General features: G+C 36.6%; 3 long non-coding RNA genes across 5 annotated transcripts; 1 reads left to right on the top strand and 2 right to left on the bottom strand.

The window, feature by feature from the left end:
* Positions 1 to 46,330: 46,330 nt before the first annotated feature.
* LOC118254338 (uncharacterized) lies at positions 46,331 to 72,489 on the bottom strand. Of its 2 annotated transcripts, none has more exons than XR_004780657.2 (4): positions 72,431 to 72,489; positions 61,497 to 61,682; positions 48,435 to 48,542; positions 46,331 to 46,757 (listed from the first exon to the last, which is right to left on the bottom strand). It is a non-coding gene; the product is annotated as an uncharacterized LOC118254338 (long non-coding RNA). The 2 variants fall into 2 exon arrangements; XR_007708125.1 differs by lacking the exon at positions 72,431 to 72,489 and adding an exon at positions 61,895 to 62,035.
* Positions 72,490 to 79,487: 6,998 nt separating this feature from the next.
* On the bottom strand, positions 79,488 to 87,914 carry LOC126913268 (uncharacterized). The gene is made up of 3 exons (XR_007708124.1): positions 87,782 to 87,914; positions 81,446 to 81,545; positions 79,488 to 79,980 (listed from the first exon to the last, which is right to left on the bottom strand). It is a non-coding gene; the product is annotated as an uncharacterized LOC126913268 (long non-coding RNA).
* Positions 87,915 to 89,088: 1,174 nt separating this feature from the next.
* Positions 89,089 to 135,428, top strand: LOC118254357 (uncharacterized). 2 transcript variants are annotated; one of them, XR_007708126.1, is made up of 4 exons: positions 89,089 to 89,489; positions 122,143 to 122,282; positions 124,033 to 124,150; positions 135,384 to 135,428. It is a non-coding gene; the product is annotated as an uncharacterized LOC118254357 (long non-coding RNA). The 2 variants fall into 2 exon arrangements; XR_004780660.2 differs by lacking the exon at positions 89,089 to 89,489 and adding an exon at positions 114,606 to 114,684.
* Positions 135,429 to 144,179: the final 8,751 nt, after the last annotated feature.

The raw sequence follows: 144,179 nt of genomic DNA, 5'->3' as shown, positions 1-144,179 counted from the left end.
CTGAGCATAAATGCCTTCTTTCTGCAAAAAAACTAATATTTCCAGTTGGTTTTAAAGAAAATAGTGAGAATTCAGGTCTATGGTCTTATCCCAGAATAGGAATTTAATTTCAAATCAAACAAAAATTTAAGTAAATTTTCTAGTCTTTTTCATTACAAACAGATTTTTTCTTTTTTCATTACAAACAAATTTTGTTGTTTTCTTTTTTCTTACATTGCAGAAAACTGTAATTTGATATTCAGGTATTATCTACAAAGTGGATTGGTACAGACTATTTATTGGTTTAGAATTTTTTCCCCCCCATAGAAGTTGTGGATGCCCCACCCCTGGAGGTGTTCAAGACCAGGCTGGATAAGGCCCTGGGCAACCTGATCTAGTGGGTGGCATCCCTTCCCATGGCAAGGGGGTTGGAGCTAGATGATCTTTACAGTCCCTTCCAGCCCAAGCCATTCTATGCTTCTATGATTTATATGCTGGATAGAGACCTAATTTCAACAAAGTCTTTTTCATGTTCACTACTATGGCTTCTATGATATTCAAAGCTTTTTTTTTTCTTTTTTCTTTTTCCTTTTTCCTTTTTTTTATTTTTTCTTTTTTTTTTTTTTTTAAACCACTACAAGGTGATTAAATGGGCCATTCAATTTAAGCCATTGTGAGGCACCTCACTGGGCATCATACTGCAATGTTGACTTTACCAACATATGAAAGCGATGAGTCAATCTATTCCACAGAGAAACCCAAAAAGGCAACTATTTCTCCAATATAATGGTGAATCCTGTCCAAGATATTGAATCTCTGATAATTCACCAGAAAATCTTCCACCTGTTTAATGCTGCATTTAATTGAACATAATTTCCTGTGTTATAAGGGTTTCGTGCAGTTGTTATTTCTATGTGCATGTTATTCGTGTTTGTTCTAACCAGCCTGGATGTTACCATACCATAAATATCTGATGCCTGCCAGAGACTATCAGAAAGCAGCATGATCAAGTAACAGTAATGGATGAAACAACAGATGTGAATAAGCCCAATATCCCTCACTTTTTGATCCAGTTTTAAATATTCTCAGCTGTGTGAATTTGAGGGAAATATGCAGCCTGGACCAGAATTTGCTTTTGCTGCCAAAGTCCCTATTTAGTGCTTGTGGTGGTAGTGATGATGATAGCAGGTCCAGAAGCAGTGTTTTGAATATGTATGCTTTCTCCCCATCACAGAATCAAAGAAAGGTCTGTGTGCTGTGAGTGAAAGATATGCAGTTGATTTAGCTCCTTGCAAGACTCTTTGTTTCTCTGAAGACATTCCTTGCTTTGATCAATAAGTTATCATAAATGAAAAACAGCAATAGCATAAAAGGGTATTTTGGTAGGGAAGGAATAATGTATCCTAAAAACCCTGAGAGCCTATAATCTCTACAATGTGGTATGGCTCCAGATCAAGGGCAACATTTTATTCTATTTCCTGGTGTATAGATAGTGTGGTTAGATGGTTTTTGAGATGTTTTGTCTTCTAAGAACTGCCTGCACAGGAATGGTTTGGGATTTTTTTTTTTTTCACCCCAACTAAATGTAACTTCTGTCAGTATAATTATAACAGATCCAGTGTTCAAATTCAATAATTTAGTAGTGGTTTACTAAAATGTCACATTCAAAGAAGAAAATATATTTTTATTTCTAATTTATCTAATGACATTTTGAACAATCTGTCCAAGAACAGTTAAAATAAATGACAACAGTCCAGATTATTGAAATGTTTGGAACTCTACAAGACAAGAAGTAGGCATGGCCTCTCTCCTCACTAGTGCTCCAGGTAAAACACAGATAGACAAAAAAATTTTCACACACATCATGGAATTTTGCAGAAATGTATTTGGCCAGTCTTGTCCATACAACCTTTCTGTTAGTGGAAAAAATCACAATTTTATCTCATGGATACTGAAAAGGCATCACACCCAACATGAGTGGAATGCAACTTGAAGAATGTAAAAATGTGTAATTGTTTTAGTTTGTAGGGCTGTATTGATTTAACTGATGGGAGAGACTGGATTTTTTTTTAACAGGTATGAGTTATAAAGTTTTTCAGAGAAGGCTGTCCCATGCTTGTCCAATGCCTACCTTACGGAAAAGGTAAATCACTTCAACTTTATTGCCTCCCAGACATAATTAGGATACTCACTGAGATAAGAGCTTGCTTCCTTTCTACAACTTGCGAGGATCTCTTGAATCTCCTTGGAGTCAGGGAAACAAATCTGAACCTCTAACCTTTAGGAAAGAAGGGGTTTACGGGACTGAAGGGGAGAGTTCAAATCAGAATTATATTTTACTCAATGGATTGCAATTCACACTGTTTATTGATGTTTCAGAAGTCACTTAAAGACTTCTCCCAAATTTTATAAAAAAAAAGAAAACACTAATTAACATACATAAAGCTATAGTTTAGGTTAGCTTGCAGCAGGCTAAGACTTCTATAAACAACAAAAGGAAAAAAAAAAGTTGGAGAAGAATTATTTGTTTTACGTAGTCTTACTGTATGGCACTGACACCAAGTAGTACAAGCACTGTGAGATGTGATCCACACCCCAGATTAAAAACACAGTTTCATTTTCAGAGAGTTCCCCCCAAAATATCTACACTTTCTACAGTTATCAAACCACACTGTCTGTACACAAGAAACTGACAAAAGTAATTGGCCAGCCACACCGGGGAGGACACTGTGCTTCATCCTTCAAAACATATCACACAGAAATATAACATCTGGAAAGTATCATGCAATATGTTGATTTTATTTATGAATTGTTTTGTCATGGATGATACAATTATCTTCTAGGGGAAATCAATCTTTCCATTTATTTCTTACATTTATTACCAACCTTGAACAGTAGGTGAGAGAAATTTGTTAATCAAGGGATATTACACAATCACTGGCTTTAGGCACTCCAGGTGTAGTAAGCCAATTGCACTTCTGCTCTAAGTTACCTTCACCAGAAGCAAATGAACAAGCAGAAACAAATGTAAAACTTGTTGTGTAAGTAAGACAAGGTCATGCATCTTTCCAAGTGAAATATGGACTATTTTGGGATTAAATTTTATTACAGCTGCTATTTGGTAGGCTTTGTCTTAGTCCACCACCAGTTTTAGTTATAGCTCCATTTAGATTAATGATCATTCCTTCTTAATTTCATAATACCTGAAGATTGGAAGCAACTTGTTTAAATATAATTAATTTCCTTCAACATATTCCTTCAGTAGTTACCCTTTGCAAACCAACGTAATCATACACTTGAAGAGACAAGCACATTGATTAAAGATGTAAATTGTTATTGAATTGTCACTTGGTATATAAGAAAGATACCTAAAATGATTCTTAGCTGTACGACTTTCTTATACAGAAATTTCAATTGTTGAATAATAAAGAAATTAAAATAGCAGGCTATTAAAATGAGACAAAAAATACAACAAATATGAATTTTTTGTTCTTGAAAATACAGTGGCTACTGATTGTTCCATTATACTCCAACTAGAGATGCTCATATTGCAGAGATTAACAAAAAGACCTTAATTCATGTGGTTTATTTAAATCCATCAAGTATAACAGCACACATGTAGGCTATGGTTCCCATATCCATTTGTTTTATTTTTTTAATCTGTTAACTTCTTGAAAATAAATGGGAAGTTGGAATTACTTGCAGCAACTCTGTCATAACTCCCCTTTAAGCAAGTGATTTAAAAAAATTAAAAAAAAAAAGTGCATTTTTTGATTCCTTTCTAGATTAGAGGTTTTTTTAAATGTCTGATTAAACTAAGTGGGGCTTTCTATTTGAAATAATTTCAGATTACTAATACTATCAAGAATGAAAAATCAACAAGTTTATTTCTGGGAAATTATTTGACCTGAACAATTCATGCTGAAAAATTAAATTCTAAAATTCCAGCACTTCTCTTTTCAGAAGAAGAAATTACTTGGAACTTTTTCAAAAGAAAGTTTGAAAAACAGGGGGGAGGGGGAAGAGAGAACTGGTAGCTGTAAAAGAAATGTCTTGCAAAGTGAAGGTCTAGAAACAAGCAGCTGAGCAAATAAGGACTGCTTGACAAAACAATTTAGAAAAACAACTATTTCAGCAAAACAGTAGAAGAAAAGCTGACTGCATAAATTGAGGCTAATGAAGAGAAGCAAAAAGCACAGACTGCTGCTAAACTTAAGGACTTACCAGTGAAATACCAGACAGGTGAAGTCTGAAAAAACAGAGCTTTCAAAGATAGTAGCGGGAGGTGAAAGGGCTCCAGAACCTTATTTGCTGTTCTCTCCAAAATGTCAAAAATTATCTGATTTCTTCCGATCATCATAATTTCATTTTTCCTTCAAAAATATTTTTGCTTATCAGTTAGAACTTACTGTCCTGGTACATGAAACATAAACCCTTGATAAAGTAACTATCATGCAGTGTTTTATTTTATCTATTCATAACAAACATACAAAAGAAGAAAGATTTGCATAAGAAACTAACACACAGTATAAAATATATTGTATGATTTCATACAGTATGAAACTTACCGAATTTTGATTTCAATCAGAATAAAAAATAGTATTATTTCCTGCAAATATTTTGGATTTGCCTTTTTTTTTTCTTTCCTCAAGTATATTTTTAGCAAAAAGAAAAGAATATTATCAAAATCTCAAGTTCCTATATGTAAGGTTAAAAAATATTTCCATTAATCTTTTTTTGCTCAGTCAATTATTAATTGATTAGCTATGAATTTCTTTATACCAATAGTGAAATATTCAATGAATGAAGAAGATCTTACGATCATTATGAAGAACATTATGAACTTCTTTGCTTTTTACTGCTCCTTAGCCACTAAACTAGTCATCTATCATCTGGTATAAGGTAAAAAAATCAGATAAAGAATTGGGTATTAAAAGCAGTTCATAATGAAGAAATATCCCTCTCATTTTACTTGCTTTTTTTTTTTTTTTAATAAAAAAAATTGCTCTGATTGAATTCAGGCTTATTAAATTAGAAGATATATATACTTATATGTTTTTGCTGTTTTGTTGCTGTTTTTAATTTGGAATACAAAAAAAAAAATAATCCTGAATTTAAATATTTTTTCTTGAATTCTTGAGTTCATTCTGGAAGAAATGAAATAGTTATTCTTGTTTTCGTGAATCAATAAGCAGAGATAAATCTGACTCTGGCAATGTCTTAATATGACATGCTGAATGGATCCAGTTGATGAATGCAGTGATTTCATTACACTTAAATTTCAGTGAAGTCATCACTTATTACCAACATCATATTCCCTTTCAAGCAACATTCACAGTAATCTTATGATTTTTCTTTGGATAACTATTCCCTGAGTTTTTCAACAAAGTAGTTGCAGTGGGAGATCTACCATCAATGGAGAAATTCAAAGGGATTCACCCAGCTGAATACAAGCTATTATTCCACGCTTGATAATGACCTTGCCTAATTACAACTGTGAAAGCACAATGCAATTTCATGGAGCAAGCTGGTGAAAAAGCAAAGTATCATCTGTCTACCATGCCACCTGGTATCCTAAATCCTTCTAAGGCAGTTCTTTAATCTGGGGAATAGTACAGAGTAAGTATTTGCTGCTTTGGCTCCTAACCTCCTCCTATCCAGAAACAGCCAAGTATGTCATTTCTTGTAGTGCTGGATTTCCCTGTGGTACTTGGTACAGTAAAACACCTAACACTGCTGTCCTGTCTTCAAGAGATGACAAGGACAAATTAACATACCTTCCAGTCAAGCTGAACTCAGGTAGCTATTGCCAAGGAAATGTCCCGTCATCTTTAGAACAGGTACATGAGGAGAAGTATGGACTCAATTGCACCTCCCACTTAGTCCAAAGCCCTGTAAAGTTGATGGGGAAAATGGCGAATGCCGGCAGGCAGCACAGAGCTTTGAACATCTATTATGTAAAGCGTAAATAGCACCACCTTGTGTTAGCAGCCTTACCATTGCCTTCTGTAAATCATTTCTATATACTCTTTTCTGTAGTAATTAAAACAACACTCTTTGCTGTGCCCCTGGGTTAATATAATCTGTTTTATTCACAACTTAAGTCATTTGCCTCCCTGAAGCACACTGTTATATTATGTCTATCCAGCAGTGTTGAGGGAACAGGTAGAATATGTTTCAAGGTGTACGTAAATCCAGTTCAGGTTATTTCAAATGGAATAATAAGGTAAGTGCAATGTGCTTGACTCCCATAGGGAAAACTCATAGGAGAATAAAGAAGGATTCAAGAAAATCAAATCTTTGCCTCAGACATGTTCATTTGTGTGTATATATATATATATATATATATACATATATATATGGAGGGAGAGAGAGAGAGAGAGAGAGAGAGAGAGAAATACAAAGACAGTGGAGTAGATAATATACTAGGCTAAACTAGGCAGCCTGGAAATGTCATATAGGACTGTCATATCCACCATGGGAATACCAATCCCTCTTTTGAAGATGGTTACCAATTTCATATCCTTCTCTCCAAGCTGACTGAACTCACAAGCTCCAGTAATTTGCCTTAACTCTTCCAAAAATCAGAGGAAATTTTACGATGAAGAACTATAAAAGGACCTAAGAAATCAAATGTGGTAGAAGCCACAAATCACCATGCCATCTAGAGATGGATAAGAATAGGGCAAGCATCTATAATGGTAATACTCATTCAGCATCTAACAATTTTCCTGTTAGAAGTTTTTCTTTACTTGGTGTTGCTCATGTATTTAGAAATATGGAGATAATAGATCTTCCAGATATTCCAAGTAGTGCATAGGTCTTCCCATGGTTGGGTCTTTCTAGCACACTATATTTAGAGTCAACATACAATATGACCAAGAGTCAACAATGGCAGTGTGTCTTTCATTATTTTGGTTGGTGTAAATGTTGTGCTTTCCAGGTTTTCTCTGGGAACTGCTTTTAAGATTGGTGTCATATTTGCTAACTTTCAATCTTCAAGCACAAATGTGAAAGATAACATAGGTTGCATATATGGTTCTTTATTTGCAAAGTTTCTTAAACTTTTTTCAATTCATCCCATGCTACCAAATACAAACAACACTGTTAATTGCACCCAGGGTCATTTCACAGACATTTTTACATGAATTAGAATATATTTTCCAAGTATATGTCCATTTGAGGATCATCTAAAGACACAGGAAAATAAAGGTGAGCACTAAACAAATTAGTTTTAACAGAGGTTTTGAAAAGTTCATGTTGTGGTGGAAGGTCTTAATGTCTGCATTTTGTTCAATAGTTGTAAATTATTACAAATGACTGGGCAGAGAAATCATCTTGTATGTTAATTATAATAAGTGCCACAGAAGAATGAGACAGCTAAATAAGTGGGACCCCCCATAGAGGCAGGTTTGAACAAGAGTTAATTAGTTAATTTGAGATATATAAAAGAAGATTTTTCTGGGAACTTCTAAACAATGGAGTTTAGAGCTGAATGTTTCTCAATTGACACTGAAGAGAACAGGGAAGCCAAGAGCCAAATATGAACGTATGAACAGGACTTTTTGTGGTCACTAGTCTTAGAGACTGGTGCAAAAACAGTCCTCTGAACTGGCAAGATTCATGTTGCAGGTTATCTTTTTTTTTTTTTTTTTTCCTGTGTTCCAAGAAACTGGTCTGAGCAGTTAAAATATATGACTGGTGCTCTATATCCTGCAAATGGTGTGCTAGGGAATGGTGTGCTAAACTATACTGTGAGTATTGGACAAGAGCTTAGGGACAACACTGCAATGGACTCAAAGCCTTTGTCTGAGGAACACCAGGAACTGCAGACTTCTGCTTAAGGAGAAGTAAAAAGGTTTTGTCTATCTTTAGCACAAAAGACATTCTGAGGGGAAAAAAAAAATAAGAATCAGTAGCAATAATTTACTCAGAACTATACTTATTATTACTCAAAATCTCCCCCTGATATCAACTGAGTTATTTGGGGGTAAAATGCTGCCCCATTATAGGTTATTATGGCATATTCTAAGAATAGAATCCCACGAACACAAGTATTTGAAGACATCTCTGGATTATTCAATATCATTTTTGTAGTGCTAAACTGTTGTATTTTTCTACTTCCAGTCTATAAAAGATCTCTGCAACCCCTTCTCCGTTGTGAGCAGGATAATGCTAGTTATAAAATAATTTACTTTATGATGAACAACTAGATTGCCCATTGTTTCTTTATGAAGAATAAGACATTTAAGGAAGTAATTAAACAGATGTTTACTGAAATGAGTTTTCCCACTTTGGATTTTTTTTTTTTTGAGTAAATAATAAATTTTAACTCAGGAGAGGATTCACTAATAGTAGAGTAGTAGAGAGATGAAGATAAATATACAGATCAATATGGCCCTCAAAGCTTTATTAGCAAATGTTTTATTTTACTTCCATAGTCTGCATTTATGTAGTAAAAGATTTCTGTACTAAAGTGACACTGTCACTTCACTGTCTTGGAAAAATGATGGAAAATGACCAGAACTAACAACAAGAAAACATTTATTTCCTAGAAGTATAGAGAATTACCTGTCATATCTGTATCAACATTTCCTATATCATTTCAAACAGTGCATTTTGTTATTGATTAATTGGAAGAACAATAGAAGGCATAAAAAGTATTCTGAGAAAGATTACGAAAACACTGGATTTTGATTGTTCTATAAAAAATGTAGTGATTCATCATTTAGCATCATTAGTGGCTGATAACTGCAGTTGTGTCTATAATACCCATTTGAAGTTTTATTGTGTTTCAGTCAACATAAGCATAGGTTAACTGTAATAGTTTTCTGTATTAAAACTTAGGTACTGCCTGTGGAAAAATGGATAGTAATTTGACAATTGTTCATATTTTTAAACATTCTGCATTACATTAATTCATTATGCAGAATTAAATTAGAGTACGTGGAGAATATGGATTTTTGGCTTTTTTTTATACTTTGTGGCAGTGATGAATGGCATATAATTTATAATACTGAAGTTTAATAATTAAAATGACTTTTATTATGCTGTTTACTATTTTTTTCTTTCTGAAGTCTCTTTTAATTTTGCCACATGATTAGCAGCAAATTTTGCACAGCAGCACCTTCTAATAGAACCCAGCATGGACAATTTTCCATGCAGATTCAATCTCTGTCTATATTCTGCTAATCCCTTGATTGTTCCTGTGGAAAATAATCGGATCCCTGTTGTGTTCCTGATGCACTGAGTATTCATAAAGATAATAACAAGATTCGGTACATTCAGAGACCCAGGATGTGCATCTGCTCTTCGGCCTAACTGAAAAGGGTTACACGTGCAGCCTGGTTGATCTTTTACTAAAGCTTTGTTGTGATTAATACAGTTTCATTTGTGGACTGCAACTACGTGCAGTTTCAATAAAGTGTTAATCTAGCCAGCTTTCCTTCCAGGAGACTTTTCAGTTGGGAATACACTGATGCCTTTTCGCAGACTGCCCTCTTGACAGTCACTGAGACCCAGCTGACCTCTCATTAGGTTTAGCTCATAAAGCACCAGGGTTACGTCAAGTTCTCTATGAATTCTTGGCATCGGTACACAGCATCAGTATGGAAACTCTACTCAGGTTTAGGTGGTTTAGTACAGTTGTTTGTTTTCTATAGCTGCAAGGCAAGAACTCAACTAGTCAATTCCCATCTGCTTTGATTGCCAGGACAAACTAGATTACAGGAATTTATCTGTTCATCTGGGAATAACTACAGGCAGAAGTCCACAGAAATGTTTATGCTCCTCGGTCTTTCTCCACAATGGCATACCTGAACTGCCCTGCTTCTGTGACTCGCATGAATAGCCTAAAACCTAAATGTATATTTTCAGACTCTTCTGAACTCAGTTTTACATAGCAGTAATTTCAGATTCTATTGACCTAAAAATATGGAGATCCCTTGGATCAGATTTCCATTTATTTTACCTTTTACCGTACAATCTAAAGGGGAAAATGGGAGGAGAAAGGCTTTAAAGAACTTGTAAATTATATTTGAACTTTAAAAAAATAAAAATAAAAAAAAATATATTGCTGGCTCGATAGAAAGAGACCTTACTGTAAACAAGATTCTGTTTCAATATATTTTTCATTTTATATAGAAAAAATAGCTGGATATGTTTTCAAAAGCTTTTAGGAAGAGATTCTTTCTGTTCTTACTGATGGTAGGACTCCCATTGACATCAATAAAAAACAAATAAGGCCAGTGCAGAAAAGTTTTAAAAACACCTTCTAAATATTACAATATGCTATTTTGCATTTAATTACACAAATTAGTCCCTTAAAATTTTTAAATCTGGACTGCTAGCTTCCCTTAGGGGGAAAAAAAAAAAAAAAAAAGACTATTACATGCTTTCTGTAGTCAGAGAACAGCAGAAACATGGATCAAGAGAAGAATAAAAAAAAAAAAAAAAAAGATTTGTAAGGAAGGGAAGATTTTCATTGATGTCAGTAAGCTTTTCTGCCGAAGGATGGGACAGACAACTATAGCCAGATTTGAAACCTCTTAAAATCATTACAAAGGTTTCAGTAGTTGCAGCAGGTGTTAATGAGGCCAACCGTGAATATAAATTCTATATAGTTGACTCTGGCCTCCTGGAATGATGATTTCTATTCAATATTTTAGGAAGTATGTAGGCTCACTAATTTGGCTCCTGATCTTAAACACAAGCTGTAACTTATGCATGTTTTCTGCCACTTGCCCACTCAGCGTGTATAATTTAGAGTAGATTTAATGTTTCTTTTGCAATACAGAACTATTGGTTCTCTTATTCTGTAGCCAGTCCCCTGTTGTCAAGAATTCAAAGGAGTTCAAAGAATGATTGAAAAATTCAAACACTACATTTTAAATACTGTTTTCCCTTGTGCCTCTTCATCTCTCCATCCCTGGGTCCTCTGCTAACTGGGATCCCATTGACCAGCAACTCCCCTGGCATAAGTACAGCCATCTGGCTTAGTCTGGTTGTGGATAACATTACATTCCAGACACATCCCTCAGTACACAAAACTATCTCATTGTCTTCTTCATCAATTGGAAAGCGTTTTGACATTAGCCTTCTTTCTTCTCTGTCCACAGTATAAAGAGAACAATATCTCCAAGGAAAAGCTCTATCTGCGATGAGACACTTCACTCTGAATTTGTTTCATTTCAGTCATCTGAAACAATGAATTAATTTTAAATATAAAACCAAGCTATTCTATTTTTTATCTTCAAAAATTGGCAGTTTCCTCTCTCTAAGTGTTGCAAATGGTACAGACATAAATATATATATATATACAACAGATTTACATTAATCTGTTAAAAATGTTTAACAATTATCTGTTTATTAAATTAAAATTACACTGCACGGTGTTGAAAAACAAATTTCTTTTACAATATAATAAAACACAGAAATCAAATATTTGTAGGGAGAATTTTATAAGCACAAGTTGAAATTGAAATGTGTGCCACTCCCCATAAAGAGAAATGTCTTACTGAAATGTGCTTTGCAAACTATTAAAATTTTAGATAACTTTGCAAATACAGTGGTTATTTTCTCTTCTGGAAAACTAGGTATTGTCCTGACATATGGTAAAAATAAATGGAAAATTCCAACTGAAAACACAGTAAAAGCAAATTGCAAATAATATTTTTTTTCCAAATAAAGGTAAAATAATTATTTATATCTGTACTCTAGGAATTGTTTGTGTATCAAGATGATAAATTACAATGATTAAAATAATTGTTAATGAAATTAAAAAAAAAATCATTTTACTGACTCAGTACGCAACGTGTGACAGTAATTTAAAATATACATTTAGAAATATAGTTTTTTCCTGTATGTAAGTATCTTATGTGGGAAAGGATATTTAAAATCTGAAATATGAAATGTCTTGTTATATAACATAATGAAACCTTTTTTGATTTAGAAAGACCTTTGTCAGCTTCATTTAAATATAGTGTGAAAAAGCAGGATATGAAATGTGTGCTTGGAGAAACATTGTTAATGTCAGCGTTTTGTTTTTCTTACAAATAACAGCTCAGTAATAGCAGCAATAACATTTAGGAGGGTTTGTCGGATGTTTTTTGTTTCTGTTTTAGTTTTTTCTTCAGCTTTCTGAAATGCTGAATTTTCATGAAAAGTCTGACTTTAGCAAGTAAAAGGAAGGTGACCGTATGCTATCTCTTGCATAAATTAGAATATCAGTCATTTCTACTTTGCTTAGTTTTGAATTCACTAAGAGTGTACTTTACATTATGTGTTTTTTTGTTTGTTTGTTGGTTGGTGGTTTTTTTTTCAAGATTTGCTTCTTAATGCAACTCTTTTCCCCAGTGTTCAGGTTTATTGTATATAAAAAAAATAATATCTACAGAACAAAGTCCTAGTATAATTTAAAAACAAAATACTAAATTTAAAATGTTTACAATTGGTTCCAGTAAAACATGTAAAATATGTTATTTTAATACTTCTAAATATCCATTAAAAAGAACAAAGCTCACACTAAGCAGAGTTCTGCTGCAAGGAATTTTATAATATTCTATGTCAGTATGATAAACCCAACCAGTGCTCCTATAATGAGTCTACACTGAGGTGAGGTGAAAAGTTTGGTACATACAGAATATAGTGAAGATGATAAGGGAGAAATTCTTTCTGCAAATATTGATATGCACCTAATACTGGAGTAAATTGAAGCTCTGTGTGAAAATCTGAGACCAGAATATAGCCTCACATTTCCCAGAGACAAAGTTCTGTATTATGCTGAATGCCTTACACAGTGTACCAAGATATGTCCAACAACTTTACATATTTTCTCAGAAAAGGGATCCAGCTTACCACTGAAAGCCAAGTCCTTATCTTGTCCTCATCTTAAATCATCCTTTTACTTGTTCAAAAGTGCAGAGTGAGTAAAGATTTTATTTTTTTTTTAGGTAACAGCTGTGGACCCTCGTGGTTCAACAAATGGCACAATGCTGGTTGTTCGTGTAGTTACCTGTGTTTGCACTTACAGCTCAGAAAAGAGAAAAGCAAGAACATATTGTGATTCTGGCTAAGGAACAGTTCCTCAAAGAGTGGCAAGTTGGACTGTGCTCACATAAACATTAATTTTCTAGCTATTTGTAGTCATTCAGGAAAGAATGTCCTGGTTGTAACTGGTGTTACAATGCATGTTACTCCTGATATTTTACTCTAGGTTCATATTTTTATGTGTTACTTCATTAAAAATAAAAATAAAACAATCTAAACTTAAAAAAAACACAACGCCACTCTATATTTGAGAGTGAAATTAGTTGTATTTTCAGAGATTAATGATCAAAGAATACATACTCATTTTCAAGTTAACATCAGTAAATCTAAAAAAAAAAAAAAAAAAGTAAACTTTTTCTTTTAGGCTATGTTAGCAGATATGAAGCTGCTAACATAAATGCTAACATATTATAACTCTGTACCTTTTCTGATATTAGTTTTTGGACACATTTGACATACTTTTATTAAACAGAAACTCATAATCTAAGCGATTTTCCTTTTGAAGAGCAATGATGAGTAAAATGCATGTGGCAGGAAGCAACAGCAATTTTTCACATGCTTGGAGAAGAATTTCTCACGCTAGGCTGCCATGATGTTCTTCTTTGTCATTCATATCCTAAAAGTCAATTTACTTCCAACATAAAATATTTTTTGTGCGTCTTCTATGAAAATATGTACAGGTATTTATCAGTTTTATAAAACTGTCACTAAAATTTTTCAATAGTAGTGACATTTTCTTTGGCAAAGAATTTCAGTAGTTGTAGCTATACATATTCAGAATTAGCTTTTGTAGTCTTCTTTTCTTCCTAAGAATTAGGATCGCCAAGTAATGGAATAATGTTTACCAAGTCCTGGAACAAAATTCCCTGTATATTTCAAGAAATAATATGGAAAAAGCACCTTAAACAGCAAATCTGGACTAAAAACTATTTAGAAAGCTTACTCAAGACTCTAAGTTTATTGATATCTTAAAATATTTCTCTGCATTAAGAGGTTATGAACACTTTAATAATTTGTCAAATAGGGTACATAGCAATTATACACTACTTTGACAAGATTCTGAAATTTTAAAGCAGTAATTCAATCATATAATGGCATGCATTATTGTATAAGGTATACCAATATTAATAAATAGTAAAGCCTTTGGATGATCTGAGATGTAGCTTAAGACACCTTTCTCATATTAGTTAACATAGGGCCACAGGCACAAAATGATTTCTTGGTGTGAGAGATGAGTAATTTGCTGTCAAAATATACAATATTTTGTCATTAGATAGTCCCAAAACACCCATAAGGAAAAGGAATGCTGTTTCCTCATTCTGAAAAGAAGCACAAGGAAAAGAAAAAAGACACAAACAGGAATGTAAATTATGATATCTTAAGAGAGTGAAATGGGAATTATACAACAGCCGTTTTCAATCAGTGCAAAACCAAAAATCAATTTCTGTTCACTCTATTCCTTTGGGTTTAATTTTAAAAATCTTGGTTGAGAACCACACTTTAAACAGTATATTGAGATATATTTTTTCAGATATGCAGTATTGCAGAATTTCCAAAATGCACAGTATAATGTAGGGAAATAAAAGCACAGCAAGATATAAGAATTGAATGAGGGAATAATGACACACTATATGAACATTTTAGCTCTGCAGTGGCCTGAAGATCAACTACACAGTACAGTAGGTATTACTGATACAGCAGCTTGCAACAGGCAGCCATTCATTAGATGTGTGGCATATTCAATATTCACTCTGAAGAGAGTTGTTCTTCAGTTTCTATATGTGGTTATTTGCTACCTTTGAAACGGATGAATGTGCAAGTGAGATCGCATATAGCATTAAACCCAGAAACCTCTCCTTAGTTTGTAGCATGAGGAAAATATTTCCTACTGAGAAAAGTAGATTGTCCAGTTCAGAAACAAGAACCACTATTTAAGAGGAAAAAAAAAAAAAAAAAGAGCATACCGTAGGTTGTTTCCTGATGATGTAGTGGGAAGATGTCTCCATTGTATTGGGAAAAAGGCATTTTTACTATTGCCTAACTTATCTGGGAGGTTATGTGATAAATTAATTATAATGCCAGATATTTAAGAAAAGAATGTTAAATTGTACCAAGAAATTATTTGTGTTCATTGGTCTCACAAATCAAGTACAGGATTGCTCAAAGTGTGTAGATGCCACATTACCCCCACAGTGAGTACCCAGCTCCTGCTGGACAATTCAGGCTGTGTATATTAGGGGTAGGGGTCTAGACTCCTTTTACTGTAAACACAGCCGGGCAATCAAGAATGTATACAGGACAAGTGATGGGCTACCTAAAAAGAAACTACGAGATACTCAATGTACAAGAATAAATATTACTTTCTTCTTCTATCTGGAGCTTTGGTGAATAGTCTAGACTGCATATAAAGACAGCACTGCTCATTTAGCATTCAGATTACTGAGGTAGGTTTCTTTTTTTTTTTTTTTCCTTTTCCTGAATGTAGAATCTAACCAAGCAGTGATAGTCCTTTAGAGACAGATAGTTAAAGATGTGCTGCCTGCAAAGTGAGAAACCTAAATTCCCCAACTGCTTTTTCCTGAATTTGCAGTTTCTGCACTCTCCTATAAAGTAGTAAACAGTAGTAGCAAACTAGTAGCAAAGCTAGAGTTGCTTTTGTAGTGCAAACAATACAGATAAAATAAGATCACACACATTGGTAAGACTTAAAAATCAGGGAAAATGGGTAGTGACCATGTTTACACTGAAAGTATTACTACCTTCTTTTCTACTGAAACTAAGCCATTGTAAACTCAACAAAACAAGAGTCATGAGGGCAGTCAGAAAACAAAAACATCTAAGCAGGTGTTCAGAGAGAAGACCCTTGAGGTCTGTTACTTTTTTTTTCCTTTTTTTTCTTCTTTTTCCTAGGGACAGTCAAATAGACAAGAATTAATTTGCACAAATAATCTCAAAAGGCTCTATGTTTGCTTGTGTAAGTATCTGATAGTTTAGGGGCATAATAAGGGCTGAAAAAGTCCATCATATATCTGTATAGGTCACCATATTCTTAGGTAATAAGTCTTTGGGCAGTTACATACTGGTTTATAGGCCCTTTGAAGATAGTATTGTATCCATTATCAAATAATTGTCAGACAGTAGTAGATATTTTCATTGGTATCGTTTATCATTCAGCTATAGGCTGAACATCAACAGCTCCCCAAATGTCTTGTCTGCCTGCCAGTTCTCCCCTAGTAACTTTTGAGCCTATTAATTCATGGAAAATAGGCAATGAAAGTAAAGTAACATCCTACAGGAAGCCAATAAAGCATGTTTCTTGAGAATTGCATCCTTTCTTTCATCCTCCAGGCATCAAGATACTACAAGTTCTCCTTGTCATGCAGCAGGCAGGAAGATACAGCCAAACACTAATCAGCACATGCGTTTGCCAGCCAAAGATTGCATTTTCAAACAAACCATCCCATGACTGACTGCTCAGCCATCAGGATTGCTAAATTATGTTAAAGACAACAGCAGCAACACCAGCAACAATAAAAAGAGCTAGGAATATTGCAATGAGGATGCTTGCATCAGTTGATTACATGATGATAGAGAGGATCCAAGTGTATTGCTGCTTTACTACAGACAGAAAAGACAAAGAAAATATATGTTAGTTCGCCTACTAACAGAAGTACTTAAATATGGTTACAGCTGTGATGGATGCTAGATATGCCCACCTCTGCCTAGAAAATTATCACAAAATATTAATCAGTAGCAGCTTCCCACTGTGGCCTGTAGGTCTCAGACCTGATTCTTCAAGTGAAGGGTTACTCCACTTACCATCCCTCTGAGAGGAATCCCCCAAAATCCTGTTTCAGATATGGCGCCAAAGGAAGAGCATGTCAGGATAAGTCCACATCACACTCTCAAGAGCATGCATGGAGCTTTGGTTTACTGGGCAATCCTGTAGAGGTTGCAAAATTATGCCAGATACCTCTTCAGCTCTAAGGTGGTGCAGAATCAGAAGAAGGTCTTAAAGTTGCCTCTTGCTGCTATCTTCTGACTTGGCTGCAAATTCTGTGTGCTGTGCATACTACAAAACTTCAGCCTTTGTAATAAGATTTATCAAATCTGTTCATTTGTAAGTTGGAGCCAGTAAGTAAGTTGGACATGACCTAAATTATTCAGATATAATAGTGACACTTTAGGTTATTTAAAATGTTGTGTTGCCAACTTGTTTGTTTTAGAATTAGCACAAAAACAGAATCACAGAATCATCTAGGTTGGAAGAGACCTCCAAGATCATCTAGTCCAACCTCTGACCTAACATTAACAAGTCCTCCACTAAACCATATCACTAACCTCAACATCTAAACGTCTTTTAAAGACCTCCAGGGATGGTGGCTGAACCACTTCCCTGGGCAGCCCATTCCAATGCCTAACAACCCTTTCAGAATGCCTAACAACCCATCCTACAGCAGCATACAGATAGGGTAAGAGTACATTGTCAGGAAATGGTGTGTCCAAGGGATCTCACCTTTGAACAAAAGGAAGATAGATTGCGCTATTTAGAACCCCTCCTCTCCCATTCCCTCACAACAGAGGATATACCATAGGATATACCATAGGATATACCATATACCAGAGAAATACCATAAAGGACATGACAGACAGTTCCCAGCAAATAGACAGGCGGGTACCAGGCTGACTTAAGGCCTAAAATATTCATGTGTTGTTCAGGCGGTCCCAGAGAATTTACGACACAGTTTTTGACATTGAGGAAGTTACAGTAAGGTTAGTGACTTATTTTTAATCTTCATTGTATACATCCCTGTGTCTGTGTTGTATTCATATAGTAATTTGATCCAGATCACACTCTTTGGTAAGGTTTAAAGGAAAAACAGAACAAAACAAAAAATAAAACAGGAACAAGAAGCTTTTTCTCACACTGAATATGTAGCCTTGCTATGTGATGCAAGTTTATGTGAGGATGATGGGATGAGGAGAAGCAAAACAGGAAGATCAAAATGATTACAATATGACTGAGAGTCTGAACTGAAGGCTTTTTTTTTAATAAAATAAAAAGATCAAGGAAAATAGAAGCTTATACAAACCATATGAACACACAAATAAGCAAGACAGATAACATGGAAAAGCTGAATTTGAGTCTAGATAGACAAAGCTTACTGTAATTATTCTCTGGTTAAATAATAAAGAAATAATTTAAGGTTTGTTGTAAGCTTTAAGACTGTACCCTAAGGGACATGAAATAGCCATAAGCTTCCGACCTGAGAGAGGTAGTTGGAAATGTTAATGTGAATGTTCAGGCTCTGCTTCCAAATCCAAAATCCTTTCATTAGCAGAATATTTGTGAGATGTTTCATGTATCTTTTTTTAATGAAAATATTTCTGCATTTGATTTCAAGTCTATTTAAAGTACATTTCTGGTCTTAAATAAAAGGAGTAATACTGTTTTGTGTTACTGCATATTCGTTTCCAACTCTTGTCTATTATAGATGACAGCAAAATTTGTCCCAATGTCTTCAGAGAGCCTAGTATTTTTTGTGCAAAATAGGTAAAGAAATTGTTTTTCTCAAACAAACAGGATTTATTATTACTATTATTATCATTATTATAATCATCATAATTCCAGGGTTATTTTTATATTCCTCTAAGATTTTCGTGTATTAAAGTAGTAATATATGGATTGGGGGAAAAAAAAATCTTCTGTATAAAACCTATTCATTTTTTATAGAAATATTTTTATTTTATATGTCAAATTACAGATATATATTCAAGTAAATTCTGATTACACCAGGAAAGATGTAAATGCAAAACATACTACACTTAAGTCAGTAGAAATAAACTAAGGTAATATCAGTTATTGGGCAGTCTGGGGCTCAAGCTATTAACACTGCTTAAACTTTTTGCCCTCCACATGCATCATGATAGCATGAAGCCTGTTGTTTTTCCTCCTCCTTCCTCCTCTCCCTTTTCTCACTGTGCAGAGAACAACAAAATGCATATGTTCCTTTCAGATGTCACTCCATATTAAGGACCAGGTCACGCCATCAGTTTTTAAACACAACTACCCATTGAGATCAATGCAGAGCACTACTTAAAACTATACAGTAGGGTGTGACCCTGTAATACCAAGAAATATCTCTTTACTTGAGTAAAACTCCGATTTCAGTCACAACAGTAGTCTACCAGTATTAAACACTGCATTTGTAGCACTGCAGTGTTGATATGTTGTATCCTGCTGTGTTTCTAAATATGATCATGGCTTGTACTGTTTCAGCTACCCATGTTTCATTCTAGTTCATATTACTCATAAGAAAAAAAAAAAAAAAAAGAAAGAAAAAAAAAGTTTTTAAAAAGGATAAAGAACCACTGGGTGTGTAGGACCAGACAGATGCATGCCTTATGCACGCATGTATCCATATGCTGTGCAAAGTCCTTCTGGACTAGCTCTAAACCTATCAAAGCTACAAGGCCTTATCCTGCAGAGATTCATGTGCATCGTTAGCCACGCACTAAACAGTCTACCTAGTGTCATCTACCTAGTGTCAGTATGGGTACTCAGAATTCACAGCATGAAGCAAATGGGTATTGTCTTTGCAGAACTGGGGTCACACCAGTTGCTTTCAAAGTCTTACTCTCTTTTCAGCTGTCATGCATCCTGCAGAAGCACTGAAGGTTTATTAACTGTAATATTTTCTCACGTATTCTAGCACGTGATTTCAGGTGAGGTGAATATTAGAGAGCAATCACACAGACACAGATTCAGACACACACACACACACACACACACACACACACAGGTAAGATGCTGTAGCTGCAACTCTAGTTAGATCATTACATACAAGCCAGGCAAATCAATCATAATAACAACTGTATTCATCCTCTGCATTTTACAGACTCATTTTGGTTTCAGCAAATCAATCAAAGGCATTGATGTACCTAATATCTATTACACTCTTCTCTCTTGACCCCTTGTATTTCCACACATGTCGTACACAGGTAAAAAATGTTTTGATTCATTTTCCTGGTACAGGCACAACATCGCATTTCTGTGAAATAACTGAGGAAAAAAAGAAAAAAAAGAAAAGAAAAAAAAAAGAAAAAAAAAAGATTCAGATATTGCTATGTTAACAGAGGGAAAAGGCAGGGAAAAGTACTCCAGGCATACATTGAAATTATCTGACTCCCATTGTTTAGAAGCATCTTTACAAGTGTGGCATTTTCAAAAGGGATTTAGAACCAGTTTTTACATGGTGCTTAAAGATTGCATTAAGCAAGCAGTGTGATTTTCAAAAAGGGAGAAATAAATGACATTTAATTTTCAAGTTGTTTTTAAAGTAAAGAGTGAGTTATTATATGCTAAAATCACCTCTAACGTGATTTAGGCTGTTAAATCACATAATGGAAATTGAAAAATTTACCTGCCACCAACAGCATAAGGTTCTATGTGAAAAAGGAAATGTAACAGCATCTCAGGAGTTCCAAAACTTTTTGACTTCAGAACACTTGGTTAGGCAATTATAATTTTCAGGAAATTACCGAGACTTTTTGAATACTCTTTTTTTGCAGAATTCAGCCTTGAGACCTTCTGCTTCCACCAAAGAATGAGTGAATTGCCCTAGATTTAGGAAAATCCTTAGAGTTAGCTGGTGCAAAACCTATCCTGTGAAACATGCCATTTGGAAATTGGGGTCTGTGTTATTATTTTGAGAGTAGAAAATTATTAAATGTCTCCATTTTCATGCAGATGGAAGTCTGACAATTAGTAAAATTGGGGCATGCAATCCATAAAAACTAAATTCCTCCTGTAGCTAAAGTCTGTTTTACTATCACTTTTTAAAAATTGAAGCCTAGCTTTTTGGTGGACAATAATCACTTCTGGATCAGATCTAGAATTTTTCTATTCCAAGGAACACATTCACTCCACTAAAATCCCCTTCTCCTGTGATGACACTGCAGAAAAGGAGCATGGTCCTTATGTAAAAAAGTGTAGTGGACTATCACAGGAAAAATATGATATCTGCTCCTATGACCTCAAGCATCTTTCATTAAGCCAAGTCAAAACTGCTTTTTTGAACTGTCACTTGTTGATAATGGTGATCCTTCATAGTAAAAATATTTGGAGTACAAAAATTAGTTTAACATGTAATTATATAGAAGAGAATATGTCATACATGATGGCATTTCTAAAGCCAGCTGTCTGAGGTGAAAAATATTTATTTTGGTGTCACAGACAGAGCTTGGACATGCCCTAATTTCCCTGGAATTATAATAAAATAGATGAAAATATAATAATAATAAATTATATGAAATAATAAAATATAAATAAATAAATAAATAAAATGTTTTTAATGAAGTGCCACATGTGTTGCTATCTTTAGTGTGATTTAAGGCATATAGACAGGAATAGTTGTAGAATTGATTCAGCCTCTGCTGAATATTTTGGATGTTCCATTTATAGCCTTGAAAATGGCGAACGTACCAGTAGAAGGATATAAATAACACCATAGTAGAAGCTTGTGGAATTCTTCATGCCAACAGATTTTTCCATACAGCACCATATCAGCTTTACTTTCTAGTTGGTAACAGAACTCTGGTTTGGGAAACATAAGAGAGATTATCTCTTCTCTATTGCCCATGACACCACTAAATACTTCCTTTAGTTAGAGTTAATACGCTGAATGTTATTTAAATTACACGTCAAGGACAGTGCTTCATAATATCACCTAGTACACAACACAATTGCATAGCTGGGCTTTTTAAAGTTGCAAAAGCTGCATGACCCAGACAACCATAATTTACTGTGACATAGAATTAGATGAGGTGCAGTCTGACACCATGCAAATACCAACTTGTAATATAGTGCTGTGGCTTCTGAGGCCACACAAACATGCAACAAGGGAACTGTCTGAAGAATGAAGCGTAAAGCAGATCATTTGCATAGAAAAGACACTTCAAAGGAAGACCAAAACATTGTTTCATTGTATTGTTATTTGTGATATTGAACATCATCCATCTATTCGCAAATGTATTCATCTGTGGTGTTACCAGTGAAAGTGTGTGATCTCAGCTGAATTTTCTGTTTTGACCATAATTCCATATTAAAATATACTTTTACTCCATTATCAGCAGAATTGATGTAAAGTGGTAGCTACTCTCAAAAGTTTGTAAGAATGAACATACAAATGCTGAGAGGAAAAAAAAAAAAAACTGTGGGGGCTTTCTTTGACTCTTTATAGAACTGTTACTACTGAAAAGCCAAATTATCTGGAGCATCAGTAGTAACAAGCAGTCCAAAGGTAACTGAACTGGTATAGAGCAATGTACATACCAAGTATGTAAATTAGTAGAGAAGATCTTATTTATTCTATCAAAATTTTTTTAACACTTGGGGTTATGTTGAATGAACACTGACAGCTGAATTTTGTATAAAATAGTAATCTTGCAAAATTATGTCAACAAGGCAGATATTCAGACTGTTCTGTTTCATAGAATCACAGAATGTTTTGGACTGGAAGGGACTTTAAACATCATCTAGTTCCAGCTTCCCTTCCCTCCCCCAGTTCCCACCTTCCACTAAACCAGGTTGCACAAAGCCCCATCCAACCTAGCCTTAAACACTTCCAGGGACGGGGCATCCACAGCTTCTCTGGGCAACCTGTGCCAGTGCCTCAACAAGCTTATAGGAAAGAATTTCTTCCTAATATCTACTTTTAGTTTAAAGCTGTTACCCCTCGTACTATCACTACATTCCCTTAATTTTTGTGTAGGCCCCTTTAAGTGGTGGAAGACCACTATTAGGTCTCCTCATAAAAATTGTGTCCGTTTCGTTTAACTGGGATGATATTATTTCAGTTAGAGGGAATGTTAATAATAAAACATAAATTATGTTTTAACATTGCTGCTGATGGCCAGCAGCAGTTGAAAACATTTAATGTTAGTAGAATTGTAGGTTTCAGTAGAATAATGTAATTTTGATTACTCTCTCTTGTTCTTGCTTACAATAGTGATAGAATCATAGAATCATTAAGGCTGGAAAAGACCTCTCAGATGGTCCAACCATCACCCTACTACCAATGTCACCCACTAAACCATGTCCCTAAGGACCAAATCCAACCTTTCCTTAAACACCCCCAGGGACGGTGACTCCACCACTTCCCTGGGCAAACCGTTCCAATGCCTGACTACTCTTTCTGAGAAGAAATGATGGCATAACACAGAAAAACAAAAACTTTCCTATGCTGAGAATTTGAGAATTGCAGGTATTTTGAAGGCTGGAATTTCTTTCTTTCATAAAAAGCAGTCTTGAATTCTTTCTTTGTTAAAGTGCTGAGAAAAGGACTCCACTTTTCTAGGAAGAAAAAACATAGCACTGGTGTTCTCAGTTCTCTCTGAACTTGTGAAGAAGAATCTTACAAAGATGTTACCAGAGCTCTTTTTTCTTATATTTGCTTTTTCCTGGGCCAGTTTCTAGCCAATACAATAATTTCATCTGCTATTTTTTCTGTTTTTCTGGCTGCAATATGTTTGTAGAATATCTGAAATGGGCACAGCAGCCAGAGACCCTTGCTAAAAAAATGATATCTCTATGTTTAAATTTGCTGCTGCTGTACTTAAAATTAGCCAGGTGCTGGCACAGAAAAATAAATAAATAAATAAATAAATAAATAAATAAATCTGTTTACAGAAAGATTCATACATGTGTGAATCAGACTTGATGGGACCAAGTCTTACAAAATGTCTTTAGCTATCAACATGATCATATAATCCATCTTTAGAGCAAATGAGAAACTACTGTTAGCAAGATAAACAACATTTTTAGTCAGACTGCATCATAGTTTGAAGTTAAGAGTGTCACGAACAACATTACCAGCCATGGGTGAAAGGATAGTAACTCAGTAGAAATACCTATAACGTATCAAAATTTTGCATTGATATCTACTTTGGAGGAGTCAGAAATTTCATAGACTTCAGAAAAGCACTTGCATACACACAAAAAAAAACTTTGAAATTACTCAGTCTGCTCATATGAGTAACTGCTCAAAGGTGCATAAAGGATCATGTCATTGCCCTTTGGGACCAGCTTTCATGAAAGGCCTACCAAGTATTTCGTTAACATCACCATGTTCAGTGTGTGAAAAGCTTTGAATATGAGCTTTCTTCAATTGCCTAGGGGTTTTCAGATTTACACATGCTGCATACTTAGACATTCCCCTCTCCTTTTCACTTCTTCTTATCTCCTGCTCCTTTTTCCTGCCACATGCCACTAATGCAATCAGAGGCCATTAGGGCAATTCACTCCCAGGTGCAGATATTGAAAAGTATAGTAAATGATCAAAGCTCAGGGTCAGCGTGAGCACCTGGTTGTCTTTGATCACCATCATTAGTTATGACAAGCAGAAATCCTTTTGTCTTCTCAGAAAAGTGTCCATGCTGGTGGTATATTTATTTTGGTCTTATACTGAATATAAAAGTAGACTTGTGATTAAAACATACAGCATATTTCTGGAAAGCAAAACTGCCTCAAAATGAGTAGTAGATGGAGTGCATGTACCTTAAAAATGAAAACTATAGTATGCTTTTAGCCAGCAACATCTTTGCCAAGAAAAAAAAAAAAGCCTAGAACAAATAACTGTGGGTGTCTTATAGAAAGATAAAATGAGAGGAGAGGAGAGGAGAGGAGAGGAGAGGAGAGGAGAGGAGAGGAGAGGAGAGGAGAGGAGAGGAGAGGAGAGGAGAGGAGAGGAGAGGAGAGGAGAGGAGAGGAGAGAAAAGAGAGAAGAGAAGAGAAGAGAAGAGAAGAGAAGAGAAGAGAAGAGAAGAGAAGAGAAGAGAAGAGAAGAGAAGAGAAGAGAAGAGAAGAGAAGAGAAGAGAAGAGAAGAGAAGAGAAGAGAAGAGAAGAGAAGAGAAGAGAAGAAGAGGAGAGGAGAGGAGAGGAGAGGAGAGGAGAGGAGAGGAGAGGAGAGGAGAGGAGAGGAGAGGAGAGGAGAGGAGAGAAGAGGAGAGGAGAGGAGAGGAGAGGAGAGGAGAGGAGAGGAGAGGAGAGGAGAGGAGAGGAGAGGAGAGGAGAGGAGAGGAGAGGAGAGGAGAGGAGAGGAGAGGAGAGGAGAGGAGAGGAGAGGAGAGGAGAGGAGAGGAGAGGAGGGAAGGGAAGGGAACAGGAGAATTGGCTGAGTCAGAAAAAGTCAGAAAGGTACCTTCTTTATCACCCAGGAATCATTTATATACAGACTTCTTTGTGAAATAACCCTTTTTTTTTCTTTTTTCTTTTTTTTTACTGAATAGACTGCTATGTTAAATACATCCTAGTTTTATATCTTTTGGATTTGAAAGAGATAATTGAATGATGTTATCTATTTTCTATATAGATATACATGTATTGCAGTATGTATCATGATAGAAAATATCCAGTAGTAAATAGATTTGAATTTAGGACCATAGAGATAAATGACCTTTACAGATAAGAGGGCAGCAGGATGGCTACAGTTTCTAATTTCTGAATAAATATTAGCTTTCTCTTGGGTAATAAGAATCATTGAAGTCCCCTTCTGTCTAGCATATACATCCTTGGAAATGCATTCTTCTGTCATGTAGCTTAACTCATCATTTTTCTTGGGTGGTTATTGATAATTTTCATGGTTTCATAGTGCTACCAAAGACAATGTAAACAGTATACAAACACATGGTAAGACCACCCAGGAGAACAAAGCCTAAATGGAAGATATTTTAAATATCAACGAGGAAACAAATTTGACGTACATGAAACGTCCAGTTCAGCTACCCTCCTGCATGATTGCACTTAACATTTAGTCCCGACTTTTACCTGGTTGAGCTGCATCATAGTCATTGTTGAAGTTGGTCATGTATTTGGGAGCAACGTGGGTAGTCTGACTTGGTTAAAAGAATATTCCCAATACCCATTTAGATTTTTAAGAATCATACTGAGTACATACTAGTGTTCTTTGTTCTTGAAAATGGCCTTTAGTTTGTCAAACTGCTCTGAAAAAGAAATGGAGATAAAATGCACAGATTTTACAAACTGATCTTCTGCTACTTTAAGCTACACTATTTTTCTTTCTTTTTTTTTTTTCCATTCTGTCTTCATTGAGAACTCATCTAGTTGCAACAACATGAACCTAATACAACAAACATGGATGTTTAGGGCAGTATGTTATTGACAAATTCTCTAGACTGATGATTTATTATGTACATCAATGGACAACACTTGTTCTGGCTATGAAGCCTGTTTTCACCACTCTGCTCATCTGGGAGAGGCGTGCTGTGAACAAATGGATGCATAGTTTGTTTTATCCATTTGAGTTTTCTACAGAGCCATGTATTTCATTCTGATTTAGGTACAATTTAACCCCTTCGGTCTGTTCTTTGATGTACAGGTATATGCAGATGACCTACAGGTTTACCTACATGTATATGCAGATGAACACTAGTGACTCCATAAAGGCTGAATATGTAAATACTCTTCACATAATTTACCCGAACTTGCCCTGATGCAAGTAAAGCCAGATCCTTTTGACTTTGACTTTGTGCACACTTGCAGGACTGAAGATAGAATCTTTCGTTTCAGCTAGAACCTACTTACTTTGGAACTGTAATGTGAGTATTGTGTCCAGTTTTGGGCTCCCCAGTACAAGAGGGACATAGAACTACTGGAGCAAGTTCAGAGGAGGGCTACAAAGACGATTAGAGGTCTGGAGCACCTGTAGTATGAGGGCAGGCTGAGAGAGCTGGACCTGATTAGCCTGGAAAAGAGAAGACTGAGGGGAGACCTCATTAATGTATATATACATATCTGAGGGGAGGGTGTCAAGAACATGGAGCCGGTCTCTTTCCAGTTGTGCCCAGCTACAGGACAAGAGGCAATGGGCACAAACTGAAGCACAGAAGGTTCTGGCTGAATATGAGGGGGCACTTTGTTACTGTGAGGGTGGCAGAGCACTGGAAAAAGTTACCCAGAGAGTGGAGTCTCCTTCTCTGGAGATATTCAAACGTTGCCTGGATGCCATCCTGCACAATGTGCTCTAGGTGATCCTGCTCGGCAGTGGGGTTGGACTGGATGATTTTCAGAGCCTGAGGGGAAGGCTGTGGATGTGATCTACCTTGACTTCAGTAAGGCTTTTGACACCGTTTCCCACAACATTCTCCTCAAGAAAACTGGCTGCTCGCGGCTTGGACTGGTGTACGCTTCGTTGGGTTAAAAACTGGCTGGATAGCCGGGCCCAAAGAGTTGTGGTGAATGGAGCCAAATCCAGTTGGAGGCCAGTTACTAGTGGAGTCCCCGAGGGCTCAGTGCTGGGGCCAGTCCTCTTTAATATCTTTATCGATGACCTGGACGAGGGGATCAAGTTTGCAGATGACACCAAGTTAGGTGCTTGTGTCGATCTGCTCGAGGGTAGGAAGGCTCTGCAGGAGGATCTGGGTAGGCTGGAGCGATGGGCTGAGGTCAACTGTATGAAGTTCAACAAGGCCAAGTGCCGGGTCCTGCATCTGGGGCACAACAACCCCAAGCAGCGCTACAGGCTGGGAGATGTGTGGTTAGAAAGCTGCCTGGCCGAGAAGGACCTGGGAATACTGGTTGATAGGCAGCTGAATATGAGCCAGCAGTGTGCTCTGGTGGCCGAGAAGGCCAACAGCATCCTGGCTTGTATAAGAAGCAGTGTGGCCAGCAGGTCTAGGGAGGTGATTGTCCCCCTGTACTCGGCTCTGGTGAGGCTGCACCTTGAGTACTGTGTTCAGTTTTGGGCCCCTCGCTACAAGAAGGACATGGAGGTGCTCGAGAGAGTCCAGAGAAGGGCAATGAAGCTGGTGAGGGTCTGGAGAACAAGTCTTACAAGGAGCGGCTGAGGGAGCTGGGGTTGTTTAGCCTGGAGAAGAGGAGGCTCAGGGGAGACCTCATCGCCCTCTAGGTACCTTAAAGGAGGCTGCAGAGAGGTGGGGGTTGGTCTATTCTCCCATGTGCCTGGTGACAGGACGAGGGGGAATGGGCTAAAGTTGCGCCAGGGGAGGTTTAGGTTGGATATTAGGAAAAGCTTCTTTACTGAAAGGGTTGTTAGGCATTGGAATGGGCTGCCCAGGGAAGTGGTTGAGTCACCATCCCTGGAGGTCTTTAAGAGACGTTTAGATGTTGAGCTTAGTGATATGATTTAGTGGAGGTCTTGTTAGTGTTAGGACAGAGGTTGGACTAGATGATCTTGGAGGTCTCTTCCAACCTAGACGATTCTGTGATTCTGTGATTCTGTGAGGTCCTGTCCAATCTCGGCCATTCTGTGATTCTGTGAGGGAAGTGCACTTCATTGCAATGTCCATGTGCAAGCCAATCCACATACATTGCAATGTCCCCAGCTTCACACAGGATTTCTCCTGGGACATATCTTGGGACTCCTCCTTCAGTCAACACAGTGAAAAGGAGAGAATGATTCTGTATCTTAAAACAAAAAGTAAAGGGTATTTTAAAATGTTTACATATGGGTGAGTACAGGAAATAGTGAAGTCACAGTATATCTTATATCTGCAAATCAGAAACCTGATTAAAATCTTAAGGTTCAGAATTTCTTTATTCTAATTACAATCCTAGTAGTTTCAAAAACATGGATTTTTAAAAAGTTACCTTTGTATGTGTCTTTAATTACAAAGGTGACAAAGGTTTTCAGATCTTGGAGGGACATTCTTCATCATAGATGTGTTTTCTTCTCTGTTTATAATATTGATAACCTATGAGGCAGAATGAAAACAAGCGAGTCAGCAGACTACAAAACATTCAGTTCATAGGGCTTTAGCGCTACAAGTTTCTAAATTTTGAAAACTTCCTGGTATCTCCATTCTTATTTCTGCAATAGTAATATATCATGTGATTTTATTTTTTTTTTCTTCTGTCGGTTCAAAGCTCTCACCTTGTGATTGAAAGAACTGTCCAGTCAGCTGAACAAAGGAGGTGTGCATTTATCTACAAGTTCAGTCATGAACATCCAATCTGTGATTTACCTCAAGGAATCTCTTGTGATGGGACTTAACTTTGGAAAGTGTGATATCCAAAACTAACATCAGTTCTGTATGTTTAAGCTAGTCTTTACGTTGGGATTCACCATGTTCTGAAGCTGTTGAAATGAATTAAATTTCAGTGGAGCCTTTCCCCCTCTAGAGACAGTATCCAGAACCCATAGTTTTGTCTAGGTAATTGACTTTTAGATTTTTCGTAATAAATGAAATGTGTCTAGCCCTAAAAAAACACCTCTGGAACTTCACAGAAATAAGGATAAATATCTCATTACAGAACCAGGACGCAGAGATTATCATGACAATATTTTTCTGCTATTTTTGTGACAACTCTGATATAAAAGTTATGAAGTGGCAGAAACAGAGGTCATTCTGTCAGAATCTTAAAATGTGCAAGCTGAAGGTCCTATTTGTCGGTCTTTTTAGTTGTCCTTTTAGGACCAGCTCACTTTACAGTGTATTTCTCTTTTTATGAGAAGGTGTCAGCTGCTAAAAGTGGTCGTAGACAGATACCAGTGCTTGCGCTTTAGGGGATATTGGAGACATACATACATATATACATACATATTTATTTATATAGAGTGGTGTTTATAATTGAAATGAATGTACGGCTGGAAGATATGAGCTGAAAAATAGTATAAAAATGTATTTTTTCATGTATGTTGCAATATATATTTTTTCTATAATTCATTTATAAACTTGTGATGCAGTTAATGGTTTGAATGAAAACCTTGATTGCTAGAAAGGCAGGATACAAGAAACAAGTGGTAACGGAATGCTGAATGAGTTATGGACATTGTTCTCCTGTAACTAAATTTATGTTCAATATCTTGCTCAAACTTATTATGTCAACATAGATTGTAAAAAAAAATGTAAAAAATAAATTAAATATTTAAAAAAATCTTTCTTTCCCCTTTTTAAATGGAATGTATCTACACAGAACCAACAGCCTTTCTCATATATTAGAAGTTTGAATTTGAATGAAACACACTTTTAAAAACTTGTTGATAAATAATATATTGATTATCTTTTTGCAGAAAATAAGTTTCCTCTTTTTCATAATAAGTAAATTTTGATCTTAGTAAATTTAAATAATTCTGAGCAGTTACATTTTTTAACAGTTTTTCAAGTTTTATTTTTTTAACATTTTGACTGCATTTAATATTTTATCTTTCCAAATTTTACCTGAAAATTTGGGATGACTGAAAATTTGACCCTGTGAAAAGTTGATCAGTGTTTTCTGGTTGGTTCTATATTAATAAGATGTTCTGCTTCCTAAGGAAATATTTATAAAGACATGGTGATTTGCATGCATTGATACATCCTATTTTTTTGAGAGGCATGCCTAATGTGTATAATTTTTGTATTTAAAGGCATAAAATTTTGAAAAGGACTAATTATATCCTGCATTATCTCTTGATGACAGAGTATCAACAATCTATTTTAAGTGACAAGCAATTTGTAGAAGAAGCTTTGCCACTTTCAAATGTCAGTTAAAAATAAAGTCAACCTCTTTTAGATTATGGATTTCAGGGGAGCATGAAGGATGGGTGCTAAAAAAAAAAATAAAAATATGCATTTGAAAATATGAAAAAAAAAATCGAAGATGTTCTGATACAGTGAATTCTATTAAAACCTCAGTAAATGATACTTCAAAATGGCACTGCAGCACCTTCTTTTTGAGACAGTGGACAGTAGCAGACCCTGCAGATCCATGGAGTATTGGATATGCATTTTTTAATGATGGTCACAATTCTCATTATCCACTCAGCACTTATAATACTAGTAGAAACCTAGACATCTCAGCACATTCTTGTTTCTCTACTCAACATTTTATAAGCTAGAATTTTTCTGTTCCACTAAACAGTAATTTATCTAACTTTAGGTCAACTATTTCCACTTAACAATCAAATTAGTAGGAAAACCTGCTCTACAACAAAAACATGCTTTGTATAACGTAATGTTCATTTATCTTAGACTAAAAAAATAAAAAATAAAAAAAAATTGGAAGTGATGTAGTTTTATTCATAATAAAAGCATAAGAACGTCATGCTTATGTCTTGGTTATCTTGCAGCACTTATAATGACTGTAGATGATATTTGGACAACTGAATTGGTCCCTTAATATTTTTAGAAAATGTAGTGAACTCTTAAAATCCAGCAATAAACTATAATACAGAAAACAAAATTAATGACTTAGTTCTGAATCTTATTGTTTGGGTATTTATCTTTATTTATAAATGTACATAATGAAAGTATTAGGCATATGATATATAATATTTCAAACCCAAACCTTCTCCCTGCTTTAAATATGTACTTAAAAGAAACACTGCCTAATGAACAGGCAAGTACAAACAGGAGTGTAAAGAAAACCTTTAACAAGTCTCCAGCCAGCCAGAAGTCATGATCCTAATCCTAGATGATCATCTAGGATTAGTGTGAACCTGAGGACCTTACACACTGGATTTTCTCCATTCTGTGTCATTACTGAACCAGAGCTTTCTGATTGCTTTGCTATATTTCATTGTGATAAAAAGTCTTCATAAATTATTAACAGATTAATTTGAGTGCTTTTCAAGATTTGAATATCATGTTTTCCATTTTGCATACCTGTTGCATAGGCAATATCATACAGCAAGTCTATATTAGACTTGTCTCTAATCTATTCACAGACCTACACTCTCTTAGACTTGTCTCTAATCAATTCACAGACACACACTGTAAAGACCTAATTCAGACGCCTACCATTACTTACAGTCATTGATGTCTTCACTATTTTTTCCTAGCACATTCCCCAGTTCCAATTCAAATTCTGGATATTTCAGCATCCTTCCAACCCATTTCCCCTCTCCCTCTCCAGCCCCCAGCCCCCGTCATTCTGAATTAATTATTGAATTTACAGATTCCACCAGTAATTTGCTTTAATTCATCATGTGAGCTTGAAGTAGCTCCTAGTATTCAGTTCTGTCTCTTCTTCCTCCCTTCTTTCTGACCCATATCAGGCTACTGACAATTTGTCAGTGATCTTACACTCCTACCTCACAGTCATTATATTTTTTTCTAAACATTTATTATATAGGAATATTTCCTTAATTAAATCAACTCTTTCTTCTCTATGTACCCTCATTAGAGGTGTTGGTGTGTTTTTGCTGTTGTTTGGTTGTTTTTTTGTTTGTTTGTTTGTTTTTATTCTTCATGCAAGATATCAACCACTCTAGTAGTTACCTTAAAGGTAACTTCAGTAACCATCAGGTAGCAAACCATGTTGTCCTAGGATCTTATTGTAACAACAATTTTCATTCCCGTTTGATTTTCCCTTCTGTTATTTATATAACTCACTTCCCTCAAAAAGTACAGCAATCTTATGTGAAGATTGCTTTAACTTGGCGCATTTAGCAACTGGTATGGTACAAACCCACTCTAGCCTGAGATTTCTCTTTGGTATAAGAAAGAAGCATAGCAAATTAAAAAATAATAAAGAATCCTCAGTGAACTACTTTGAAATATCCATTAAGAATAAGATATGTCAATAAACAAAGTGATTGATAATGTAATTAAAAACTGAAGAACAAGAGTGCCTCTTTCAGTGAAAGCAATATTTTTGTCCCACAATCAAGAAAATATAAAATATCACCTGTTCCAAAACTTCAAATATGATGTTAAATAATACAGCATCCAGTGATTAAAAAAAAAAAAAAAAAAAAAAAGAAAATTTAATGTAATGTGTGTTCTTAATTTTAACTGTAATAAAGCTGAATGACAGTTCAGGTAGGATAATGGGTTGAAGAAATATAGATTATACATACAGTGTTTGGCTTTGTAAGCTTTTATTGCTGAAGCAAGATTCAAACTAAAATTATAAGGAAAAACCCTAATAAAAGTGAACGTGATTTTACTAATATCTGTTTCTTATATATTCAATACAGATTTCTTTTTTCTGTGTTATTTGTTCTCAGTCAAGATTGCTGCCTAACATACCAGTAAGGATGAACTACTCTCTAAAGGTGACTGTTTTTTTCACTGACAAGATATAGAGTGGGGTCTATATGATGAACTTAAACTAGACATCTACATTTTAGATAATTAATGGTAGAGAAAAAATCTGTCTCATAAATAATGAGACCATCAGAATCTTGTTTGGATTTGTTTTTAATGTGTTATGAAAAATGTATATCATTTATTTTTCTCACAATAAATGGTGTGTAGCTATGTGGTATATTTTTACTGATATCACAGTAGTTATTTACTTTGCTTCTAAACACATGATAGGAGATACTGTCATCAATATTTTCAGATAAGGAATAACAAGAGGTTTAGAGGGGGAAATATCAAAATATTGGGTTTTCCGTTAAAAAAGCTTGGATGTTTTTCTTTTCTTTTTCCTCTTTTTTTTTTTTTTTTTTCCTTTTAATTATCCTTCTTGCTTATGAGGACAAAGTGTTGTAAATGCAGGGACAAAATAAGTTTGTTTGTTTTTTTAGAGTGGTCACATATTTTAGCAAAACAAAAAATACTTACTAAGAAGAAAAGGTGAAAAGGTTAGTCATAATACATTATTTTTACTGGATTGTATTATTAGAAATGCTCTCATCATATTGTATTGGGTTTACGTGGCAAGGGCTTGGTAGCAGGGGGCTGCAGGTTTAGCCTCTGTGAGCAGAGCCCAGGAGCTGCCCCATGTCAGAGCAGAGCCCGCTCCAGCCATATCCAAAGGGAACTGCTGCATGACAGCAGCTGGGAGAACAAGGAGTGAGAATCAGTTCTGTTTTGCCCATGACAGCAATTAGTGAGGGATCTACCTTTCCTTATCTCAACCCTTGAGCCCTTTTCCTTGTATTTTCTACCCCTTTCCCTTTGAGGAGGGGGAGTTGTTGTGGTGGAGTTCAGCTGCCCAGCAGGGTAAAACCACCGCACCTCCCTACCCCAGCCTCCCCCCCAAACTATCAAAATATGTAACATGGAATGCTTTACTTCTCTTTTTCCAAGAAACCATAATGTCATGCAATTAGAATGTAGTTGACCTAAGGTGAGGGTCTTGCATACAGGTCTGAATTATGTCATCAAGACTCTGCAGGCAGAGAACACTTAACAAAACTATGGCTGGAAGATATTCTAAGCTTTAATAAGGGGGACGAGGTTTTCAGGAACTCTACCATGTAATTACCTAAAGCAGGAGGTGATATTGTGCATGTTAAATATGGAAATTATGATCTCAGAAGGGGTAGAAAGGTGTTTTCATTGAAGAAAAGAAGAAGTAGGCAGATCTAAAAATACCAGATACATTTCATGTTGTCACAGCTGTCTTTTAAAATATACATACAGCACAGGTATAACACATTATGCATAGAACCAGATCAGAATACTTTGTATTTAACTCTGCTTTGTATTTATATAACTCTGCTTAATTACATTTTATTTTGGAGTGATGATTGCAACTAAAAGAATGTTGACCTCAAACTTGGCAAGTCACGGCTAATACTGTTTTAAGATTTTTGACTATATTTGAAGTGAATTGGGTAAGAGTTATGGAGGTGTTCACAAGAGTTCAAAAAGTTTAAAAAAATTTTTGGCACTTTGTAGGGAACAAGATAAAGAAATAGTTAATTTACTCTGTGTCTTTAGTTGAGAACTGGGGCAACGAGGAAAAGTTTAGATGGTTCTTCTTTAATTTTAAAGTATATTAGGATTTAAAATGGAATGTCTGATTGCCTTGAAAAATGTTACATAGGACATTCAAGAACTGATAAGTTATAGGTTAAATTGTTGGTATTGTTTTATAACTACCGTCGCATCAAACAATTTCTTCTGTTTATAAAGGGGTTTTTTTGTTTGTTTGGTTTGTTTTGTTTTTATGGTCTTGGATGTGCGAACAGAGATGTGAAAGCACAGTTAGAAACAACAGCTTCTATGGCTGGTATTTGTAAACAAACACCTTGTAAATTGGAGAAGAAAAAAAAAAAAAAAGTAAGTATGAGAAATCTTGTCCTGGATTGTCTAAGATTTTACTATAATTGGGACAGAAATGAAAAACATTTTGTATTTTGCATTTATCTCAAATGAAAATATGTTCACGTGCTCCTAATGAACCCTTCTGTATTCATTCATGCCTTCTTTATCTACACTTTAGTTCTGTTGGGAAGGCTTGCCAAGGAAAAGGAGACTTTAACAAGCTAAGCAGATGAACAATTTAGACATTAAAACTACTAAAATGCAAAAGAATGTTTCCTTGCATTACACAAATCTGTTGACTCTGTAAACAACTGAAAGCCTTGAGAGAATGTGTTTTCCATGGTGATTGTACTTGCTTTGAAAAATCACAGCACAAAAGATTGCCAGTTACCTATCTTAAAATTTCAGGGAGTGAAGTTTTAAGAATGAGGGAGATGGGAAGTATTTCCTTAAATTCTTTATTGACTGCTGTGGGGTAATTATACAACACAGCTCCTTTACCCATGATCTGATATACTGCAAACACTAGAATTTTATGACAAATTGTCATTTATACTTCTTCATTTATATATATATATATATTTAATGTAAAATTAAAGACTCTGCTGAAGACCAACTTGTACTCTCAGTTAATAAAAGTTAACTGAAAATGCCATTTAGCATTTTTTTTTCCATTTCCATTTTTAAGTATTTTTTTCTCTTTTTTCCTAAGTTACATGACTAGTGGTGGGCAAATTTAACTGTTCATGCTAATGTTCCTTTTTACCTTGGGTTCCTCCCTTTAGTCCTATTTTGTGTTTTCATTTCTAAGGAAACAAAAACTTACTATAAACCCTGCTTCAAAACATTCTTACCAGGATAAAGAGCCAGATATAATGTAAATGAGAAAGTGGTAACAGACAAAAGTGTAATTTCTTATTTCTAACAAATTAAAAAGTATGGTTGTCTGAACTGTAGAAATCTATGCAATTAATGAACATGACTCATAATGTCAGAAATTTATAAGTTGCAGCAAAGTCCATTTCCATTGTGACATAAATAGAATACACCTACTTTGCTTAAACCAAATCTACCAAAGTAAGTGCTATCTAATAAAGGCTAATTTTATTTCTTGAAGGAAAGGAAGAAGGCAGATTTATTTTCTTCTAGGACATGAAAACCTATTTTTTCATAGTGTTACTCCATAAGGTTTCAGAGTCTTTCTTTTGGAGTATATTTTTTCATTTTGAACCTGTATATTATGAAAAGAGAAAACAAATTCAAATTAGAAATGGAAACTGAAAACAAGTTTAGGAAAGGTATAAAGGCAGATATTACAAGGCAGATGAAGCAGAAACTCTAAGAATGATGCCACTGCCAAAACAGAGAATCCTGCTCTTAAATTTAGAAATGTTATTTGAGACAAAGGGAAAAAGTGTGGCTGGAGAAAAAAAAAAAAAGAAAAAAAAAGCTTATTTTGTTACTGCATTTACATTTTGTCCTCATAAGCAAGAAGGATAATAAAAAGAAAAAAGTACAAGTAAGGTCTTCAAGTGATCTGCAACTTCATAGAAGCATTTAGAGAGACAGTAAGTTAAATCTAGGCTTCTTCTTAAGCCTTTCCATCAACAAACTACAACAGAATTTAACATGGTAGCTATAGATCCCCTTTATGTAAAAATATCTTGAATAACTAGAGGTTTTGTGGTCACAGGCAGTTTATTAAACAGTTTACAGTTCTAGAAGGAAATGTAACCTATATCAATAAATAAAAGAAGTCAGTGCCCATTATTTTCCCCTGAAGGCAAGAGCCAGTGTGTCCTCACAGTTCAGCACACTCCCAAACCAAGCTGAGAAGTTTTAGTTCGAAGTTTCTCATCTGAATACCCTACATATTATGACAAAAAGTATGGGGAAACTTTAGGTTTCAAAATATTTTAAATTACCTATGATAACTAAGCCATTGACTTCTGTCATCATGAAAGTAACTCATGGAGGAATATGGCCCACTTAGTAATTACTCTTCATATTTTGGATCAAAAAAATAAATTAACAGACAGATTTTTTTTATCATTATTGTTATCTGTATCTTCTCTACAAACAACAGAAGTTCATTAGAGTGCATGATTACTATCTTCCTTTCCAATGAGTTTGTGCATATGACCTTACACACACATAACTGTGTCCTATCTATGTATTTACATATACAATCATTACGTAGAAGGTGAATTTAGAGTATGTGACTAATCTGCAGAACAGAAAATGAGACTTTTTTTTTTCTTTTGCAAATTCATCCTCTCAAAATGCTTGTTTGTTTCATTAGGGTAAAGCTCCATGGGAAGAAAGCTAAAAAAGAACCTTACAAATGCTTTTTGTAACTTAATCTCTCTGATTTAGATGTTCATAGAGTGGGATTTTCAGATTTGCTCTTGGTTAAGCTCACTACATTCTCACTGAAATCAATTCTGTTGCCATCTTTAATTTCAAGGGAAACTGCGACCTGCTAAGGAGCTTGGATGTGCGCAAGTCGATGGGGCCGGATGGGATGCACCCGAGGGTACTGAAAGAACTGGCGGAGGAGCTGGCCGAGCCGCTTTCCATCATTTATCGGCAGTCCTGGCTATCGGGGGAGGTCCCAGTTGACTGGCGGCTAGCCAATGTGACGCCCATCTATAAGAAGGGCCGGAGGGCAGACCCGGGTAACTATAGGCCTGTCAGTTTGACCTCAGTGCCAGGAAAGCTCATGGAGCAGATTATCTTGAGGGTCATCACGCGGCACTTGCAGGGCGAGCAGGCGATCAGGCCCAGTCAGCATGGGTTTATGAAAGGCAGGTCCTGCTTGACGAACCTGATCTCCTTCTATGACAAAGTGACGCGCTTGGTGGATGAGGGAAGGGCTGTGGATGTGGTTTACCTTGACCTCAGTAAGGCTTTTGACACCGTTCCCCACAACATTCTCCTCAAGAAACTGGCTGCTCGTGGCTTGGACTGGCGTACGCTTCGCTGGGTTAGAAACTGGCTGGATAGCCGGGCCCAGAGAGTTGTGGTGAATGGAGTCAAATCTGGTTGGAGGCTGGTCACAAGTGGTGTCCCCCAGGGCTCGGTACTGGGGCCGGTCCTCTTTAATATCTTTATCGATGATCTGGATGAGGGCGTCCAGTGCACCCTCAGTAAGTTTGCAGATGACACCAAGCTAAGTGCGTGTGTCGATCTGCTCGAGGACAGGAAGGCTCTGCAGGAGGATCTGGATAGGCTGGAGCGATGGGCTGAGGTCAACTATATGAAGTTCAACAAGGCCAAGTGCCGGGTCCTGCACCTGGGGCGCAACAACCCCAAGCAGAGCTACAGGCTGGGAGATGAGTGGTTGGAAAGCTGCCTGGCAGAGAAGGACCTGGGAGTATTGGTTGATAGTCGGCTGAATATGAGCCAGCAGTGTGCTCAGGTGGCCAAGAAGGCCAACAGCATCCTGGCCTGTATAAGAAGCAGTGTGGCCAGCAGGTCTAGGGAGGTGATTGTCCCCCTGTACTCGGCTCTGGTGAGGCCACACCTCGAGCACTGTGTTCAGTTTTGGGCCCCTCGCTACAGGAAGGACATGGAGGTGCTCGAGCGAGTCCAGAGAAGGGCGACCAAGCTGGTGAGGGGTCTGGAGAACAAGTCTTACGAGGAGCGGCTGAGGGAGCTGGGCTTGTTCAGCCTGGAGAAGAGGAGGCTCAGGGGCGACCTTATCGCTCTCTACAGTTACCTTAAAGGAAGCTGTAGTGAGGTGGGGGTTGGTCTGTTCTCCCACGTGCCTGGTGACAGGACGAGGGGGAATGGGCGAAAGTTGCGACAGGGGAGTTTTAGGTTGGATGTTAGGAAGTACTTCTTTACCGAAAGGGTTATTAAGCATTGGAACGGGCTGCCCAGGGAGGTGGTGGAGTCGCCATCCCTGGAGGTCTTTAAAAGACGTTTAGATGTAGAGCTTAGTGATATGGTTTAGTGGAGTACTTAGTGTTAGGTCGGAGGTTGGACTCGATGATCCTGAGGTCTCTTCCAACCTAGAAATCTGTGTCTGTGTGTCTGAGAGAGACTAATCTCGAGGACTTTCAAAACTCCAAATCCTAAAGTCAGTATTCTATTTTTATTAAAGTTCCTGCTCACCCATCTGGATAAATTTCCTGGCAAACTCCTGCCTTTGGAGGCAAGAAGATTTTATTATTTGGCTTTTACTGAAGACCCTAAATTTAACATCTAAAGAGAGGTTGAAGGCAGTTTAATCACCATTTAAATTATCTCAGGGTAGAAAGAAGTTACTTTCTTTTAAAACATGTATTTAACATTTTTGAAAAACTCTCTTTGGAAAAACTCTATGACTACTGAATCAATGGATCATGAAACAGATATCTTAAACAAATACAATTTTACTTTGAAAAAAAAAAATCAGCAGGAGAATAAACTACATCCTCCTTTACACATTACAAGAAGCTGCTTTAATGGTGAGATCCAAACCTGGAACTTCTTGACAAAATAAAACTCATCCTATGGCTAGACAGATCACTTTTTGTTTGTTTGTTTGTTTGTTTGTTGTTTTTAACTTTCAGCTCTTGTGGGAGTTTCACTTAGTCTCTGGTTTGGAACCTCACATTGTCAGCCTCTCCCATATGCCTAAATTCAGTGTGATTTCATAATCTCCTTGGCAATACCCTCCTGACATTTTTACTCATGTTCTCCCTTAGGACATTGTTGTGTTAAAGGGTACTTATCAGAGTCATATGTTCACCTGTTTCAGAGCCCTTTCAGGGACTTTCACTGAGATAGTTTCATAAAGTTGAAAGTATTTAATAAGGCAACAGATATAACAGATTCAAAATTGTCATTTATAAATACAGTTACAACAATAACACTAATATATGATAATAGTGCTAGTAAAATGCTATCCTGGGTATTCCTCACCAAAAGGTGAAGGCACAGAGCTTACCAAGGAGGTGTCCCTGTCTTTGTGGAGAAGGAACACAGCCCGTCGACTGCCTCTTCCAGGTCTCCAATCTCTTCTTTCTGCCCCACCCTTTTCTAACTTTTCTGTCACTTCATCTAATTCTAACACTAACTCTTTTTCCTAACATTAACACTTTTTCTACACTCTTCTTTTCCTTTTATATCTGTTATCTGTTATCCTACTCTTACCTGTTCCTGCCCTGGGGTGACATTTAGCATGATTTGGGTGAAGAGTTGACTACTATAGTCTTACATGTTTAGCATGTACTGACATGCATTAATGAGCATTAAGCTCATTGTCATATCCAGGGGTGTTAACTTTAATATTCATTCTACAAGCAAAAGATTTCACTCTGGGCACCATGGCCTTCAAGATTCTGTTCTGCTGACAAAACAAGACTGTCCTGCCACTGCCAGACTCCCTCTTTTGGCAATCTCTCATACCAAAGACTGTGGACATCCATCCACAAAGTTTGTGTAAGAGATAAGCAGAAGCAAACTACTCAACTGCCCCCTTGCCCAAGGCCAGTGCTAATCAGTGACATTAATAAGTCTGACTGTTCTCCACAGACATGCAGTGGCCCCATACAACAGTCAGAGCACGCATTGCATAAGGGAGCAAACCTTTCTTCCAAACTTGTGTAGTAATTTCCTCTAACATTTCAGGCACTCCTTTGATCTTGTGACATACAATTACTTGCCATTCCTATGCAGTGGTATCTTACCTGCTGGAGCTCATCCAATCTGCTGTGACTTTCCCAGGTGTAAGTGTAAATCTTTCATACTGTTCACTTTCACTCCTGCAGCAACATTTTCCTACCTTTTTTCCTTTCATACCTTTGAATGCTAATTAGTTTGTCACTATTCTGATTTCAGATGTTAAAACAAAAACAATTTATTAAATTCTTTTTTTTTTTTTTTTCTTTTCCCCAAATTGCAGTTTGTCAGTAATCCAAGCCAACAGCAAGAATGATTTCTTGGCAAATCTTGTCCATTCTGACCCACAACATTTAGTGAAGCTGATTTAGAAGATTTTGAGCATCTTAATCCAGAGGGAGGATCTTTTTATGTAAGATTCAATAAATACAGAGAAGATAGATTTTGCAAAATAAGACAGCAAGATTCTGCTTTGTACTGGCACTTTGGTGAATACTTTAAGCTTACCACCTTACCATTATGTTACAACCAATGCAGGGACTTAGATAGCACCAAGGGAAAAGTGAGTACATCTAAGCTCTCTGTGAATCTATGGGGGAATTTCTGTTGCTGAGATGAAAATCCTCCACTGCAGAGGTAGTTTAGGGCAATGTAGGGCTCAAACCTACCAATCCGTCTGCCTCAAATTATATTGGGTAAAACACAAAGTAATCAGTATATCTTTGGAACAGGAAGATCCTAGATGCATTGCGGAAATTTTAGTATTTTTAAGTCTTATAAAGGTCTTGATTTTTAAGCTTATATCAGTATTTATTTTTTGAGATAATTAGCAACAACAACAAAAGTCCAAAAGATAACAAAATGGGTTGAAGAAAATAAAACAAATATCATGTGACTTTTCTCCACGACAAAAAAAATCGGGAGAAAAGTATAAGCATTTGCACAAAAAATCATCCTATTCTACATCAGCCCATAAAATTTATTCCACATTTAGTAGATTTTAGGTATGTTATATCAACAGAAAACAACTTTTTACATTGTGGAGTATCCAGTTACAATGTCTCAAGCCTTGACTGCAGGTGAATTGCTGGAGCTGAAGTGGGGTCTGAAGTTTAACATGTCAAAATCTCAGGAATTCTAAAAACATCTTTTCTGACGTTATGTGATTGTGGATGTTTTGCTAAATTTCTCTCTGTCTAAATACTACCTCCTCTACATAAGCCATAATAAATGCATGGACCTCTAGGTAGATGTATTCAATACCATAAGAATGTTCCTCATTTGAATTTGACTGTTTTTTATCAAGCAGCATTATGAATGCTAAGCAGCTTACTCCTAGCTGGACCCAGGTGAGGAAAAAAGGTGGGTAGAAAGAAGAAAAATATTAGGTTCCAAAAGGGTTTTCCTTCACAGTCTTTTCTTTAACTCAAAGGGAAAAAAAAAAAAAAAAAAGTTGCAACTGTTGTTAATATGAAGAAAGTTGGGATTTTTCCTTTCTGAAATGTCTGTTTCAGATACTATGTGTGTGTGTTAACTCCTCTAATAACCTCTGTAGAAAAGATGATACTAAATGTATATAGAACCTAATTTTCTGCGAAGTGCTATTTCAGCATCTCTCTTTGCCAGACAGATGTTTGACCATCTTTTTTTCTCATAAATTTAGTCAATTAATGTATTTATGTTATTTTTGGTTTTAGGGTTTTAGACACACTTGATGCTGTGTGCATAAGTTTTGTTAGATTAAAAAAAAAAAAAAGAGAGAGCGAGAGAGTGGGGAAGAGGACACAAGGGATTACTGCCGTTGTATAAACCTATACCTAAGCCAAGTTTGCTGGTTATGCTTCCAGCCTGAAGCAAGACTTGTGTGTTCAGCAGCCCTTTGTTCTGCAAGTCAGTTGTTTTTAAAGAAAAAGGATAGTTGCCTGTCCCTACAAATCTGTTCTCTACTATAAACAGTGTGCAGATGGGAAAGAAAGTAAAAGTCATGTTAGTGGTTACTATTACAACAGAATAAATCCTAAATAAAACTTCCCTGAACCTGTGAACATTTAAATCATTTAAACATGTGGGGAGTTTCATTGATATCGATGATATTATTCCTTTGCTGAATTTAAGCACATGCTTAAAGGATTTGTTTGGCTGGGGCATGTGAGCAGAAGCTGACCCTGGATTTTTTTCCAAGTCAAGTGTGCACAGACATATGCAAGAAGTGTGTAATGTACACCAGTGCACCTAATATGGGTTTACAATGGCTCTCAGAAATGCAGATAAGTCATGTAAATCAGTAGTGCCAACTTTCTGCCTTTTGGATTTATCTTTCAATCACCTCCTTTAATGCTTTGTGAATCTCAAGGTTTTAAGGGAAATGACTTCTCACTAGATTGCAGTTTCCACAGTCAGGAGTTTAATACATGTCAATCTTTTCAAAAAACTTACCAGGACTAAGATAGATTTAATTTACACACTTTAATGTATCCTCTTAATCTCTAATGTTTCTGAAAGACACAATCATGTTTCTTTGGTGTCATTTAATAAAATTAAAAAAATCAATCAGTAAATTTCTATTTCAATTTGATATTAGCTTTTTGAAACTAAGTATGCTTGTGTCTGTTCTATCGTGTCCAGGGAAAATAATGAGTGCATATTTCTTTCAGAATACATAACCTAAGATGATAAACTGTCTATCTACAAAGTGCAGAAATATTTTATTAACAACCTTTCTGGGCACAGTCTGGAAATCAAATGCTTCCCATATGAATGAGAATATGGCTGTTGTGAATCACTAAAACATAAACATACTGATGATATTTCGTTCATATGCACATTATATGGTCACTTTTAAAGACATAGCTCTGAGTCCTGTGGTTGCCATGCAAGAAACAGTGACAAAGGGAGTTGAGAAAGCTAACCTTATATTAAGTTGAGAGGAAAGAAAGAAGCATTTTCCACATCTTTTTTAATAGAACAGACACTGGAATACACACATATATATGTATACGTATATATATATATATTTATTAGTAAGTTCTCTTTTTCACGACAGATCTTTTTCAGTGTTTTGCTTTACAGCTAAACTCCCTGAGACCTGACGTGGGATTTAGTAAGCTTTAGATAACATAATCTCCATCTAATGGGAATTTCTGAAGCCAGTCACTAAGTGTATGAATTATTATAAGAGAAGAAAATCAAATTTAATAACAAAGAACTAACTTTAGAAGTTCAAGCAGCGGACAATATTCATTTTCCATTGACAGAATTGTTTAATAAGAAACTATCAGCAGTACAGGAAACACTAGGTACTCCAGCAATAAGTGAATCATGATGTTTTATTTCCTTTTAATTCTATGATCCCAGCTGCAACAAGGTGTGATTGGAGAATGGTTTAATTGTTCATAGACATCTGTCTTTGGATTCAATTGAAAAATAATATCCTGGGCATAAAATGGGCTACAGAATTTTTGACATTTTTATATCTTTCACAATCAAGGCATTGTCAGAAAGTCGGGTAGTGGAGCCCTGAAAAACTTATGGATATATTTAAAGTAGGAGAGAATAAAACTCTGGTAATATATCAATATACACAGCTGGAAAGCAGATGTTCAATTGAGTGTACTCAGTACTTAGAGAAAGCTATTAAAGCTGTTACTTACTCAAATGAGAAATTTCTATAATTTATTGTTCTCTCATTTTTGATTTCCCCTTTTCCTTTCATTTTGAACAGACTATAGGATTTTTTATCTTTTTTCATATTGTTGAAGTCAATTACCCTAAAATCTGACTTGATGCAGTATACTACATGATTGCTGAAGAATGCCCAAGGCTACTGTCAATCAAATTAGCCAGTGACTTATGAGTTGTTTACTGTACTGTGAAATGAAGTGATAAATGTGTGTCAACCAGTAAAATGTGACATTTAGTATTGGATATACCCACTTGAAATAGGTTTTGCATCAGCTTTATTCATTTCTCACCAGACTGGCACATATGTTTAACTGAGCTCTGATTATCAAATGAGACATATTATATTAAGCTTTATAAGGTACTGGCAATCACTCAGCTCAATCCTTGAAAGGCTTGTGTGGTCCACCTCTTGCTTATTCAGTACCTGAAGTGCACACAGGAGCAGAGCCGGTATGCCACTGAGCATTCACAGTTTTCATTTGCCTGATAAACAGTGGCAGAAAGAACTTATTTTTCTGTCCTTTGATTCTAAACAGTAATTTTGAGGGAGCGCCTCTGGTTCAAATAATGAAACAGTGAATTAGAACAAATTAAGGACTGTTGTTTTTACACTTTAAAAAAAAATAAAATAAAATTTGAAATTGAAATCTGAGCAGGATATGATCACTTACTTGATGTATCATATTAAAAAGAAGCTTGCATTGCATGACTTCATAGACAATGACTTGCTAAAGCATTCATTTGAGCTCACACTGCAGTGAAACACTAACCTTCTGGATCTGTGAAAGCCTAATTAGTAGTTTGTGAAAGAAAATCAGAGTACTGGAAATCCAAACCAAACAAGAGCATTTTTATTTCCTCCAGAGGGAGATGACATGCCATTCTCACCAAATGTTTTATTAAAAATTCAGTTTAAATGCTTGCAGAATTCCTCTTCCTATGACACAGAAGAGAACTCACGTCTTTCCCTGTTTGTAATAGCCAAGCACTTCTGTAAAAACTATGTTGGAAATGCAGAAAAGGAAAAGGTACTGATAACTTCGCCTATCATCTTCTCAATGTTTACATTTTTGACATAATTCCAGAGGAAAATTCTCTGAAACACAATGACAATTTGACAATGCCTGGCTTTAAAATTTTATTGTCCATGATGAATCACCAACCTTTGCTTCTGCCATATTATTTTCTACTTAGACATAGTTATGATAAGATGGGGGTTATTTCATAAAAATTTACAATTTAAAAAACAAATACCTACCAAAAATCCTTAAAATTTTAAACTAAGACTGTCTCAAATAAGGTGTATTGATCTATAGACATTTATAGGTACAATTGACGGGCAGTTAGTTATCACATTTTTGCTAAGTATTTAAACAGATGAATGGAAAACAATTGCATTCTTGGGCTCAGATCAACTCCTAGATATATGTTGTCTCGTTGGGTTTTTGGTCATTGAAAACAACATAATTATTAAGAGGGGCTCTTTCTATTACATTGAAAGTACTGAAATCCTATACTGCAGCACTACATATTTTCCTTCACAAAGAAACTTAGCAGTATTTTCAAATCCCTACAATCTGTCTTTCAATAAAAACATATTTGCCTAAGTTTTTGAAGACTGACTTAATTTGACATAAATAAATTTTAATTTTCTTTAAAAGATATAATAATATTATTAAAGGACTGCAGTGTGATATGGTAAGATTTTTTTTTTCCTTATATAAAGGAAAACACATGCAAATAAGAGGTAGATGACATATCTGGGGAGTTGATACAGGTCTCATTTCTGTTGTATCCGTATTTAATGCTAATTCTATCTCTAGTCTGATATCATTGTTTAAAAATCTACAAAGACATTTTTAAAAGGACATTAATGGTGACTGCCACAACTCTGGCAGTGGTCAACTTCTTTTTTTTTTTCCTTAGTTCTCTTGCAGTATGGATCAACTTTATATAAGACTCCCTATTTTAAATGCATGTGCTCTATTTGATTTCACAAATATCCTGCTTTTATCAAAGTAAAACCATATAATCTTAGAGATGGTCAGGATTGAAATAATTCTTATTTTCCTCATTGCTTTGTACATGTCCTAATTTAATCTTTCAGTTCTACCTTTTTGCGTTTAATATGTTTGATCCTCATGAGATAATGACTGATTAAAGAAATCTATTAAGGACCCTGTTGAGTCCTCAGGAACTGACTCCTTAGCTCTTAAACTGTAGGTGCCCTCATCATTGTGCAAGTGAGAGCAGGCAAGTCTTTTGTTACTCCTTACATGATGGTTAACCTGACAGGAAAGTGTAAGAGCTGAAAAAGCAACTATGTTGTCTTTTCCAAGGTTTTTCTTTCTTCTCACCTCAGGGGAAATCTTGAACAGGCAACAGCAGCCAGCCTCCAGTTTCTTTTCAGACCTGTCCAACAATTCAAGCAAGCCAAACACAGCTGGAGGAATCTGTTCCAATACATTTAGCTTTCCTGAGTGGAAACAATAATAATAAATAGTGATCATCAAGGAATATAATGCACAAAAATGATTTATTCACAGAAAATTTTTAGAATCTTTTACAACTATTGTACTAACAAAGTATTTCTTAACTCCCTCTGTCCTTTTTGAAAACAGACTGAGTACCTAACTTTACATGGTAGGGACAGCATTTTCGATCTTTTCCAGGTGGATCTAAGCATGCATGCTTTCTCACTCCTCTAATAAGTGACCATTCCTTTTTCTGATTCCAAAGCTTAGTTTTTATGGGCTCCTTACCTTGGAAAACTAAAATCCTGTACTGAGCTGCCTCTGCTGGGCCAAAGCATTATAGCTACAATATACTCCTGTACTTTTCAGTCTTGCACCTTGTAAAAGATGTGAAAAATGTGTTTACATCACTGTCTTTACATCATTTCACAAGCACTGTTTTGACTTTTCTCATTTCCTGTTCAGACTTATAAGTCTGAAAATATCTTCCAGTTTATCCATCTATCTTTATATTCTGGCCTATTCTTGCTTTTAGGTACAGTGTGGGTCTTTCTGCTGAAACAATATGCAGTGAGCATGTCATGTATCTGATCAAAGAAGGTACACATTGACCAAGATGTAAAAGAAGTGGCACTTAGGGGTAAGTGAGGTTCTGGTGCCATTAAATGCCATTTTGTTTTAGTTTTTTCACTTCCTTCTCCTAGGAGGAAAGCTTATGAGCTTATGGACTTTTTATTTTTTTATTTTTTTTTTAAATAGAAAACTGTTATTTTTTGTGTGTGAATTAAAAAAAGACTAAGAAATTACAGATGAAATATTCAGACAAAGCAAGTATGTATGTGCATGCACACTGGAGACAGACACAAGACTGCACTGAGAAGATTTAATCCCATGGCAAAATTTTAACCCTGTTGATCACATCCAGACCAAGCAGAGAATCAGTCCTGGCCAGGGAGTGCAGTGACTCCTTCCTGGCCCCCACAAATAGAATTTATTTAAAACAAAACAAAACAAAACAAAACAAAAAAAAAACAACCAAAAAAAAAAAAAAAACAAGACAGAAGAAAGGAAGGTCTGGTAGCATTCCTGGTGTGCCCTTACTGGGACAAAAGTTCAGCATGCAGCCAGCACATGCAGCTCCGCTTGGCACGGAGAAGTATTCCTTGGTCAACCAATTTAGACAAAGCCATGGAAATCAAAAGTCCTGCTTTCAGCAGAGCAGGATTCTACCTAGCATCTCTGAAACTACAGGTCAAAAGTGATGGCCTGCAGCAAGAGTATGTGAGCTGGTAGGGCTAACAACAAAAGCAGCAGAGTAAAATTGCCTTGCAAAGGATACAACAAAGCATCCATATTTCCAACTTCATGACCACACATATGGCTGAGCTGTACTGCTGTGCTTCATGTTTTGACCACACTTTTAAAAATATGCATAAGTTATAAACATCCAAGCATTCCAGCCAAAAACAGCTTTAGTGTCTCTGTTCACTGTTTGATTTTCAGCACGTTCCTGACACCAAATGCAGACAGCAAAGAGGAGACTCAGCACTCTGGGGAATGTTTGTTGTGACATCGTCTTGCTGTTTCAGGTTGTGTTCTCAAGAAACATCATTGTTAGCAGTTTGCAAGTGTAATCAGATAGTGTTCTTCCTCTGGGTTTTCAGTGTGAATTTTGTTACCTCTTAAAAAATTCTCTTTCTGTCCTGTGTCCACACAAACTTCAGATACAGCCTTTTCTCTTCTTTGGCCATGACTTCTACAGTTTTCTTACTTTAGTAACACATACCCTTTGTGATACAAAACAGAAAAAAAAAAAAAAGTTAAATTGCTCCCTTCATCCCTTCACCTGGGGCGTGGGAGCACATCCTCTACAACACAGGTCTATTTCGCTCATATTTGTTGACAATGTTTGCCCATTTGCTTAGCACTTCATACTGAAGTCCTGATGCCAACGGCATGCTTCACCTCATCCTGCTGCAATTCAGTTCACACCTATGTGCTTGGGGACTGCTGTAGATTGCAGCGCTCTCACCTGGCCACTCCCTACAGGGAAAACTGTGCTCCATCTGTATCCCTATAGTCAGGAATGTTACTGTTCCATCAGCAAATCCCTTCACAACACTTCTAAATTTCTTTATCTTATTGCATTAGGACTCACTGCTGCTTTACAGACATGTTCTGCTGCTTGTTCTTTTGTACTTTTTAAAATGTTTTGCCTGTATTATATTCATAATAACTTCCCTTAATACACACCACCACATATATATCTATCCCTTTCTAAATATCAAATGACATGATGGTGGAAAGTATCATCCGGAGAACATTATCAGCCTACATTGTTTTTCACAGTAAATGTAAACACAAATGTAAAACTGATCTTTTCATGGTGAGTTTCTTAGTATGGTAAATAATTAAGATGAACAAAAGCCTATTTAAGTGTTTGTATATAAAGGAGAGTAGGGAAAAGGGGACAATGCAAATGATCATACATACAGTTGTGTAAAGGCATGCTACTGTTCCTCCTTTCTGGCAGACAGGATGCAGGGGTGTGAGGGTGAGGAAAGTAAAAGGTAGAAAAAGCATACACAGAAATTTCCTGGTCATGCAACAAATTTAGTAGAAGATAACAAGCAAAGGTCATGACTGAAATGTTTAACCTGCTGTTTGCAACCATAGTTACCATGTTTGAAGATGCAATTATGAAGGCTGTATGGTATAAAAAGAGAGCCAACTAAATATATACACTTTTCTAACAATAGTGATGAGAGTGCTTTCTCTGGATGTTTTTAAATAGCAGCCTAACAAAGTGATACAAAGCTGAACAAAGGAACACTTAAAAAGGTTAATCATTAGTATCTGCTTTGAATCTGTTGTAATGGTGATGATGTGGTAATTTTTTTGCTATTTAAGCAAAAATGTTTTTGTGTTATTCTATCTGTCATTTAGGTTTATACTGAACCATGTGCTAATTAGTATATTCTCTTCTCTAGTTTACCAGCTAATTTGTTTTCTGTCTTTTTTAGCATTTACAATGGAACTAGTGGGATGTTTCTGTCTGTTGTGTAAACAGACACCCCCTGCTGTGGAATTCATCTTCACAGAGAAATCAGGCTTCAAGTTTAAAGCAGTCATCAAGCTTTCCTTTAAACTCACTAGAGAGAAATCTCTACCTGCTAATAGTTTAGTTTAGAATATATCTGACCAAGCCTGTGTTTCTGTCTTAATGTGAGAAGAGTTACATACTAAATATAAGTGAGAGTGTTGGTTAGATTTCTACTGACTATACAGAAAAACCATATCATCTAGCTCTGATTTAGATTTAAATAGCTGTTTTAAATAGCTAGCATTAGGTGAAGTTTTGGATAACTAACGTCCAGATAGATAAAGCTAGTTGGAAAGAATTACATCTAGTGTATTATCTAGACAGATGGATGAAACTGGTAAAAAAGCTTCACGTATTCCTATCTTAATAAATTATCTATGGTCAATTTTCTGAGCTTTTATTTCTGCTATTATTCTGGAAGGTATGCAATAAAATAAATAAATAAATAAATAAATAAATAAATTGTGATTGCCCAAAACCCAGACAACGTACCTTGTGTTCCTTACAGAAACATTTACACAGAGCAAGTGTTAATGTCATCCCCAGCTTCATGAGTCCATTCACAATATTATTATTAATAATTTTTTATTTCTAGTGAATCATTTAAGGAAATGAGACTCCTGAAAAGACCTGTGTGTGTTTTTTTTTCCTTCTAGAATCATAATTAGCAGTACAAAGTTCCTTGCTATGAAGTCTACACAGTGTTTTTTTTTTCCTGCAGCTTCTATTGCTGGACAAAGAAAGAACACAATAAACAATCCACCCTCAACATGTTTAAGATAAAATAAAACATAAATTGTTAACTAATATGATAGAGAATTTTCTATTGACCCATATTAGTTTCCTTTCAAAGATCATTACCCAGTACAGCAGTCTTTTTATCTAAAGCATTAGTAGTCATTTGGTTGCTAAATGAGTTTAGAGATCTACTTAGACATAATTTAAATACCATTTAAAACTCCATTAAGTATGTTTATTGCCAAAATTTGAACAGTATTATCTTAGTTCTTCTTCACTGCTTTAAAAAAAAAAAAAAGGGAAGTACACAAATGTCTGCCAAAGTTAATTAACCCTCTGGTTGTCAGTCTCCTAAGGCAAAGGTTCAACATGAGAATGGTTCACTGACCATTGACATTCTAAACTAGTGAGTCTCTACCGAAATGGTTGGAGGAAAAAAAAAAATATATATATATATATAAATAATCATAGAATAATAGAATCATAGAATGGCTCAGGTTGGAAGGATCCTTAAAAATCATCTAGTTCCAACCCCCCTACCATGGGCAGGGTTGCCACCCACTAGATCAGGTTGCCCAGGGCCTCATCCAACCTGGCCTTGAACACCTCCAGGGATGGGGCATCCACAGCTTCTCTGGGCATTATAGCACTATACTCCCTGATAAAGGGTCCCTCCCCAGCTTTCCTGTAGGCTTACGTAGGTATTGTAAGGCTGCTATAAGGCCTCCCTAAATCCTTCTCTTCTTCAGACTGAACAGCCCCATCTCCTTCAGCCTGTCTTCACAGGATAGGTGCTCCAGCCCTCTGGTCATCCTCATGGTCCTCCTCTGGACTTGCTCTAGTAGGTCCATGTCCTTCTTGTGCTGGGGGCCCCAAAGCTGAATGTAGCACTCCAGGTGGGTTCTCACGAGAGCAGAGCAGAAGGGGAGAATCACCTCCCTTGACCTGCTGAACACACTGCTTTTGATGCAGCCCAGGAACTTGGCTTTTTGGGCAAGTGCACATTGCCTGCTCATGTCAAGGTTCTCATCAACCAACACCCCCAGGTCTTTCTCCTCGGGGATGCTCTCAATACATTCTCCTCCTCACACCCTGTATTTGTGTTTGGATTGCCTAGATCCTGAGGCAGGACCTTGCACTTGGCCTTGCTGAACCTCATGAGGTCTGCATAGTCCCACCTCTCAAGCCTATCCAGGTCCCTCTGGATGGCATCCCTTCTCTCCGGCATGTTGACTGGACCACACAGCTTGGTGTCATCTGCAAACTGGCTGAGGGTGCACTTGATCCCACTGTCCATGCCACTGACAAAGATGTTAAACAGTGCCCATCCCAATACTGGCCCCTGAGGAACACCACTCCTTATTGACCTCCACCTGGACATTGAGCCATTGACTGCAACTCTTTTGAGTGAGACCATACAGCCAATTCCTTACCCACTCATTCCTTATGTTTTCTAGTACAGGCAAAGAAGCAAAGAATAATAAAATGTGTTGCTAAAATACATGAATAAACACCATCTTAAAAGTAAAATGGTCAGCAGTGTGTAATCATTTTGGAGTGGCTACCAATAAAATGTCATTGTTCAGAGTATCATGCTGGAAAATTTCCATTCAAACCAATTTCTCAAGGAAAAAGTGTTGAAGTGTTTTTTCCTGCTTTTCAAACAGCTCATTATTTGTCAAGCTTACTTTGTTTTTATATATTTAAATAATTATTCTTTAGTCAAAGCAGTGATAAATGTTATTCTACAACCTCTTATTCTGCTGTCTACAGTAATTTTCAGAAAATTAAAGAATTGTACATTTAGTAGGTTTTTATATAATTATTTATAAAAAAAGTTTATTAGTTTATGCATGCTTCACATTTCTATGTTGCCTTAGAAAAGAAATAATTTAAAAGAACTTTTCCTTTTGACCATTTTTAATAACCATTATCTGTTTCCAAACTTCTGTTTTTCTCTCTAGAAAAAAAATATATATTTTGAGGGGTCAAAAGTGTTCTTCCTAGAAAGTATTGAGAAATAAGTAGTTCCACAGATCTGATCAGATGCAAGTTCTCCAGAGTTGTCTAAAATTAGGAAAAAGGCATTTTCTAGAAAACTTTGTATTCCCCTTGATGTTTGATTGGTCAGCCATGTATCTATATCTATCTGTATCATCTATATCATCTACCTATATCTATATCTATATCTATCATCTATATCTATCTATATCTATACCTTCTATATCTGTATCTAATATATATCTACACATATGCACACATACACTATGCATTGTATGTATATGTGTAGCTAAAGTATGTGAGGTCCAAAGATATTTTTCAGAAAATATTTAAACTTTTTTTTTTTCCTGATCAGTAGTTTTTATAAATTAGAACTGTTCAAGGTCGATATTGTATATATTATGAAGTGTATATTCTGCATATGTCTGTATGTACCTATAAACTGTATACAGAACACACTGTAGTGTGTGCAGCAGTTGAAGAATGAGGTGAGAATCTGCTAACCAAGTCCAGCAAAGATAGCTCATTTACAAAATAGCTCCTGATAGTTTGAAAAAAAGACAAAACTACCCTCTACTCTACCTTATTTGCATAGTTTTTTCATTAATTACACTTTCACTAGACTTGACTTTACCCTCCCTTTTATAATGAATTCCACCGAAAAGCGTTACCAAAGAAAAATACACTTGCAACTAAAAGATAATGGATAGCACACATGCCTATAAATGTATATCACATATGACTACTTGAAGAATTTTTAACATAAATGTCTTTCCATGAAAAGAAGAGCGCTGGGTGTATTAATCACCAGGAAACATTCCTGTTCCACATACCTTCTCTCACCTGGATGGTTCCAGCTTTAGCATGAACCTAGCGTTCTGCCTGGATCACATTCAAAACTTCCTAACCCCGGCATGAAACATAAATCAGATATTGAATTCAGCAGACCTTTCGGACTCCATTCTGGTCATTTATAGTCACACTATGCTGAATTGTACCATGTGCCCTTTATGTGGCCCATGGGACAAGTTCTCTGCCAAGAATTCTACCTTTAAGACCAATAAAATGTATGGCAGAATAGCAGCCTGGACTGAAAAGAAGGGTTTCATTATTATTTTATTTTATTAAACAGTTTATCACAGCATACTGAGATATTTATTCTTCTTTCTAAGGATACACAGTCCACTTGAGTTAACATGTTTGTCTAAAGATATTATATATACTAATATATACCAATCTGATTTCATATGTTTTCCAAGAAATCAGAAGCTCAGGGTCAGAAGTCACAACATGACAGAGAGCACAGACATTCTTGAAGGAATATAGTCAAGATGTATATGTATATTTACCAAAACTGACTCAAACATAAATGGAGAAAAAAAAAAAAACAACTTTTCACAGATACAGACATTTGCAACTCCCTATAAAACTGGTTGAAAATTCCTGACCTAGGAGAAAAAAAGTAGAAGCAGGATATTGTTCTTAGTTGAATTCTGGCCACAACATTTAAAAAATAACATTCATGTAATATTGGGATGTGCTGAGGTATTATGTTAATAAAGGCCAGATGGATTGAATTAATTGATAGAAAAATAGATAGAGCCTGTTTGACCAAGTTATATTAATGCACTGTGAACTGAAAATAAGGCATAAAAGGATGTGGGATTAAAACCAGATCCAAGTGAAGCTGATGAGAAGATTCTCATTAACTTTAAGGAGATAAACTTTACCAGGCACCTATTGAGTACATTATGTTAAATATGAAATACCATATCCATTATGTGAAAAGATAGAACAGCCGTTTGGCATTTTTGACAACAGAAATAATAGGACACTCTTGAATTATAGCAGACTAGGTCACGGCGTGTGTGTAGTCCCCAAAAGTTAACTACTAACTTCAACAGGAGTTAACATGAGTCCATAATAAATCTCTGTCAATGGGAGAACGTTTTAAAAAAATCATAATGTGACACAATGTAAAATTATGTTAGGTAAATGTAGGCCAAAGGCCTATTCCACATTATATAGTGCTATGCTCAGCAATAAAAAGTTGTTTGGGGGGATGGTGGGGGGGTCTTCCAAGGCAGCAGTTGTTCTGAGACTGGCTGGGCATTGGTCTGCTTGTGGGAGGTTAAGATTGCCACTGCATCACTTGCTTTTTTAATCTCCTTCCTTCACTTATTAAATTGACTCTATCTCTACCCATGAGTTTTCTCACTTTTGCTCTTATTTTCTCCCCTGTCCCACTGGGGCCGGGAATGAGCAAGCAGCTGTATAGGTGTTTCACTGCTGGCCAGGATCAAGCCACCAAAAATGTCGAAGGATGGAATGGGAAGAAAAGTGTCATGTTTTCTACATAGATCATCTCAATATCAGACATTGTATAATCTGTTTTACAATGACTCGTTTGTGCAACCCATATGACAGTACTAACTTTAACATGTATGTTAAACAGGTTTACATGTATGGGTGTGGAGAATATTTTAAGACCTATGCAGCTAGTGAGTTACCTAATTAAGTATCTCTGGGGTACTGTATTTGGAGCTACAGCATCATATCTATAATAATTTTTACTAGTGCAATTAGTTTTCTTTTAGCATGATAACTTCAAAATGAACAGTTTGCCAGGCAAAGAGTTAAATAAATCTTGTATCCAGTCTCTCCTGTTTAAATTAGATCAAATTTAGTCAAGTGGGACAATTCAGAAAGGGGTGTTAAAGGGCTTCTGTTTATTGCTCCCATTGAAATGAACAGAATTAAAGCATCCTAATGTTTATCGGTCCTTCTGAAATGAATGCAATTAAAAGAGACAGGATACCTGATGGTATGCTTATCATGCCATGTTCACCTAGCCCAGACAATATATTACCTAACACTAGAATGACTCATTTTGGACAGACAGAGACACACACTTACTGAAATTAATCCAAAAAAAAAGAAAAAAAAGAAAGAAAAAAGCCTTTACTTGCCTTTCCTCTATCCAAGCAAACAATTTAACCATATTCCATACATATGCACGTTTTTCAGTTTCAGAATATAACAAGCATGTTGGTGTATTATTGTTCCTAATGAGAACGAATTAAAACCCAGCAGAGACTTGACCCAGAACCTTTTGTTTCCTCTTAACTGTCAGTTTGACTTTCTGTAACACTATGATCAGCTGCATCCTAAGTGGGAGTTGACACTTGCTCAACTTTCTGCAAATGCAGGTGAACTGCCTGAAACTCAATGCTGATGCAACCTGGTTCTGCACCATTACACATAATCGGTATCTTTAGCTTTGTATAGCTGCAATTTCATTTCTTTAATAGCATGGACTTTGATAAGAATCATGTTGTGGACCTCATTTTACTGTGTTTTGTTGTTGTTGTTGTTTGTTTGGTTGGTTGGTTGGTTAGTTGGTTTGTTTGTTTATTTGTTTCCCTGCATTTTTTCTCTCTTCTGATATCACAGCTAACTTTGCATAATGCAAAGTTCGCCTTGGAATGAAATCCTGTCAGTGGTCTTTAATAGGAGGTTAAGGGACTGGAAAATCTTAAATTTTCAAGACTGATTTTCTTACAGGAAGAAGTGTTCCTTGTATTTTCTGTGTGGTCAGTAAAGATCTCTTCCTTTAAAGGACCTTAATAGTCAGCGCATGACAGGAATTGTATCACAAATCATATCTAACAATGAGATTTTCTTTATTTTCTTCTGATACCGACAACATTTTAGAAGAACTGCTGCCTCAGGTAAATTTTGCTTTGCCTCTGTAAATCAATAAAACTTTCTGCAGTAGACTAGAGAATGTGCCTGCTGTGAGCTTACAAATATTAGATGAAAGGATTCATATACAATGAATCATCTATAAGTTGACAGTCTAACACACTGTCATCTGCTACATGGCTTCTTTCATACTCAACATATTTGCTCTATATTTGCTATTCTTATTTGGACTTTTCATTAAGCATTTTCCCCATGTATGATACATGTGTGAATGTATGTGTCCATATATACATGCACACGTGAATGAACCCTATATATACCTTATTATACGTAGATACACACATACATAAATATGTAAGCATGTATGTAAGACAACATATAATGAAAGAGATTGTAAAAGAGCATGAATGTAAAAAGAGCATGAATGTAAAAGACCATGAATGTTGAAGACCATTCCTTTAATTTTAAAGTCATACATAATGTGGCCATTAACAACGTGATACCGAATGCAGAAGACTTCAGCAGCATTTTACAGAATAGCTTTCCCAAAATAAATGATCTACAAACTTTGTAGCTATTCAGTATCATTAATTTAAGAAATGTTAAGACAGCAGTTTAGAAAGAAAAGCACTGAAATAGTTGTACAGCTAATTAATATCTATGTGTTCAATTATGAGTCTTGGGAAACAGCTTGATTTTTTTTTTCTAAAGCTTGACAAAGTAACATCATTCTGTCTCTTCAATGTTACTTTTTACTGATGTAATATCTAGGCAGTCTATTCAAATCAGAATTACTTCTAAACATGCCTGCTATGCATGTCAGCATAGCTTTCCAAAACACATATCCCTTGGAGTGAATTTCAAATTTTTCTTTTACATAACTCTCTACCAAATGTGTCTGAAAGACATCAAATAAAACAAATGACAAATCTTCAAAACAAAGCACAAACTGTAAGATTATAATAGTAAAACCAATATTTATCAGCCTCACCACTCCCCCAGTCATTGTGGTTGCCTGAACCATATCCAGAGGGTCATCATTTCAGGGACAGAAATAAAAGTGTTCTTTAAAGAGAGAATCCCTTTTAAAGGTTTTAAAGGTATGAAATTCCACCAATGCATTTCCAGAACCTGCTCAATACATCCAGCTTTACCGGGCTGCAAGGGCAAAAGTTTGCCCTTACCCTCACTACCCAGCTTACTTACTGTTCACACACAGTATGTCCCTACCTACTTTCCTGTCCCCATACTCCAAATATCTTGCAGTGTTTAACCAGGAGCTGTATTTCCCTAAAATTCTCAAGCAGGTGTTTAGTCCACTTCAAAGTCTGAAGGTATGTGTTCAGATTCAAGATTGAAGCCATGCAGCCAGACACAGTGCCACTGTCAGTGATTATACTTTACGGAACATGAATTTGCCTTGTTAACACCAGTCAGGGAGGATAATCATAGAATGATAAAGACCAAATAAATGCAGGATCCTTTGCCTTAGTGTACTAATTCTGAATCTGTAAAGTATATCCAGAGCTTATGGTCTTCACGTTCTGCTCTTCAGCCACAAGGTCAGAAATATTTCAAGAAGTTCTGACTTAAACAGGTGTCTGCAGGAGAAAAGTTTTATATTAAATGCCAAAAAACTGTGAAGCTGTCAGTTTTACTGTGACAGTTGCCAGCTTATCTTTGAAACATGAGCAGTTTCTGCTTTCTCACTATACGTAAGTAAATTCCAAGAAACTGTTTTGTTTGTTTGTTTTTTTCTCATCAAACACTGTTTTTCATAAAGGGGTGGCACATGATGCAAATTATTCAGCAAAATATGTTATGGAGAAATATTCATTATACTATGGAGAAAAATAATTCTATTTCAACATTATATACATTCATCACTTTTTGAAGTGCTAATTAGGCACACATATATTTATTTTGCAAAACTATTTCCTAATAATAGTGTTGGATATGTATTTATTAGTGTTATCCTTATTTAGCATTCATATTACAGGTATCATTAAGGTATCATAAAATTTGAAAGGCTTCTCATTCTTTAATATACTTGAGTTTGTAAAAGAATATTATCCATCTGATACATTTTGTAAACATTAGAGCTCTGCCAAGTTACACATCAGAGATGAGAAAGTTCCTCCAGGCTTGCTTAAGACTCATGAAGTCACTGTCATTCACCTTTATTAGGTGTAGAATGAAAAAGAACCCTGAAAACTGTCAATATTTATACGTTTATATTTAGAGATTCTGACATTTCCCATATGAGCATGAGATCGATTCAACTGAGATGAATGAAAGTGTTGACATTTTTCTGCTGGAAAATTTTCTTGTGATGTTAATTAAGACTTCATATACTCATGAATCTTGAGAGTATTAAATACTTAATTTGATATTTTCACTCAAGAAGTATTAGGTATGCCAAATATGAAGACTGTGCTTTTATTTATTTATTTATTTATTTATTTATTTATTTTTCATCCATTTCTAGAAGGATATACTAAGACAAGAGATTGTCTTCCTTGGTAGAATCTGTTTTTTCAACTAGAGATCTCATAGACCTTCAGATCTAGTAAGATTCTAATTATGATGCTCCCTGAGGGCCTTTAAATATTCATCTCTAAACATTCACAAGTACAATCACCATCTGGAAATCCTGTTCATAGCATTTACCCAAACTAATTTTAGGAATCTTATTTAATAGATGACAGAGTCAGGACTAACTCAAGTGTCCTGAACCCTCTCTACAGGCAGCTCCTTCTCTTCACTGATATATACCAGGAAGACTTGCCAGACGACTTACTCATCTATACAGATCATATACGTACTTCACAGTATGATGAAGATGATATTACTTTACAGGTGCCATAGAGGTGTCAACTCAAATGTCAGATAATGCCATTCTTATATTACAGCCCAAGTAAGGCGGCTACAGCTTGAGTAATCAATAAGTATATGTTTGTGAATAGTTATTAGGGATTTCCACTCTTTATAATCAGCAGTATTCACAGATTTTTTGCATAATTTATTCTAAAAGACATTATATGAAGAGAGAGCAACTACAAAGGTAAAGATTTCTGCGAACTGAAACTCAGGTAAGGAAATAAAAAAGATTGTACTCATATTTACCAGCATTTCAGAAAGTTACACCAATGTTAGAATCTTGTAACTACCAGACTGTCAATTTGATACAGATATAGAAAAACAAATACTGTGAATGTAGTGAGAAAATGAATTAGGATGTAATATACATAAATAAATAGGTATTTTCTGTTAACTAGAGTTGGGAGTCAGGGAAATGCAATCTGTGGCAGCAAAAGGAGATGAAAATGAAAGAACAAGAGACGAAAATGAAAGAATTTCACATTGGTCTATAAAGGTGAAAAAGGAAAATATATCAGTACAACAAAGAACTTCCATTTTTAGTATGGCAGTACTAAGGTGAGAAAGAGGGCTGAAAGACAAATAAAGGTATGGAGAATTGAGGTGCTAAATCTCTTGCAAACCAAGACATGGGAGAAAACATAGTTATAATAAACAAAAGCTGAAGCATCCAGACCTTTTGGAGAGCAGAGGCACTGATCTATTTTGGAGACAAGTGTCTCCAAAAGACAACTGTAGTGTGTGACAATATTAAGTCTCTGGCAATCAGGAGCGTCTAATTTGGCAAAGAAGGCTAGGAAGGAAGGAGGGAAGGAAGGAAGGAAGGAAGGAAGGAAGGAAGGAAGGAAGGAAGGAAGGAAGGAAGGAAGGAAGGAAGGAAGAAAAGTGCGTTAGGTAGCACAAAACTGAAGGAGGTATCTGGAATGATTTACCCAACCAGGAAGTGAAAAAAATTGTGGAAAGAAGAAGAGGATACAGGCTGGTACAGGTTATTGAATAAAGGAAGGTGGAACTATGAGCATGGATAACACAAAAATTGTATATGCCATCCATACATAAGAAGAATGTGTTGTTTTTTTTTCCACTTTTGAGATGAGGGGTGGCATATTAATGAATAACATGAAGTATCAGGAGGAAGGTCACAGAGGAAAAAATGAAATGGGAGCCTGCAAAAATAAACAATGGATTCTAGAGAGAGATGAAGAAATGTAGATATGAAAGGAGCAATGGAGAAAAAAGCAGAAGAGTGGGAGGTGAAAAAATGAGAGAAGCGACAATGGAGATGCAGAAAATAATTTTACGTGGAGTATGAGAATACAGAGGTTAAAAGATAACTGTTTATATATAAATGGACAATGGTGAGAAAGAAAGAGAAAGAGGAAGGAGAATCTGATGAACAGAGGGAGAGGAGGAGTGAGAGAAACTGAAATGTAAAAGTAGATGTGGGTTTTCTGAATTTCTGAAGAGAGGGGAGGTATGCAGAAGCAGATCAGTTTAATAAAGATGGAGTTACTTGTCTAATCCAAATGAGCCATGAATCCATTCACTTAATGGAGAACTGTGTCCGCAAAGTCCTCACTGAAGCAGGTTATGAATAATCAGTTAATTATCTACACATTTCCACTAGTAAGGACTGATCTTCTATAACGTGCTGGTGGTGTGAATCATGGATGTCCTGACCATGGAACCATTTCCAGAGAAGTCACAGCTACATTGGTGACAGAATATACAAATTGAATATATCAGAAAAACAGAAATCAGAATGATTTGTGTCTTACTTCATTTGGTGCTAATTGCAAGAAAGATTTTAACAGATAACAAAGGAACCTGAGAGACACATTCAGATGTATTCATTTGGAGGGCTGTACTTTCTTGTTTGGTCCCAAAAATCGATCAGCTGGATTGCAAGAATAATAGAGAAACATTGAAGGAGTGTTTTTATTAATCTAGTTCTCTCCTCACAGGATCAGAAAACAAACAAACAAACAAACAAACAAACATCAGATTAGGTGAATTAATTTAGACAATGCAGAGGAAGCCACAATCAGTATTTTGAAAAGCATCTGCACAGCATTAAGTGTCAGATAGTTTATGTGTTAAAAAAAATTGGGACTGCTGACTTTACCATATATTCTACTCTGCTACAAAATTCTGTGTTTTTCACACCCATTAAGATTTACTGTATCAGATTCTGAACGTTTCTGATAGCCTGTGACAATTGCATTTTTTTCTATCTCTAAAATATTTTGTAATTGTACGGAAATCAGGGAGACATATAAATAACTTTCTAATAAATTATAAGGATTTTACTCACGTTGTACAATTGAAGACGTATTTTTTCACCAAAGAAATTAATGGGACTTTCTTTTAAGTTCTCTTGCAGAAGCAAACTTGAATTGGGCTAGTCCAGTGGGACTCCATCACAGCACACCCCGAGACCCAGATCCGTGATCAATTCTGAATGCCACTCCTATCCCATCTGGGTCCCTTCCTATGGAGCCTGAGGTGCAGAAAGTAGAACAGGAAGCATCAGTGAGTACATCATCCTAAGGACATATCTGGGTTCACAGGTCCAGGGCTGGGAAAACGAATGTAATTTGCAGAATACACACATGATTTGTTCAGCCACATTCTCTTCCCAAAGCCCAAGCACCATCAGAGGAAAAAATGCACAAAGGAAGTGCAGCCAGATCACAGTAACAAAAGACTTACCAGTTCTGCCTAAAGCCTGCTCCCAGATTTCATCTGTTATATAATACTTAAGAAATCACATTTAGGAAGTTGGAGAGTCCCTGCTCAGAGAATGCAACATCACATTCTAAGATAACAGATCCGAAGTATATTTCAGTGGTTCCTTCTGTGTGTTTAACCAAGTATCCTTAATTTTTAATTGTTCTCTATATAAAATGTACATGGACCTTAATTATATAAAGATTTTCCTCATGCTGTCACGTCTAAAGAGTCTTTATTCATCCAGTTGAGAAGCTAGGCCTAGAAAGGAATGAAAAAAAATATTTTTATTTGTCCTCTTTTTTTCCTACTAGATAAGGCAATAGAGATACAAGACTTTGTTGTAACTAAAGAATTTGTCCCATGTATTCTAAAAAGTGAAATATATACTTTTCCCTCAATTACGAGTCTCAGGTTTTAAAAAAGTGATATTTAACAACTATGAAATATGCAAATATATCTCAGCTATTTTTGCTTGCCATCTTTGTTTTAATCTTTTGTGATAGAGTGGTCACATATTTTAGCACAACTTACTAAGAAGAAAAGGTGCAAACGTTAGTCATAATACATTATTTTAACTAGTTTGTGTTATTAGAAATGCTCTTATCATATTTTATTGGGTTTACATGGCAAGGGCTTGGTAGCAGGGGGGGCTGCAGGTGTGGCCTCTGTGAGCAGAGCCCAGGAGCTGCCTCATGTTAGATCAGAGCCAGCTCCAGCCGTATCCAATAGGAACTGGTGCGTGACAGCAGCTGGGAGAGAGAGAAGTGTGAAACAGCCCTGCAGACACCAAGGTCAGTGCAGATGGAGGGCAGGAGGTACTCCAGGAGCCAGAGCAGAAGTTCCCCTGCAGCCTGTGGAGAGGCCCCTGGTGGAGCAGGCTGTCCCCCTGCAGCCCATGGGTCCCACATGGAGCAGATCTCCACGCTGCAGCCTGTGGAGGAGCCCCCAGTGGAGCAGGTGGATGTGGCCTGGAGGAGGCTGTGGCCCATGGAGAGCCCTCACAGGAGCAGGCTCCAGGCCGGAGCTGCAGCCCGTGGAGAGGAGCCCATGCTGGAGCTCCTGACAGATGGACCCTGTGGTACAGAGCCATGTTGGAGCAGTTCTTGAAGAGCTGCTGCCTGTGGGCAGCCCCCACAGGCTCAGTTTGGGAAGGACGGCATCCTGTGGGAGGGACCCCACGTGGAGCCAGGGGCAGAGTGACCGTAAAGGAGCGGCAGAGGCGAAGCATTAGGGTCTGACCACAGCCCCCATTCGCCATTCCCCTGCACCACTTGGTAGGAGAAGGTAGAAGAGGTTGGGGAGAGGGGAAGGTGGTTTTAGTTTGCTTTTAGTTTCTCACTGCTCTAGTCTGTTAGTGATAGGCAATAAATTGTATTAATCTTTCTATGTTTAGTCTGTTTTGCCCATGACAGCAATTAGTGAGCAATCTGCCTGTCCTTATCTCAACCCTTGAGCCCTTTATACCATATTTTCACCCCCATTTCCTTTGAGGAGAAAGAGTGAGAAAGAATTTGTGGTGGAGTTTAGCTGCCCATCAGGGTAAACCCACCACACATATCTACCAAAATTATTAATGTAACAGACAAAATGTATGAATCAGAAATATTCTTTAAAATTGATTTAAAAAATAAATAAAGAAATAAATAATTCCAGTTCTCTCAGTCTTTACTTTGAAGACACCTTTTTCAAACTGCTGGACATTATCATCGTATCTGGATCTTTTTCTCATGAGCCAATGTCTTGTTTGAAATGGTGAAGTTTCAACGATTGTAATAGATTGAGATCAGGCTGTCTCACTTATATCATGGATTACACTTTTGTTTATATATCAGAATTGATGTTCAGCATTTTCACTCTGGTTCACATCTGGCTGTCTGCCCTCTCTTCCAGTTCTTCCCTACCCAGGATCATTTAGTTCATTACTCTTGCCTAGGTAGAATTTGCACCTGCCTTCAGTGAAGTGAAAACTGTATGTCACGGACACTTTGAGTTTGAAATCTGTTCCCCAATCTGCTTACAGCCAGACGGAGCCTGGTGATCTCTGTAGATGTCATTAGCAAGCTCTTGATTCCATTTTCCAGACTGTTAGTGGAAATACTGTATTATTCAGGACCTACTGGACCTAAACAGATGCATTTGATACATCCTTCTGTTTTAGGAGTGAATCACTGATAATCACGCTTTTAGTGGTTTTTCTATGCAGCTTTCTCTTTCTGTTATCTAATCTATGTTTTTGCCGTCAGCTTGTGAAGCAGTGTCAAAAGTCTTATTGATGTCAAAATATATGTGTATTTACTACTTCTCCTCTATTCACAAGGCTGTTACCCTCTCCAGCAAGGAAGGTGGAAAAACTTGACATAATTTATTCTTACTAAATTGATTTTGTCTGCTACTTGTTATGTTTTCATTTGGACTTTTTTATGATAATGGTTATGATTTGTTTCCCTATTTCTGAAGAATTAAAACTAAGCTGCCTAGGTCTTTAACATTTCAGCCCTTCCTTTTCTCCTTTTTAAAGACAGGAATTCCAGCTTAGGAAAATATTATTTATTTACCTGTGTAAAAACATTCTGTCAATTATTTCTGATAATAGCACACTCACTTAGACAGGTCTCTTGTTAGGGTCACAGAAATGTCTTTTGCCATTCATCTGCAACTGTATCCCATTTACAAAGTGAAAGCTTAAGCATTCTCATATGCTCAGTAGAATTTTCTTTAATTTTTGGTTTTCCTTTGATCTTTTTCAAAGATTCCATCTTCACTTTAAGGACCAGCCTGTAAATCCTTGTGAGTGTTCATGTTCTATTACATTTCCTAGAAGCACTGGTATGACTTGATAATTCATTAATACCACAGAAATGTTAGGAAAGGCCCTTCTTATAGCAGGGCTTCAAAATGAAAGCAGTTTTTTTTTTCATGCATTTTCGCTGAAAGTTTTAGTTGGTGCTGGGTATTGAAACAAAACATCTAAAAATGAGCTTTGCTATGTACTCACTGCTCTTTTGCTAGTTACAAGACTTTAAAGAGAAGATACCAGTCAGTGAGAAATAGACTACTGTATGATCAAAGCAGAATAAGTAAAATTAAGTAAGAAACAGTAACAGTACACCAGTATTCGTAGTGAAGCAGGGGAGCATACTCTGAGGGGGCTTGGTTGACTGAGATATAGGAAGGGAAGGGAAATTTGGAAGCAAAAGGGAGAAAAAGTTTGCAATTTGCTGCCAAAGAAGGAACAGCAGCTAGGATGCAGATGAGAGAACAAAAGACAGAAACTGTGAGAAAAATGAGGACTGAGCTGGCCAGAGGATAATTCTAAAGGTTGCAAGAAGCTCGTGGAAATAGCAGTGCTTGACTTGAGGAAGTTACTCAGTTCAGACCTTCTGCCTGAACATAAACATCTATTCTAGTAAGTTTCCTGACAGGAGTTTGTCTTAAAACCTTGAGTGATGGCATCTTCACAGTCTCTTCTGGCACTTAATCCTCCTATTTCACTATCTCTCCCATTCAGATAGAATTTTCCTAATGTCTTAGCTAAATCTTTCTTGCTTCATTTAAAGTCCATTCCTGCCCTCTTGATCAAAGATGTAGAGAACAAATATTTCCTACCCCTTTCTCTTGATATATTTACAAGCTAGTGGGTCTCTCTTCTTTGGGTTAAACTGACCTTTTTGTTCAAACCTTCTATATAAATCATGTTTTCCAAAGATTTGATCATTTTTAGGATTATAAAATAATTCAACATTGAGGTTTCCATCCCAATCTCCAGCTCAAAACAGTAGCAACAGTGAGGTCAAAACCAGACTGGTCAGGGCTGTATCCAGACTGATATTAAAATTTCCACACAGAGACGGCACAACCTCTTTGTATAGCCTGCACCAGCACTTGACTGTCCTCTGGGTGAGAGATTTCCCTCATAGCCAGTCTGAACTCATCTTGTTTCAACTTATGCCTATTGTCTCTTCATCTTCTGCCACACATCACTCTGCAGAGTCTGGCCTTACCTTCTCAATATCCTCCTCATAGGTGGTAAGTGGCTGTACAGCTTTTTGCTACTGTTTCTGTTGATACTGATCTATCATATTTGAGGCATCTTCTTTAGGATGAATAGAACCTCACACAATAGAAATGCTCCTATTCAATGACCCTCAAAGAAGTCAGGGGAGGTTAACATGATTTTGCAGTCCAGACATTTATAGTCAAAAACGATACTCCTGAGGGGCTAGCTATCATCATCATCATCATCATCATCAAATAAAGTCATATTTTAACCTGATAGTCAAAGCCAAATAGAACTAAGATAGTCAAAATATTCATGGGGCCTATTTAGCTTAAACTAAAATTTCCCTTACTTACTGCTATTAGTGGTATGCCTTACTCCCATGAAAAAAAGCTTCATTCATGTTGAGGCCAGAAAGGCAACCAGTATCAAATAGCTTTAACAGTGAGACTCTCACATTTAGGAATGTGTCATTCATTTGAGGTTTTTGTTTGTTGTTTGTTTGTCTGTTATATTTCTAATAAGGTGATCATATTGAGCATTAAAATGTTGAAGGTTGGACAGCTTGGGACTACAGTGCTTTAAATAATCATTCTTCACCAGCAGTTTCTAGCCAGCATCAGAATGACTTTAGAATGCTTTAGGTCTAGCTATAACATTGCTTGCCACTGAATGTAGTAGTGATGAAATATAATCAAAACCCAGATGAATAAATGAATAATTGCTTTTGCAGATTAAAAATAGTTTCTGACTCTGCAGACATTGGCTTTGATAAGTACAGCTGCCACCTAGGATAAAGCTGATATTGCTGTACAGTCTGAGGCCTTATTAAATAGAGATCTCGCTATAGGTCTTGCTGTAGCATGTGGGATATATTTGATTAGTTACCAGAATCACTCAGGGTACATTGCCTTTCTTTTCTTTAGGGGTGTGGACTGGGAACTCTTTTTTTCAAAATGACCTACTGATTTTAAATGGCTAATCATGCATTGTTCATTAACATTTCATATCTTCATTGATAAGGGACATGAATAGCTCCCTGGGTTAGTAATTGCCTATGGAGTTCTTTGCCTTCAGATGAAAGGGTCTAATACACTACTGACTGAGCAGATTATAAGTTCTTTTAAGGATTTTGGATTAGTAGGGATCTTTAAAGGATATGAACCTAAGGTTAGTTTTAAAAAGGGACTTCATGCTAGTCTTTGCAATGTCAGCCTCTGGGTTTCTGGCAGTCAAGGTAGCATCTAGAGGCCACCTTCTGCTCTAGATGCAGTTAATTTAGGTGATGCCTGAAGAAAGTTCGATGCCTTTCACTGGGGACCATAATAACTAGCACTGTGAGTGCCACACTACAAGCTGCTGAAATCTGGCTAGTGCATAGAGGTGAAAAGGAGTGCCTAGCTGCATTGCTCAGGGCTAAGGAGAACTTTGCTGGGCTGACTCTGTTGGCCATGGTCCAAAACCTTCTCCACTGGAGCTCTTTTCTCATGTCTTTTAAATCTCCTTTACACTTCATCTATTATCAGGAGAGACAGGGTGTGACTGCTTCTTTCGTACAAACAATGAATGAATGGCATCAGCATATACCTTGAACATGGGACAACTGGATTTCTTCTTCTAACTGTAAATTTTCAAATCCTTTTCCCACATCTTCCTGAAAAGTATTCTTATGGAAAGATCATTAGTTTCAGATGTTTTATGAAGGCTACAAATTCTGCGTGATTCTGCATACTGTGTCCTCCTGACAAAGAGCAGAAAGCTTTGCAGAACAAAAGCAGTTCCCCAAGCCACTGGAGAGGCTAGTGCACAGCTTGCAGGATCAAGACAGCTGGATCCTCGCTGAGCTCTTGCTACCTAGCAGAATAGCTGATACAGCCATCACACTTTGCAAGCACAGTAAATATTTCAGTGTTATGGGAGAAGTTTGCAAGCAGATCAACTACCACAATAGTTCACTCAACAAAAAAAAAAAAAAAAAAAAAAAAAAGGAGAGTACTGTTTCTTGTTTTACAAATAGATAGACAACTGTTGTGTGCTGTGCTGTTTAAATGTCTGTTTTCCTCTTTTTTTACTCCCTTCAACATCTTACTGTTTCATTAAGCCAGTTGATTCATCATTTGAGAGCAGAGAAGTACAGCTCACTGAGCACCCAGACAGTTTAATTTAATTTTCTCAGGTTTTTAGATGGGGACTCAATTTGATATGACCCCTTGAAATTGAACCTAGCCCTTGCTGTTGCTAATCAAATCCTGGCAGACTGTTACATCAGCAAGAAGAGTTTTAAATTGTAGTAGCACTAGTTTGTAGGAAAGTTTATTTTGCTAGAGCTGATGTGATAATGAACCTTCTCTTTATCCATTTCAGTAGAAAATTTGATTGTGGATATAAACAGCTTTGTAGTGAGGAACAGAAAAGTGAGTCTATTTCTTTCTTTATTTATAGCAAAGTAACTTCAGCAATAGAAGGACAAAAGGACAGAAGCTGACTGAAGGTCAGAAGGACAAAAGCTGAGTCTTTAAGTTTTATATGTTAGAGTTTCACCTGTACTTTTATTTTTTTGTTGTTTTGTTTATTTATTCCTACTTTGGAAAAAAAAAAGGGGGAAGGGAAGGGAAGGGAAGGGAAGGGAAGGGAAGGGAAGGGAAGGGAAGGGAAGGGAAGGGAAGGGAAGGGAAGGGAAGGGAAGGGAAGGGAAGGGAAGGGAAGGGAAGGGAAGGGAAGGGAAGGGAAGGGAAGGGAAGGGAAGGGAAGGGAAGGGAAGGGAAGGGAAGGGAAGGGAAGGGAAGGGAAGGGAAGGGAAGGGAAGGGAAGGGAAGGGAAGGGAAGGGAAGGGAAGGGAAGGGAAGGGAAGGGAAGGGAAGGGAAGGGAAGGGAAGGGAAGGAAGGGAAGGGAAGGGAAGGGAAGGGAAGGGAAGGAAAGGAAAGGAAAGGAAAGGAAAGGAAAGGAAAGGAAAGGAAAGGAAAGGAAAGGAAAGGAAAGGAAAGGAAAGGAAAGGAAAGGAAAGGAAAGGAAAGGAAAGGAAAGGAAAGGAAAGGAAAGGAAAAATACTGTTTTGTTTTGTTTTGTTTTGTTTTTTAATCTCACACAGGTACTCATCCATTTCTGTGTGGAAGAACCTACCTCTTCATTTCTATCATTTATATATGAAGGTGATGATTTATCCATTGTGATTTTTTCTCATCACTCTGCTGAATCCATCAGGATGTGCATAATTTTGTCTGCAATTAATGTAATGTACATACTTTATATTAAATAAGTGTTAAGTTCCCTAGTAGGGCAAAACATGCTGAAGATGGAAACGAGCTGATACACAAAGATATGCAAACTTCAAACAGGGATGGAATACCCCTTTGGCCAGTTTGGGTCAGCTGTCCTGGGTCTGTCCCCTCCCAGCTCCTGCTGCATCCCTAGCCTGCTCGCTAGCAGGACAGAGCGACAAGCTGAAAAGTCCTTGGCTTGGTGTAAGCACTGCTCTACAACAATTAAAACATCAGCATGTTATCAGCGCTCTTCTCATCCTAATCCAAAACATCGCACCCTGCCAGCTACTAGGAGGAAAATTAACTCTGTCCTAACTGAAACCAGGACAAAATCTTATATTTTAATGCATATATTTTACCCCTGGAATTAATATTTCACCAAGTCATAGACTCTCTCTATATACTGTGGCTGAAAGTATAAGAGATAAGATTTTTTGAAATATCATTTGATGATTTTAATAATGTAAAATATGTAGCTTAGTGAAGCTGATATAACCTTCATTAGCCTTCAAGTATTAGTGTAGGAAAACAAAAATTTTGCACTGCCTTTCCAATTTTTTTTTCAGTTATTTCGCCTTTTCACAACTGGCAAAAGTGTTCCTTAACGATTTTGTTTTTCACTCTGAATCTGCTGCCCAAGGCAAGAGCCAATTAATGTGTGGTCGAATCTGGTATAGCAAGTCTTATTTTCTTTGAAAATGGTGACTTTGATCTGCCCAAGAAACCTATTCCGGGAAATTTTCACTGTGATTCTCACTGAAGCTTAAGTTGCATAGACTAAAAGCAGAAATAGAAAAATACTTTGCATTGGTTTACAATTCACAGTCTTGAAAATTACAATAGCAGACATTGTTCAAAGGTGACTAGATATAGCATGAGCTCAGCGGAGAAAACATATTGCAGTAAGGATTTAAAATAGACTTTAATTAAGCTCAATCCAGCAGTTCTTTGAACAAAGGAACTTAAGAACTTTTTCTAGAGAATACTTCAATGATCCTGTAGAATATGATCGCATATAAACGACAATCTAATAATGTCACAGTTAATGATATAACCCAATATTATCTTTGAGTTTTTCTTCTATTTCAGAATTCTATTTCTGTTTCCAGAGATTCGGTGGCAAATCTCATTGTTTCCATTCTTTTATTTATTTTTGTTTTTGTTTTTTTAAATGTTTCATTAAAAAAAAATATCATTTTATATTCAAATGTATTAATATTCTAACTCCACATACCTATAAGAAAAAAGAATAGTCAGGATAATGTCAACTACTTGACAACTGTTTCATTTTAAGCCCCCTGTCACTATTCATAATTGTTAGTTGTATGAATACTTTATAAACAGTGTATATATACTGTATTTGTATATTTTTTTCCACACAAAACAATTTCTAATACTGTATTAACTTGTAGTTAAATGCAAACAATACAAATAGCTTCATTTACTAATGAACTGTGGTTACCTCAATAAAATACTATCAGTTATCAAAAACTTGGGTTTATTAACATTTTGCTAATGGAAATAGAGAATACATTAACTTTCAAACATGTTTGGAAGGGGCCTTTCCTTAAGACTGCTGGACTTAAGTATAAAAATAGTGAGAAACTTCTATAACATTAATCCTTGTCTCTGGATAGTGGAAAAACCTTTGTGATCTCTCCAAAGGTCTATGCATAAGACAGAAAATGAGATGGAAAGGACAAAGAAGGATGTGATATTTAAACTTCCAGCTTCTTTATCAACCATTTTTCTATGCAGCTGCATTTACAATAAGGGAATGTGTCTTTTGGACATTTGGCCCACCATTCCCAAGGTTATTTTGCAAAACTTATCAAATCAAGGATTGCATTTTTTATTTTATAAGAAACGTTTGTCAAGGCAGGGAAAAAGAAAAAAAAAAAAGATTTAGCTTTTAAAACTCATTTAAAAATAAATAAATTAGTTTAATGTTTTATTAATGTCAATGAGGAAAATACTTTGAATGTATTCAAAATTACTTTTCCTAGAGTTTTCCCTGTTTTGATGACCAAAGCCCATCTTTATTACACCTATCCATGCCTGCAGGTCTTTCAGAATTATGCATCTGAAGTCTGTGGCAGAGCAAGAACAGAATTTTCAGTTCTGAAAGAAAGGCGTTCATGAATAACTGTGTTTTCATTGTTTGTAATATCAAATAGAAAAATAAAGGAAAAAACATTTTGGATCAAAATAAATATTCTGTGAAGCCAGAAGGAAAAAAAAATCATAATAAGCATTATATTTGTTTATCTAAAATACAAAAATTTGCAGTTTTAGGTTATATTTCCCTTCAATATAGCAAAAGAGAGTAAATGAATTGCATTTTTGAACAACAACAAAAAGACATTTTCAGAAAGTATTAAAGTAGTTTTCAGAAAGGGCTTTAAACAGCCTCAAGTGAAATAATTTTACAGCTGACAAGAATTACTAAATATTTCAACTCCAAAAGAGAGGGAGAAAAAATGTTAATGTTAACAATGGCACACCAGAATGAAAGTCTAATTTTTCTTGTTGCTGTTCTAAAAATGATCACAGTTCATCTCTTCAATAGACTTGGGCTTTACTCATTTATGATGCAGTTACTGAAATGACTGTGTTCATCATTATGGAAACAGTGATGGGTCTCATCTGAAATTTATGAAATGAGTTGAGATGCCCAGGGATCTGCTGTGTCTGCTCTGAATTATCTCCTGTATTTGTTGGTATTTGTTGAATACATTATGGCTTGCTACCAATTTAAACACTGCAACTTCATTGCAGCTATATCTCTTAAATGACTCTGTGATTATGAAGAGAAAGTAAAGGTGGGTCTACACTGGATGTGTAGCTTCATGTTGAGATAACCATAGCCATGTGACTGTTCTCACAACTATCCCCAGATGAGATTACTGCTCTCCTTGCCTCCTTGCCTGAGGTATCAAAAGCCTCCACAGACACTATGTGATCAGATGGCTAGAATGATATAGACTGTGGGTCTTGGTATACTTTGGGTGGATTACTATTTTGATATGATTGGTCTAGACACATTTGCCTGTGAGATGTCTCTGCTGTGCCTTTACAGACTTAAGCTAACTTCATTTTCACATGGTGGAACTGTGGGGCACGTTCAAAACATCAGGTGCCAGCCCACTGGAAGGTGGCAAGCATTGGAAATTCTCACACACAAGTACATGCACAAACATGCACATAAAGGCACACACACACTGGACAGTGACCCGTTTCCCAGTTGAAACTGATACCTTGTTGTGTCAGCATTTCTCTCTTATCTTGTACTTCTGGTGGTGTCTGTGTTTGATTTCCTGCCAGTGAAATAGAGGTTGAGAGACATCAGCAGGCTCCAGTTCTCGCTATAGCCTGGTTGTGTATGGCATTTACTGCTTCCTATGTTTTTTCTCATGATTAGTGACCTTCTTTATAACCCCTCTGCTTTGAGAAGAATCCATTTTACCTCAGACTAGTGTGGATCACAGAAGAATCATAGGATCACAGAAGAATCACAAGGTTGGAAAAGACTTCCCCCAACCACCAGTATCACCCATGAAACCATGTCCCTAAGTACCACATCCAAGAAGCCGCAAACCAAATCTCATCAAATCAGACAGTAATTTTCCTTCTTCAGTGACAGGAGAGTTTATGGTACCTTAGGGCCCAACTGAACACAACTCATCTGTTTGGTGCTAGGAATACATCTCCTCTTTGCTACTGCAGCTGTAGAACCTTGTGTGTATTTTGCAAATAAGCAAGTTCTGATAACAGGGTATCTGCTACCATTTCTTGTGGTTTAGCCCCAGCAGGCAGCTAAGCCCGACACAGCCATTCACTCACTATTCCCAGGTGGGAAAAGGGTAACCCATCACTTCATAGAGTATTTTATCCCTCTTTGGTAACTGGTTCCCTAGAATGTGAGGAGTCCTTATCTATTTGATCTTTCCTCATAAGCAAATTAGTGTTTACATATGATATATTCGTAGCTATTAATCCCTCTCCATATCTGTCATATTCTTCAGCAATGGGGGATCAGAACTGTACATAGTGTTCAGGACATGGGAGATCCATGGTTTTATGAAAGTGGACCATGTGCTTTTTTCCTTTCTTCTTTACCATTAGTTCCTAACATTTAATTTGCTTTTTTTGACAACTGTTGAACATTGAGCTATCATTTTTATAGAACAGTCCAATTCCTAAGTTTGTAGGGTATGCAGAATTTAAGATTGTTTATTCCCAAGTTCATCAGTTCAAACCTGTCTAAACTGAATTTTATTTATTGTTTACTACGCACCCTCTACTACTACTACCGTAATGATGCTTCTTTGTTGATTCTCATTAATTGCTTCAGTTGTGCATGGTAGAAATAGTTGCTAAGGAGAATGGTAGTCAAAAATGAAGACTACTATAAGAATGTGTAGTTGACATCTCAGAAACATACCTGTTTTTATTATGTACATATAGCCAATATGTTCACATATATGTCCTGTTAACTTTTATTATTCAACCAGCCTCCCACTTGCATTCCTTTTAAATATCTACAGACATCGCAAGTACCCAATAAAGGCATAAAACTTATGTTTCATGTTTCAAATGAATATAAGTCTGGGAAAGGGGTGCTTTTCACAATACTACCAGTCCTGGATTTACTAAGAATTTATATCTGGGTTAATTTTTCCTTTGTGTGACATCTCATTTCTGCAGCTCAGAACCTATGTGTAGAGATTATCAAATGTCAAATGCAAATGTAAAATGGATCCATGCTGTACAAAATAGTCTCTTACTGATATTGAGCTGACTATTCCCTTTAAATGTTAATGAAACTGTTGTAATTACTGAAATACCAAAACAGCTCAAGAGCTGGAGATCACAGCTGTAGCCCCATTACTTGTAAATTACTGGCATAGGCATTATCTTGGCAGAAAGAGTTGTACAAGAACTTGTTCATCATGCTTCTCTTTTAAGTAAGTGATGGAGACCAAGTCTAAAGAGCACAGAGAGAAAACTAAGCAACTTTCTTGCTCTACAAGAGATATAAACATTACACCCAATAAGGCTCACTTTCTCTACCCTCTCCCCTAGTTTATTTATTTAACTTTTTCTGAGGTACACAGAATTGAGATTATCTCATAAAGATATTGAACACACAGTGAAATAAAATAATTATCTTTTTAATAAAGTTTCCCTTGTTATACTTTCATCTAAAATTAATAATTATCCTTGCATATTTATTTATTTATTTATTTATGTTAAAAGGGAAAACTGACTATGTTCAAAACCAGAAGGGCAGGATGGGAGGAAAGTAAGATAAATAATGGGGGGAGCACAGTTGCATTTTTGTTTTTGATATTCCTTCAGCCAGCAAGCCTGTGGCACAGATGCAGTGAAAAGGAAGATAGAGTACTTGAATGGGGTAAGTAACCTCAAGACAAAAAATGTCTAAGGGCTATGCAAGCATAACTAGGCAGTAAAGAACCAGTGATATCTATACTAAAGAAGGATGGTGACACCTTGATTCTTTGATCTGTGAACTGTGTGACAGGCTTGCAAACGGATAGTTTATTATCTAGGAGGTGAATAGCAAAGTCCTACAGCGTTTCACAGGGTTAATATGTATAAAATAGCCATTTAGATGTGCGCCAGGAATAGACTGTGGGAGGAGTTTTCTTCGGCATGCAAGGAAGTTGTACGTGCGTCTGTGTCTATATTGCATGTCTATGCGTATGTGCTTGTGCAGAGCACTGCGTGGTACCCAGCTGGTCACAACAGCTGCATCTAGGAAGATCTGTACTGAAACCGACCATGGAATTGCCAAATCCTCTTAATTCACCTTCTGATGACATTGAGGGTGGCCCAAACCTGATCGGGACGTTGTTCTTATTTTCACGGAGGATCGCTATCGTTTCACTCCATTTAAATTCAGGAATAAGCATCTCATGACGCCATGCTCCACTGCATCGGAACTGTATGAGCAAGGCAGTCTTGCAGAGAGGGAGAGACAGAGAGGGAGACACTTTCCAGGCTGAGAAGAAATAAGACGCTATCTGGTTTTGTTGTCTCTGGGTTGATTTTTTTTTTTTAAAGAAAACTACAGCTTGAAGGTATTGGAGTAATATTTCTGTAAGCCTTGTATCAACAGCAATAAATTATTTGTATCAATGGCAGAGCCAGATAATTCTGCTCTTGTTCTTACAGGGATCTGTTGTTTCGTGGATCATATAGGGAATTCCAAAGAGCAGCAATCTTCATGCTACTGGAAGTTATGAGCTTAGTCTTCCTAGGCAAATAATTCATCTTTGAAAGAAGCTTACATCTCAAGTAAACTTAATAAGTGGCCAGTCTCTCCTCAGGTGCCTATGCTTTATTTCTTTTCCTTCAGTCATTTTTAAAAGTATGTTTGGCATGCAGTGTACTATTGATGTGTGGTATTTTTTAGTTACTTTTTCTTTGTTTAAGGGGTGTCTTTTGTTAGACACATATGAACCTGCAAAACAGTAATTATTGCTTCAGTAAAGTATAACTTTTGCAATAAAATTGTTAAATAATTAGCAAAGTCCTTTTGAAATCCTTTGTTGGCACCTGATGAGTACATGAAGACTACCTGTACTTCCATCATCATTACTCTACATCCATGTAATCATGGCTGGCTCAAAAAAAAAAAAAAAGAAAAAAGACAGTCATGGTAAACTACAGAAATAACAATGGGAGAAAAAAAAAGAAGTTAAAAAAAAAGGACGTCAGATAAATGAACAATAGCATGATAAATCATTAGGGACTTGGGTTTTTGCTTTTTCTTGAAGTAAAAAAGAAACGGTTAATTGAAGTGAACAGTTACGACTGAACACAGATATTTTGTAAAGAAAACACATTCAAAGTGGAAATCGAGGTGAAAAATCTTATACTTTAGTTGTATGAAAATAAAACTGTAATATATTCAAACTCACATTAGTGAAAATAATCATGATTATAAATCTGCAATGAGAAAAATTAGAACCAAAGCTTTGCTTGCCTCATATGGTAATTGAGTAATAAGATATATTTTACTGCTGCAAGTCAGTTTCCTCATTCCACTTTAGAACACAATATAGCTCCAGCAAAATAGCATCTTTATGGTCCTGTGGATTGACACCACAAAGCCATGGTCGTCTTTTGAAATCTATGGAACTGTGATAAATCTTCATGGCTCTGTATTCTAAAAGAAGAAAGGATTAAAGAAAGATTTTCAAGAGCGGTATATTACCTCTTCTGCACTATCTGAAGATGAAAGGACTGCATTATGGTGGGTTAGCCGTTATCAGTTTTTCTTGGGATTAATAATTACATAGAATTTATGGGAACAGAAAAATAGTGTGAATGGTATAAAGATTTAAATAATGAAAAACTGTTTTAAGCCACTGGGCTTAAAGATTGAATTATAGGTATGAGTGTAAACAATATGTATAGAGAATCTTCCTTTAAGATGTATATTTTAATTTTATCCTACATCATCACCAGAGAGAACCACAGAAAAAAACAACCATTCTAATAGAACTATATTTGTTTCTTGATATATGTCAAATCAGTTATAAAAGACAGCTCCTATCATTCAGAAATGCAGATAGCAGTTTATGTGGTTGAGCTACCATTCTCTGAGTAGGGGTTTATGATCAGTACTCCTCTGTTTATAGATCCGAGTCTTCATTTAGATTCTCACTTGGGAAGTTTTGGAATAAACAGTCCTCTAAGAAAAACAGAAGAAATTAAAACACGAGAAGTGACAGAAGCTTCTTTATACAGAAAAGTAAGTGAGTTTTTATAGAGTCCAAAAGCTGTGTTAGAAGGACAGTTTGAAGACAATCTTTGTTGCTTCTCTGATAAAATTTCAACAGGTCGCAGTTCTCAATTGCTTGCTTGTTGTCTTGCTGTTCGGTTAATAGAGAAATATTTTGTACAGGCAGGCTTTTGCTTTCATTCTACAAGTGGACAGAAACTGCATGACTTCAGTGGATGTGAGTGTTAATCCCCATCACATCACCTGGCAATGAGTTCTCCCACTCATCTGACTTCCAAGGTTCAATTCAGCCCATATTCTTGGACTACTAGGCTCAACACAATTTTCTGTCTCCAGGTTTATTCCAGGTTAAAATTCACCATGAAGAGATAGGTTAGTCTTCATTATAAATATCTAAAACTATGTTTTCATATTTAACCTCCTGTTTAGTTGTGCAAAAGGATGTGCCTAATATGTTCTCAGCAGAGAAATTTGATGATATGCTTTTGCAGAATCACAGAATAGTTGAGATTGGAAGGGACCTCTGGAGGTCATCTGGTCTTTGATTAAACTACTAAAGTAGGGTTTGTTTTGAGATTTTACATATATATATAATTTAGAGTTAGACTGGGCTTTTTAGACCAAACATTCCTATTTAACACAAACAGTGGATGCCAGGAGCTATAAATCTACCTTATTTATCAGTGCATCAGAGACTAAAATTTCAAGCAGGAAGCCACTTGCTTCAAGTAACACAAAATCTTTTTCCATTGTAGAATACACTGGTTCTATTACCAAGGGAATCTTTATACCTTCAGAAATAGGCTAAAGTTAATCCAAGTTAAGTATGACAAGACTTTATAAAGCCACTTCAAAGTTGTTATCAAAATGCCTTTTTAAAAAGTTGTTTGAAAGTTAATATGAATTTTTATGAGACTGTATTGCTCTCAAAACAAAACAAAACAAAAAACTAACAAGTATGAAGCAGAATTTAATTACCACATGTAAATATGTATGTATGTATAATGATTACAATGCATTGGTTATAATATGTTTAATTTAACAGTCTATCATTAATGCCTCATTTAAAGAAACTTGAAAATCAAAGTATGTGGCAGTAACAATAGAGTTGTCAAAGACATTCAGCTATAAAAAATTTAACATATTTTTAATAGCTGTATAAACTTGCTGTCTCTTTCAGATCTAGAACTGATCCTAAGCTGGCATCAGTCTCAGGAAAAAAAAAAAAAAAAGTTTAGGTTTATTGGGAGTTCAAAGGATTTCAAAATTTCAAATAGGCATACAGAAAATGTCTGAAGAGACTTCAAGGTCTATGTCAGGCATGGAAATGAACAAACTTTCCTTGATCTAAAAGTAAAACCAAAGCTGTCCTTATATACTCACTATTAACCACTCTGGTTTCTTTACTACGTTTGTGAAACTGTCCATGCATAGGACAAAGTTGGAATTTTAGCTCAGATAGTTCATTTGTTCCAGTCCACATCTTTATTTTAACTGAAGAAACCTATTCTTAGCTCAAACAGCAACTCTCCCAGATGAAAACATATGTAACATTTTAGTAAACTAGATTTTATGTCAGGTAGGCCATGAACCTTTATTGTATTCCTGTGATAAATAACATAAACAACCACCAAAAGCTGTTGACCACTTTTAATGAACTGACTCTCCTATGCCAATCTGAAGACGTTTAAATGGAATAAAAAAGAGGAAAGCTTGCATATAGCTGCAGAAGCCACAACAAACATTGAAAACATGAAACATTGAGTTTTTTTTCCACTGCTTTGTTACCTCCTGGAATTTCCACAATGTGAGAGCCAAACATAGTTAGAAGTGAGTTTTTTTCTTTCTTTCTTTCTATTTAAAGAGAAAATATGCACTTACTACAGAATATCTTTCAAATATCCAAAATCTAAAAAATTAACTGGGTAAACATGTCACTAAAGTGACAACAACAACAAAAAATTGTTTTACTTATATTTGCTATTGGTTTGTTGCAATAACATTTGCCATCTTCCAACTCACTGAGTAGGCAGTTTATATAGAGTTCTCTTGATCAGATTGCATTTCTCAAAGGATTACCTGTTTCATACCTGAAAGTATTGCACAAAGGCTTATAATTAAGGGTATGATTTTGTGATGCTAGGCTAGAAAAAAAGCCTTTAAATCCCTGTGATCTGAAGACTTGTGTCTCATACTTTCTCCAGTAGTGTGGGCGATATCTCCAATATAACTTTCCTTCTTGGACTTTCTAGATTAGTTAGAGTTATTGCAATTGTCTGGATGCAGTACAGTCATTCTTAGAACATACCAATATTGCAATCAGAAGTATGACACCTACACGCACAAGCCTACCCGTGGCAGTTTTTTTCCCTAGCTGGCTGAGATATCAAGAGAATACCACAGTATTTCAGTAGTAACTATTTTTTTCTCCTGAGCCACTGAGTATTTAAATGACTGATCCACTTTTTTTCTTTTTTACTTACTATTTTTATTTGACTTAGAATGACTGAAGTCATGTAGATTTTGAACATATATGCTGTAGTCTCACTTGCACTTTTAGTATGCCTTTAACATGAATTAAACAATTATTAGAAAATATGCATCTCCAACTGTCAGTTCATCCCATCCTGAAATATAGGAGACAGAGAAGGAAACACCATCCGGTGTTTTTTAGTTTGTTTGTTTGTTTGTTTTTTACCTCCAGTGAATGTAAAGAGAAGGTGATTAGCGTAGATGATTAGCTTGGACCAGCTGTCTTACTTTCAGTTGGACAGTTAGATAAGGTGAATTTCATCCTGAATGATTGGAAGTTCCTTTCTTTTCTGAGATGAGTATTGAAGGTAATCAGGCCAGATAGAAACATTCTGATTTCCACTGGACAGATGGGATAATCATGCTTTTATCACCAGGGTCCCCACTGCTCATCACCCTACGCAGAGCCATGACTTGAGTTCACACATCCAACCACACCAAAAAATAGTTGGCTTTCACCTGGATCATCTCCTTCCTCTGGTCATACGCTCACTTGTGCTTCTAGAAAGAGAGATTGAGCAACTTATGAGGACAGTAGGGAGAGGGGAATTGCTTCTGTATCCCACTGCATAAATACATGCTAGAACAAAGTGACTCTAAAACCATCATCTCAAAAATGCTCATTCCTGGCTTAAGTGTTCTAGCAGTGAGTATACCGTGTGCTGTGAATCCCAGCTGAGGTACTTGGCTCTCCATTTAATACACAGGAAACTCTAGGGCCTTAAATCAGGATTGTGAATTCCATGTCCAGACAAGGCTCACAACTTTCAGGCACTGCAGAACTGAGCACCACAATTCCTTGACATCTTTCTCAACCTGAGCTCTGGGCAACTATATCTTTCCTCTTGAGTTGTTGTTGATGTTGCATTGGATCCAGCCTTGGCATGCTTGTGTTTCTGAACTTCTGAAACCAGGATGCCAAGTCATCACTGCTCCTAGTTTACATTGCTTTAACAAAGAACCAGACACAGATTTCCTCTTGGCAGCAAAGTCTTGTGCTACAGCTTTCTAGACCCAAAGAAGTTCATCTGAGTGCTCCCACAGCTGCATATTAAATTTAATTTTTGCTTCCCATGTATCATTCATAGTCTTAATTTTTAAACTTGCATATGTCAAAATAACAGAAATCAGTCTTTAAAAGGGATAGAAAAACACAAAATTACCTTCTTTCTCTGAATATTCTTATATATGCCTGCAGGTTTCTTATATATGTGTCCTGTTTATGCATGTGTTATGTGCATGTGTGGCAATGAATATAGATGTTGATGGTGGGAGTTTACAAGGAATGTGAGTCATATACACAAGATATTGATTACATATATGTTTGTTAGAACCCGTTTGTATGAGCTGCCATGCATGAATCAAAGCAGTTTAATCTACAAAGATATTCCACGCAACATAGCTTGGTTGCCATAGCATTTATCATGCAGACTCTAGCTCCAGTTCATTGCTGTATTAGGCAATACATTTCCAAGCAGCTACAGCACAAATTCTGTAATTTTTACTGTGGCAGAGAAGCCATGTCAATATAGCAGCCATTCCCACCCCATCTACCAAAGAACTTTTTTTTTTTTTTTTTTTTCGAATGGATTCAGTCATGCATGGAATGCAGAAAGTGACAGATTTTCTACCCCTTATGTACACATTTTTTGATCTTTGTCTCCTTTTTGCTTAATTTAGAACTTAATTGAAATTGCTTTTTCTATAGCTCTCCCACCTTCCTAGAAGCTATTAAATGGACATACTTATTCTCTTACATAGTATTTTCTCTTCAAGTCAGAATCATCAAATTTTAAAGGCCAGTCAGCTCTCCTCTATCACTTTTGTAATCAGGAAGACCTGGCAAGTGGGATCTCAGACCTGCTTGTGGGAAGTCTATGTTCAATCTGCCTTTTTGCCTCAGATTTCTTCTATGGCCTTTGATATAACCATTAAGAGTATCTAAGGGTCAGTGCATGGTACTCACCTTCTGTAATGATGGATGGAACAAATGAGGCATATGTTGCTTTGTTAGCCAGAGAAGTAATTTATTCAGAGGTACTCCCTTTACATACCTTGCAGCACTCCTGTTGAGAACAGTATATTAAAATATACTCCTTCCTAGAGTTTAGGTGTAAAAAGGCACGTCTACACAAGACAATGAAGCGCGATCCAGAAACAGTCAGGATGGCAGTAACACAATCCCTGTCTCTTCATGATGCATCCCTACATGCACATTTTAAGATAAAATTGGAAATATTGTAAAGTTTTGGACTGAAATTAAATTCTCAAAAAGTTCAGGCCATGTTCTGCCTTGTGAAAGAATTACATGTATTACCTGGCAATTAACTTTATTGGGGAATGACTATACCTAGACTGAAATGAGAGCTAGGTATTCTGCAGGTCTGATCTATTTGTACTGATCAAAGCAGAAACATCTGGTGTCTCAAGCAGGAGGTAGTTCTTGGCCTGCAGGAATGCTGCTGTCTTTCAGCTCCTTAATTCTGTCAGCCTCCCACTTTAGGCATCTGAATCATTTCTCAGACAGCCTTAATTTTTAATACTTGAGTCTGTCATTACCAACTGAAGTGTCAAAAGACTTGTGCCAGAGTTTTACATCACCTTATGACACAGATGATTTTGTTTAAACATAGAGTTTATCTTAAAAGTTGTTTGTTTGTATGAGAGAAGTAACTCACTTTATGAAAGATGTGTTTGGAAGGAGGGCAAGCACAAAAAAGTCTGCAAAACACTGAAAAAGGATGCTCTTTGGACATTTTAAAGGTTCCAACACTTGACGTATTAAAGGTCATTACACAGATTAACGGATTGTTATTATCTAGCAGCAAACACATGTGCTTTGCCAGGGGTTTAGAAGACTTTTTGTGCGAGTGGCATGGAAGAAGATTTGTGAGAGGAGAACAGCATCTTCTGGTTATACCAGATGAGACAGCAACAGACATCAGTATGGAACATTAATTCTGACAGGCACAGTGGCTGAGCATTACTTGGAGCTGTTGCATTAAACTAGTTGTGTTCACAGATGTAACCTTGTGTGACCTCAGCTAATGTATTCAAAAAGAAAAAAATTGTCTTTCTTCTCCTCTGTAACAAGAATGTTGTGGACAAGCTCAGAGTAATGGCTTTTAAGTGGACAAGAGGTAGGTTAGACACAAATCTGGACTTTACATTCTAGTAACTCAGTATGTTCTCCTCTAAGCTAGAGGTATCATGAGGAAACATTCTCAATCTCCTACTAGTACCAGTAAGTTGATAAGGAAGAAAAAGAGGCCAAATTCATATGTACTGCAGAATATGTCATGTAGGAACATTGAGAGGCAGTGATATCAATCACTTCTGCCTACTTTCTACCTTTTATTATATATCTGGAGGTGGAAAATTGACAAAAAGAACAACTGAAGAGTCTGATTTCTAGGTTGCAGAAGTATGTAGTAAGTCAGCAGAAGTGCTGGAAGTCAGAAAAGGAACAGGGATCATGGAGCAGTAATACTAAAGATCTCTTATTTCATTTATAACTTAGGTTTTCATATACATTAAAAAAAAAATCTAATTTCCCGTGGTACATGATATCATCAGAATTATCTCCAATTCTACATAAATTCTACTCTTAGAATGTGAAACTGCTTATCTATCTGAATAATTTGCTAAGAAACTTGTCTGCCTTATTTGAAAAGACAATTATTTGTCAAAATTTATCCTTAATTCTGTATTGCTTTTGTTTATCCTAGCTACTGTCTATAAATGAGAGCATATTGATGTATATGAGAGCAGCTAACACTGATAATGTCATCCCTTTGTATACAGAAGGGAAGAAAATGCTACATAAATGAGAAAAACATGATAGAAATAACATCTAAAATAATGTTGATGATCAGCTTTTTTAATAAAGTTCTCTATTTCACAATGTAGATTAACTTCTATTCCTTCCTGGTATTTCATTATAAACTTGTGTCATTCCTCCTTCTAACCTCATCTTGTCATTTAAAGAGCAGCATTCCAGTAGCCCAAAGAGAACACCTTAAAATAGTAATATAAATGTGGTGACAAGAACAAAGCAGCAGATCTGAAATATTTAGTGCCAATCATTTGCATTCCAGCTGCATAACATATAAAACATTGCAAACATTTTCTTGGAAACATTTGTGTGTAATAAACATAAACAATAAAAATAAAATTATTCTTTAAATAAGCTCACTTGCTGAATTTTTAAAAACAAGTGGGAAAAAAAAAGTATGTGTTTTTATAAGTCAGTTCATCAAAGATTCTGAAAGAATGAGAGAAAAACATTTCTGCATTCACTCTAACCTCAGAGAAAAAATATAAAAATAAAAAAATGTTATGACCTGCTTACCCTCTCAAATCACATGGAATTAGAAATAAAGTCTTATTCTTACACACAAAGTCTTACATACATTGTCTTACACACCAATTCTTACACACAAATAAAGTCTTATTCTTGCACACAAAGTTGAGGGCATCCAAGAATAGGTCAGTTAGGTTTACTAGGAAAGACAGTAAACTGTGTGGATGTGAATGCTAGTGTAGTTTTGACTTTGACTTTTGCATACTTGAATTTTGTACCATAGTAAAAAAAATAGGGAAGCTAATTTTCTGCAATAAATCTTCATTCTAACTGTCTGGTTACTTTAAACAGACAATGCTGCTGGTGAGTAACCTCTAAATTTCTCTTGTAAAGTCTCATAAAGATTGTGGGAAATAAATGGCTTGCTTTGGACTACTCATATATGAATCCCAAGGTCATTTTGCCAATCTATAATAAATAAATCTATAGTATTTGTGGGATTAGAGAAGCTTTCACATAATCACAGAATCATAGAGGTTGGAAAGGACCTCTCCATCTATCAATGTTTAAAAACAAACAAACAAACACAAAACACATACTAGTTACTTTCCAACTAAAAATCATACAAGTTTGAGTATGATTTCTTTTTTCATTCCTGATAACTGACTTTCAGATAAGAATCATGACTTTCTTCAATGACATTTGTAGTCAAAAGTCCTGTACATGGGATCGCAAATACTATTTATCTGTATTTAAAACATTGATTAGGCTTATCTACTGTCTCCAAATTGTCTTTTTTTCTCAGACGAACAAACAAAAAGTTCAGTTATATGAACTCAATGTCCTACAAACATACTTCTAATGTTATTGTCAGCCTTAAACTCAGACCAAACAGCTTTGATGTTCACTCTTAAACACATCTGTACTCTTTTTGTATTTTTATCTTGTAATGATGGATGTTATTATACTATAGCCATGCAAACAAGCATATTTTGGCTTAGAGTCTTTAACGGTAATCTCTCTGTTAAATTGAGTTAAATTAACTAATAATTACTTCTTAATTTAAAAGGTTCAAAAGCAATAGTCCTCCCAGGCTAAAATCAAATAATCATTGCTTCTATATGAATGTGTTGTTAAGGAAATAAGCAATGGAAGCTTTAGCCACATAAGAAGCTAATGATGCAATGTTTGTTAACCAGGTTGCAGCTGTGGAATGCAACCAACATGCACAGTGATATTTTATGTTCATAGAAGGCATATGCAAAGGAGTCTGAATGTGTTTGCAGCAGGGATTAATAATTTATTCCACATATATCAACACAGCAGCTAGAATCCATCTAAAATAATAGACAAAGTAACTAATTATATGCCCACCAGTGTGATTCACAGACATTCCTTAGATGGGTGTGGAGTCTGGAAGAACTCTCAGTTAGAGCAGAGTTACTTATTTTTCTCCAGTCTAATGTCAGAATTAAAACCTATTAATATTGAAATACCTAGTTGTTTGAATATTCGCTAAAATTTTAAGTCAGAGTTTCCATTGAGAGCCCAATCCATGTCTCCCATGAAAAAGAAGGGAGGGCTTGAGATGCAGTAATGTGATATTTCCATCCATGACATAGGAATATATCTATTTCCCTTGGGATGCAGGGGTTAAGAATGATGGAATTCAAAAGGTATGGCAGGGTTAATACGTGAAGAGGAAGCTGGTTTTGGATTTTTGGTCATGTACATTGTGTGGGATGACTTTTTTTTACAATATTTCTGCATAACATTTGCAATCATTTTGCACTCACTGTGTACTTTAATAAGTCAAAATTAAATGCTTAAATTATAATTTCTGATTTTTTTTCTTTTTCTCTTCAGCTCTTTTTTAACAATAGATTTTTGTATGCATACAGTTGTAATGAATTATAACTTCTGTACTTTAAATAAAAAAATGAGATAGACCTTAGGGACATTTTCTTCTTTATCTCTTTCTCTCCCCCCACCCCTCTGCACCTCCCCAAGGGTGTAAAGACCCATATTCAGTTTGAAAATATGTAAGAAAAATGTTATATCAGATATTTAGCACAACCAATCTGAAGACCATCTCCCTGACATAAATATTACATATGCAAACCATCTTTTATTTCTACAGGCTAGTTTGTAAATTCACTCATTTACATAACGAGTAAAATCAATTGCAGTGATCCAAACCAACACTTGAGTTTCTCCCATCTCATAATATGCAAAGGAATATTTTTTGATGTTTTGATTTACTAAGTCATAGGACCTGATTCAACTAATTCTAACAAAGTCATCAGACTGTAAAATAAATGGTATGTTATAGAGCTTTTCCTCACACAAGGAAATCCACCTGTTTTATTGACTTTATGAAAATATTACTTATAGTTGTATCTTTTCTTACAACTTATACCTAAAAGGAAACCTGAACAATCCTAAATTGTTATTTCATTGAGCTTCTGCTCTTGGCTTGTCATGAAGGAAATAAGGCTCTTTTAACGTTGTATATCTGTGTGGGAACCCTTGCAATCCTTCCAGAATCAGATGGCCTCAGGCACTATTAATTTCCCTTTACTGCCCACGGTTCTGTAGCAGTATCTCTAGTGTCTCCTTCTATTTCTTCTGTACTTTAGTTTACTATTTAGGTTTTAGTTTATCGTGCTCTTCTTTCTTTCTCTCTTGCTCTCCCTCTCTCTCTCTTTTTAATCATCTTTCATTCTTTCTTTCTTCTTTCTAACTTTTTCTTTTCCTTTATTGCTTTCTCACTTTCTCACTCTTACCCTTTTCCTTTTCCTTTCCCTTTTCTTTTTTTTTTTATTTTTTTCCTTTTCTTTTTTTTTAATTTTTTTTTCCTTTTCTTTTTCTTTTTTTCCTTTTCCTTTTTCTTTTTTTTTTCTTCCTTTCTTCCATGGAGTGGGTGCAGAGAATGGCCATGCAGATGACTAGAAAGCTAGAGCACCTCTCCTGTGAAGAGAGTCTGAGGGAGATGGGATTGTTTAGCCTGGAGAAGAGAAAGATCCAGAGAGACCTTGTAGCTGCCTTCTGGTACTTAAAGGGTCCTACAGGAAAAATGAGGAGGGACTCTTTATCAGGGAGTGTAGTGATAGGACAAGAGGTAATGGCTTTAGATGAAAAAGGATAGATTTACATTAGATATTAGGATATTAGGAAGATCTTTTTTACTATGAGGGTGGTGAGGCATTGGCACAGTTGCCTAGAAAAGCTGTGGATACTCCACCCCTGGAGGTTTTCAAGGACAGGTTGAATGGTGCTTTAAGCAACCTGGACTAGTGGGAGGTGTCCTTGACAATGGCAAGGGTTGGAAGGAAATGATCTTTAAGGTCCAATCCAACCCAAACTATTCCATGATTCTATTCTAAGATTCTGAAATGACTGGAAAAAATCTGCTTAATCCAATGAAATTTGTTCTTCTGTTTTAAATGGGGAAGAAACAATCTCCTAGCCCACAACAGACATAGATTTGTAAAAGCTGTTCAATGCACAGCCTCTTCTCAGAACATCTCTCCAGGAAAAGGGAAGCTGGAGACAAGCTGCATCTTCTTAAAATGTCAGTGTGGACTTTACCGGATCAGCCAAGTGGCTGTAGAAACTGACACTTGATTGAACTTATTTAGTACTCTTGGTTTCCCCCAAACCCACCAACCAATTTAAATTCTGTCCAAACTCTAAGAAACTGGAATGCAAGCAATGTGTTAGTGTATGGTCTGTGTGCTCAGAAGGAAGAAACCTTTCATAAAAGCAAAGAATCAAAGAAATTTACTAAGACATCTGTAGTCAATCTGAAATTTATATCAATATCCACTTTATAATCGTGTCTGTATTCAGTTTGATACCAGTTCTGAACTAAGTTTTTCTACACTTAATATCCCTGTCTTGTACAGCTTTGCATTTATTGCTATGACAGTGAAGAAACCTGCCATTATCCATGAGACAATTAGTGTAAACAGCAGCAATTAATTCATCATTTCTTACCTAACTTCAGCAACTCTTGGCAGCAATTAAATTAGCAGTGGAACCAATATTTGAATCACTGGCTGCAGTATGAATGACAGATAAGGATAAGTTCATTTAAGAGAAATAGGAGAGAAAAATACTCTCCACCAGCACTGTGGAGTGCAACATGTGCTTTCAGTCATATGAGAGGGGAAGAGCAATCCACCCACAGAAATCCATCCAACCATGGTAGAAGCCATAAGCAAATCTGATCCTTATTGGAACACCTTAACATCTGTCACAGATTTCCTACACTGGGAGTACTTAATTGGTTGATTCATTGTGTTGAAGAGAAATTCACTGGTTTTTTGGTTTTGTTTTTTTTTTTGGGGGGGGGGGGGGTTGGCTCTTCAGAGAAATGGAACAGTCTTTACTTGATTGCTATCCCTTTTTTTATCCTTTTTTTAATGCTTTTTTTACTCTTCCTTTATTTCTATTAGGAGTATATTCCAACATCTCTATGAATGATAAGTAAGTAAGCCAGAACACCAACTTCTTCAATAAATGTCAGAGCAAGAACTATTCTCTGGTGGCTTTCATAGTTTAAACTCAATGTTGGAAAGGGAGTGAGATGTGCTTGGTGGATGTGAGAACTTTCCTAATAAGGATTTCTATTCAACACTTTTTCTACATGCTCCCATCAAAGATTCAGAACTGTAATTTTTCTTGAGCATAGCAATGATTCTGTGTTTCTATACAGACATAATTATAATAATAATAACCAATAATAACCAATATATTATTATTATTATTATTATTATTATATAACCAATAATTAATTGGTTGATATATGTTCCTTTCATACGCTGAAGAATATATCTTCCTCCTTTGCACATTAAACCTGATACGTACATTTCCACTTATCTTTATGATCCCCAGGCTTTTTAGAATGTTGAGATGAGATTCAGCAAATAACATCATGACAGTCTGACTCTGATACTCTTTCTTACTGGTTGGACTTGATGAGGCTATTTTAAGGAAAATACTCATACTTGTGGATTTTACTCATCTACTGCTTCAGAACAGAGGCCAAGTGGTTTTCATAGAGAGAAAAAAAAAAAAAAAAAACAAAAAAAAAACACTGCATTTAAGCAGTTTTAGGCAAAACAAACAGACAAAAAAAAAAAGCAACAAAAAGAAACCACCTTCAGTGACCAGGAGTTAACAGGTATTCGAGGTACCTTGTGCTACCTTTCACCTCTACAACCAAAAACTCCAGCAGTTATTGATTACAGTACTCAGTGGAAGTGAGTACAGAATACAACTGGTTGTGATTTCATTGAGTCATATTCTGATTCAAGCTGTCTAGGATTCCTTTTCCTTATTGTAATGAAATTCCTAAAAAAGGATTCTCACTGTTTTACACCATTCAAACATCTCTTTTCTGAGGGAATTACTTCAATTTCAGCAGTGCTACTGTTGGCTCACATAAACCTTCTTTCCCTATCACAGCAATGTTCTTGATGGCTGTTATATAAGCCTAAAAAAATAACAGAAACCTTTCCATTTCTTAAAAATCCTCTGTTTCAACCCTGGATTTCTTCTGTATCAAAAAATTACTTCTGTTGACCTGTTTCTGAATCCTCTCTTTCTGCAATCTGGTACTCAAGACGGACATAGTCCTGACAAAATGTCATAGTCCTTTCACTAAAGATGGCAGAAGTAAACAGAAAAATACTCTGACCTGGTAAGTAATGTGAACCACAGAAGACAACATATAGCTTTTAGTATGTGACTGGTTTTAGTGGCATCACACATTCTCATCAACAGAGTAGCATATAAACAGCAGTGTCAGATTATATTTTCATTACTGCAATAGCATTCTAACACACCTGCAAAAGTTTTCCTTTTTACAGACAAACAGAAATGTATTGGTGAGTTGAAAGTCCCCTTTTTTTCCTAAATTCTGGACTAAATCTTTACAAATCAGTCATAATTCAGTAAATGGTCTAGACTTTAGCTGCATAATTACTTTTGATTTGAAATTTACCTGATACAATGATACTTTGTTTGGGGGTGAACATCATAGGATAATAGTTTCAGTTTGGGAAAAAATCTCAGGTGCTTTTCATGTTACATATTTTGGGTAGTTTTTGTATTTATCACACTTGTCCCATTGTGGAAATACAGCTGAAGTGAAACTAAGCATAATGAACACTTATTTGCACTGGGAATTGAGACTACTTCAGACTTTATTGAACTTCAAACTACAGGGTTTTTTTTGGTATTAATATTATTTTTTCTTTGTACATTTTGTTGTAAGCACATATCATTGTTTGGTCCAAATATTTAAATAACTGCAAAACTTCTTACTCTGACTTGTTCTTTCCAAACTGTGAGTAGAGCTACAGAAGGGCAGACAAGTATTCAAGCTTGACTCCTGATCCAAAACCATTGACTTGAACGGTCTTCGGATCAGACCTTCAATATCTTGTTTTCAATATCCTCTTTCCAATAATATGTACTGCATAATTAACTGTAGTCTGAAAACTGACCACTGTGTCCTCTGCTCATTATTTTTTTTCCAGTTTAATATATTTCTATGCATGACTACATTTGTGTCTCTTGCTCTTTATCCAGATTTCTATCTAGCACCCTGTTTTATCTATGACTCTTTACACAGTTAGTAATCTCTGATGTAATCTCTACCTTACCAAATACTTCTTGAAAATCCAGCTGTATTATACCTACTAAATTTCATTTATTTGTCATGTCAGAACTATCTTCAAAGAATTCTATCAGGTTATTTAACCATGACCTTCCTTGACTGAAACTATTCTGTCCACTTTTAATGAACTATACTTTAGTAGATGTTCTCTTACTTACTTCTGTCAAGATATTTTTGCTACAGTTTGGCCTACACTTTCTTGGTTTATCTCTTAAGACTCTTTTTGACTCTTTTTTTCTAATAACGGAGTTATATTTGTCACTTCTCAGTCCTCAGAGAAAGTCCTCTTTTGTATCTAGTGAACATCTAAAACATCCTATGTAAAGGGTCACCAAGCCTTTACTTTTTTTCTTCCGAAAAAAAAAAAATATATATATATTATATAATATACATACATTATATATATATATATATTTATATATTTGTTTACAACTTATCTAAATTAGCCAGGCAGGTTTGGGAGGAGGGGAAAAGAACACCCAGGTCACAAGTTACATATGTCATAGGTGAGCAACAGGTTTGGGAATTGCTTCAGGCCTGCCAACAAATTCTAAACAGGCATAAATTTTCTTCAAAAAAAAAAAAAAATATATATATTTATCATTATCTCTACCTGTTTTGACTCCTCCCGGCATAAATAATCTTTGCTTAATTAGCTCTTTGTCCTTTTAATACATAAACCCAAAAATCTGTATACATGTTCTGCCATTTCTTTATCCCCAGTATGTTCACTGGCATTATATTAAGAGTTTAGATTGTTTAACTAGCTTGGTTGCAGTGGATAGTTAGAAATTCTATTTTCATTTAACATTATTTCATTTATAAAAGAAAATTTAGACTAGAGATATTTTCACCTGTGTTATAAAATGTTTGAGATTTCATTTTTCTAATATATAGATGATTAGTCTCATTCCTTATTCCAATATTTGACCATAGAATATTTCTCCAGCAAGGGAAAGAGAAGAAGTCATAGGAAAAAATAAAATAAAAATGCAATTCTCCATGTCTTAGTGATTCAACTGTAGTTTGAGATAAAGACAGTACAGGTTTAATCATGGAGCTGTTCTAACAGGAATTGTTGATATTTACAATAAATTTCACAATGGATCTGACAAACATTTGCCTTCTAAATTGTTTTCCTGAAAATAGTATGCAATCTTTCTTCCTGTATTTTTCTCAAAGCATTATAAAATGGTCTGAGACACAGAAAAGTTATTTATGGTTGAAAAAAGGAAGTAAATTCAGGAAAGAATTGAGTCCACTCCTTATGTAAGTCAGGGTGGCAGAAATCAGCTGTCTTATAGACCTTTCCACCTTTAGAGAAGGTGGAGAGAGCGTGGTATCAAAAGATGATAAAATTCTTTAAAGCTTATGGGAAAACCAGATAGAGCAGGTGTAATTCTGCCCAGTGGAAATCTGTGACCTATCAGTGTCAGAGCTGATTCAGAGACTCCACTGAACCAGCTCTGAACCTGAAACTGTTTCAGTAAGATAAGAAAGCGGTAAGAAGTATTGGACCACTCAAAGCAAGGCACTCCATGGCTCCATCACCCCTCTGCTCACAGTTGGTGTGATCATTGCAGAGTCACTGATATTCATACATAGGAAGTACTATGTAATGGAAATACTTTAGTAAAGTCACAAATAATAGCTAGAACATAGCACAAATGCAGTATAACAAAGAGTTGACTTTTTAAAAACATACAGTATAGTATCAGAAATGAACACGGTCATTCAAACTTACATGGTTATCTCCTCAGATCAATGCATTTCATGCATTGCAAGCCAAGGTCCCTGAGGAAATCACTACATAGTAACTGTTAGCAACTGTTGACTATTAAACATAAATCCTTGTCTGGAAATAATCAACTGTAGGAGAGAGAGCAGAGAAACTTGGCTGGTGACACATAGTTTTAAAAGTAATTGGTTGCCTGGTACTATTAGTGAGGAAAGATAATTTGAATACCTGTCCTCTTAGCAAGAAATCTCACAAAGAGATTTCTACATGTGAAGTAGACACTTCAGTGTTTCAGTGAACAATTTTTGACAGTCAGAATATTTCTGTTCAGCACCTTGCTTTTTTCATATTACCTTAAAGTTATAGTAAGCTATTTGATTAACTACAGACACAGGTGTCTCTCTGGTCTCTGCTGCTGATGGCTGTATTTTGTATGCTTTGACATCAAGCTTTTCATGTATAAATAAGTAGACCTTTCATGTCATTTACACCATCTGTAATACCACTGTGTAGCTTTTCTTCACTTTCTTAGAACACAGTAATTCAGTGGTTGACATTACAGAGATTCAGGTAAATGCTGCAGGTAATGCAAGGTTTTAAAGTTACTTAACTGGTGTTTGATTGGTTGGTTGTTGTTGTTCATTTGCTTTGTTTTGTTTTGTTTTGGTTTGGTTTCTGCTCTGCACATGTTGTTGCAGCCAATATTTACTATGTAAGTGGAAAACTGTCCCCTGGCAGAGAAATGAAAACTGTTACAAAAATAATGCCATCTTATCATTTACAGAAATCTCCAGCCATGACAAATATTTAAATACCTGAAAATCTTCTGATTCTGACTTTCTTAAGACTTGAGAACGAGGAAAAAAAAAATCATTTGCTTAATGTTTCTCCACAATTACAAGATTGCTATGTTTTGTTTCATTGTAAGATGAATTCTTGAGCTTCTATATGGCAGAGTTCTCAATGTTCTCAATATAAATTTTGAGCAGGCCCAGTTATCAAACTATTTTTCATGAGATGAGTAACATGGATCACACAACACATTAAGTAGAACAGGACAAGATAAAAGAAGAGATTTCATAATCTACCCACAAAGACAATAACAAATAATAATCTTGTTCTCTGTACAAATATAATATCACTGTCATCACCATCATCTAGGTATTCGACCCAACTCAGTGTTACAAGGTTCCTTTAAATCGTTCTAAATGTTTCTGATCAAGTCAACTTTCATGGTAATAACATCTTTTTCAAACGCAGCACTTTAAGCAGTTACACCATTTATTCCATAATAAGTTGTTTCTTGGAAAACACTATTTACAAGCTGAGTTTCTTTGCTCTGGGCTGACTGCCACCACATTTTGGCTTGCTGCACAGGACTCTGTATTTAAGTATGGTTATAAATTAGTATAAATCTCCTTTAAGATTCTTCTACTGCTCTCCACCCAGAAATACAATCTATTTACCCTCTTCAGTTTGAGAAATAACACACCACTCAAATACTCATAGAATGTGTCATTCATTCAACAGAGATAATTAGTTTCAGTTACTTAAACTGAGCAACTATTTCTCTTCAAAGAGGATATTATATTTGCCTAATTGCATTTAAGTGCTAAACACTGTAAAGGATAATGTTTCCTGAGAATGGTTTTTTGTTGGTCTTTGCTAGTAGAAGGCTAGCAGCCTGTTACAAGGGTCAATACAAAACTACAGACAATTTGAGCAACGGATGAGAATTCACAGATCAGTGAGCACAGACACATTTTTTTTTCTCCCCAAACGATTCACAGTGATTCTTTCCCATGCAATTCATATCCTTATCACATGCACTAAGTAAGCATGAAAGGTAAATTGTTGACTTTCAATTCTGTTGTGAAACAATCAAGACTGAGGTGAGCCAAGCAACAGTCTGCAGATTTCTGTCTACTGAGACATCAACCACACCAGCCTTTTTTTTTCTTTTTTTTTTTATGTCTTAATTAAAGAGCCCTTTCCACTAGTATATTCCAGTAACACATCCACAGTGCAGATGATGTGGTTTCATTACAGTCAGAACAGAGACATGCTATACAACTTTGCCTTTAATTTTTGGCTAAACAAACAGGCAAACAAATAGTAGATGAAACTAATGGTGAGCTTAATTATAGCTACCCATCAAGTCCTAAATTTGCTTCCTTTCAGAATAGCAGGCACTGTCTTTAAATCCAAAAGGACTGATGGCATGATACCATGTTTAAAATTCTCCCACTGTCAAAGGCTGTTTTACTAATTATCCAGATTCCAAGGCAATCATACAACCGTAATCATTCACCTCACGCCTGGAAACATAAGTCTTGTTCTTTTGATGAATATTTATAAGACAGTGTAAAGCAGTCTACTTTCTTTTCCCTTCAGGCAAGACAATTTGGAGTTCATCAATATGTATTACCAAGGACTTTTATAAAAGGCACTTCAAAGGAAATTCATCAGGCATTCCTTTTGTCTTGATTTCTGTTAGACTGATACTTCCTTTTGACAAGTATCAATAAATTATCCTCTGATGGCTAGAAACTTGATGTCTTATTCAGAAACTTCCTCACACAGCAAAGTCTGCTCCTTAAGTTTCCAATGAAATTTTTAGCGTCTAACTAAATTAAGGATAAAGCTAATTTAAGGATAAAGAAGGACTGAGGAAGCAAATGAAGAACAAAATAATCAGTGTGTTTATAGAGTAGTTCTATGAGATATTTTGCTTTCACAGATGACATGAATTTTCCATTTAAAATTTTCCATGACCTACATTCCATGTTACTTTTTCCATTTGACTTTTGACCATATTTGGAATTCCTTAAAAGAAAAATGGAAACTTTTAGTTCCTAATGTTCAAAATGAACAATAAGCAAATTAAAACCAGATTAATGCAGATACATAGTGTTGAATGACAGAATGTCCCTGTCACAGTAGGTTATTGCTTTTCCTCCTTTGGATGCTGGCACAAGGACTCATGTTTCTGGGAAGGGAGGGTGAGACTTTAAAATGGAATAGAAAAAAAAAATGTTTGCAATAAAAAATACTCCAATGTTGCATGTGATTTCATTTCTTCATTTAAAATTGATCATTTCTGAAATTATTTATTATAAATTTTTATTTTTTGAAAAAAAAATCATTTCTGCAATTATTTATTTAATTCGTCAAATATGCACGCACAAGAAAACTATCATGGAATACACGAAAGTATATATTCTAGTATGTCATAATAAAGTAAAACTAGATTGTGCAGTAATGGGGAAGATAAAAGGAAAAATTGCAATTTATACTTTTCTTATTTTATTTTTCTAAATAAGAAATGGAATTATTGTAAAAATACTGTGTGGACATTGTGTACAGCAGTTTTAGTTTTAAAAGCACAGCAAGATTTTCCACAAGTAAAAGCAAGCTCTTGATTACACCAGAGGTGCAAAAGACATGTTATACCATAATGAGACCACATACCACGATAGGGCTTTTCTTAGTTTGTTGGCAGTAAAAGCCACGGCCTTCAGGGCTTGCCATATTGCTTTTTACTAAAATGTATGTAGGAAGTGCACACTTCTGTCATGCCTAGTGCTGTGCTTGTGTCATTAATGAAACCATTTTGAAATATAATTTCTTGTCAGGACACAATCCACAACTGAGACTCTAATTTGTGTGTTCACTGGAGGAGGTGGGGGGCAGGAACTTCTTGCAAAACTTATATATCATGATAAGGACTTCAGAAGATATGTTTTTTTTTGTTTGTTTGTTTTTTGAAAATTTCTGAACTTCAGGAAAATTTGTTCCCTTCTATGGTTGTTGACCAGAAAAGTGCAGTAGAATTAATTTGAATACTGATAAAGATTAATTCATCTTTTAAATTGAGCTTACCTGGATTGAGATGCAAAATGTTCTTGGGAGTTTCTGAACCCTCCCCCCAAAATAGGCCTGAAAAATAGCCAATTGTCCCTTGCCAATAAAGATTTACAATTTGAAAGGCATAGATAGTTAAAGACTTGAAGAAGTAGCTGCACCGACCAGTAAGTATATGGAGATGCCATGAAAATGAACTGACAGACTTTTCATCACTGGATTTGAGTTCTGCTTAAAACTTCCTCTTTATGTTGTCCTCTTGACTTCAGCAAGGCTTTTGACACTGTCTTCCATAACATCCTCATAGACAAGCTCAGGAAGTGCAGCCTAGATGACTGGACAGTAAGGTGGATTGGCAGTTGGCTGGATGCAGAGCTCAGAGGGTTGTGCTCAGTGGTGCGGAATCTAGTGGGAGGCCTGTCGATAGCAGTGTCCCCCAGGGCTCAGTACTGGGTTCAGTCTTGTTAACTTAATCATCGAGGACCTGGATGATGGAACAGCGTGCACCCTCAGCAAGTTTGCTGGTGACACAAAGCTGGGAGGAGTGGCTGATGCCCCAGAGGGCTGTGCTGCCATTCGGAGGGACCTCAACAGGCTGGAGGGTTGGGCCAAGAGGAACCTCAAGAAGTTCAGCTAAGGCAAGTGCAGGGTCCTGCACCTAGAGAGGAATAACCCCAAGCACCTCCACAGGCTGAGGGCGGGCTGACCTGCTGGAGAGCAGCTCTGCAGAGAGGGACCTGGGAGTCCTGGTGGGTAGCAGGCTGACCACGAGTCAGCAATGTGCTCTTGTGGCCAAGGTGTCCAATGGTATCCTGGGCTGCATTAGGAAGAGTGTTGCCAACAGGTCAAGGGAGGTGGTCCTCCCCCTCTACTCAGCCCTGGTGAGGCCACACCTGGAGTATTGTGTCCAGTTCTGGGCTCCCCAGTACAAGAGAGACATGAAGCTACTGGAGCGAGTCCAAAAAGCGGTTAGGGAGATGATGAGAGGACTGGAGCACCTGTCATACAAGGACAGGCTGAGAGAGCTGGGCCTGTTTAGTCTGGAAAATGGAAGACACAGGGGAGACCTCATTAATGTGTATAAATATCTGAGGGGAAGATGTCGAGAGGATGGAGCCGGTCTCTTTTCAGTTGTGCCCAGCAACAGGAGGAGAGGCAACAGGTACAAACTGAAGCACAGGAGGTTCCGGCTTTATATAAGAGGGCACTTCTCTACTGTGAGGGTGACAGAGCACTGGAACAAGTTGCCCAGCGAGACTGTGGAGTCTCCTTCTCTGGAGATATTCAAACGCTGCCTGGATGCCGTCCTGCGCAATGTGCTCTAGGTGATCCTGCTTGGCAGGGAGGTTGGACTAGATGATCTTCAGAGGTCCCTTCCAACCTTGGTCATTCTGTGATTCTGTGATTCTGTGATCTTCTGAAGGCACAGGGAGGTCCTTGTAAATCTACAATAGGTAATAAGAACCTTAAGTAATTCAATAAGAAAAAAAAATGGAAAAGAAAAAAATGTATTTTCTGTCATGAGTAATATTATATGAGGTAGAACTAACTTTTGTGGATCTAGAAAGTCAAGTGATTTGATAGAAAAAAGGAATAGAAATTCTGATGGCTGATACTTACCAAGTGCATAGAGCATAAACTGAAAAAAAGTAACATGCCATGGCAGATGATGAACAAGGTTTACTGTCCTGAATTGGCAAGCTGCTGTGCCTTGATCTCAGCTATATCAGACTTTTTTTATATCAGACTATTCAGTTTGCCAACTGAAACAGGGGATAATTAATTTTCTCAATATTTCACTGAAAAAAAAGTCCCTCTATTTTCCTCATAAATACATTCATTGTACCACATGAAGTGCTTAATGCTTAGATTTGAAAAGCTGGTTATTGTGGACATCTAATTAGAATAACTCACTGTCTAAATTATTGTGCTTAATGTGCTACTCTGAATAAATATTTAATATGCTACCTCAGGTGTTCCTGTCCTAGGATTTTGATATCTATTTCCTAATTACAACAAAGCAGTTGTAATACTGAAGCTCATGACACGGCCAGTAGAATTTCCAAGGAGCAGTTCAACGTGCATTTTAAAATATTCATGCAAGGTTAAACTGCCAAGACTACTGAAAATTCAGGATGAAAATAGGTAACTTGCCTCATGCTGCTTCTGTTGAATAGGTGCATAATAATAGACAGATGAAACTTCCCTAGGGTTCAGTTTATGACAGACAACATTTCTTTCAAGCCTTGATTACGAAAAATACCAAAAACAAGCAATGCAAGTGGGGGAAATGACATATGACCATCAGCCCCAGGGATATTATCTTCCTGAACCTCTGATGCTCCTGGCATCTTGTTCTCCATTCAATGTTAAGTTTTAAGGTCGGCAACAAGAAGCAGCATCCCTCAAGTGACCCTTAAATAAAAACACATACAAAGTTCTTCATCTTGGAGATCTTTTTCTCTGTTTTGTCTACTCTTTCATTGTCATCATGATTTTTACAATCAATTTGACATACTCAGCTTCAGTCATCTGTGCAGAAGATTTCCATTTCCTCCTGGTTCTTTGTCTAGCAGGTAGGGCTTGCTTCAGTGTCTCACTCAGGAGCTGAATCCCTTCAGCCTGAGGAAAAATTTAAACCTACCTTGTCTGGATCAGATACTTAATGAAATATTCTGGGCTGTGAACTCTTTCTTTTCTCAGTGAGACTGCTATGAGCCACGGGTAGATACCTGATAGGATATGGACTGAGTGTCATGTTCACTTACTACTTCCCTTTGGTGAGCTTAGATGCTTGCTGTGTAAATGGAGTGCACCTTCTAGGTTTTCACTCTGCCCTCTTCATCCACCACATATGGAACTGGAGTGCTTGCCTGAGCCCTTGCAGGTGAGTACAAAAACCTTGGATGTAGTGGTGCTCAACCTGGCTATCATTGCATCCTTTTGTGATTCTAGCCAAGTGTTTCATAAGGATACCTGCAACAGAATGAAAAAAAAAAAAATAAGGCAGCATATATAGTATGGCTAAATTAAATTTATAAACATTTTGTCTTGATATTTAGGACTTTAAAATAGAGTTCACTCTAGCTGCTATTAATATCTTCTCCTCATCCCTCCCCCCCCCCCCCAAAGAACAAGTCGAACAAGACCCAGCCACCATCACAACTCTAAAACTACTTGCACATGAAAGTCTGTAAAACACATAATGATAGCACATATGGCTTTAAATTTGCTGATTTTCACACTAGAAATTACACATTTAAAAAGATATAAGGGCAAGAGGTATGCTGGCTCAAATGCCTTTTTAAAGCCTGTATCAGGTTGTTGTTTTACGATCTATAGAAACAGCAAAAGTAAATACACATCATGAGTTTCAGTTTAAGTGATAAATAATATTCCTTTATCAGTCATGTTCAGTTGACCAAGAAGAAACCAAAATTTGCAAAATGAGACATTGGTTTTGTTAAGTGAGGTAAACTTCTGTTGCCTAGCCCAGTGCCTGGGACCCAGGGTCTCTGCCCAGGCTGGGGGGCATGGCTGCAGCTTTCCCTTTTTCAGGTTCAAACAGTAGCAAAGCTGAGCATGTATAAAGACACACAAATGCACACAGAGACAGGACACTGACGCAACTGGTCACACTGGCTGCACCAGACAACAACTGCCTTCAACAGCACTTACACACAGGACTCACATTTTAAAAACAGACGCTGGGTACCCTTCCTCTTCTCCAGCTGGTAGAGCATTCAGAGCACTCTCTAGGTTCACAAGCACATGCACATTCACAGATCCCTCAAGCACTGTTATGGCACCTCTGTCCATCCAGCACTCCTGCACAGATCCTGAGCCCTCTTACCCATTTCACAGGTCACCTACTCACCAGCTGGCCCAGTTTGAAGCTTGCTGCACACACGCAGCACTCACACACTCGTCCCTCATATGGCATATTGCATTTGCAAGTCCCATTGGGCATATCAGCACAGACCCCCTGCCCACCTGATACCCTGGTCTGGACCCAAGACCCCTGCTACTCACTGGCTAGTCCAGCTTAAAGTTTGCTAGCAAATACACATGCACATCCTCCACACACCAGGTTGGGGAAGATACAGATACCCCTTCACAGCAGCCAGCAACAGGCACGCAGACTGTGACCTATGGCCCCAGTCCAGATGCCGGTGTGGAGCCCCACACTTGCCTCACTCACACCAATTCCCCCCCAGCAGCTGGTTTGGTAATGTACACCATTCCTGTTCCAGTGCCTGGAGGTGGGAGTCCCCCACTCATTCCTGTAGCTGATGCCAGGATCCCACTTGCTCCTGTATCTGGCACCACAGTTTGGGGACACCTATACCCCAATATGACTCCAGCAGCAACCACCCAATCCACTCACACCAGTCTCCCATTACCTGGCACTCTGGGCGCAAAGTCTGTAGGACCCTTTCAGAACCAGAGAGCTATGGCCCTGACACTAATGATATTAGGACCCCCACTCATGTCAGTAGCTGACACCACAGTCCATGGCTGACTCAAGTAGCTGGGACCAGTTTCACTCACACACACACAGGTCCCACCAGTGACTGGTGCTGAGACCCCACACTCAGTCCAGCAGCTGGCACCACAGGCTGGGGTGCTCAATCCACAACCTGACTCCAGAGCTGGCACCAACCTTCAATCATGCACACACATCTTGCCAGTGGCTGGCATAGTCCTTCAGCACTCATACACCTAGGAGAAAGACCATGAATACATAGAGGGATAGTTCAGAAAAGATTTTATGAGACAACGGAAGATGATAGGACAGGCTGTGGTGGTCCAGCACAGACTTGGCCAGACAAGCATACTGATCAGCCCCATTTTACATGCAGCTGGCCCTTTTACACCTTTTTCTACCTAACCCCTCTTTGTTCCTCCTGCTCCCTCTTCCCCTGCACACCCCCATGGATTTGCAGAGCTCTGCAGTTTCTGCACCCTCACAGTCCAGGCAACTCTTCTCTTCCTCTGGTTAACAATCTTGTCAACTGCAAAATCCAGGTTGATCTTCCTGAAAGTGGCACGTGTATGTTGATAGCCCATCAACCAGTGTGACCGGGAGGCTTGTTTCTTGTCATTGTCTCCATTTTCACTTTGTCAGGTCCACATCTCAGCATTTTGCTTATTTTTTCGTCTACTTCTTATTATCCCAGTCCCTCACTCAGACAACCTTGCTTGAATCAACATTCACACATTCTGTTTCTTTCCTTATCAGTTAGTACTACTAATCAGGTTTAGAACCCCTCACTTCCTCCCTTTCTTCTTATCTCTTGTGGCTTTGGAAAAGGTCCTTAACTAGATACCCTTAAAGAAGCAGACACTCTCCTTCTCTCTCTCTCTCCCTCTTTTTTTCTTTTTTTTTTTTTAATCTTTGTCAAGATAAGGAAAAGAAAGAAAAGAACTTGTGGATGTAGAGGTGTAGCCATTTATGACAGGGGGAGAAACAGGCCACACTTTTATTTCAGAAATTGTGCCTTGAAAATCTTGCAGAGTTGTTTCTTCAGTGTATATTAAAATCTGTTTCCACCACATCATAGAAGTTTGGTCAAAAGTGTTCCATCAGCTCTCTAAAACGTCACATGTGATGTCTGTCCTTTCACAGGACTCAGACACCAGTACCATAATGAACTCGTACTTAAAAACAGATACTACAAATGGAGAGACATTCCTTTCAATTTTTCAACAGCAGAGATTGTTGTATTCTCATTGACAGAGTGGTTTTCTCCAATAGGGGGTGTTTTGCTTCCTGAACAAGGATTAAGAATTTCAGATTTGACCATTTGATTCCAAGTAATGTCTGAGAAAGTTTCAAAATACCCATATATCCACCAAAATTATAAAAATTTGCATATCACAGGTTCATTTTGTATGTCTTGTAGCACAAACTATTTTCTCTTTACTCTTGTTATTTTTGCATATTTATTAAGCTCATTTGAATAAGAAGATATTTTAAAGCTGTTACAAAAAATCTGGTAGCAAAACAATAGATTTATACAGCATTTTTGTGAAGAGTGTAAGAAAATATATGAAAAGAAAGAAGGAAGGAAGGAAGGAAGGAAGGAAGGAAGGAAGGAAAAGAAAGGAAGGAAGAAAAAAGAAAGAAAGAAAGAAAGAAAGAAAGAAAGAAAGAAAGAAAGAAAGAAAAAGAAAAAGAAAAGAAGAAAGAAAGAAAGAAAGAAAGAAAGAAAAGAAAGAAAAGAAAGAAAAAGAAAGAAAGAAAAAGTAAGAAAGAAAGAAAGAAAGAAAGAAAGAAAAAGAAAGAAGAAAGAGAAAGAAAGAAAGAAAAGAAAGAAAAAGAAAGAAAGAGAAAAAGAAAGAAAGAAAGAAAGAAAGAAAGAAAGAAAGAAAGAAAAAGAAAGAAAAGAGAAAGAAAGAAAGAAAGAAAGAGGAAGAAAAAGAAAGAAAGAAAAGAAAGAAATAAAAGAAAGGAAAGAAAGAAAGAAAGAAAGAAAAAAAGAAAGAAAGAGTAAAAGAAAGAAAGAAAGATAAAGAAAGAAAGAAAGAAAGAAAGAAAGAAAGAAAGAAAAAAGAAAGAAAGAAAGAAAGAAAGAAAGGCAGCTTTAGAACTGAAGGTTTTCTACACCATTGCTGAATGTTTGTGAATCTGTAATTTTTTGTGTCAAATGAGCAGTCAAAAATCAAGAAGCATTAATCTTTGCTGTATTCGATGCTTCATAGCAATTTTGTGAATAATTTTAAATTATGGGTTTGTGTACATTAAATACAGTGAATTACCCACGTGTAAAGGGATTTGCCCTGCTCAACACACATAAATTATGTGAAACCTCAAAAAGAAATGAGTGGAAAACCAGTCTCTGGAATATTAGATGTTTGTTTTGATTTTTTTTGATGTTGTTGTTGCTTGTTTGTTTTTGTTTTCTTTAGGATCCATACTTATCAAGGAACAAGCTCTGAAACTGTATGCTGTTTCATTCCACTTTTTTTTATATCATAGTTATATGTATTGTTCCCTGATAGCTCATTAAACAATGGTTATCATCTGTTGGTCTGCTCTGCAGTAGTTTCTTCTTTCAGCTGTGCTTTAGAGGCTTGGATTGCTTTGTTTTTGTTTTGGTTCTTATTTTTCCCAAAAACATGTCTAAGATATAATATCAGAAGAATAATGACCAAAGAAACATACCTTGATTGTGCAACAAATTAGGAGATCTTCAATGGCTGCTTGGTTCTTTGGGGAGTCTATTCCGCTATATAAAACTAGCATATAGGAAAGTTTTGGTTGCCAAAGAGCTGTTCCCTTTTCCCTAGCTACTACCTCAGTAAAGCATATTTGTACGTCATAACCTTTCTTTTTGTGCTCCACTTGGATCTGTAGACATTTTAAATCCTGAACTGCAGTCTGGGTTACAGAACTGAGTAGAGATCAAAGATGCATCTGTCATCTATCACACTGCTGAAAAGACAAACTAGTATTTTTTACTGGCGGCTGCCCAGCTCAGAGGTAGCCAAGGGAAGAATAAGTAACTAGTTCATATATCTGGGTCTGTTTGGATGGAACAGAGCTACCCAAGGACCAAGAGAGGTGAGCAGGTGGTATCAGCAACTACTGCTGCAGATCTGTCACTGAGATTTGACTCTTTCAACTAAATCTAAGCTTATGGTGTAGTATAAGATAATATGGAAAATACCATGCGAATAAACTTTAGAAATAGAATAAGATAACATGCAATTTAGTGTATATGATAGTAATTAAAGTCAAATAAAAAGATAGATTAGAGAAAAGATTTGGAAAAAATAAAGGACCCAACTTTGCCACAAGTAAGATGTTAGGGAATCCAGATTAATTGCAATAAGCTTTTCTATTTCTAATGGCACTCCATGCTGCCTTTCATAGTGTCGTGACTTTGTCATGCTTGAGATTGTCATGCTGATATGTGTGTAGTTGTAAGAACTGCAGCTAGGTTATGTGCCATCTAAAAAGTGCACACAAATGCAAACCACAGAAGCACTGAGATCAAGCATTTAAGTCTTCAGCAACTTACATTAAACACACCAATCATCTGACTCCCTCCAACAAGGTAAATATCTCAAGAGTCCGCCTTGTTATTACATTTGATGTTAAATAGAAGTCTTATTGACACTCAGAGTAAAAATCTGTAGTTGAATAAATACATCAACGTGCAGATTTAGCACCAAAGATGGTTCCTTCAATAATATCAGTAAATCAGACCCTGGTTAGGAGCACAGGACAGCGTGTATAATACTGCTACATCCTGCATGCACTTCCCACAGGAAGCAGCTCTTCAAGAACTGCTCCCACATGGGTCCATACCACGGGGTCCATCAGGCAGGAGCACACTGATCCAGCATGGGTCCCACATGGGCAGCAGCTCCTCCCAGACCCCCTGCTCCTGCGTGGGCTCCTCTCCACGGGCTGCAGCTCTGGCCCAGGGCCTGCTCCTGCAGGGGCTCTCCATGGGCCGCAGCCTCCTCCAGGCCACATCCTCCTGCTCCACTGGGGGCTCCTCCACGGGCTGCAGTGTGGAGATCTGCTCCATGTGGGACCCATGGGCTGCAAGGGGTCAGCCTGCTCCACAAGGGGCCTCTCCACAGGCCGCAGGGGACTTCTGCTCTGGTGTCTGGAGCACCTCTCCCCCTCCTTCTTCTCTGACCTGGGGGTCTGCAGAGCTGTTTCTCACTTCTCTCTCTCCCAGCTGCTGTCACGCAGCAGTTTTTTTTCCCTTTTCTTCAATCTGCTCTCCCAAAGGCCCAAACAGCGTTGCTCACTGGCTTGGCACTGGCCAGTGCCGGGTCCCTATTGAAGCTGCCTAAAACTGGCTCTTATCTGACTTGGGGCAGCTGCTGAACTCTTTTGACAGAGGCCACCCCTGCAGCCCCCCACTACCAAAACCTTGCCACGTAAACCCAATACACAGATACAACAAAGCAAGCTCACTAAACAAACAAAGAAGACCAAAAAAATCAAAATAAGCAAACTGAGTATGTGTTTTCTGAAGAGCTTTCTCCTGAGGCCACATAGATACATGCTCTTTTAAAATTTTGTTCAGTAAAGATTTTTATATGCAATCAAGCGGTCATATTATGTAGCATATCATCTTCCCCTGACCTTCAGATCAAAGATCCCATTAAGCCTGTCCTTACTACTTGCATTTATCACCTGCTGCTTTATTTAGTTATTTATTTATTTCTGTATTCTTACTAGTCCTACTCTTAAAAAGACTCTAGTCATGTGTTTCAAAACAGATTAGCCATAACATAAGTTTTTAGGGACCTTCAGGAAAGCTTTTGTAGAATGTACAAAATCTCTGTCTTTCAACTTGCCGTACATATACTTTTTGTGTTCATCTTAGATACTTTGGGACATGTTAGGTTTTACTTTGCAGAATTCAGTCTATGAAGTATCATAAAGTAAAATTTATCTACTTCATAGAATCATAGAATGGTTTGGGTTGGAAGGCTTGGTTGGCTTTCTGGGCTGCAAGTGCACATTGCCTGCTCATGTCAAGCTTCTCATCAACCAATACCGCCAGGGCCTTCTCCTTGGGGCTGCTCTCAATCCATTCTCCACTCAGCCTGTATTTGTGCTTGGGATTGCCCTGGCCCAGATGCAGGACCTTGCACTTGGTCTTGTTGAACCTCATGAGGTTTGCACAGGCCCACCTCTCAGGCCTGTCCAGGTCCCTCTGGATGGCGTCCCTTCCCTCCAGTGTGTCAACTACACCACACAGCTTGGTGTCATTGGCAAACTGGCTGAGGGTGCACTCGATCCCACAGTCAATGTCTCTGACAAAGATGGTAAACTGCACCAGTCCCAATACAGATCCCTGAGGAACACCACTCATTACTGATCTCCCTTTGGACATTGAGCTGTTGACCACAAGAACACATGCGCAACCATCCAGCCAATTCCTTACCCACTGAGTGGTCCATCCATCCCATCTTTGTCTTTCCAATTTAAAGACAAGGGTGTCATGCGGGACAGTGTCAAATGCTTTGCACAATTCCAGGCAGATTACACCAGTTGCTCTTCCCCTATTCACCAAAGCTGCAACTCCATTGTAGAAGGCCACCAGGTTTTTCAGGCATGATCTGTCCTTAGTGAAGCCATGTTGGCTGTCACCAATCATCTCCTTATTTTCCATGTGCCTTAGCTTAGTTTCAAGCAGGATCTGCTCCATGATCTTGCCAGGCACAAAGGTGAGACTGACTGACCTGTAATTCCCTGGGTCTTTTTTTTTTTTTCCAATTTGAAAATGGGGGCTATGTTTCCCCTCTTTCAGTCAGTGGGAACTTCACTGGATTGCCACAGGTTCTCAAATATGATGGACAGTGGCTTATCAACTTATCCACCAGCTATGAACTTCTCAACATTTTTATTCTTTGGACCTATAGTAATTAGCATAGCAGTATGTAAAAAGTAGATCGATACATGTGCCTGAAACTAAGAGTAAAGCAGTTACAGCTGCCTAAATCATATATATATTCTTGTATTCTTGGGAGTCTTAATGATTTTATTTTTATTTTTATTTTTATTTTTATTTTTATTTTTATTTTTATTTTTCATTTTCATTTTCATTTTCATTTTCATTTTCATTTTCATTTATTGCAGCTATATCAAGTAGATGCTAGGACTGCTGAGCTATGTTGAAAATATAGTTAAGCTTTCTGAAAATGAAAATTACTACATGATATATCCAGTGTATTAATTATATGGTTGTCCAATGATTGATTACACCGTGGAGTGGGAATTGCTCTCAACCCTTTCCACTTTGAGATTCAGCCACAAACTTATCATTAGAGCACCTGCATCCTCACACAGGCATTTGATGATATCATCACTGTTTTTAATCTTCCTGTAATTTTGGGAACCTGCTGGATTCTCTCCAAGGTGCAAGAAGGACATGTTGTACCCATTAACCTTTCCATGCAAACAGTGTTTGTTGTATCCAACAGTCTGACAGAGGCCCAGTCAGCTACTGGATAGGACCAAGCAACAAAATTCATGTGTTTTGTAAAGCATATGCTATCAGCTAACAGCTTGAAAGTTGTCTTCCGAATGGAATGAACCTGGAGCAGACAAATTAAAGCTCATGTAGTAAATAAATCATGACAATACTGTCTGCTTCTGTTTACTAAAGTAATATGGGAAACTGGGAGAGTAAAACATGAGGACTTCAAGGACTGCCTCAGTGACAAACTGTATGAAGTAGGCAGATATAAAGAAAATATCTTGTAGTGGTCAGTTTTTCATTAGAAGTCAATAGACTCTGTAAAGCTGTCAAATGTTAACTAGCTTACCTTCTGCTCTTTGCAAAAAGGTTAATGGATACAGCACATCTGCCAGTGTGACAATGAAAAACATAGCATGACAAATGATATACTCTTGTATTTGTTTTGCCCTTTTTTTTTTTTTAGTTATTATTTTGTTTTTAGGCCTACTATTTCTAAAAGCAGGTAGAGGGTGAATTGATATTAGGAGTGCTTGAAAAGCCTTACCTAAGTACAAATAAGACATATGGCCATCATGCTCGTCCAGGAGCAAGATCTTCCAAAGACTAGGTGTGGGTCTACTGCTGACAGCCTGTCCATTTAGCCCTTCCAGACTTGGTGGCTCATGTTGTTCCTCCTTTGACTTTCCTATTTAGACTAGAGGCTTGCAGGTTAGGGACTGTCTCCAGCTGTTTCATACAGCAAGTAACAATGAAACTTTGATTTTTGCTAGGTCTTCTAGGCACCAATATAATACAAATAATTAATTAAAATCACCTGAGTATTGTGAGAAAAACGTGTGCATGTTTAGTATATATCTTTTTTGATGTAGATGGGGAGAGAACTTGAAATCTTCAGCAGCCATCCTTTCTCTTAACCACATATATTCCACGTAACACATTGATCCTTCACCTGAAGTGTTAGGTCCAAATTTTTCTACCACAGATTTAAGTCATTATGGAAACATTTTTCTCAAGTCCTAAGATATTATTCAGTAAGAGCTCCATCCGAAATGAATAAGACTAAACTCCTAATTTGTGGTTCCAAAAAATTTTTTTCTGCAGTCTTTATTATTACTATAAGTAGATCTGTGAAGTCACTGCATGTAGGACTTCTAAGTTAATAAATGTAAGGACTGGTTATTAACAGGCATCATTTACCAGATGCATGATCTCACTCAAGAATAGGATGTATTCTTCTGACAACACATACCCAATGTGTAAGACACAAATATACAAGCAGACTAACAAAAAAATAGTCTGTGTCCAAGGAAATCTGACTAGTTAATGTGTCTACTAAAAATCCATCAAATGTTGTGAAAATGATGTATGATTGGTGGCTGAGATCATTTAGGCATTTCTTACTTGCCCAAATTGCTACAAAAGTACTATTTTATTATAGACCTTCTCTCTCAGCTGTTTTCTATCTGAGGAGTGACACACACAGTCAAACTAAAATTTGGGGTTTTATTATAGGAATATCTTGAAAAAATATAATGACCTATTATCTTCAGAAGATCAGACTAGCTGACGTTTTCTGTCCTGAAATTTTATCAAATTATGAATATACTCTGCAAGGGTGCGGCCTCACCTTGAGTACTGTGTGAAGTTCTGGGCACCACAGTACAAAAAGGACGTGAAACTATTGGAGAGTGTCCAGAGGAGGGCTACTAAGACGGTGAAGGGCCTGGAGTGGATGACGTATGAGGAGTGGCTGAGGTCACTTGATCTGTTCAGCCTGGAAAAGAGGAGGCTGAGGAAAGACCTCATCGCAGTCTACAGCTTCCTCACGAGGGGCAGTGGAGGGGCAGGCGCTGATCTATTCTCTTTAGTGACCAGCGATATGACCTGTGGGAATGGGGTCAAGCTGCGACAGGGGAGGTTCAGGCTGGATATCAGGAAGAGGTTCTTCACTGAGAGGGTTGTCGTGCACTGGAACAGGCTCCCCAGGGATGTAGTCAGGGCACCAAGCCTGTTGGAGTTTAATCACAGAATCACAGAATCATATAGGTTGGAAGAGACCTCCAAGATCACCTAGTCCAACCTCTGACCTAACACTAACAAGTCCTCCACTAAACCATATCACTAAGGACTACATCTAAACGTCTTTTAAAGACCTCCACGGATGGTGACTCAACCACTTCCCTGGGCAGCCCATTCCAATGCCTAACAACCCTTTCAGGTAAAGAAGTTCTTCCTAATATCCAACCTAAACTTCCCCTGGCGCAACTTTAGCCCATTCCCCCTCATCCTGTCACCAGGCACGTGGGAGAATAGACCAACCCCTACCTTGGTACAGCCTCCTTTAAGGTACCTATAGAGAGCGATAAGGTCGGCCCTGAGCCTCCTCTTCTCCAGGCTGAACAAACCCAGCTCCCTCAGCTGCTCCTCGTTAAGAAGCGTTTGGACTGTGCTCTCAGACATATGGTCTGAATTCTGTTTTTTTATAGACCTGTTTGGTGCCAGGAGTTGGACTCGATGATCCTTGTGGGTCCCTCCCAACTTGGGATATTCTATGATTCTATGATACTATGATAAGGTCATGCATTTTTTGCAGTTTGCAGTCCTGCAATTTCAGATGTATATGACCAGTACTGTCAAGTGAAAAACTCTGTATGGCTATGAATCTCACTTTTTAATGGAAATTCTTCTGTTTATGACTTGAGAATTACCCTCTTATGACAAAATCTGTATTTTTATTATTGGATTAACCATAATCAATTACCAGTATGGGAAGGAGCATTGCAATGGGATGCAACACAAATGCATGCAACACAAGCATGGAAATAAATTCCAGGGAATCTCTGAAACCTGCCAATTTCAGACTGTCACTGACACTTTACACATTTAAGGAAATGTCCACAACAGGAAACTTTTGACAAGTCTTGTCTGGCACTATGCTAAATTTCAGCATTCTTGACCAGCGGAGAGCCCAGCCACCATAGAACAGCTGCAACAGCCTTTTTTTTTTCATCAGTCTGACAGAAATGGACAGTCCAAACAACAGTCATAAGAGGTACATGCAAAATAGAGGTTACAGATGCTTTCTGTTTGTTTGTCTTTATCTAGAGGCTTTAAACAGACCTAGTGTTTTTCATTTACTAAAAGAAGTAGCCAGTACAGGCATTTCATAACTCTTGGCATCTGCTGTGTTTGTCTGTATGCAGAGCTTGTTAACATACTGCCAAACCTATTTATAAACTTACTTTCATTAAGCAGTGTGACCATAATGTTAGTTTATAATGTGGAAGTCAGAAATTATTCTGCAGTGTAGTTACACATCCTGGAATAACAAATGAAGCTCATTGCAGCTTTTAACACTATGAAACATGTGACCTTTTCCTACTCTCCAAAGAAGTTCCTATAGACATCTACTGTGTTAACACTTTAGAGTTCACCCATACTGAGATTTGTTTATTTTTATATTTTCACTTCTTGAACTGTTCTTCCTTTTTGATTGAATCTTCTTCCTTCTCAATGTATTTTCTTCTTTCCCAAATGCAGTCCTGCTTTCTGAGAAATGCAGTCATATTTGCCTCACTTAGCACCCTACATCCTTTGTACCCTAACCTGGCCTGTTTGTTTCTCACCCAAGCTATACATTAGGCACTTAATAATCTCTTAAGACTTCCATAGGAAAGGATCTCTTTGAATAGCTGTACTGAAGTATAGCTTCTGGTGTCTGCAGTGAGCCTAAAGACAGCATTAAGCTGGCTTCTTCTCACATGATGTAGTTTCTGTATGCTTGCATGCTCTTGAATGCTTCTCATTATAAGGGCAGCAAATGAAATACTTTTTTTTTTCACAGAAATAGGCATTATCCCAAAAGCTAGTTTGAGGCTTAGAGTAATATAGAGATAAAATAGAAAGGATGTGACCTTCATTCTTCATCTCCCTACAGCTTGATAGCTTATTCTTCAATTAAATCCTTCTGGCTAAAATGGTAACAATATCAACAACAAAAAGAAAATGGAAAGATTATTTTTAAGGCTATCCATAGTACAGACCTCAGAGTTAAATTCAGGATATCATTTTTTCCTTCAGAAGTAAAATTTGTTTTGTTTGATTTACTCTCAAAGGCTTACAGCATGTACCAGCTCACCAAACCAGTTCATTAAGCAGTTGAAAGCATGTCGGAAACAGTGTGACCTAAAGAACAGGACTTCAAAGAGATATAAGCTATGGTATCTTACTTCTGTATCTTGTAACTTGCTCCTGCCCCATGTTTTATAACTGACATCAAATGCAATTTCAGGAAAAGAATAAGCTGAGTGCTTAAAATGAAGTACATGTTACATTAGGAGAAAGACAACAAAGAGGAAATATGGCAATCTGCTTAGAAAACCATACAGGGTTGTGCCTCTGTTTCAGAAAATAGAGATTTTCTTATATTTAATTTCCATCAGTAACATTCTGCAATTGGAATATTTTGTATTATTATTATTATTATTTTTCCCTCTAAAGAAAGAACCAATCTGCAAATTGCACAGGAGGGATTTTATGTGAATACTCCCATCCTGAGCAATGTACACAGCAAAGACAAGCTGCAAGCCTGCTTTACAGTAGAACATAATTTGACAGGCATGGACACAGCATGATAAAAGCTTTTTCTCTTTTATTATTTCACTGTAAGGGCTTAAAACTCTCCATCGTTTGAGTTAATTAGGTAAGGCTATTGGGATATTTGGGCATCATTCAAACCTATATCATTCTCCTGCATCTCTGCCCACTGAGTTTTTCACTTGTGCACTTTTGGCCTTATTCATAAAAGCAGAATCGACTTGAAATTCAATATTTTTACTGTTTTATTTATTTATTTATTATTATTGTTTTGTGTTTGTTTTGTTTAACTTGGGAGGTGCAGGGAGGGTACTTAAGTCAGAAACAAAAGCTTTTCTGTTTTTATGAATCTAGTAGATATAATCATTTTTGTTTTGATTACTTTTTTTCCAATGTAAAGAAGAAACCTACCTTTCCTTTCTGAAGTTCTAATTCTTGCTCCTCATCAAATCATTCATGTTGTCACAAGAACTGTCTGTCCTCACGTAACATCTTTATTATCTGTTTGCTTATTATAATATTTGATAGAAATTTTGTTTTGAAAGTGCTAACCAAAAATTTAGCTTTTCTGCCTCCAAAGAGATTATAAACTTATGGTCTCCATTTTGAAAGGAATATCTGCCCACTTAACATTTGCATGCCATTTTCTATATATAAATCTGGACCTCTACTTCTCCAGCACTAGCAGTTGTTTACACAATATCAAAATTAAAAGTAAGAATGAAGAAGTGAAGGTCTGCCAAAGCAATTTTGTTTTTGTGGGAAATGGAGTTCCTCAAACATTGTGAAAAAAAATATGGACTGTTTTTTGTGGAGACTATATCCTTTGTCCATGCTCTGTAGCATGATGCCTTTTAAATTAAAAGTCTCCCATGTGGGGAAACAAATATCTCTTTTACCTTCCTCCTTCACAACCCAGGAAACATCTTCCCTCCCCCCCACCCCCCCCTTTTTTTTTTTATGAAATGTTCTGAAGACTGTTCACCCTGAGGTACAGCTCACCAGGAAAATTATTACCCCAGCTCTAAAACTTCATTAAAGTGATTGGTTATTGAAAACAGAATAGCCTAGAGAAGGACAAATCCCACAATGAGGAGAGCAACATATCATTAATAATGGAATATTATCTGTATTTGAACACAAAAAAAATCAGAAGATATTCTTAAGCAAATTTTGGTACATAGAAGAAAAGGAAGATTGGTACCATTGAAATATTTTTATTTTTTTCACTATGTCTTAAAGTTAATTTCAGTCAAATTAATTTGTTTAAGCTTTAATCTGCAATTAATGACACTCGCTACACCAACTACCTGTGGTGAACTCTGTCCTGGCTTTTCTGCCACCATAGCCTTTCCCATCTGAAGAAGCAGAGGAGAAAGTACAGAGTATGGAAGGAACTTTGTCTTAATTATGAATGAAAACACCACTAAAATAAGATTATCCCAAGTAAATCTTTCCTTTATTCTTGTCCATCTCTCTTCTGTCCTTTTAATTTGATATTTTTATTTCTGACTATCACCTGGAAGCTTTGCTATTAGTATGAGTAATTTCAGATAAGCCCTTTTCCATTGACTGGTTAATACATTTATTTCTATCATGAATTCAAGTAGCTGTTCCTTTCTGAGAGAGAGAGAGAGAGAAAGAGAGAGAGAGAGAGAGAGAGATTGAAAGAGAGAGAGAGACAGGAGAGGAGAAAACCAGCTTATGTTTTTTTTCTAATGCAACGCAACAAGTGGAAAACGATTGATTCAGTTAAGATAACTCATCTATTAAAAGAAAAAATGTAGTCAGATAAATCATATCAATTTTCCTGCCTTTAGACAATGATGCTTCATTGACATATAAACTCTTGTTTACAACAGTCTGATGATGTTGTTTACAGGTGTTACATAATGTTATTGACAAGAATAGTGTTGTTTATATAAATGGAATCACTGTGTGCAAAATAATCTCATATCTACATGTGCTTGCTCATGCAGTATGAGCCTATTTTCTGCAGGCTACTGTATTTGATCCATAGCTATCAGCATTCAACTGGCAAATTCATTTTAAAAATATAGGCTGAAAATAGCTTCATTTCACATATATTACTTTCTGACTGCTGCTGTGATTGCTCAGCCAGAGTCCAGCTGTGGAAATGTTAAAACTATTCATCAGGCATGAATATTCATCAAAATGGTATTCTTATTTTCCTACATATTACTGAGATGGCAGACACAACTGCTAGGTGAGAGGTGTGAATAAACCCTCCAACTTTCCTAAAAAGTAAAAGATTCCACACACTCACACACACCAGGAATCCCTTTGCATAGTGCCTGTACAGCTGAAAGGCAATACCTTCTGCATCCTCCTGATGCAGCTATATGCAATGTGCTATTTGTCATATCAGTGGATTGATCTGAATGAAAATAATAGTCCCAAATAATTACAAAATCATGAATCAAGCTTCCCAGCTCCTGAGCTCAAGTTTAAAATCATGAAGGGTTTTTTTTAATGATTTTTTTACTTGCTTTTACAGACTCAAATCTTTAGGGACTAAATGACAAATTAAAACATTCTGGTTTTAAATAGAGATTGAGACTGATGAGTAATCACAAGATCTGGAGCTTTAATAAAATAAAATAAAATAAAATAAATTTTAAAAAGGCAATAAAACACAAAGACTTTTAAAACTGAAGTTAAAATGGCAAAACTGCTATGCTGTAAGTGTTCATTGACTCATTGAGCAGGAATGGGATTTGGGTCCAACCACAAAGTATATAATCTCAAAAGCCAATTCTGAAACCCTTACTAATGTCATGCCACATATCTTGGTGACTTTAAAAGATGACATAGGGTGAAAACTGTGTATCTGGCATCCTGAATAAAAAACCAAACCAAAACAAAACATAAAACACAGGGTGAGGTTTACTGCTTCCAGCAGTGCAGTTCCTGACACAGCATCATGCATGACAATCCTCAAGGATGAGGCCTTGCGTTAGATCCACAGTTGGTACAAACCAGTAGGAATGTATTGATTTCAGTGGAGTTACAGCATCTGACACCAACTAAAGATAAGGTCTATTAACTTCCTATTGTCTCTAAAGCATCTGCCTGTAGCTTTTCCCTGATGCATATTCAGATAGCAACAGAGTTAATATAAAAAAATCATTAGACTACAATAGCAATATTTTAAAGGCTGTCTGGCAATATTCAACAAGAATAAAATCCACTCTCTAGCAAGCGTGCACAGCCGGTATGACACTTATGTGCTAGGTATTTCTTCTATACAAACCTTGTTCATGACTTATCTTTAGTACATAATATACCTCTTATTGAGCATTTTCGTAGTGTTACCTGGAACAAATGAAACAAAAATACTGCTCTGACATCAATGTCCGTAATGTAATTAAAGTTACATGATGAAGAAAGAGACTATAACACTAGCTTTTAAGCAGAGCTTCCATCACCTTGCTAGTTTACAATGAACTAATTGAGTTATGATTTAACTGACCTATCTTGAGCATATATGTACACATGTACTTGTATGTACACGTGTATGTGTGTAAATATTAATCCATATGATCAAGTAATATAGGATGAATCTCAAGTCTTGTGACATGAATCTCACTCCCATGCCCTCAAAGTAGCTATAGACTATAGCTTAGAAAATATGAAATAAATGTGTTTTCCAGGAAGATGAAGGAGAGTCATCAGCACATTTAAGAGAGAATATTTTGACAGCCCCAGCCTCTGTTCCCTCTAGTAAATCTTACTCCAATCTGGAAGAAAAAATAAAGAGAGAGAAAGGTGCAGGCTTCAGCTTGACTCTCTTACATCATAAGAGAATATTTTAATTGTCAGAGGATACTGACTTACAAAATGTTGTGTTTTTTTTTTGTTGTTGTTGTTGTTGTTTTTGTTCGTTTTGTTTCGTTGGTTGGTTGGTTTTTTTCCTTATCTCTTGTTCTACTATGTGCCGAGTATCTGATAGTAAAAGAATCCATTATTGATCCTCTAGCTTGTTTGCTAGGATGTGATGAAATTCCAACCCATGTACTCAGATATTTTCTGTAGGATAAGGATGTGAACTTTTCAGAATGGTGAGCTATGGGCTAAGCTACATGCAGGACTATTGGTTTCTTGATGACTGAGTCCAGGCTTAATTTGACTCAAACATATAAACAATTTGGAGATGATTGAAAGTGTATTTCTGGCTAACATAGGCAAGAAAACATAAAATAGTGATAAATATCAATATAACTAAAAACTGCACATTAAAATAATGGCACTGTATTTTAGGAAGCACTGGGTAAGATTTCTGAAACTACCAAAATCCCATTTCCAAAGGAATTTTACTAACAGAGGATCATTAATCCTACTGAAAGCCAAAAGGACTTAGGATAGATTGATTTCAGTGGGAGTTAGTCACTTTGAAAATCTCATTAGGGTACCTGTCTACATCCTTACACTCCCAACTTAAATGCTTTTAACATTTGGCTGCTAAGTGTCTTTTCAAAATGAAGGCTTAGTCTCAGAAACTACATAGACTTAGATTGTTAAAGATATTTATTATCTTCTGGTAATTCCAGTGGAAATGAGGTACCTAGATGCCTTTCAAAATTCTAACTACTATCAAAGTTAAACTTGAAAAGTACAGTCAGGTAACAAAAAGGATTTGTGACATTTGAGATTAGATATGATGTTTCCCTATTATTTTTCTCACTTTGCGATAAAAGCAGTATTCTGTTTAAAATTAAGCCATTCTTTCCTGTGTTTGTGTGCCAAAGAGACATGCTGAGCTAATGCAGGAAGGACAGAAAGAAATGTTCTAATCAGGAGAAATGCATGAAGACTCAGAGTAGTGAGCTTTGCCATCTCATCTGACATATATAATGGCTCAGAAGCACATTGCAAATCCAACATGCAATGACTATAATGGCTCAGAATCAGCATGCCATGCCAGTGTATGACACACTGAGAAGCTCAGAGCAATAGGCTGTGCCATCACATGCCAGGGGTTCACATATTTAGAGACATTTCTCTCAATTTCTCTGGGGGGTGGGGGCAGGAAAAGGGTGGGAAGAAAAGACGATTGGTCCAGGGTACAATTTTCAACATCATTCCAGGTCAGGGTGCACATCTTGCATGTGACGTCACCACTCAAGAGCTGCTTTAAATTACAGAGAGTTTGGGATTGCTTGTTTATTCTGTTTCTGAGAGGATTTATTTTTAATGTAGGAGTTCTGTGAAATACTTTGTGGTCCCCTCAGTTTCTTTTGGAAAATAATAGTTGGATGGAATGAAGCACTTTAGAAGATATTTCATTTCTTGGCTTTTAAAATCAATATTTTTCACATTGTCATGAATATTTTTTGTAGACAGCTTGGCAGCTATTTTTGTTCATTGTAATTGTGGCTATAGGTGAAGATGGAGTACCTTTCTCTCATTATTAAGAGCTTAGTAGCCCTGAGCTAAAGGCTGCAATTCTTCATGTCACCACTGTGGTGGCAAATAAGATTTTCCATTTAGTTGCAAGTAACCTCATTTGTCAAGGAGACTGTATTTCAAGTTTATATAGATTTAAGGCAAACAAAACTGGACAGTTAAATGCTTCTTTTGTCATAAATTGTATTAATCCATTAGCAAAGACTTAAACTAATGGAATATTAACATTGCTGATATGCTGTCCTATTTCAGACTTTGTGTAAAGAAGGCTCATGAAGTTAATATAATAGCTAAGTCATCTTCACTAATGACAGGTTCAGCAAGCTGCCAGCACACACTCATACATTGACTTGCATTTCATCCAAAATTATGGATATATTTTTCTCCATGGACTTTTTGCCCTTCCTTTTTACTTTATGTTTTTAATTTGTATGCGTGTGCATGTTTATGCACAGCAATCAGGAGCATGGATCATACAAAAACCACAGATGCTTAAAAAAACAATAGAAGAGCTGTTAAATAGAGGGATCTGTTCTCAATATTTTCTTGTGGGTTGTTTTTTTTGTTGTTTGTTTGTTTTCATTTTCCCATTTTTCACGGTGGCTGAGATATAAAAGGTCACATTATCAGATAAGAAATGCTAACTCCCCCTCAATCTTCATATGACGTGCCTTCTGCGCTCAGTGACTAGACCTCACTTCGATGGATAGCGTGCACTAAGTGGCACTGGCTGAAGATTCTAATCAATGCAAGTGTATAAATCTGACTTAGGCACCTTTGTATACAATTTTACCCAATACCATTTTTCATCTGTTTTAGATAATCCTGACTTAAACCCATAACTGCCAGTCTTTAGCTGCAGGTTTGTGATCTGATGCAATTTAAAATTCAGTGAAAGCACGAAACTACAAATGACTCACCCAATTAAATTAACATAACATAAGCACATAGTGTACTGTGCTTTCCTCCTCCATTTCTGTTCCTTCAGGTTTCTTGAGAAGCATTTGAAAATCTGGGGTAGGACAGTATTTTTCACATCATGATGCAAACACTTAGAGATTCCCAGAGGCTATTGTAGGGATTTCTGAATGTCCACATATTTGATTAGGCATGCTAGAGAGGGACATGAGATTATGCAAGTATCTTTACTGTGCTCATGTTGAGTGCGAACTGTGAAAAAAATAAAAATAAAAATCCACATTTGTATAGTGGAGATTATGGTTCTGAGTCACGTCACAACATGGAAAAGGCTACAGTAAGAATCATTTCTTCTGTCATATCACAATGGGGAAGTCTATGACCTTGATGCTATTCTGGGCCCTATTCTGCATCTGGGCTTTTTAGACCAATTTGCAACAATTTCAAATTCATTCTTCCTTTTGCTAATCAAATTACTTCCAGTCTTTCACTATGCTCATTGTTTTAAATTCAAGAAGAACCCGAACCATAATGAAACTTTTTAGACTATGTATATCTTGTTTATTCCTCATTATCATGACAGAAAAAAAAAATAAAATCAAACTCTAAAAGTTAATTCTGCCACATTACATTTTTGTTTAATTCATATTTTTTCAAGAATATCTGTTGTTTAAATTTCATATGATAGACTGTTTATTTTTATACCTTAATTTTTATATCTTCTTGGGAACTGAATCATAGAATCTGAATCATAAAATATCCCAAGTTGGAAGGGACCCACAAGGCTCATCGAGTCCAACTCCTGGCACCAAACAGGTCTAAACAAAAATTCAGATCGTATGACTGAGAGCACAGTCCAAACGCTTCTTAAACTCCAATAGGTTTGGTGCCCTGACTACATCCCTGGGGAGCCTATTCCAGTGCACAACAACCCACTTGGTGAAGAACCTCTTCCTGATATCCAGTCTGAACCTCCCCTGTTGCAGCTTGACCCCATTCCCTCAGGTACTGTCACTGGCCACTAGACAGTATAGATCGGCACTTGCCCCTCCACTGCCCCTCGTGAGGAAGCTGTAGACTGCGATGAGGTCCCTCCTCAGCCTCCTCTTTTCCAGGCTGAACAGACCAATTAACCTCTGCTGCTCCTCATACATATTCCCCTCTAGGCCCTTCACCGTCTTAGTAGCCCTCCTCTGGACACTCTCCAATAGTAGTACGGTAGTCCAACTGAAGTATTAGTGCCTTTTGAAAAAACACTTTGTCATTTACTAAGCATTTACCAAATTGTTTCTACTACCATTAATGTAGATTTCTATAATTGAAACGTTTGATTTTGTTCATTATTATAAAAATACTATTTTCTTGGCAACAATAGACTGAAAAATGAGTCTTAGATGAACAAAGCATTTTGTTTTCAGGATTATATTGACTTCTGATTCCTAAAATCCTTATGTCATTTCTTTAAGGCTGTTTGATCTGACGAGGTTAACATTTCTTTTTCCATTGCATAACAAATAAAGTGACAAGAACAAAACATTTTTTTTCATTTCCATTTAGCAATCCATTTTAAAAATATTTTTAAAACATATTTTTTTCTATTTTCTTGTAGCAAAATTTTCTTCTATTTTATAGTTGCAGTAAAATATCTCCTTTTTCCATTGTTCCATTTATAACTTTCTATCAGTTTATTTACTAACTCAAGTACTTTAAAGCCAAAAATAATCTCTTAAGGACATCAAAAATCTTACCTAAACTCATTTTGTTATTACAAAAATGTATGAAGAAATATGTTCCAATGAGAACAAAATTAGTTGAACAGTTTCATCAATAGCTGTTTCTCATTTATACATAATTATTATCTCAATTTGGTTACTAAGGTTACAAAGATATTCACAGTTGCCACCTGTACATCACATGAAATTCCACAGATTTAATTGGTTTTGTATGTGCTGAAAAACATTATTACTATTTTTATCAATAATAGAAATAGCTTGACTTTGCTTTAGAAAGCATGTTTTTATAGACAAAAAGAACACAGAGTCCATTTCCATACCTTTGAACCAAAGGAGGAATTAATCTTCAAAACCTTCAAAATCTCCCAGAGGATCAAAGGTTTTCAGGCTTACTCCCTCCTAACTGACTGAATACCAGTTTTGCTGGCATTCACTGGACAGATCACCCTTCCCTGTGCCCCCTGATGCCAGCTTACAGAAGGGAGCATACAACAGTAGAGAGGCAAAACTTGCTACCCCCTAGGGCTTTGAACAGCAGAGGGCTGGGAGCTGCTACCTGTAATACTGCCCATTCGTTCACCATGGATAGGGAATGCATTGTTTTTACTACTGTACAAGAATAAAATAATGTTTACCTGAAAGCATGAATTTCAAAGAGTAAAAAATTCACAGTAGGTAAGATAACCAAGTTTATTCTTAAGCAATAAGGGTATTCTGCATCAGCTTTAGCATCTTGGTTAGTTTCTACTTCTCTTTTCTTCAGAGTAAAAATTTGACTCTGTCTTATAAAGATACAGTTTTGTTGCTGAAGGGGCACTGCTCCCAATTCTTTCTTGTCTCAAAGCATCAACCTCATGCTTTGTCATTTCTGCTGGCACAAACATTAGTACAGTCATACTGCAAATAAGATCACAAGTTTTCTTTAGCAGTCTTCATTGGCAATCAGATAAGATATTTTCTGACAGAAGTGCAGCAGATCTTGTCCACTGATAAGAAAGGAGAGGGACCATTATGTATGATTTTTAAAGTACATTCACTGATTCAACAAGTCCTTCAGCACAATCATATATGCTTATAATTGTTAATTCACATTCTTAGAAAAAATAAAAACAAAAACTATCAGCTAACTATTCTCTCCTTTATTTAAGTTTATATGACATATACACCTGAAATTATATGAGTGATGAAGTTCACTTAAACTATATGCAATCTTCTGAAGTCTCCTTCTGATGCAACTTCACCATGAAATATATCTTCTGATTTGAGATTTTAACTATGATTCTATTTCACTCTTTGAATCTGCTCCAGAATACTAAACCACCATTAACTACAAATCTTTTGAACATTTAGCTGTTCACAGAAGACAAAGGAAAATTATATTGTTATAGTTTTTTAAAAATCATTTTGTCACCACAGAATTCTGCATATTCTAATAGCCTAGTTTTTTTTGAGCTATATTAGAGTTACAATAGCTCTGGGAGTTTTCTTCATGAATTCTCAATGGTCGGTTCCACTAAGAAAAGATTGGTTTGCTTGACTGGAAATGAACCAACAACGTGTTTTATACATATTCTTGGTTGGAAATATGTTATTATTATAATGTGTCATTTGTATTTTCACTATTTTGAAAGAATATATCAGTTATCTAGTCTGCATACTGAATAATTCAAGGAAGTGTTCTTTATTAAATATTTAATCTATTCAGAATTATACAGTCACAATATATATCAGTTAAATGCATACATTTATGGGAGCCCACTTTTATTAAATGAAATTAAATATTGAATTAAATTTAATATTTAAACTAAATTACTTAGTGGATCAATTTAAAACATAAGATCTTAAATTTATGCCATCATACATGAATAACAGAGGAATAAATATTGAATGGGTTAAAAGTAACCATACTTATCTGCTGTGAGAAGTAATTCTTTTAAACTAAAGAATTAAGAGATGCATGCATGTGAATATGCACAAAGGTATACTTCTTTTTTGTATTGGTCTTAATCTTAAATTTCTTTCAAATGTGTCATAATGCCTCCAAAAGCTGTTTGGTCTAGTGTTGTAGTGAGAAAAGAAAAACAGCAAACAACAATTTGGCAACTGTTATATGCACTGATGTTTTCAGTCTGATTACATTGTTTGGAATGCTGAAAAAAATTTATTCATTAGGAGTGCATATTCTGAAAAATTTTCCAGAAAACAAAATTTCTTCACTAATTAATTATAATTACAGTGTATCATGATTTAAGGGTTTTCTTATTAATGCTTTTTTTTTTTTTTTAATTCCCTGATCTTTTTTGTTTCATTAGATAGGTTATGTCTTTTATTTGCTGGTAAATGAGTTTGAATAGATACTAGTTGGCACAGAGTACATTTAGATTAGGAAATGAAGAAATGTTTCCTTAGTCTCAAAGCATGTCCAATTTGTATCTCAGCAGCACACTGGGGTGGTATGACATTCTTCAACTCAGAGTCCATCAGAAGAAAAACAGAATGAGCAAATCGCTAGCAGTTCCATCTAAGGGATATTTGGTCTGGAGGATGAGGGCTCAGGGGATAAAACAACATCTGAGAAGTAAGTGAAAAATCAACTGTGCACAGCAACTTTTCAGAAAGTATGTAATATGACTTATTTTAACTTCATTTTCTGAACACAACATATCGGAAGCATACATCTGCAGGCTTCAGCAAATATTTGCATTTAATATCTGAAGTCCATAAGTGAAACCAAATCAGCAGAATTGAATGGTGTTTTGCCCTCAGTGTGTCTTCATCTCTCCCTCCTCCTAAGCTGTACAAACCAGGAGGAACAGGTAACCATTATCATCATTTTTTGTAGATAAATTACAGCACAGTCTGTATTATGTCTGTACCAATATTTTTCACTTTGGATTTTGACAATAAACATCAGCTTTCTATAAATATTTTATTTGTGATGCAGCAAGACAAGAAATTCTAGCAATTTTTGGACTGACATGCTGTTTTCTTCACATTTTTGCGCACTGACAATACAAATAAGTGCTTTGTTCACCTAAGTCACAGCCTAGTGAGATTTTGAACAGTTTTTGGATGTTGTGAGTACCTGCAGCTCACATAAACTCTGTGACTGAGCTCTTGAAGTGTACTAGCTAAGAAAAGACTGGATTTATTTTTCCCTGAACGTGTAGATTGTATGTATTCCAAAAGCTTCACATTTTCCTTTTAAAATGAAAAAAATATATATATTAAATACTGTGTAGAAGCAGCACTGTACTGTGAAAGATTCTTCAGATCTGAAAATTAGAACAAGTCCAAATGCTAGGAAGAGCTGTAAGATACAGCATTAGGCCTTCAAATGCCAGTACCACACTTCCTTTCTTTTTGCATTCAGCCACAGAGGTAATTGTTGCTTTCAGGCAGAATAAAATCTGATGTGCTATTATATCACAACATTTTTGTTTAAAGGTAAGATGATGCTAGGACTCCTTTTAATCCCTTTCTTGCTTTGGGAACCTCTCTTCCTGTTCCAGAGTTCAAGACGACAGAGAAGGAATGCTATGGAAGGATTCAGGCATCTCATCCTGCACAGTTTGGTCTCAGAAGTTTCTCAGCAACATAAGCAGATTCAGACTCTTTTCTTTCTCCATTCAGGGTCATATTGTGCGAGTTACAATCCAATCCCTGTAGAACTGACAGAATAGAATGTGCAGCTCAATTTGGAGGAATTAGATTGGATAAAATACCTGAACCTGAGCATTAAAGGACAAAACTATATTTTATGTATATATTGTTTTAATCTGAGTGAATTGAGTATGTGCAGCATTTCAACAGTTTGAATGAGAGAGTGAGAAATAGAAATATGGTAATATGAAATTATACTTCAATATATTTTGCTTTCACAGCAATAGGAACATAAAAAAGGTGAAATAATAAAACAAACAAAAACCAACCTCTTTCCACACTCCTGTGTTTACCAGTATTGCCAGACTTAAGGAGAATTGTCTGCTCCAGCTAGAGGTTGTGGTGTAAAAGTACTTGAAAGAGGGATCCTGCAGACCTGTGCTAGCTGCTGAACACACAGTACTATGTCATTGTGAGTGCAGGTGCTAAGCTTTATTAGAACAAGTTCTTTCCATTTCCTCTGTGACATTCTCTTCTCTTTCCACTAAAGCTGGTACTTTCTCACTTCCCTTGTCTAGATGACTGTACAGCTTGGGTGTTCAAGTCAACCAGGGAATTACAGCATTTAATTCTGAAAAAGCAATTGGGAGGATGATTATCAAAGGTTATCTCGTAACAGAAGCATTATAAAATTCATTTCTGCCAACTCCCGGGCTTGCTTGCAGGTGCACAGGGACATGAATATCTCCCTCATGGAGACCTTGGTGCTATGCTGGGCTGTTGCTTGTCCCCGGCATTTCTTCAGTGTGTGAGATGCCTGAGAAGAGGTGTCTGGAAGAGAAGGTAACAAGAACATCTGTCTTTTATCTATGCATCTGCCACATTGTTGAGGAGAGAAGTATATTTCATTTAGTTGAAGAGAGACAAGCTAAACTACCAATATATTCTTTTTATCTTTTGGATGGCTATGATTACACGACTCCTTTTGGAATAAATATTTTAATTTGGACATCAATCAGATACTGGTGAACTTTACTTTTGCTGGTATTGATTTCTTCACTTCTCCAGGTTTAAGCCAAGTCTAGAAGTCAGATTCAATGCTTGATTCAGGCATGTACCTAAAGATTAAGACAGCTACTAACTGCAGTGCAAGATGTTTAAGCTCAGTGTATAATTGGAGGAGATAAAAGAGTCAGTGCAGAAAGTGGAGCAATGCAACTTACCTTAAAGTTAAATTAATTATTTACTATATAATGGGACTTAGCCACATAAACATAAGTTTCTAATGTCATTTCAGGCACCTTGAGTTCCCCCATGTTACATAAGCCCCAGTTTCCAGCTTCCAGCTTCCACTTGAAAAGAGTGTGGGCTCGTGTTAAATTGTACATTGGTACTTGGGTCATGTCCACCAATCTGTGCAGATGTACTATGTAAACTGGGCATCTGAAATGGTACTAGACATTTGTGTTTAGACTGCTGATGTCAGGTCAGCTGAACCACTCTCTAAGCTTCAAACTTGGGAGGTGCTAAATTCTTTAAGGTTGTTGTGAGAATTCTAGGGCTATAAACTTATTTTAGCTGCATGCACAATGGTATTCAGTATCATCTCTGAAACCTAGAGCAACTAACACATGTAAAAGTCTGACAGATGTGACAAACACCTGAGGAAGATCTGCTCTTTTCAGATCTTTGTTGTTTTACTGTAATCTTCAGAAAAGTGAAGAAAAAGGTTTTGAAAAATCTCCACTATCACTACTATAAATAGCTGCTGATTGTTTATCTAACAGAAAATATCTTAGTTCTTTCATAGGTTAGTTAGACAAAATCTTCCTTAGATAACATTGTAAGGTGACAAACTTACATTAGTAAGTGGAGGAGAAGACTTAAAGTCTGGCTGGTCAAACTCAAATTTAATCCTTTCAAGGTTCGGACAGGCTCTCCTTGTTTTCTGCAGATAATTATTTGTTGTGTTGCACTGGTTTTCATTTTTCTGCTCTCTCACAGAAATAATCAGATGCTTTCCCTGGAGAGAGGTGTAATGCTGATTTAATTTTTGTAAGATTGGATGTTGTTCTCTCTTCCTCTGCTACTCTGTTATATATAGAGGGAAGGAGGAAAAGGAGAGTTAAACTAGTTCACTGGAAGGAGGGAGCCATACCCCGATGCCATAGCAAGAAAATAGCCTGAGAACAAATAATCCTAGCAAATAAAAACACTATCACCCAAACTCAGTGCAATTGACAGAGAGGTCTCCAGGTTGCTATTGGAATGATGAAGCAAAGACTAACAGTCAAGCTTAATCCCATCTTTAAACTGGTATGCTGATACGTTTTAGTCACACACTATCAGATTGGGCCTTTCACAAATGCAGGAATAGCTTCAAAAAAAATCAAACAGAAACTGAACTGCCAGTAACTACACTTGATGTAATATCGAGAATTATACAATATTTAGTATTTGAAACATTTGTTCAGGGAGATGAAGACATTGATTATGTTCTTTTCTCAGCTTGAGAAGTTCAGATGCACAGCTCTTTTTCACGAAAAAACGAAACACACTTCATAGACAGAGAATGACTTAGAAAGTTCTATTTTAGTTTAGTGTGAAATATTCAAGTTTCATCATTCACAATCTTAAATTACATACAGGAATAAAATGACATCCCTCTGGAGACTCTCCACTTAGAGGACAATGCAGAGACCTGTGTGTTCTGAGGACAATGAAGACAGCCTCATGCACTTCCATTTGTAAATGTTATTTCATTAACACCTTTGTGTCTAAGACAGAAATTCATCTTTTTTTATATCAGCCTTACAAAAATTGCCTGCTTTGTGCAGTCATTCAGAGGTGTTGGCATAATCAAAGAGTGATTAACCTGCTTAATGATTCTGTAGGTGCCAACTTCCCTTTTACTACAAATTCTGATATTTTTGTTTGGGTGGAATGCAAGGATGGGATGCAAGGATGGGATTTAGAGGCTTAAAAAAAAAAAAAGGCATAGGACTACTTGTGAATCCTACAGTATTGCAGAAATCTGCACACAACTGAAACATAGAACACCAGAACACATGAGCACATAAGAGATTGCATCCTTCTGGATGAACAATGGGAGGTTGGGCAGAATACTCTATCTGACACTTAGATGCCCATCTGGGCAACTAAGACCCATTTCTAATTTCTAGACAGATAAAGAGATAAAGATATGAGTTGAATCCCACTGTAAAGATCTAATTAATCTTCCCAGCGCTACATTTGGTAGTAAGGTAACTTTGCTTGGTTACTGCAGAATCAGCAAGGAAACAGGTCTAATGAAAATTTGCTTCAAAGAAGTAAGCTCAAAGATGTCTTACCATTCCAGCTTCCCACATTGGTTTTGTTGCTTGACTTTCCTTGAAATTATTGAATTTGACATTCCATAAGTGCTTCCCATTTATGAAGGAAGCAGACAGGATTGTACTCTTAACTTACCATGCAGTATGTGCTGCCCTAATCTAATACCACAAGTACTGCAAACAGCTGTGCAGAAATTCAGATTGGTTAGACCCACTTATTTTCTAGTTTTGGATTGCATAAAGTTGTTTCTAGCATTTCCAGATGTATGCTTAATATAGGGAGTAGTGTTCATTTTGTGATGACATTGTTTAGTTATCTAAAGCAAAAATCATTTTATTTTATTTTCTGAGACTGATTTTTGCACTAGAAGAGCTTCTGCTACATGAGATCTGCTGCTGAACCTCAACTGGCAATTTTAACATAACTAGAAACAGCCAGAAATTATTCTACAACTCTCAAATGTGAATATGGAACTGCTTTCCTTCTATATGATCACTTCTGCCTCTTATCCATGCTGACTATTCATATTCTGACCTTCAGCCATGTGCTTTAGTTTTGCTTTTAATAGGGAATTGATACATTCATCTATCTGTTGCTGGATTTGTTGCCCATCAATCCCAAGCTGTAAATTTTATTGCTTTCCTGCTGAAAATTCAAATAATATGTCATATATTTATTTGAAACTAAAGCGTATTTATTCCAGGTACACTTTGAAAGGCCAATCAACAACAAATAGACAAACAAACAAAACCCCAGTATAGCATATCTATAGTATGCAAGGTAGAAGGAAAACAGCCTCCCAAATATACATAGCATAATTAAAACTACAAAGCAATAAACATAAAAAATAATATAAAACAATACTGAAATATTAGTATACTATAATTAGTATACTATAATTAGTATACTATATATTAGCATAACACCTAATAGTAAGTGGAATCAAAAGTGACCACAGTGAGGGAAATCACATTTTTTAAGGTCAAAGTTTTATATGAGATTAACACACTGCCAAATCATTCAGTCTTTCCTCATCTAAGGATTCATGAATTCCAGTTAGTGCATTCTGATTAAAGCCAAACAAAACTGCACTAATATTTGAGAATTATCACAATTAACACAGTTATCACAGACAAATTCTATAGGCATTGGTCCAGTCGTAAGGCAGGAGGATGGACTTCATGACAATTTAAAGCCCTTGCTAGAACTGTTTTTCTACAATTCTCTGAATTCAGATATTAAAAAGACTAAGCTTTCTTCCAATTAACTGGAAATACAGTGATTTCGAATCTTCTGATATGAATCTAGCGTGAGGCAGCACTCTGTCTAAGGGAGAGTCGAGTGTCTGCACACATTCTCTTCTCAATAGACAGTGGGTTTGCATAAGTGATATGATGAGCTGTGGCAACATCTTCATATATCTTCAAGATATCTTCAGTCTTATATATAGCCAGAAGTAAGAGGTATGCCACAATCTTATGTCATTTATCCATTTCATCCATCCTTATCATATTTATATAAATTAAAACTGAGGTATTAAAGATGGAGTTTTCTTTAGCTTTCTTTTTCTTTTACTCTAAGTTTTTCCAGTTTAGCTGTTTCTTACAGACAGTGAATTTTGAGTACATCTTTAAGAAGAAAGCTAACAAAATGTGCAATTATATATCCCGAAATGACTTTTGATGGCAAATTTAAAGAATATGAATCTTCCTGTAATAAGTTTGCCTGAATAATTTAGCTGCTTTGATCTGGTATTTTGATATTCACTTTTAGCGGTAGAGATCACCAGTGAGACATTAAAGATTATTATATGGACTATTTTGCTATAAGATGTTCCTAGAATAAAGCAAATTTAAGAGAAATAAGGCTGGTTTAGAATCCAGTTGAGGTACTTTAGAAATGCAACCCCCTGTCAAGCATCATCAGACCTTAGATATTAAAGGTCCCCAAATGTGTCAGGATCTTTGTAAACACATTGTCAGCATATGCAGCATACATATGAATTCACAATTATTTGTCAAACTGTAGAGCCTGTGCTTGAACTCAGCACATAAACAATGAATGCAATGCACTAGAAAAAGAAAATGGTAAATACCCTGTCTCTAGCTGGTGAAACTGCACCAGGACACCAGGCATGGTGCCAGACATGGACATAGGTGTGGCTGGAGGATCAGGAAACAGCCGTGCATAGAAATGATTATACTGATTTACCAGAATGTTCCCTTTGCTTCAAGTATCAAGTTCAATACCTTTACAGGAGGTAGACTGGAGGTAAAGGAGTGAATCTAACCTGCCAAAAACTCACCCTTTAAACTTGACATGACAATGTTAGGTGACTAAATTAGTTGCCCATATTTTCTTACCTTTCCTTATACCTCAGATATTTGAGTCCTGTCTCATAGAAACTCAGTGGTAACAGACATAAAATCTCAGGCAGAAAGAAACCGTATCTTTGCATTTGCACCCATTAGTCTTAACTCACATCTTTAGCCCTCAGTCTATTAGCCTTTAAGATGTCACCATCCATCTCTGTACTTCTTTAGGACCCCTTTTTGAGGGTGATAAATTAAGTTTCCTGACCAGAGGGATTTAGTCTCATGCTGCTACTTGAAATAAAGATTGTCTTGAGGAGGTACATTTTATCTCAGAGACAAAAAGAAACCATGGTTCACTTTCATTGAGGGGGGGGCATGACAATGGAAATATCTTTAATGAAGGTGAAAGTGTGTGGCTTTCAGCTATTACAATTCATGCCACTATTTTTTTCTGCTGGATTGGTTAAATAGGTCATAAAAAAAAAGGTGTCCTTGACTGTGACAGGCAGGCAATAAAAAAGTATTACACTCTTAGATACTTACATTTGCTATGAACTTTTTGGTTCTTGATCCTTGATAATTACACAATGCTTTAGTTAACTAAATAATGAATGTATTTATTTATTTGCAAGAGAAAACTTCAGGAAACACCTTAAATTTCTTTTTCCTTAATTATCTCAAAAATCTCCATAATAGCTTTTGCATTTGAATCAAGTTTCTTAACAGACATATGGTCAAAACAGAGAAATCATTCTAGTCAGTAAAGCCCTAAGCTAAGCCCCAACTCATCTGATCATTTGTAAATCATTGTCACTTGAATGTTTTCTTAATATGGCTTAATTATAATTCAATGCAGTGTAAAGCTTTTGGGAAAAGACCTCCATTAAAAGGTACTTCCTGGGAAAAGAAGGAAATTGAGAGCTCTCAGCTAGCATTGCACTTTATTATTCATGTATAATTCTTCTGCATCACTGAACATCTGCTAATAAATTTGATTCAAGTTTCCATGATAGCTTTTACCCTCATAATTCGATCCCTGCATGAGTTTTATATCTGATGAGAATTGATATTATTATTGCTAAGAATTCTTATCCAATTAATAATTTAGCCTGTAAAGTCATCAGGTAAGTTAAAGATGTTTATAAAGAAACCCCTCCCTAATTTAAAATAATAATAATAATAATCCTCATTTACTAGAGAATTTCTGTAGCTTCCCTGGAAGCTAACTGACAGATGGTCACCTTGGCAGTATGCTGCAGTAGTGCAACCAAATACTTATTAAGAGTTTCTGATGCAGAAGGTGATCAAGAGCATCAGAAGCGATTACTTCTAACTTGGGGTTTTGTCAGTCTTCTTTGCCTTTGTGCCTCCATATTTATAGATAAGCTTAAATCCAGATCAAATATAAAACTTCCTTTGAACAACTACAGATCTGTCATGTTGATTTGGTGTATGACTTTGTTCCATGTGATATAGTATTTTCCAGGTGGTTAGACCACAGAATTGAGGGTCCAGGTTTCGTAAGATCATTCAGAGATCACTCACTGAAACACTGTCTGCCCTTTATGAAGTCACTAAGATCAAGCTTACCAGAAATGCTTATCAATGTTTCTACATAAGCCAAGCATTTCTTTCTGCTAAGCTTGAAAAACCCATAGTGGGTGAATCCTGTTAATATGCCTAACCTCAATCTCCCTTGCATCTCTTCAACTACCTTTATGAATTCAGTAAGACTCCCTTACTTTGTACAGTGATGTGACATAATACTTCTGAATCTATCGGGAATGGTTGATGGAAAGATCTGAGTATAAAATCAGAATTCCAGGTTTATACATAACTATTGCTAAAGCAGAAGTAGTGAACTAACAGCAAATGTTAAATTTCTCCCCAAATATTCATGCTACAGAACATCAACATATGTAGGTATATGGTGACTCCCCAAAATTGCATCAGGAATGATAAGGTACTATGGGGCTAGCTGAAGTTGCTATATATAGCCTAGAGAATCACCCAGAAGGGAAATTCCCAACCAAGAAAAGAGGATGTTTTCATTCCTTTTACACCTTGACTCCCCTTGCACAAGGGAAATAAGATCATGCAAGAATTGCAAACAGACTTTTCTTTTCATTCTGATCAATATACTTTATGGATTTTAGAGCCTTCATTGTAAGATGCTTTTCAACAACCTTGAATATGTTACATGAAATAATCATGTAATATTGCAGAGGTTACAGTGCTTACTCTGTCATAAAGAAGAAAAGGTTAATTATTGGCCTGTACTGTTGTCAGAAATTTTGTTATATGAAGTAGTGTTGCAAAGGTAATGCACAAATTGTGGTATGATTTAGCATATTTCTGGTTTTATTATGCTTTTCTTTTTCTCTCTTTCCAATTGCTCATGCTTTCTTTTGCAAATAGCTTTTATTCTCTTTTTAGATTATTTTCAAAAACTGTCATTTCTGGAACAGGAAAGAAAAAAGTCAATTGGATTAGTGATGATTCTATTCCCTTTTGTCCCTGAGGGACAAAATGCTTGCCATTTAGACATTCTGTCCAGTATGCATCTTTACATATGCAACATATTTTTTTTCTTTTTCATTTTCTTGGTAAAGTGTTGCAATAATTATTATATTATATTATATCCCAAAGATTATGTTTCTACTGCAATATTAAGTTCATTTGATTGCATGACTTGACCCTGAAATTCTTCTACTCTTCCAAAATTACTTCTAGGAAAAAACTTTTGCGATCATTAGAGATTTATTCAGTGCTGCTGATTTTCCTTTAATTCTATATTTGAGATCCAATCACATTCTACTTTAATAATAACTAGACAGATCAGAAATTAAGATAGCATAATCTACTCATTTACTTCTGAATCTATTTATACTTCACAGTCACCAGCAGCCCCACTGATCCTAGAGTCAGCTTTTTAACATAGATGATAGGCCCCATATGAACTTTTGTATTATGTGAATACTGTTATACTGTTGTAAATATGAAAAAAAAAAAAAAAAGAATAAAAGAAAAAAAAAGTCTGGATATAGTCTTTCTATGAACTTTCTTCATTTGTAGTTTGAAATATATATATATACATATATATATATATAACCATACTGTGTCTTTCTGATGCATAAATACTTCCTACTGGTTTGATAACCTGTAAATTAAGCATTAACTTAATTAACCAACCCCCATTCAATGCTGGCTCCATTAGTCTTTACAATTAGAAGATGTCTACAGAACTTACTCCTCCAAATTCTTTGTTAAGGGCTAGGGAAATTCAGAAATTTTCACAGTTGGACTTCATTGAATTATAATGCATCTAGAGAGACAGATTTCTAGTGGTCTTGATTTCCTATTGCCTTACTCCTATAGGCAATTACATTTATGCAAAGTGCAAACGTTGCTTAATTAGAATGATAGCATTCTATATCCAGTTTGGACTCAGGTATATATTTAGCTGTGCACAGTATTCTTTCTTCTTTCCTTGGTACAGTTACCAAAGTATTGAGTGAGAAGACTCATTTTCTTAACAGTAGCTTTATAACAACCTTAAACTAAGCAATGCACTCAATTTATTGCAAGATGAAATTCTGCCACATCATGCCAAAACAGAGGACAGGCTGAGGTTCTACAAATGCTTATACCCATATGAATGATTTTCACATATTTACCATCAGAAAGCTTTCCTCCATGAATTATGTGATCATGTTCACAGCCAGTATCTGCCCATTTTGTACTATTTGAGTGGCATACGGCATTGAATTACTGGAAACTGTGATATAATTTTTCCTGTCTTGTGCAAGAAATTAAGCAGAGATAACTACAACATTAGTTTAAACATTTTCTGGAATGAACATTTCCTCAAATACAGTCAGTGCTTCATTTAAAATTGTCAGAAAGTGATAATGGAGGACTTATGAAGGGAACAGTCCTTTTTATTTACACATTTCGCATTCTGGAAATCAGTTACTTGTAACTACAAGCAATTATGATAAAAATGCAATTTAGGAAATTTTCCTGCAGTAATGATAATGAAGCAATGAAATAGATTGTCTGGGGATTCTCCACCACTGGAGGTCTTTAAGAGTAGGTTAGACAAACATCTGTCTGGAATAACAGCATGGAGAAATCTTTAGCAGGGAATTATAATCATAATGTAGTGTCTTTCCTTAAGGTCACAGTCTGTCCCAACACAGTGACCATCAGTGGCCCTAAGCAAAAGTAGAGATTGTAGTTTCACTGTACAAAATGGAATCAGCTGCATGGACTTTCTACAGATCATTGAAAATATCTCCATGTGCAACAGTTTTTTCCCTGATATGTGGGATGGTTAAGCAATGACAGTAGCTCCATGGGTATGCACCTCACATAGTGTGAAGGAGTTTTTGAAACTTACTGAAAGTCCTTGGTCTGCATGGGGGAAATCTGGGTGGACATGTTAACGCTGTTCTGAAGTAACAAAGGAAGATGCTTCTGCTTTTGCTTCTCTGCCCCCTCTGCTGAAAAACAGCCCAACTTGCAGCCCTGTCAGTTAGACTGAAGACTGCTTCCAGGTTTCAGTCCTATAAGTCACTACTCCAATAAAATATGCAAGAGAAAATTTGCAACAGCAGTATTCCAACAAAGTATTCATATGAATAATTATACTGAAACTCACTTTGTCAGAAACATGAGAAAGTATACTTTGTTCACCATTACCCATGCCTTTTCTACTCACTTGCTTGTCTACTCTCCAATTTGACAAATCACTGTGGCTTCCTCACTGCCTCCACTTTCAGATACACCCCAGAAGAGTCATCTGGTGCAGTATGGTGCAGTAGAGGCAGTGGGGATGTCCCACAGAAGCATGAAATGCAAAAGACCATTTGGCTCTTCTTTACTACACCCGTGCTTTAGGCAGACAGAATAACACTGACAGCATTAATCAATAGCAAAGAGAGGTTGTGCATGCTTTCTGAAAGGTTGAGCATGAATGTGCAGGAAGGGCCGCATCCTTTTGCAGCTCCAGACAACAGCCATAATTCTACTTTGGAGGACAAAAAACCTTTATTGGTGTATTGTTGTTGTTGTTGTTGTTGTAGCTTTGTTTTGTTTTTGTTTTCTTCAATGCAAGCTTAAAGAAGGCAATTCAGGGTGGGTAAATTAGACTCTGGGTGTGGACAAGTCCCTCTCTATTGGCAGCAGAAGGTGCCTAAGAGGAGCTCCTTCTCATTGAGCCAGAGGTGCTCTGCACTTTCACAGAGTTTAGACTGTATTATTATCACTGCTTTATATTTATTCTCCTACACCACCACTCCCTCAGCCATTTTGTATTCATGGGGAACCAGGTTAATAGGATGAGGCAAGTTAAAATTAACTTTTTTCATTTAAAAATGGTCAGTTTTAACTTATCATTATCTGCCCACCAAAGACAGTAACAAATATTTACTCTATCACACATGAAAATGCCTGTAAGGAGCCACAGGAAACAAGGAAGAAAAAGAACTAAAATACCTTTAAAGTTTGTGAAATAACATCATCCATAAATCCATTCCAAAACTTTGAGTTATTGACCATTATGCTCCATATTTCAGTTTTCTGTATGCTTTTTAATCACTAATGAAATTGTCTTGGTTAAATGCCTGCAATTCAAATTCATTTCATCAGACCAACAAGCCTAATTCTTCTCATCAGCCAGTGAATCTCGATTTCACTGAAATTTCACTGAATTCACTGCAGCATTAAAAATTATGAGAGCAGAATTAAGCTCAGTCCTAAACTACTGATTTATTTACTCTGTATAAGCCATAAGCATATATTTATAGGTACAGGCATGAAAAAATATTATCTCTTTCTGTTTATTTAGGGGAAAATCAGGATCATGTTGTTATTTGCTTGTTCAAATATAATCTGTGTTTGTATTCAACAAATATTACAAGTGAGATCATTTGGACTTTTTTTTCTTAAAGCTTATTTAACATGAAGAGGCTAATTCTATTGGACCAGAGCTTTGCAAGCATTTTCCTTAATCTTATCTGATACCTTTGATTTAATTGAGAAAAGTCACTCTAACATAATGTCATTTTTCTTGCATGCTTTAAAATAATAATAATAATAATAATAATAATAATAATAATAATAATAGTGTAATTAATACTATACAAAGTAAAGGGGGGGAAAAGACCAACAACAAAAGCAAAACCAGAAAAAACTCTTGAATGCCCAGGCATAACAAAGGTACGTGAATGTCTACAACAAAAAACTGCTGCAGTCAACATGTAAGTAGGTGACCTGTAGATGATCTAATTTTAAAAAATTACATTACAGTGGTTTGAGGGGGAGAAATACAGAAGGGAGGGGAGGAAGGAAGGAGGTCTTCTAACTGCCAAGGGATTGTTTGTAAAGGAATAATTTTATACCATTTTTATCTTTATCATTTCTAGGATTTCTGGATAAAAATGGGTCACAGATTTAGTGGAAGATCATTGAAGAGGATGTAAAACGTCTGCTGAAATCTATTTCCGTATCATCAATGATACAAATATGTTTAAAAAAAAAAATCTACTTTTAAGTGTTTGCTGCAAATTATGGAATAAAACCGAAAAAAAAAATCTCAGAGGAATCAGTGGGGTTCATTCCATTGCCTGTGCTGTCCACAGGCAAGCTGGAGCCACTGTAGCTTTCTCTTTGAGTTTACTCATCAGCAAAGTTATGTCTTTTGAATCCTCAAAGTTAATGCCAACAGTTACTGTTGCTGTGTACCACCTGTACATGCTGGTAGCTCTTCTTGGAGGGAGAAGAAAGAACTCCTGCTTAGATCAGATTAAAGACACGATGCAGAAGAATTGGTATGAACAGCTTCAAGATACACAAGCCTTTATGTGTCTTTGTCAACTACAGGATATTTGAATGGCATTAGATAATTGAATAGAGAGCCAGAACATAGACATACTGATTTCCTTTTTGTGCAAATGCCTAAGAAAAGCCTTTTCCCATCAAAACAGAACCAAAAGAAAAGATACAGAGTAGTTTTAGTTTGTATGTCATCTGTATATAAGCTCTTTTCTCCCATCGTCAACATGGAAGATTGGCATGAAAAAGGAAATATCATTCTGTGAGCACAAAGTAAAGATGTCAACATGATTCCTCTCAGTTAGAAAATATCCTTTCATAAAATTAATTGACTAAGGCCAAAAGTCCAGGCAGCTAAACCCCACTGAAATCAAAGGTACGGTTGCCATCAAGGAACTGCAGGAAAAGAAGGATTTGAAAAAAATTGTCTGACTTAAAGTAGGCCTTGAATGTGGTAAAATCAAGAAGCAGTCTTAATCACCCCACTGTATTTTCTTTTTGGAATTAGTCTCTCTAGAGCCATGGCAGGTTATTGTTATAAATAATAATTATGCACAAGGAAGGTGGAAAGAATACTTTAGATATGTTTAAAAGAAGAATCATCGCACTTTTCAAATTCAAAACTTGGCTTTCATTTCAATGCCATTTCTGAGAATATAATGTTATATTTTAAAAACCTTTTCTTGAACAGCAAGTCTCCAACAGTAAACATATTTTTCTGATCTGGGCAGAAAAAGATTTGAGATTCCAGAGTGTGAAAATCTTTCCCACCACCTTTTAATTTTCTTAAGACATCTTTATCTCTGTTAAGTACAATGGTCTTAGTCTTTTCTATAGCTGAGCAGGCCATGGAAGAGTTAAGGAAATGGTATGGTTTGTACAATGTGCACATAATCTAGTCCTTGGCAGTCTCGACACCCTTTCATGCCCTAAGACATATTGTGCAGCAGATATCCAGCAAAAAGGCAGACATATTCCCCCACAGATAAATATAGTCTTGAATATTTTGCTAAGTTGGTTATTGACAGCAGCAACAGAGACCCAGAAGAAAAATGGTCACATCAAATGATCATTTTCAGAAACAGTTTAGTGTGCAGCAATGACTGGTTCTCTGGCTGGATTCTGCCTGATTGAATACACAGGGTCAGGTAGTCACCATATGTTCTGCTAATAAAAATTGTGCAATCACTCAGGCAAATTAAAAAGCAAAGGGAAACAGGAGCTTTCAGAGAGAGAAAGGAATCAATAACAAATTCTCCTAAAGAGAAAAGAAAAGATTTCCATATTTACTTGCTCTAATTATGTATTTCTCCCTGGCATTTGGCTATATTTCTTTTCTTAGGAAGAAATTCTTCCTCAGATTGCTTTTCTCAAATACTAGTAGAGTTTGGGGATTTTTCTACCATTACAAGTTATTATTTCCATGAGCTTTCCCCTATTAGCAGTATTCTACTAAGAATGGCAGTTCTGAGAAACCTTAATGGGAAAAATGGAGAAACAGCAAACTGTATTTAATTATTTGTCTTTACACAATGTTGCAAGCTTCAATAAAACACTGGATTTTGCTGTTGCATAGATTGCTAGGGACCACAGTGATTCAGCTATTCTCTCATGTGGTCTGAAGCATGGTAGCCACAAAGCAACATTAATAACAGAATGAGTGCCACCATTTTTATTATTTCTCCTCTCCCAACAAAACTAATCTCATTGCTATGCAATACAAAGCTGGCTTGCATTGTTATCTTGTTCTTATAGCAAGTGAATAGTTTCTCATACAAGTAGCCCATTGAAACTACTTCTCCACATTCATCCAGTGTGAACAAAGAAGGCATAAATAGATATTTATTAGTCTTGATAACACTACATTAAATCCTTCATTTGTATTTTGGTGATAAGGATTACACTTTCAAAAGCTAATTTACATCACTTAACTTGAAACAACACAGACTACTAATGTCCCTAGGCTCCTTATATAAAAGGAAATAGGTGTTCTACGTCACAATATCTTTGGAGCATTTCAGACAACTAATTTAGGATGAAATGTTTTCATAAACTACTTGGATGTAGGATTTGAAGGTTTTTTGAGCAAGTTCGCAGATGATACCAAACTGGGTGGAGCTGTTGACTCTGTAGAGGGTGGTGAGGCCTTGCAGAGAGATCTAGACAAATTCGATAGCTGTACAATCATGAACGATATGAACTTTAACGAGAGCGAGTGCTGTATTCTACACGTGGGAAGGAGCAACAGGGGGATGAGATGCTGGACAACAGCCCTGCAGAAAGGGATCTGGGGGTTTTAGTTGACAGCAAGCTGAACATGAGCCAGCAGTGTGCCCTGGCAGTCAGGAGGGCCAACCATACCCTGGGGTGCATCAGGCACAGCATTGATAGCTGGTCACGGGAAGTGATTTTCCCACTCTGCTCTGCGCTGGTGTGACCTCACCTCAAGTACTTTCTGCAGTTCTGGGCACCACAGTCTAAGAAAGATTTACAACTGTTAGAGAGTGTCCAAAGGAGGGCTACAGAGATGGTGAAGGGTATGGAGAGAAGACGTATGATGAGCGGCTGAAGTCACTTGGTTTGTTCAGCTTGGGGAAGAGGAGGCTGAGGGGAGACCTCATGGTGGCCTACAGCTTCCTCATGAGGGGGAGCAGAGGGGCAGTCACTGATCTCTTCTCTCTGGGGACCAGCAGTAGTACCTGAGGAAATGTCTTGAAGCTGTGACATGGGTGGTTCAGGTTGGATATCAGGAAAAGATTCTTCACTGAAAGGGTGGTTGGGCACTGGAACAGGCTCCCCAGGACAGTGGTCATAGCACCAAGCCTGCCAGAGTTCAAGAAGACTTGGACAATGCTCTCAAAATGGTCTGATTTTTTTGGTGGTTCTTTGAGAACCCAGGAATTGTACTCGATGATCCTTATGGATCCCTTCCAACTCAGGATATTCTATAATTCTGTGATTCTAGGAAGTGAACTGCACCTCAGAAGCACTTTCTTCTCTTCATTGGCTAGAAGGGAGGGCTAAGGACACTAACTCAGGTGCCACCCTCTGCTGTCAAGAAGAGGTTGCATGGCTCCCATGACTACTTTCATCTTTTCTGGAGCTGCTAGGCTCTTTTTATTGATTTTCAGCCCAAGTAACTTCAGCCTTCTAAAAAAAAAAAATATATATATATATATATACACACACAATATACTATGCACAAGTTTTCTAGGTTACTTTATAGTTCTGGAGAGAAATAGGGACTTCCAAAGGTTATTCGCACACTGTAACCATCTCAGTATTTCAGACAGGTGGCATAAGTCTGCTTCAAGAGATGTCATTCTCTTTCTTCAGTGACCATAGATGAGCAGCCAAAATGTATAAGTTCAAAATAGATGTCAAATTTTAGATGACTGAACTTAGGTCAGTGACCAAGCTGTACACATTCCACAGAAATAAAATTCTGTCTAATTTGGATCAAGGAGAAAGTTACTGTTTAGAGAACCCTATTTCTTGTTCATTGCTTAGGCTGATCATTAACCATTCCATAGGGAAGTCAGAAGAATGTAATACTTTTTAGATAGCACATACTATAGAATGAGGACTGTTCTTCTCCTACGTACATAAATAAATACACACTTAAACACTGCAGACCCTTTCCTGTAAGGATTTACACAGTCTTGCTGCTATGCTGACCATAATAATAATCATAACAGCATCAAAAATGTGCACACTACATCTTTCCCATGAGAATGAAACAGCACATGCTTTCTGGCGTATTTTCAGAGCAGCAATTAGCCCACTCAAGGGCATTATTAGGAACGTGAAAACAGTCATTCATCATTCCAACTAGTGCATATTTACCACTCATTCTAAATAGCTGTGCCTGGGAGTAGAGGTTAGACAGTTTCCCCTTTTGATTTCTGCTATCAGACAGCACATAGTGAATTTCTATTGTCAGTTTACTCCTTTTTTTTTTTTTTTTTTAATTTCAAGCTTTAATTTCCTAGCCCACCCATATTTCTTCAGAAGTATCACATAGGCTACTTTGAAAACTTACTTTTCACAGAAAGTCTGCTCTTGACAGTTCTGTTCTTTCTGGACATATTATAACAAAGCTATGTGCAAATATGTGGCCCATCATTGATGGACTTTCTTCTACCCTGTGTTGTTTAAGTGTGTGATACTGATATTGCTCCTGTATCTATGCAACCTTCTGCTTTCCCTTTATTGACTCATTTGGGGTTTTACACATGTTCAAGCCTGAACTGTTACTGATACGATCACATTGCAGAAGATTTAGACTAATAAATGCACATTTTAGGTAGTATCTGCACTAGCAAATAGCATGGCCCAGTACATTCCGTACTGACGCATAGAGTGAGACAGTTGGTGATAAAGATCTGACATCCATACTGCACATGTTTCAGGGCAGGGAGATTACTTCAGACTAGCTTTTATATGGCTAGTATGGGCTGAATGTCCATTTGTGTCTGCAGTGAATTAACTTGGTCCACTCCTTTATCACATCTTCCTGTTTAGCTTCAGATGAAAGGAAACCAGTTTGTGTACTCTGAGATCACCCTGAGAACAATAAGTAGAGCTGACTGGGAGAACATCCTAATCTCAAGTAAAATACCAGCAAAGAGCACATGATTGTGTCATACCATTTTATTTATTTTAATGAATCTCACCTCTGGAGGGATAAGAGGCCTTGCAGAGGGATCTAGATAGGTTGGAGCATTGGGCAATCAGCACTGGCATAAAGTTCAACAAAGAAAAATTCTAGGTTCTGCACCTGGGACAGAGTAATGCTGCACACAGATACAGACCAGGACACAAGTGGCTAGAGAGCAGCTCGGCAGAAAGGGATCTGGGAGTGCTGGTTTACAATAGGCTCAACATGAGTCAGCAGCGTGTTCTGCAGCCAAGAGGGCAAATCGCATTTTGGGATACGTTAAACACAGCACAGCCAGTTGGTCAAAAGAAGTGTTTCTCCCACTATATTTAGTGTTCGTGTGGTCTCACGTTGAATATTGTACGCAGTTCTGGTCTCCACAAGATAAAAAGGATGTTAGGGTCCTTGACAGCATCCAAAGGATGGCAACAAAACTGGTAAAAGGACTGGAAGGGATGTCCTATGAGGAAAGGCTGAGGACACTTGGGTTGTCTAGTTTGGATAAAAGGAGTCCAAGAGGTGACCTCATTGCTCTTTAGAACTTCATGAGGAGGGGAAATAGAGTTGGAGGCGCTGGTTTCTGCTCCTTGGTAACAGATGACAGAACGCACAGGAATGGCACAAAGCTGCATCAGGGGAGGTTCAGACTACATGTAATGAAAATATGCTTTACCAGAAGGGTGGTGAAACACCGTAACAGGCTTCCTAGAGAGGTAGTTGATGCCCCATGACTGTCAGTGTTCAAGAGGCATTTGGACAATGCCCTCAGTAATATACTTTAACTTTTGGTTAGCCTTGAAGAGATCAGTCATTTGGACTAAATGATCTTAGATGATCTTAGTCTTAGTTCAGCTGAACCATTCCATTCCATTCCATTCCATTCCATTCCATTCCATTCTATTCTATTCCATTCTATTCTATTCCATTCTATTCTATTCTATTAATAACGGAAGTGAAAGCTAGTTTAAGGCTACTGCATGTGCTACTTCAAAACAATCACAGAAATGTCTGAAAAGGAAATACCAACTTCTTTCAAAATTTGTTTTAGTGTTGGGTGGTCAGGAAAATTGCTATAAAGTGACTCAGGCTGTCAAAATTCAGTCTGAAGCAGAAAAATCTTCCTAGCCATTTGAATCTTATTACATCTTATGCACGTTTGTTTTTTTTTTTCTTTCTTTTTAAGGGGAACAGTAAAAATCAAGATGATATCAGATTAGTGTTTGGAATCAGCAATGATCCTCATGGTCAAGAATGGCACCATTAGGGAAATGATCAATGGCTATATTTACTTTCACAATGTTTACACACACATGACTTAACCAGTAGTTTTGAGCATATTTAATAACATTTCAGGCCCTCATTCAGCAAAAATTTACTTATACATATCACTCTACACTTTTGAATACTCCCATAAGACAGCTTTAGATGATTCACATCACAATTACTAAATATATCAGAAACAATTTTTCCCCCTTCATTTTCTAGTATGTTTTCTTCAAGTTAAATCAACAGATTGTTTCTTGGAAAATACACCATAGTCAAAACAAAAGAAAGTCCTTTGACAGAAGCTGAATAGAGGGCTTCTAATGTAGATTTCATTACAAAGCAAATGAGTAATTGACTACATTTAAAAAATAGATTGCAATTGCAAGCTGTATGCAGAATATCAGAGGACTTCAGGGACTGTACAGAAAGAGAATAAGATAAAGCCCTTGATATGGTTCTCAGCCACTTACAGAACCTCCACCAGTGACAGAATAATGAACAAATAGTTAAATAGGATATACCTGCTAGAAGATAAAATAAGAACTGATGCAACATTTTCAATATCATGATCACAACAAAGTACATGTAAATAATAAAGTGGGATTAATTTCCAAAAAGCATTTCAGAGATCTGTTTGCATTCCATATACTTTCAATGAAAGTGAATAGTGAGAATACTTTACTGAATAAAAAAGCCAAATATTTTTTGGCTACACCATTTTTTTCTGTTTGCATGAGGTTTATAAACTGTGCTGCTATATAAGTGGATGATTCACAATAATCCTCTGACAAGTTTAATCAGAACAATCATCAGTAATGGTGTGTTGTGAATAATGCAACCACAGATTGATTTAGTGCAAAGCACTTGTACATTTTCACATGCTTCATTAGAAAGAGTCAATGCTTTGTACTACAGAGTGCCTCGATTTTCTACAAAGTAGCTCCATCCAGGACAATACTATTCAATGCCCACCCTCTCCATCAATAACACCTAAACAATTTACATCAGTACAAGAATGAAAAATCCTCTCATGCCACAAAGCAATGTTATCTGCAGTCTCAAAAGAAACATTCATTTATTACAACTGCTGAGAAAGAGCTTGCCACACACTTGGTATTTCAGTAAAGTTAGAGCATGGTAGTTTGTGGAGAAAAATATATATATGTTTCTGTGTGTATATGTGTGTATACATATATGCATATATATACACATTATGTATACATATAGCTACATTTCAACTTTAGTGCTATTAGAACTGCACAATAGTCACTGAAAACAGAGCAAATCAACTTGTGCAACAAGAAGCATCATAAAACATGTTCTAAAGGAGAGGATTTCTTCAGATATGGATGTTTTGGGGATTGTCATATGTGGAATTGTTGGCTTGCTTTTATGATATATAGTGACAAGACAAAATTCTTGAGTTAAAAAATATGTTGAAGGAAGGAAAACCATGCAAACTAGAGCTAAATTACAAGGAAACTAGGAGGGGGAGTGTCATACTCCTTAAATGTCTGAACAATTGTTTTAAACCCACATGCCTGGTGACAGGACAAGGGGGAATGGGGTAAAGTTGCACCAGGGGAGGTTTAGGTTGGATATTAGGAAAAACTTCTTTACTGAAAGGGTTGTCAGGCATTGGAATAGGCTGCCCAGGGAAGTGGTTCAGGCGCCATCCCTGGAGGTTTTTAAAAGACATTTAGATTTAGAGCTTAGTGATATGGTTTAGTGGAGGACTTGTTAGTGTTAGGTCAGAGGTTGGACTTGGTGATCTTGGAGGTCTCTTCCAACCTAGATGATTCCGTGATTCTGTGAACAGTGTATTGGGTTTATGTGTCAAGATTTTGGTAGCGCGGCACTAAAGGGGTGGTCTCTGTAAAAACAGCCCAGACGATTCCCTATATCAGATAAAAGCCAGCTCCAGATGCTCCTAAAGGGACCCACTGCTGGCCAAAGACAAGCCAACAAAAGCTGTTGTTTGCACCTCTGTGAGAGCATATTTAATGAAAGGGGTGTGGGGGGGTGGGGGGTGTTCTGCATAACAGCATCTGGGCATCTGGGAGACAGGGGTGAGAAACAGCCTTCCAGACCTCAAGGTCAGTGCAGAAGGAGGGCAGGAGGTGCTCCAGGCAAGGAGCAGAAGTTCCTCTGCAGCCTATGGAGAGGCCCCTGGTGGAGCAGGTGGATGTGGCCTGGAGGAGGCTGCAGCCCATGGAAAGCCCCTGCAGGAGCAGGCCCTGGGCCAGAGCTGCAGCCCGTGGAGAGGAGCCCATGCAGGAGCAGGGGGTCTGGGGGGAGCTGCCGCCTGTGGGGGACCCAAGCTGGATCAGTGTGCTCCTGGGGGATGGACCCCGTGGTACGGAGCTATGTGGGAGCAGTTGTTGAAGATCTGCTGCCTGTGGGCAGCCCCCACAGGCTCAGTTCGGGAAGGACGGCATCCTGTGGGAGGGACCCCTCACAG

This window comes from Cygnus atratus, chromosome 3 (assembly GCF_013377495.2).
Source record: "Cygnus atratus isolate AKBS03 ecotype Queensland, Australia chromosome 3, CAtr_DNAZoo_HiC_assembly, whole genome shotgun sequence".
Classification (NCBI taxonomy): Eukaryota; Metazoa; Chordata; class Aves; order Anseriformes; family Anatidae; genus Cygnus; species Cygnus atratus.
The sequence above is the reverse complement of the archived record's forward strand: the minus strand, read 5'-3'. Positions and strand labels throughout refer to the sequence as shown.